The sequence below is a fragment of the Silene latifolia genome, chromosome 2 (genome assembly GCF_048544455.1).
Source record: "Silene latifolia isolate original U9 population chromosome 2, ASM4854445v1, whole genome shotgun sequence".
Taxonomy (NCBI): domain Eukaryota; kingdom Viridiplantae; phylum Streptophyta; class Magnoliopsida; order Caryophyllales; family Caryophyllaceae; genus Silene; species Silene latifolia.
This window is the reverse complement of record NC_133527.1, coordinates 126,658,218-126,802,396: the sequence shown is the minus strand read 5'-3', so window position 1 is coordinate 126,802,396 and position 144,179 is coordinate 126,658,218. Positions and strand designations below refer to the sequence as shown.

Sequence of the window (144,179 nt, the reverse complement as noted above, 5' to 3'; positions counted from 1 at the left end):
CGATGATTGCCCAGGTACCCTCGTATTCTGAATTTATTGGTCAAATTAATTGGTCTAAGAGGGATATTAGTGATGTTAAGACGGTAATGAATGTTTCTATGACTGAAGAGTGCAGCGCACTTCTTCGAAATGGGACCCCTCTCAAATTGTCTGACCCAGGTCGTTTTTCTATACCATGTTCAATAGGGACCCTGTCAATTGACAATGCTTTATGTGACCTAGGAGCTAGTATTAGCGTTTTACCTTTATCTCTTGCCTTGAATTTGGGTTTGACTAAGTTTACGCTCGCTAGGACGACTGTTCAGCTAGCTGACCATTCTTATGTTCGGGTCAAAGGAGCTTTACATGATGTACCTGTTAGGATCGGGAATTTCTTTATTCCCGTAGATTTTATTGTCTTAAATATACCCGAGGACCGTAACATTTCCGTTATTTTGGGAAGACCATTTTTGTGCACTGCTGGCGCAATTATCGATGTCGGGGTTGGGACACTTACCTTTCGTGGTCGGGGGAGGACTTGGTTTTTACTAAGTCTGATGACCCTAGGGAACCCATGCACATCACGCCATGTGAGGATGTCCCTCATGAAGAGTCCTTTGATATACCGTCTGATAGTCCTTCTGAGTCACATATTGTCGCTGTTGTTGTAACACCTCTGCCCCATTCTGGGAGCGAATTGGAGGAACATTGCTTTGTTTCTCTTTTTAGAGGTCTTGACAAGTTCAAAGACCCGGGAGGCGAGATGGGTGCTCTTAGCATGAAGTCGGGAACTGCCTGGATAGACGACCCAGGAGGAGGTGTTGATAAAGCTACGCCGTCTAGAAAAAAGCTGCGTGATGAGGTGATAGATTGGGACCGGATCTTTGTGGGAAGTCTTTGTTCTTACATTGCAAGTTGTGGAGACCGGATGTCCGCTTGACGATTCTTTGAAGCTACCGCAGACGAGTCGAGGCCTAGTAGTAGGCCGATGATTTGTGCTTTTGGATGATCTAGAAAAAGGTCGTGCGGGACCTCATAAACCAGCGCTCCCCGGGAGGCAGCCCGGACTGTTTTATTGAACTTTTGTTGAACTATTTATTTCTCTTTAGCTTATTGTTGAACTTTAAACGCTGTTTTACGAACTCTTTATGCTTTTCTAGCTTTGGAATGCGTGTTTTGCAGGACACAGTACTCGATCGAGTAGTTTATTGCTTGATCGAGCACTTTTTGGGGCAGCTTTCACTCGATCGAGTGATAATTGTCCTCGATCGACCAAAAGCAACTGCACGTTTACTCGATCGACCGGTTTTCTGCTCGATCGAATCTTTCCTATTGCCAGTTCACTCGATCGAGCTGTTCCAAGTGCTCGATCGAGTAGTTTTGACTCCCAGCTGCTGTTTTCCGTCTATAGAGCTACTGTTTGACTTTCTTTGACCTCTCATGTTCATGGTCGGTTTGGGGAGGTCCCCTCTTTATGACGTCTTGTAAGTTTTCCGCTTTTACTCTCTTCCTCCTTTAGTTTGCATTTTCCTTTCCATGTTTTGGTATAATGGGGGCATTGTACAGTTTGGTTTGGGGAGGTTATGCATCCATATCTGTGTCTGCATCTTGTTTTTATTGCATTTCTGTTATCACGTTTAATTTCAGTATGCATTGTTGTTTATTTTCATAAAAATCAAAAATCTCATAAAAATTGAAAATTTTCAATTTTTCAAAAAATATTCACGTTTATTTTAGCATGTAGGTTGAGTCGGAACGGTAGATTTCCATGATGATAATGCACTATAACTTGTCAATTTACTTGAGCCTTTCACTTTCGTTGATAGTTTTTAGCTTTGTCATACGCATAATCTACGAATTTCTGTTCAAATATAAGCTGACTGTTTAGACTTGACCTATAAATTGGCAAACTACTTAAAAATTCTGAGATTTAGAGCCCATAACTGGTGACATTCATGACCAGTTCATTAGGAATTTTGAGTAGTACTCCTTGCATAGCATGTTCGTCTCTTTTGCACATTTATGACATTCAATTTCTCGTCAAAATGCACATATTCGGGTTCGTGGTTGGTGTCACATGCAGGGAGGGCCTTGCAAATTTCCCTTTCCTTATGTTTTTCACCCATTTAGCTCCACATTAGCCAAATTTGCCTTTTGACCCATTAGCTACATCCCAAACTAAGCCTGCCTAGTCAAGCTAGTTAGTATGTTCTTTTGTGGTATGAGTTTTCGTCCGCAGTTTGGCCGTATCTCTTTTGTATGGAGTTGTTGGAAAATAAAGGAAGGAGGAAAGAAAGAGAAAAAAAAAAGAATTGAAAAAAGAGAAAAAAGATGATACGTGAATAAAAGAAAAGAAAAAAAAAATGAAAAAAAAAAGACATGGTGATTCACGTGAAAACCAGAGAAGCAAAATTATCAAATTTTTGAACTGGTTGTATTTCGAGACTGTATATGCTTATCTTTATCTTGTGACGGTCTCCCTCCTCCGTTTTATTCATATATTTTTGAGGACATAGTGTATTTGGATGGTGAGTTTTGTGCCAATGAAGGGCATTTGTGTTTATTTTTCAGTCAGTTGAGATTGGGACGGTCTTATATGGTCCTGTTAGGAACTAGCTTGACGCTTTTACCTCCACATTTCCATAACATGTTTTGCCCTTTCTCACCGAACCTCACTTTGTTCCCAAATTATTTGTAAGCCCTCATTTGTGTGACGGACATTATTGGTTGGAGTATGTGCATTAGTACTTGAATTGTCTTTCATTTTTGTTGCATGCATGCTATGTAGGTCGCAGTTAGGTGAGTGACTGTCCTTTCTTCTCTCTTTTACATATAAATATTCACCCTTTGCTTAATGAGAGAAGAGTGACCACGAGAGAGTCCGATTTTGTGGGTCTTGCAAGGTCGATAGGTTGGCTATAATTACGAGCACTCATAATTGCGTTTGCGTATTGTTGCTTAGCTTAAACTATTAATCTTTGTTGCATTAAATTGGTTCAAGTAGACAAGTTAAGCTAGCTCTGAGTTATCTTTTTCCGTTACTTTAGTTGCATTTAGTTTACTCGGGGACGAGTAAAGGTTTGGTTTGGGGAGATTTGATACGTGCATTTTATATAGTCTTTTTAGTCTATTCTTGCACGCATCTTTATGCTATTTTAGTAGTTATTTGCTACGAATATGCCCCGAATTGCATACTTTGGAAGTTCTTGTCTTATTTGCAGGAATGAGCCATAAAGTAGTGAAATCAAGTCGTTTACCGTCCGTTTTGCATGCATTTGGAGGAAGAGATAATTTGGAGCGGGAAATATTCTTTGTCTTGGGATGCGTGAAGCTATTTCGAGCTAAAAGGCCAAGTCAAAGACCAAATTACAAGACCAACACGAGCTGGAACCAGGAACCACTCGATCGAGCAGTCTCTTTTGGTCGATCGAGTAAACAGACGCAGGAACTGTACGATCGAGTGGCCAACTGTTCGATCGAGCCTTATCTTTTGGTCGATCGAGTAAACAGACGCAGGAACTGTTCGATCGAGTGACTTAACTGTTCGATCGAGCAATTACAAGCTATTGGGCCTCAATTTACGTTAAGCTTAGATTAGGTTTATTTTTTTAGGCTATAAAATAAATCTAAGAGGAGGACGTTACTCAGCTCTCCCTCTTCACCTCTCTAATTACCTTTTCTTCGGTCACTGCTACTGTTACTTTTGTTCTTTCATTTCCGGATCATTTATTTCAGTAATCCTTTCTTCCCTTTTCTCTCTTTAATTTAATTTAATGTTTATTATTTGTTCTTTCTTTATTTCTTGTTCTCCCTTAACTATGCATAGCTAATTCCCCTGGTATGTTAGGATTAGGGAAGCCGTGGTAGCGATGTTTTAATTGACTTATATAGATTAGTCTTGCGATAGGAATTGTATTAGGCAATTTAATTGTTATCCGGTCGAATGAATGCATGCAGGAGACCATAAATTTAGTTAACCCCGACCTAGATCGAAAGATTGGAAGGGTAGGGTATTGCAGTGAGGGCGAAAGTTAAGCTGTTTACGCTCTAGGGCGGTTTAAGGACCGAAAGGTGACGACCATAGCTCTTCTTATCAATAGTCTAATCGCCTTAGTATTCCCGATAGTATAAGATCTGATAGCTGCCACGGTAGACCGACTCCTAGCATACTTCCTTTCTCTTATTTTTAATCTCCTTTATTCCCTTCTTTTGCCTCTAGTTTCAATAGTTTAGTTAGTTCACAATCAATTCAACCCCCATTTCTGTGACACCCTGACAGACCAAATTAAACAGATAGATAGCAACTTAGCCTCCCTGTGGAGATCGACCCTACTTACCGCTGACTTCTGTTAGTAGTAACTTAGGTATTTATTTTTGGTACAAAACGACAGTATCATCTCACATGAATAGTTGATTCTTTATTATGCTAATGTTGATCTATCTTGTTCTATCTCATTTAATTGCCACGTTTAATTATAAACTTGATATTCATATCTTTTGTAAGTGTCTTACATGACTTACCTATTTTAGTTCTTTGTTATGTTCGCTTCGACATATTGTGGCTGGGAGAACTTTGAGTTACTCTCCACTGACTGTGGCGTTCATGTTTACATGAATGACAGGTTGTGAAGACGCTTACGTGGAGAAGACGTGTGGGCTAGCGAGAACTAAACCTTGGACCTTAGTTTGCTAGTTTAGAAACCCTTTATGTGTTTATTCGTGGGATATCTTTTTCCCGCTTTCTAGACTTGGGTTGTAATAACCTAAGTTTGTCTATTGTTGTATTTATTACATTTCTTTTTGGCACCCGCGTGTTAATCTTTAACTAGTAATTTAAAAGTTTTTAAAATCTCATAAATTTCCGCTTTAATTTATTAGTTATATTTTCCGCTTTATCGCGGGGTGTCACATGGTGTATCTTAATCAATTATTAGGTCAATCAAACTATCTAAGGTCACAAGACTGATTAATTTTATTATGCCATTTAGATTAAGTCTAACATGCAATCGCTATAATTAAACACAATCTATCTGATTATCGCAGCCTATATTAATTCTAACTCAGTCGGTGAAAATATTAATTCGCTACACTAATTATAGACTCATGCCTTAAATCATATAACTAGAATAAGAACAATAATCAAACGATAGTTTATACGATATTACTAACAATCAATTAATAACCTCTCTTCTAATCAACCTAGATCCTCTTTATCCTAGATGAATGGTTTAGCTACTCATATTAAATTGATTAACAATAATAAAGGTAGATGTAAGCATGATTGAAGACATAAAATAATAACAATGAATTAAAAGCATAAACTTGAATAATAATTAATGAAGAACGATTAAATACCTTAACAATTAATGAGGAAAGATTGTAGATCCCAAAGTATGCAAGCCAACTAAAACTAAGAGTATTTTGCGGTTTGAAAGTTATAAAAAGCGTAACCTAATAATTCGTACGAGTTTAGAATATATAGTACAAATAAGACGTGTTTTAGGAAAATAAGGAAAAGTACCAGCTATAAAGATCCTCGATTGAGCCTTGACATACTCGATCGAGGACACGTTACTCGATTGAGCCCATATATACTCGATCGAGGAACCAGCCATCCAGCTTATCTTCGTCTAATCTTCTCTTCTTATCTTCAAGTCTCCTCGTTTTTCGTGCCACGCCTCGTGTATTCTGCTATGCCATAACCGCAATGCTCATCTTTACTCGATTCACCTCGTAATGCGTCATTTCTGTATTAAAACATAAAGTAGCGGCAGTATCGACATTTCACTAATAAAGACATATAAATGACATAGTAGGCACGAAAACAGTATCAAAAACAACATGAAAGGAGTTATAAAAGTGTATATAAAAGTGATACATCATCAGACTATTTACTTAACATAGTATGAATAAAAAAAATTATTGTCGCATTTGTCAAAAACATGTGTATAAACTTGTAGATACCCAGTATCTGCACCTTCCAAAAACCACCCGATGATGATCGAACTATAACGTGTTTTTGATATGCGTGCGTGGATTGGCTATACATGAGACGGTTTAATGCACTACTCGAATATGAAAAATGATTTCAAAAATGGTTTTCTAACTTCATTTGCATTAAAATAACACTATTTAGAGTTATAACCGTCTTCGGACCCAAAACCGACTCAGAAACCCGCAGCTCGAGTCAACCTGAGTCAACCAGAGTCAACCCAAATCCCAAATGTCAAAAATAATTCCATGAATGTCTTTATCATGTTATTTCCATTAAAATGACCCTAACTAGAGTCAAAACTGTCTTCGGACCCAAAACCGACTCAGAAACCCGCAACTCGAGTCAACCTGAGCCAACCCAAGTCAAACCAAATCTCGAATGTCGAAAATAATGCCATGAATATCTTTATAATGTCATTTCCATTAAAATGACCCTAATTAGAGTCAAAACCGACACCGAGCCAAAAATCGACTCGAAATTCAAATCCCGACTCACACGGGTCAAACCCGAGTCAAGCACACAAAATATCTACCTCAAGTAACACCCAAAATCATCTTATTAGATGCCCATATTTTTACACGATATCTCATTTCAATACCACAAATCAAACCAACCAAACAAGGGGTAGAGCAAAGGCCACGTCCAAATTGAAAAGGACAATACACCCATTTGTATCACAAGGTAGCTCGCGCCTCTTTAGGGTGTCTGCTTAGCCTCTAAGCAAGCTCAACCGACGTACCACCCCACATTTCTCTATAAATACCCACCATCACACACTACAATCCTCACGCGAGTGTCCACTCCCTCACCTCTCTCTTAAACATCTAGACTCGACTTCCTAAGTCACAAAATCGACACGTATTTACGACCAACCGATCGTAAACACAAGCCTTACACATTTTGTTTGGTACCGTCACCGTGCATTCGACCGACCCATTCGACCAACTCAACATTAATCAAAATGTTTTTCAACAACATATTTTCAACTCATTTTCAAAACAAAATCTTTTTTTAAGGCACTCTTTTAAACTTCTTTGATCGCAAGTAGTCACAACGAGAAAACCGTCTCTAAAGTCGTCTACGTCACAAGTATCAATACACGTAAGTTTGAGGGTGTAAATATCTCATTTATTTCATGCCTTTACTGTTTTTATGAGTTTACATGCATGAACAATGCATGACACGATTCAAACATAGGTTAGACGAGCCAAAACCGAGTTTTGGCCCGAGACAGAAGCCCTTTGCTATGCAAAGAGGCTCGCGCCTCTTGTGGGTTCTCGGGTCAGACTCAAACGTGTTTGTTCTCGTCTTTCCTCTTTATTTCATTCCTTATTTTCAATCGGTTTTACCATTTCAAATGTTTCAAATCATTTTTATGACAAACTTTTTAACCATAAATTATAATCACCCTTGATTCCATATACCATGACGGTTAATCCGTGACTCGGTGATACTATTTGGTTAATTACATTAAAGGAAATTCTTTTTTTTTATTTACCATTTTAATTCATTTTTATGATAAGACTATTACAAAAATCATCCTTGGTTCTTTATACCATGACGGTTTATTCCGTGACTCGATGATATTATTGGTTAATTACAAATTAAAGGGTATTTTAACACCCTTTTATTTTACTTAGCATCTTTCTCATTTATTTACATTTTCAAACATATTAGTCATAATTCATAATCATCCTTGGTTCTTTATACCATGTCGGTTTAATCCGAGTACGATGACAAACTTGACTAATTACAAATAATTGAACTTAACATAATTAGTTCAAATCAAACATTTTCCTTTTACACATTTTAATATGTTTTTCAAACTTGCAAATCCGACAACGAATATTACTAACATAATAGTAATTATTCCGAGTAATGCAAATCATACTTTCAAATTATTAATCACAAAAAATGGTTTTAAACAACCTTTTTAACAACCAGGAGACGCCCCTTGGGTCGTCATCCGACTCGCGCCCCAAGAGGTCGTCTGTTTTCATATTTTAAAACCAGGGCAGAGCCCCTTCCCTCGCCAACAGGCTCGCGCCCTAATGGGGCTGCCTAGCACTATTCTGTTTCGTTTTAGCATTTGTCTAGGACGATCCCGATTACGGTTAACCCGAATATGTGACGGATCAGATTGACAAGTTTATGTTTTTATACTTTGTCATTTGACACCCTTTTTCGAATAATGGATCGTGTTAAGCATCATGACCCGAATTTGGTAAATGGATGTTTAATTTCCATTTTCACATGCAAATCAATCTAAATCCAACTTGACATCTTATACTTGATACTTGGATTAAATCAACCGACATAGAAAGCTCTCACATGTTAGGTTTAAACTAGTGGATGTGCATTCATGCATTTAAACCATTTATCAACTCTTGCACTTAAACAACCACGATCGATCAGTAGAGGCCACTAACGCGGGCGGGATTGGGTGTCCAATTAAAGGGCTTCCCAATACGTACCCTCACCCCTTACTCAGAACCTTTGGATAGTGGATGGCCTTATCCAGGGCGTACGAGAGTCATTTTAGGCATAGAATGCTAAAAGGGGACGATTCCTTATCTTTAGTACCTATGTCAAACACCGCTTTTTGCCTCGGTTGACCTAGGTATAAAGTGGATTCGGACGGGTTCCAAGCATCCCACAAATGCTTGGTGGCGACTCCGAACATCTCAAACATCGTTTCGAGACCTTTACCGAGACGAAACCGACCGATCTAAAACGATTCGGTCGAAAGCATGTCCACAGATTGGCGTGGCATGCAGGTGGCCCGTGACCGCAGATTGGTAGGTGGCCCAAATCCACAGACCGGCTTGTGGCCCATGTCCACAGATTGGCGACTCCACTGGGGAAAACTAGGACACTTGTGTCTTTGTGATCCTTAGAGATGAAACTCGAACGAGGTCGTGGTTAAAGTGCATTAATTGATATTACGGTCATAAGTCAGGTTCCTTGTCCGGACCCACAACCTAACCCTTTTCGACCAATTGGCTCATCTCGTCGGCGTGAGTTTTCTCATCCTCGCGTTTCGAATCCCGATTGAGTCAAGCATACCGTTGACGTTACACATTTCTGTTTCGTCAAAGAGCCTTCATCACCTTCGAGTACAAGGCTAGGGCACCCTCCTTACACATTTTGTTTGGATTGGTATCCCTCTCGAAAATCGGGTTTGATTGCTTGGTGTGTAACCTACCCTTTTAAGCCAAAACCCGTGTCAGCATTAGGCATACTATAATGAAATTGCGAGTGCTTATGTGTTATATGATCATAAGTCCTTCCGTGTCATTTCAAAAACACCTTCTTGCGCCGTTATAATGGCCATTTCAAACCTCGGTCTTTTGCCGACCGTTGCACGCCTTTTTAGGCCGTCATAATGACGATTTTCAAAACCGGTTTCCTACAACCGTTTCAAAAACACTTTTTGCGCCGTTACAATGGCCATTTCAAACCTAGGTTTTTCGCCGATCGTTGCATTTCAAACAACACGCCTTTCTAGGCCGTCGTAATGACGACTTTCAAAACCGGTTTTCTACAACCGTTTCAAAACACCTTTTTATGCCGTTATAATGGCCGTTTCAAACCTCGGTCTTCGGCCAACCGTTACACACCTTTTTATGCCGTCATAATGGCCAATTTCGAAACCCGGTTTTTATAACCAATTCAAATGCACCTTTTCATGCCATCATAATGGCCATTTCAAACCTCGGTCTGTCGCCGACCATTGCATTCTCAAAGCACCCTTTTACGCCGTCGTAATGACGAATTCTACCCTAGAATTTTTAAAATTCGAAATCAATTTTCAAACAAAAAAGTTTTTCAAACCGTCGTAAAGACGATTTCCACCCATGCAACTTTCCAAATTTCAAATCTCGTTTTCGAAATCAAATTTGGCTTTTCTAAGCCGTCGTAATGACGATTACAATTCTCACACTTTTCGATTTACATACCTTCTTTCAAAGGTTAAAACGGTTTCTTAATCCGTCGTAATGACGAATTCAACCCTCATAATTTTCAATTTCAAATCTTTGAAAACAAATTTAACCATTTTCAAATTTGAATTCAAACCCAATTTCAAATCTTTGAAAACAAATTTAACCATTTTCAAATTTGAATTCAAACCCAATATCAAATCTTTGAAAACAAATTTAAACTTTTTCAAATTTCAATTCAAAATCAAACCATTGAAAACAAATTTAACCGTTTTCAAATTTCAAATCCAATTTCAAACTATTTGAAAACAAATTTAACCGTTTTCAAATTTCAATTCAAAATCAAGACTTTGAAAACCAACTTAACCGTTTTCAGATTTGAAATCCAAAATCAAACCATTGAAAACATATTTAACCGTTTTCAAATTTCAAATCCAATTTCAAACTATTTGAAAATAAATTTAACCGTTTTCAAATTTCAATTCAAAATCAAATCTTTGAAAACCAATTTAACCGTTTTCAGGTTTCAAATCCAACTTCAAACCATTTGAAAACAAAATTTAACTGTTTTCAAATTTCAATTCAAAATCAAATCTTTGAAAACAGATTTAACCGTTTTCAAATTTTGAACCTAATTTCAAATTATTTGAAAACAAATTTAACCGTTTTCATGCCATTGTGATGACGATTCCAAATTCTTCAATTCTCGATTTTCAAATCCATGATTCGGAATTTCAAAAACCGTCTTCGAAAACAATATATTGTTTTCAGAGCCGTCGCAATCTCAACTTAAACTGTCTTTTGAAAACAAACCTAAGACGACCCTTTCAACTGGCCGACCTTCTAAAAGATCATTACTCTTCGGAAGCCGTCCATAGAACGACAAATGAATCTTTTTGAAAATTTCTATTTTCGAAAACTTCAATCCACCTTTCTGATTCAGCCTTGAGTCGTTTAGAGTCCAGTCGATTACAAGTCAAGTCGTCTAGATAATGTCGAATCTCCGCCAAAGTTATTACCTATCTTCTGGTCCAGGTCGTGTCGCCTAATTGTCGAGACATCTTCAATGGCATTAGCAGAGTCAAAACCTCTCGGGTATTAAACCCGTCTTTCCCCTACATTACGGGTCAAAGGTCAAGTTTGTGTACATGTCTTGTCCAATGGCGTCACGCCAGCAACAAACCTCCAAACTAAGTCAGAAGTCGTCTGTCTAGGCATCACTATGCCAAAGTCGACACTCGAGTCTAAATTCAAGTCATGCACCAAGAGTTCAAACACAAGAGGTCATTCACGATCTTTAATGAACTCATAACCTAGTCACACCGTCGCGTCTTCACGACAAAACTGCCTTTTGTACATATGTGTCGCACTTGCCTTTGTTTGTGCAATACCTTACCAAGACAAGTTATAATGCCTACCGTTATGTTAATTAGGAATCCCTTGGGTGCCATCAATCGCTAACCAGAAACTCAAGAAGCCGATCAATCTGCATCCGCCATGACTTCCGCCGAAACCAACAACATGGTCCTTCGACTCCTAGCCACCGTGAAAAACTTGAGCACTCGTCTCTCCTAGGTTGAGGACAAAATGATAACCGGGAATTTTACCTCTTCTGATATTGAGCAAAGGATTAAGCTTCTTGAAAGTCGGCTACTAGCCAACAACCAAACCAAAACCAGACGACCTCGTAGGTCCTTCCCTGATTTGGGTATGCCTTATACCACAGCCTTGGAAAGGCTAATGTCCAAAGGAAAGCTCAAACCAATTGGTCCAACTCCAGACCCTTTACCAAGCAAGCGAGGTCAAAGATGGGACAGAAAACAGTTTTGTCAATATCACCAAGGTCGCGGACCCGATACTGAAAGGTGTCTCCCCCTGAAAGGTGTCATCCTTGATATGATCGAAAAGGGTGGATTACCATTACCTCCCTCAACAAACAACAAAAACAACCCTCCAGAAAACCCTATTGGACACAGTCAGGAACTTTCCTTGGATTGCTCTCATCTCATCCTTCCTGAGGATGAGAAAATTCATGCAATTGACGAAGATGGCATACAAAGCATTATAACGATGCTCTCCGTCTCTATCAACAACATATTCTCAAAGCTTCAAGTAGCTATCGATGATTTGAACACTTTGGTAGCTAATTTGGAGAAGAGGTGCGGTAGTACCGAAAATGAACCTGACCATCAAGGAAACCAACCCTCCGTTCACCAACCAAGAACTGTTGAAAATGAGGAATTGTCCGACGGTTGCCACATCCATGAACCCACCAATAAAGAACATGAAATCACATCACCAAAACCCCCTTCAAAAAGCCAAGCAACATCCCAAAAACTTCCCATTAACAACGACCAAATCCTGCTTCCACCCAGGATTGACAAAAATAAAAATAAAACTCAAAAAAACATCCCCAAAAACACCAATTTTGGAACCATGGGAAAACATCAAAGGGTATTCACAGATCTTGGAATAACATATGGCACCGCTCTAGAGATACTTACTTCAGAAGGAATGCTACAGCCCATTGGTCCGACTCCGGACAAACCCGAACACAAAAGAGCCCGATCCTGGGATGGTAATGCCTATTGCCAATATCATCAAGGCAAGGGCCATGACACCGAAGCCTGCTTCAAACTCAAGCATGCCATTCAAGATATGATTGAAGCTGGCAAAATCATAGTCGCACCTCTCAGTCAAGACAATCCTCCTGGATGTCTCAAGCCAAACAGCAAGGTTAAACGTTCTCAAAGGACATTCACCAACCTCAACACAACCTATGCCGCAGCTCTTCAAAAGCTCATGACTGAAGGGAAGCTACAACCAATCGGGCCCATTCTGGGCCCGTCTGAAAGCAGGAAAACCCGTTTTTGGGACAGCAGTGCCTTTTGCTAAAATCATCAAGGAAAAAGTCATGATACTGAAACATGCTTCAAACTGAAACATGTTATTCAAAATATGATTGACAACCATAAATTGATAGCTTCATCCCTATGCCAACCAAGTAATGAAAACAACCCTAATGAACATCTCTTTCTGCAAGGAGATGAAAGCCTCATCCACTATTGTCCTCATATCATTCCCAACAACGAGAGTGAAGTGCTTAAGTGGGTCAATGCTCAAGACCAGACATTCAAGCCGCCGAATGCTGCGAAAGAGACCTTCGAGGAGGAAAGTCATGATCAGGAGTTCGTATCTACGATTGAGTCTGAGTCCGAGTCCGAGTCTTAGGCTTTCTCATATCTATCCCAGTGTCTGACCTTTTATTCCTAAGTGACAAACTGGGGGCTGTCCCCATGAGTCACATGTATTCATCGAATCTATGCTAACCTCTTATTTATTTAAATAAAAGCACGATTTCCAACTATCATATATTCTTCCTTTTACCATTTCCCGTTAACAACGAGAATTGATTTTGAGAATTGATTTAAAACAAACAACATGTTCCAATTCAACGTGAGTACACTCGAGTGACGTTTCGTACCGAGTAAACAGAGGACAAGAAACTCCGTGTCCATTTTCTTTACCTATTCCATGTCTGGCAATAGAAACCTTTCATTAGCACCCGATCTAGAACGAACTCTCAATCAAAGGGATCCTACGACGAAGCTAGATAAAAAACCAGAACATCTCCTTGTTCATGATCAATGACGGAAGGCAAGCCCATTCCCCACAAAAACATCACATCACCAAATATCAACCTCTCACCAACGGGTATATCTCTGTCTGCACCTCCACCTTCCTCGAACGAAGGATGGTAAAAAAACCAATATATCCAAAGCAAAAGGCCAAAATCAAAGGCCCGAGCCAACATCCATTCACCCGAAGCCAAAGCGAAAGGCCAAAATCAAAGGCCCAAGCCAATATCCATTCACCCAAAGCCAAAGCTCAAGGCCAAAGCAAAAACCAAAGCCAAAAGCAATTCACTCAAGGCCAAAGCCAAAGTCAAAGTTAAAGCAAAAACCAAAGTCAATTCACTCAAAGCAAAAGCCAAAGCCAAAGGCTACTCACCCAACGTCAAGGCGAAGACCCAAGCCAAAATCAAAACAAAACAAGATTGAAACCCTTTTCTCAAAAAGGCCAAAATCCAAAGAAAGCATCCAACACACAAAATCCTGGACAAGTGAGTCCAAAATACCAAGTCCAGGACCAACAAGTCCAAACCCCAGGACCAACAAGTCCAACACACAAAATCCCGGACCGACAAGTCCAAAACACCAAACAAGTCAGTCCAAAACACTAAGTCCAGGACCAACAAGTCCAAAGCCCATGGCCAACATTTCTTCCCTCCAAACTCCGGGACCATCAAGTACAAAACACAAAAATACCAAAACCTAATGTCAAAGAGCTAAAACAAGAGCTCAAGACTCGTCAACTAACAACAAACCCAACACTGCTTCACCCCTAAGTCCTTCTAGAGACTGCTACAGGGAGACCTATCTAAGATCCTGGGGATTCCCCTCAAGATCATAACTAAAACTGCTTCACCCCTAAGTCCTTCTAGAGACTGTTATAGGGAAAACTTCCAGGCTTCTGAGGATTTCCCTCAAGCTCGTAATATCACACCTTAATCTTTAAGGTCCAGACATGGGATTGTGATCCCACATTATTTACCAACCATTTCGTGCTCTGGTGCCACATCAAGCCTAAGACCCCATTCCGCACCACATTACAAGTTGTAACCCATCGGCCTAATCACCACAAATACAAGCTCCAGATTTTTATCTGTCAAACAAAATTCTTATTACCAAGCTTCACATTCCAAAATGCCGAAGCCATTTCTACCCTGACCCCGATACGGAGTCTTCCAAAGCATTGCTTTCTTAGAGTCCACTTTTTAGTGTGCTCACGTAACAAGAAACATTTTCACAAACTACGCCTCTTCGATTCATGATCAAGAGGTATTTGTCTCCAATCAACCTTCGAGTCACCAAACGGAATTTACCGTCGTGACCCTCAACTCCAGATTTTTATTTGTCAAACAAACCTTTTATTACCAAGCTCCACATTCCATAATGTCGAAGCCATTTTTTACCCTGACCCAGATACGGGTCCTCGAATGCTTTGCTACCGAGAACGGGACATACCCAATATACCCTTAGGGTCCACGTTTTAGTGTGCTCACATGATAAAGAACATTTTCACAAATTACACCTCTTCGATTCATGATCAAGGAAGAACTCAAATCAATTTTCGAGTCACCAAACGGAATTTACCGTCGTGACCCTCACACTTTAAGGTCCTAACAACTCGCTTAGGCACACACATTCAGAACTACGATCTGGTTTGATTTCACATCATATGAATACGTAGGCAGTCCTTCAAGGACACAACCATACCCCTCAAAATCACTATAAGGTCCTAACAACTCGCTTAGGCATACACATGCAGAACTACGATCTGGTTTGATTTCGCACACACGCGAATACATAGGCAGTCCTATTACAAGGGCGCAACCACACCTCCACAAAAATTCAATTTTCACATCTTCAATTTGCAATCCATTGCACACACACTTAGAACTACGATCTGGTTTGATTTCGCAAATACGTAGGCATTTCTATTACAAGGGCACAACCACATACTCCTTTTGCAACATTTCCGATTTTCAATCCTCAATAACCATCTCAGAACTACGATCTAGTTTGATTTCGCACACACGCGAATACGTAGGCAGTCCCCAACAGGGACACAACCGCACACCTATTTCAATCTCAACCATTAACATCAATCCTCAAAAGTGGCTTATCCAGCTGCAAAAATTAATCTCTTTACTGGGGGCTTCTTCCTTAAGACGTCGTCCATTCCTCCTTTTGCCAAATTCCGGTCTTCTCACTTTGGGGGCTTCTCTTTCGAGATGCCACCCATCCTTTATCCTCAAACATCTTTTGAGTCTCAACTACAGTCTAAAATAAACCGCCCATAGTCTAGTGCTCGGTTCGGAAGATGACAAAGTCTTGGTTCCGCTCTCCGAATCATCAGGCCTCAGAGAAGGATTTCAAACAAGCAAACGGTGGTAAAAATGTCTGGAGAAGATAATCAATTCGCGTTCCCCAGCCGAGCGGACCTTCTACCCTAAGAACTTGATGCACATTGTCACCCTCTTTTGGCTAAGGAGTTGCACTTACATTGGCAAATTCTGTCAAAGTAACCCCCGTGTCGTGTCGCTACTGAGTTTGTGTCGCATCCACGACCGCCTATTTGTCAGTCAGTATGCATCCGTGTGCGTCAATGTCGTAACGGTGACGTGTCTCCAATCTATCAAATCACGAATCTATGAGAAACAAATTCCAACTCTTAACAGCTTTTAAGCTTCATAACTTCCGAAACTCTTATCTCCCCTTACGCGAGATATTACGTGATAATTACTTACATGTTTATGTGCTTACGTGTTTATATACTTGTGTGCTACGTGCTTGTCTATGCGACTGCGGATTTGTGTGGTCACTAACCATGCAGATAATCTTGAGAAGACAAACTCACTCCAGCTGAGTACTGGGTTCTTCCTAAAAAACGGCGACCCATCAAGTACAAGAGCTTTAACCCCGCCGATTACATGGCTTACGCTACCTCCCAGTGAGCAGCAACTCATATCCCCGGCGAGTCCTGAGAAGTTTCCAACATCCTAGCGAGTGCCGATTTTTAAATGGATGTCACACATGCTATTTTCCACAGTCGATCATTCGACCATAGATGGCTGGCGAGCCTTACAACGCGTATGGCTGGCGATCCTTTGTCTGCAAATAAGATACAACTCAAGGACGTATCCTGAAGATGCCTCGGGTACAACTCCTTTTCACAAGCTGGCGAGCCTTTGTCCGCAAACAAGGTACAACTCAAGGACGTATCCCGAAGATGCCTCGGTTATGACTCCTTATCACAGCTGGCGAGCCTTTCCATGCAGCCAAGATACGACTCAAGGACATATCCCGAATATGCCTCAGGTATGACTCCTTCCTATGGCCGACAGCCTCAAAACGCACCGCCTTCAACACCGTCTAGCGAGCCTTTGCGCGCAAAAGATTCAAGGACGTATCCCGAAGATGCCTCAGGTATGACTCCTTCTTATGGCTGGCGAGCCTTTATACGTAATCTAATGGACTTTAAAAGACCCGCATAGGAAGTCGACAGACTCTATACTGTTCCCGATGACAAGTCATTGGCTCGTACCCTCAAGTCGCTTCGACGTCGCCCTTCCCGACGGCATGTCCTTGGCTCAAACCCTTTTGAGTCGCCTCGACGTCACAATGGTCTTCAAGTTGTAATCTTCGATTGACCTGGAGGCCATACTTTGACTTTCGCCCAGTCCAAGCCTCAGTCTAAGTGGGGGCTCTGTAGATACCCAGTATCTACACCTTCTAAAAACCACCCGATGATGATCGGACTATAATGTGTTTTTGATATGCGTGCATGGATTGGCTTTACATGAGACGGTTTAATGCACTACTCGAATATGAAAAATGATTTCAAAAATGGTTTTCTAACTTTATTTGCATTAAAATAACACTATTTAGAGTTAAAACCATCTTCGGACCCAAAACCTACTCAAAAACCCGCAACTCGAGTCAACCTGAGTCAACCCGAGTCAACCCAAATCCCAAATGTCAAAAATAATTCCATGAATATATTTATCATGTCATTTCCATTAAAATGACCCTAACTAGAGTCAAAACTGTCTTCGGACCCAAAACCGACTCAGAAACCCGCAACTCGAGTCAACCTGAGTCAACCCGAGTCAAATCAAATCTCAAATGCCAAAAATAATGCCATGAATGTCTTTATAATGTCATTTCCATTAAAATTACCCTAATTAGAGTCAAAACCGACACCGAGCCAAAAACCGACTCGAAATTCAAATCCCGACTCATAAGGGTCAAACCCGAGTCAAGCACACAAAACACCTACCTCAAGTAACACCCAAAATCATCTTATTAGATGACCATATTATTAATGACATCTCATTTCAATATCACAAATCAAACCAACCAAACAAGGGATAGAGCAAAGGCCACGTCCAAATTGAAAAGGACAATATACCCATTTGTATCACAAGGTAGCTCGCGCCTCTTTGGGTGTCTCCTTAGCCTCTAAGCAAACTCAACCGACCTACCATCCCACATTTCTCTATAAATATCCACCATCACACACTTTAATCCTCATGTGAGTGTCCGCCCCCTCACCTCTCTCTTAAACTTCTAAACTCGACTTCCTAAGTCACAAAACTGACACGTATTTACGACCTACCGATCGTAAACACAAGTCTTACACATTTTGTTTGGTACCGTCGCCGTGCATTCGACCGACCCATTCGACCAACTCAACTTTAATCAAAATGTTTTTCAACAACATATTTTCAACTCATTTTCAAAACAAAATCCTTTTTTAAGGCACTCTTTTAAACTTCTTTGATCACAAGTAGTCACAACGAGAAAATCATCTCTAAATTCGTCTACGTCGCAAACATCAATACACGTAAGTTTGAGGGTGTAAATATCTCATTTATTTCATGCCTTTACTGTTTTTATGAGTTTACATGCATGAACAATGCATGACACGATTCAAACATAGTTTAGACGAACCAAATTCGAGTTTTGGCCCGAGACAGAAGCCCTTTGCTAAGCAAAGAGGCTCGCGCCTCTTGTGGGTTCTCGGGTCAGACTCAAACGTGTTTGTTCTCGTCTTTCCTCTTTATTTCATTCCTTATTTGCAATCGGTTTTTACCATTTCAAATGTTTCAAATCATTTTTATGACAAACTTTTCATTCCATATACCATGACGGTTTAATCCGTGACTCGGTGATATTATTTTGTTAATTACATTTTAAAGGTTATTCTTTTCTTTTATTTACCATTTTAATTTATTTTTATGATAAACATATTTTGACCATTACAAAAATCATCCTTGGTTCTTTATACCATAACGGTTTATTCCATGACTCGATGATATTATTGGTTAATTACAAATTAAAGGGTATTTTAACCCCCTTTTATTTTACTTAGCATCTTTCTCATTTATTTACATTTGCAAACATATTAGTCATAATTTATAATCATCCTTAGTTCTTTATACCATGTCGGTTTAATCCGAATACAATGACAAACTTGACTAATTACAAATAATTGAACTTAACATAATTAGTTCAAATCAAACATTTTCCATTTACAAATTTTAATATGTTTTTCAAACTTGTAAATCCAACAACGAATATTACTAACATAATAGTAATTATTTCGAGTCATGCAAATCATACTTACAAATTATTAATCACAAAAAACGGTTTTAAACAACCTTTTTAATAACCAGGAGACGCCCCTTTGGTCGTCATCCGACTCGCGCCCCAAGAGGTCGTCTGTTTTCATATTTTAATACCAGGGCAGAGCCCCTTCCCTCTCCAATAGGCTCGCGCCCCAATGAGGCTGCCTGACACTATTCTGTTTTGTTTTAGCATTTGTCTAGGACGATCCCGATTACGGTTAACCCGAATATGTGACGGATCAGATTGACAAGTTTATGTTTTTATACTTTGTCATTTGATACTCTTTTTCAAATAATGGATCGTGTTAAGCATCATGACCCGAATTTGATAAATGGATGTTTAATTTCCGTTTTTACATGCAAATCAATCTAAATCCAACTTGACATCTTATACTTGATACTTGGATTAATCAACCGATATAGAAAGCTCTCACATGTTAGGTTTAAACTAGTGGATGTGCATTCATGCATTTAAACCGTTTTATCAAGTCTTGCACTTAAACAACAATGATCGATCGGTAGAGGCCGCTAACGCGGACGGGATTGGGTGTCCAATTAAAGGGCTTCCCAATAAGTACTCTCACCCCTTACTCAGAACCTTTGGATAGTGGATGGCCTTATCCAGGGCGTACGAGAGTCATTTTAGGCATAGAATGCTAAAAGGGGGACGATTCCTTATCTTTAGTACCTATGTCAAACACCGCTTTTTGCCTTGGTTGACCTAGGTATAAAGTGGATTCGAACGGGTTCCAAGCATCCCACAAATACTTGGTGGCGACTCCGAACATCTCAAACATCGTTTTGAGACCTTTACCGAGACGGAACCGACCGATCTAAAATGATCCAGTCGAAAGCATTTCTACGCCATCGAGCATGGCTTTCAGACTGCTGCATGTCCACAGATTAGCTTCCCGTGCAGGTGGCCCGTGGCCGTAGATCGGTAGGTGGCCCAAATCCACAGACCGGCCTGTGTCCCATGTCCACAAAGCTACACTTAACTGAACACAATATTATCTCTAAGTTTATGATATACTACAAGTTTTATGATAACTAAATTAATAAATTTCGAGCAATACGCTAAGATTATTTAGTATATGTCCTATATGAGTTGGCCGTAAAAATTATAAGCTTGTAAAATCATATAATCATGACCATATTATTAACTAAACCATGACTTCTCTTGTTTATTTTCATTACTCAATATTAATTAATATATGTGATGATATTTGTACCGAATTTATACGAGATCAGTTAACCTCGGGCAGTTACTATTTGGCTACTTTCGTGAAACATTTTTATTCCTTTTATGTTTCTTCCCACACGTTCATTATGTTTGTTAATTATTAAGACTTATATATGAATGCCAACAAACATCACCTTGACACAAAAATCCAAAATACACCCGTGAATTTTCACGGGTTATAAAACTAGTTGTTTATTTCTTTTGTTTTTTTTCGTATTGTACCAATGGACAAATATTTGTAATGCATTTGACTACTAAATTAAGTCAGTTCTGTACCTTATGAATTTCTAAAATTTTAACCCTTTCATGAATCTTAAATTCTCAAATTTTAAAATTCTCAATTGTTATAAATCTTCGATATTATGGTTGTTGGTTGCAAAGAGAAAAAGGAAAAAAAAAAAGAATTCTTATGAATATACAAGAAAAAAGAGTTAGTTTGGTTACCAAATTATATGAATACCACTCTTTCTCAACTTGACCATCATCTATATTTTTGCAAAGTAGCAATAACTCACCCTTTTGAAATAGCCATCCCGATCTAACCCCGTGCATTATGCACGGGTGTAAAAACTAGTTCACCCTTATTTAAGATATACTCTCCCCACTTAATAGATTACACCTATATGCTTAGACAAATTTTAATGATGTTATTATTATTGTACAATTAAGAAAACACGAAGACGTATAACGAGGAAGAGAAAGATAACACACTGATTAGCAAGTTGCTTCAAAAGCGAGCGTGCTTGGAAGATGACGACTTCGAAGTAACTGAAGTAAGAGAAATTTCAGGAGACAGGGGTCATCGAGCAAAGCAAATATCCCAATCAAGAATATTAAGATCGAGAAGTAGTCTTTCTTTATGTCGTACTATGCTTTTGAATTTACGTTTAATAGACTATTTTTGAAGAATTTTTAGTACTTTTCATTTGTTGGCCATTCTTTAAATTTTAAGTGTGTAATAGACTAAGTTCTATAAAATTTGTACTACGTTTTAAGTTTGTTTGTATGTTTTTAAGAGTAGTGTGACGTTTGTGTTTATGTCGAACATTGTTTTTGCAACACTGAATTCACAAAAGATAAAGAAGTTTGTACTTATCTAAAGAATCTTCAAACAAGTCCAGATTGAATGCGTAATTACAACAAAATATATCTACTTGCTTTGGCTTAACAATTACGATTAATCTGTAACAAAAAAAAAACAAAGGAGTGTCTGGTTTAAAAGAAGACAGATATTAAAAGCTTATCAATGAAATAAGATAACCATAATGGAAATAAACACATAAAAGATATAGAAGTTTTATATTATAATCTTTTCATATTATAATCAAATACGTTCAATACATTCAATGCCTTTATTATGTTGTATGTTGTTTAATTGGTTTATATTTTCAACATAACCGACCAACAGTAAGTTTTTTGCACACTATTATGTTATATGTTGTATTTGTTTTATTGTTTTATATTTTCTAATGATTAAATTGCAAATCTTTGAAAGGAAAAGGAGAATCAGGATAGCAGTTTGTGAACCATACTTTCCGGAGGTTGATAAGATTCAAGAAATTTGCAAATTCTTAGCAGAGAAACCAAATCTGGTCCTCAAATGTGTCCAAAGAGAACTAATGAATAATATTTAACTAATAATTACTTTATAAAACTGTCATATACATGACTTAAGTAGAAAACCGACCACTGCTACCACGCCAGAAGTTATAGACACTAATATAAGAACTTGCAGCATTACTAAACAGAATTTTCAAATACTACAAAACTCAATATAAGCACCACGGCTATAAGATAGAACGATTTACAAATTAAAATCACACTATTATCCACATTTTAAGCAAGTTCAATTAACAAATTTGTAATGAGCATACAAGAAAGTTCATTTGCACTCTATTTTACACAGTTGAAGGAGTTTTGAAACCATCTTAAAGTGATTGAAGTAAAACGAATGTTGAATATAATGGAAAACAAGACAAGTTCAAGTTCTCAAAACAAAGAAACAAGGAAAAACAGAAGAAGCAATGCAGGTAACTCTGGTACTTAACTGTTGTATTGGGTGGAAAATTACAGCTTTGAAGTAGGCTTGCAACACATTGGATTTATATAGAAATCTGCAAAACAACAATGGTTATTAGTTAGAAATAACTCCTTAAACTTATTCTAATATAAAATCATTAGAGTCAGTAATACTCATCTGTTTAGGATCCGGGTCATGCCTGGATTTCGAGCCAACGACCTGGTAATGACAGGATTCTGAAACGGTTAACATTCGGATTCGGGTCATGACTCAGATACGGGCTAGGGTTATCGGTTATGGTTAGGATAAGGATATGGATCAACTGCTACAAAAACCCAGAAAAAGATGCTCAAAAACAATAAGATATACGCATCATGACAACATGCAAAATTGAATCTTTGATGATGAACTAAACCAAATGAAATACTCTTCAAAATTAGAGATATTTTGTGTTCTATTGGTGTTATATCCAACAGATGTATCGATATAAGATCAGATGAAAATGACAACTTATGAAAATACTTATAAAAATCATTCAACACCATAGAATCTGAATAATATGAGTAGATATGAACTGACGGAATACTCAACAAAATGAGTACATTTTTGTGTCCAATTGATCTTATATACACTAGATCTAAGAGACGAAGATCCAATGAATATGAAAACCATTATAAAAATAAATGTGTTTAAATATTCATCGAAATGAGAATATATTTTTGTGTTCTATTGGTAATATATTCACTAGATCTAAGAGTAGAAGAACAAACTTAACCAAATTTTTCATTCAACGACATACAAATGGTATATTATGCGTCGAGATGGATGTGTTCACAAATACTCATCAAAATGAATACATTTTTTTGTTTTTTAATGGTAATATATATTCACTAGATCTAACGGTAGAAGATCAAATGAATATAAGAACCCATGTAATGTATAAAAATTGTACTTTTCTATAAAAAATTAACAAAATACTCGAATAGTTACCTAATAATGGGAAACTCCTATGTTTTGAGAATAATACATATGCAACACTACGAAAAATTAACATCATTAAACATAGATCTAGAACTTTAAGCTTTTTAAAACGTAAAATGAGCAAAAAAATCGCGGATGATCCATGCTTGCTCCTTTGTTCTAATAATCATCATATTATTATCAAAAATTACAAAAATTTGATGATGAACCGAATTAAAGTGATGTTTGATAAGAAAATTAACAAGAAAATGGTGTGTAGGACTGAAAATAAGAATCGGATTCGTTAAAGAATGACGGAAATTGTTGAGGATGAGAGTATAGTGAGGGCGGCGAGAGGATGGGAGTATCGTGAGAGTGGAGTATAGAGAGAGTCGAGTATAGGAGAGAGCGGCGGAGAGGATGAAATGTTAGTGAGAGTGACTGAGTGAGAGTATGTAATAAATTTAGGGTTTCTTTTACAATCAATTTATAGGATAAGTTTTTAAAGGGTTCACTTAATTATTTTGGTAGTTATTGGGCCGTATTTTGGTTGAGGTTAAAGGGTTATCCATTTGGGTCAAATGTTTAATTTTATTTGGGCCGCATAATAGTTTCGTAGTGGGTCATTTATTTGGGTCCATTGTGTTTCTAATTCATTTCAGTTCGAACATGTAGTTAAATACAATCGGTCTGAACCTTTATCTAATTCAACAACACAAGATTCGAGATACAGTAATCGTGTTCCATTGTCCGATATTACCAATGGTAATTTTCTTATTTACCTTATTCGTATATTACTTTTGGTATTTACTAGCACAATTTCAAATAATATGGTTTAATTTTCATTTGTATTTTTGTATATTTTGATCAATATGATTTACAAATTTTCAATAATAAATGGTAATTTTCTAACTAATTTTAACATATATGTTATTTCCGTATTTATTTAAATTTTTAAAATTTAAATTTTTCCCAATTTAATTTAGTCACATGTTATATAATCCCATTTTCTATTAAGTCACCCGTGTGACAAGAGAAGCTAGTGGCTCAAACCACTGTAACAAAAGGGCATGTCGAACTACATTGACTACTTGGCCAGTTATCACCTCTACACCATCTACGGAAAATGATTACAACGTACCTGCGTCTTTACGTTCAAAGATGGCAAGAATTAACAAAAAAAATTACATGGCAATAAGAAATTTAGGAATGGTACAACCGGTACTCCGATTACACCGTCAAGTTGTACAACTGCAGGTTATTTACGTTATTCTTAACGATTTTGGATGTTTTTCAACTATGATGTACGTGTATATTAAAGTAAAGTTTGATGTTATTTTTCTTATGTAGCAGCAGTTCTCGACCAAGTTGTACGAGTAAAAATGAACCTGATCCCCTAACAAGATTAGTCAATGAGTTAATCAGAGACTTAAGTCCAACCAATGAAGGTTTATCGAGTTGGGTTGATCCACAAGAAGGTTTAACTTTGTATAATATTTATGTTATTTGATTGAAGGGATGCTTTAGTTCTTAAATAGATATGTGGTATTGTCAAAGTGTTTGTCAATGATTAAGTTGATTTTTTAGGCACCAGTTCTCGACCAAGCTCTTCACGTCAACAAGCTCTCGATCCTATGGCTAGATTGGTCAGTGATTTGGTTAGAAATTTAAGCGAATAATATGACGGTCCATCAAGTAGGGGAGCTAACAAAGAAGGTTTAACTTTTTAAAATTACATATTATTTATTATTACTGTTATACTAATCATTTATAAAACATAAGTATAATCCCTTTTTATTTCAAAATTATTTAATTATTTAATGTTTAGATGTAGAGCTTGAAGGATATTGGGATATTGAAGGCCCGGATGTTTCATGTAACAAATGTGGTGCAATGTTGTGGTACTTAGAATGAGTACGTAAGGATAGGAATACTTTACATCCTACATTCTCATTGTGTTGTTCTGATGGCAAAATTCATCTTCCTCTTCTTAAACAACCACTTCAATTGTTGTTGGTTCTTTTAAGTCGGCGACACCCTTTAAGCAACCACTTTATTGATAATATTCGAGCTTACAATATGATGTTTTCGTTCACGTCAATGGGAGGAAAGATTGATAATTCTGTAAATCAAGGTCGAGGACCATAGACTTTTAGGATAAGTGGCCAAAACGTCCACCGCATCGGGAGTTTGTTGTCGCCAGATCGAAATACTCCAAAGTTTTGCCAGCTTTACATATATGACACGGTAGAAGAAGTTCAAAACCGTAAGAATGCTCACATGTATAACTGCAAATTATATGTTACTATGAATTTAATATAATATTCGACTGAACCTCATGATAACCTTGCTGCGGAGTAATTATTCTTTTAAATTTTGCAGCCGAAATAATCCGGAGTGGTTTAATGATGTGAGCTAATTTGTTTGTTGCAAAGAATGATCGATGAGGAAAATATATTAGCTATGAAATTCAGAACGGCGAGAGATCGATTGTCAGATGATATAGAAAGAGATGTCTCTATTAGGCTTATTTTAAGACGAGAATCTGATGGTAGAACATATAACCGTCCTACAGCTTTTGAGGTTTCTGTTCTTATTGAAGGAGAGATTGGAAACGCCATTGATGTGACCATAATTAGCGCATATTTAGCCCCCAAATTACCATTGTTTCCATGCTTTTTAGTGCCTATTTGGGTCATTTCTTATCTTTAGTTCTTTGTTTTGCATATTCTTTGAGATTTTGATCCCTTGGTAGGAAAGGAGTAAGAATCTTGCATTTTCATGGCAAAACGAGGCTAAATTGATCGTATTCAATGACCAAGCATCAAGGAGAGACAAGACTAGAAGGCCTTTGTACATAGTATAGTAGAAGAGCATTGTTGAGAAAAGGATCCTTGAGTCCCCAAGGAAATCCCCAAGGAATTCATGAAGAAAAGGGAAGAAAAGAAGAAGAAAAAAGTCATTGTCGAGACAATCCGAACGGATTGTACACAATCCGTCCGTCCGCCAAGCACAATCCGAGCGTCCTTCAAGGGAATCCGCTCGGATTCCACCTCACCAATCCGAGCGTCTTGACCAAGAATCCGCTCGGATTCTCCAAAGACAATCCGGCCGTCCCGACTCCCATCCGCACGGATTGCGATCAGACAAAGACGTTTTCGTTCTTCAAGCCACGATTTGAGACTCCCTTCTCTCGGACAATACCGGAGTCTCCTTGCTCAACTTAAAAAGTGTAATTACTAGTTTAGCCCTTAGTTAACCCTAATGCATCCACCTAATTTCCACTATAAATACCCCATTTGTAAATGAAAAAAGTGGGGGGCTCCATATGTAGTTTTAGAGTAGAAAATCCTCCTTTAGATTAGATTAGAAGTATATTAGAATAGATTACTCTTTAATCTTTCCACAAATTACACATTAATCTCTCTTTAATTATTGTTCAAGTTTATTATTCAAGTTTATTATTGGGTAATTGGAGATTATTGGGTTATTATTGGGAGATTGACAACCTTCCATCAATCAATCAAGTTTCTTCTATTATTCTTTGCTTTATTATTTGGATCATCTCAAGTTGGTATAATTCTTTTACCCTTTTACTCTTTATTGTTTATTTCTTCATTCTATTATCATGTTTATATTTGTTGTGATGATTGACACCATTAATGACATGTTTCCCATGATAATGAGTGAGTAGTTTCTTTAGCTAGGATTAATGGGTAATTAGGGGAAACCAACATGGGATTGATTCATGCTTAAATTAATATGCTTTCATAAGTTTAATTGCTTGCTTGTTGTGATGTCAACTTTATGCACATGTTATGTTTGATGAAATGATAAGCCTATGAATCCTTGCATTTTTACCATCTCTTATCTCTTCAACTTGACTTGTAAGATATAAACCAACTCGAGTCTTGTTAGACCATGCATAGAAGTTGATTAGGAGGAAAGTAAGTCGACTTGTAGGTGTTGTACAATCTAATCGATTCAGCTCCGGGACCCAACTCTTCCTAAGAACCGTAAGATATAACCCAACTCGGTTCCTCCACAACATTAATTATATTGCTTGCAACCTTGTAAACATGTTTGTATGATCAACACCATGAATCCCCTATGACCCCATGATATCCTAGCACTTTTAATCATTTGTTTACATCTTTCCTTTTATTGCTCGTTCTACTTTATTGTTTGCATTAGTTTAGACACAACTACAATCCAAACCAAATCGTGACACTAGCATAAATTGATATAGATAGACTTAGAACCCAAAGCACACCGTCCCATGGATCGACCTCGACTTACCGCTAACTAGTTGTTTGTTGAGTATTATAAATGTGTTTGATTGGTTGAGTGACGACATCGACCGGATCAAAATGGCGTCGTTGCCGGGGATGGTGCTATGTGATTAAGTTCTTATTTGTTTGTCTATTTTAATTGTGCTTTCACCTTGAGGAACTTGTTCCTCAAGGATTGTTCTTACCATTTTCGTGTAGTTTCCATGTTTGTAGTTATCTCCTTATCTTAGTTATGATGACTCAAGACATGTGTTATGGAGTATGTGGTGGATCTTTGGAGTATGACTATGGGTATGGGGAGTTTGAGGAGCACGTCAACACAAACCTACCTTATTATTCGTACAATGAAAATCCTAACTACTACCCCAACTTTTCCCACCATAATCACCCCACCCAATACCCATTTCACAATGAACTTCAATTGCCACAATACAACCACTTTCACACCTACCCACAACAAGAAGATGAACCCATTGAAAATATGATTCTCCAAATGATGGGAGATCAACAAAACTTCTTCAAACAAATGCTAGAGGAGAGCCAAAAGTGGGACAATGTTCTTCAAGGCATTGTTGCCCAAAGTGAGGAATTGGAGATTCAAATTGCCCAAATGAGAGAATCCCAAGAAACCACCCCCCACCACTCCTTGGACATTGACCATGAATGTGAGTTTGAAGGAGTTATCTTTGATGAGAAGTGGGAAGAGCCAACCTCTTTGGGCTCTTGTGAGTATGAAAGTGTGGTATTTGATGATGAAGACATGAGGTTGAGTAAGCCAAATACTCTTAGCCTTTGTGAGTATGAGGGTGTGTCATTTGAAGTAGATGTTGAGGTGTTGGAGAATGAGTTGGTGAAGAAGAGTGAAGCCCCCATTTATGATTCTTATGGAGATAGCGATGATGACGTACCTATGGATGAAGCTTATGCGGGATATGTGTCTTGCAATGAAGAAGAGGAATGGAGTTGTGAGATTGCCTTACTTGAGGAGCCCATCCTTGAGAAGTTTGAGGTATGCTTCCATGAAGAAGATGAATTCCTTTTCCCCATTTCTCATGAAGACTACTTGGCCCCTACCATGGAGCCAATGATTGTTGGAGAGGATATGGTGGACCTTCTTCAAAAGGTCAAGGCATCATACAAAAGTTACTTGGTGGAAAAGCTCAAGGAGAAACTTGCACGTGAAGCTACTTGTGGAAATTTGGCATCCACAATGCCAACTTCTAAGGAGCTCGATCATCAATGTCATGACAATTCTCCTTCCACCTTGGAAGGATTGAAAAATCAAAATGCTATCATCATCACCAAAAGTGAAAGAGAAGGTAGTGAGTGGAAGTCTCCGGGCAACCATAAGCCATACTTCTTACCTTGTGTTGACAAGAATCATGGGCTTATTGGTTTGAAGCATTGGGAAAGCTCTAGTGCCAAGGATAAGGTGAAAGAAAGAACTTATGGCAAGCTTCCTTGGCCTAATTTCACGTTTAAATGGAGCAACCCATACTTATGCTTGTTTGGAGCTTGTTCACAAGCTTTTGATCTTCTACTAAGAGCCTTGAGCTCTATGGACAAGAACCTTTACAATTTGAACATAGTTTGGTGGAGTCCTACCTCAAACCACCATTTGTAAGATACCCTTTCCCTTGACTTTGCATTACATTTACACTTGCATTTAGTTATTTACATTTACATTAAGCTTACATTTGTATTATATATCATATTGCATTTGCATTAGTTAGTTCATTTAGTGTAGTTTGAATTGTACTATATCTCTCATGATTCATGTAGTTAGTTGCATATAGATTATAATTCATGCATAGTTACAAATGGCCAAACCTATTTCTTTTCTACACTAGAAATAGTGTTTAAATCGGTTTGGGGAGGTTTGATCATAGGTGACCATAGTCTACTAGAAATCATGCATCACATAGTATAGTTTAGATTGCATTCATTTGTTATATATGTCATATAGAATTGCATTTAGTTAGAGCATGCATTCATTCATATCATATCATTGCATTTGTACTTTATTTCAAAAACTCCAAAAATCCAAAAAACATGTACTTTCTTTTTTATTCCTACTCCTACATGTACATTGAGGACAATGTCCAAAATAAAGTGGGGGATGGGAATTTATATTCCAAAAATGCATAAAAATTGAAAAATCACAAAAATATGTCTTTCAATTTCATAAAAACAAAAACCATAAAAATTTGAAAATTTAAAAATCCAAAAACAAGTTCATTTCCTTTGTAGTGTAGACTTGTATATATTGTTTTGTATATATTGTGTTTGTTCATCCTTTTTCACATTGATTGACTACGCCACATCCGAGACATGAGGATATTGAAGACCGCATGGTACGATCTTTCCAATCTCCTTTTCCCTCTTTATGTTAATGACTATGTGGCTTTGTTTTGATTGATGCGGAAAAACAATGTGAACTTAGGACTTGCATTTAGTTTATTTGGCATGTTAGTTGGTAGAATCATTTGCATTAGGATGTATATATGTTAGTTGCATCATGGCATGTAGTTGCATGTTAGAAAAATTTTGCAAAACCGTCTACTTGGGAAGCTTGACAAGTATATATAGGCCCTAGTAGATGCTTTTTGTTCTTAAGACTTTGCTTGTTAGAATGCTCGTAAAACACCCTAGGATGTGTCATGCTAGTATCCTTTGACCCATGGTTTAAAGCCTAGTCAAGAGTACCTTGTGGTGTGATAACTCCTTGGCTACCGTTTATTCCAAGGTGACCCTTGAAACCATGCATCCTTCATCCATGTTCTACCACATTTTTGTCATCAAAGGGAATGGGCACACAAAGAAATCAATTTGAGTTCAATGAAATGAAAAGTGAAAAGAAAGTTTGCAAAAATGCATCAAATGAAAAGAGGAGCAAAAATAGAACTCCTAAAACTTCAAATATAAGCCACCCTCCCTACATATGGGGTGACTTTGAAAATGTTCAAAAAGAAATGCAAAAAGTTGAAAATTGTCAAGTGTTGAAAATGCCAATGTTCAAAAAGAAATGGCAAAGAAAGTGTTCTCAAATGTCAAATGCCACATGAAATTGGGGGGGAAAACAAAAACAAAAGCAAACTCCCAAAGTGAAACTCAAATATCTATTGATCCCTTTATCCATCGTATCCATTTTTGTGCATGGTAGAGAGGGGACGACCATTCTTCTTGTCTAGGCAAGAGGGGGAATTCCGCGATCCTCCAGTGTTTCTAACACCATAGGGAGTCTACTCTTGACAAAAGCATTTAACGATTGAGGACAAAGGTACCCTAGCTTGACACAACTTGGAGGTGATTTATTGGTATCCTTCTAGGCTTAGTAGTTTGAAGAAATTGCATCTATCAAGGAGTGTGTACCCTTGAATTGCTTCCCTTATAGATAATTTCCGCCACTTAGATGAGGAAAGTGGCTATTATTTTGTAGATGCATCCATTACGTGATTTTGTGTGCTTAATGTTTGGATGTGTCGCCATTTTGGCAAGACCCACCTTGCCTTGCAAGAAGGCATCCTACCTCATGGTTGTCTTGTTGTGAGTTGAAGGGGCGGAGTGAGACCCGCTAATTGTCTCATATCGGCTATTATTATTAGGTTAGGTTAGTATTGGTCCTAGTCTTTGTCACCTCTTTACTCGGGACGAGCAAAGGTTCGGTTTGGGGATATTTGATGTGACCATAATTAGCGCATATTTAGCCCCCAAATTACCATTGTTTCCATGCTTTTTAGTGCCTATTTGGGTCATTTCTTATCTTTAGTTCTTTGTTTTGCATATTCTTTGAGATTTTGATCCCTTGGTAGGAAAGGAGTAAGAATCTTGCATTTTCATGGCAAAACGAGGCTAAATTGATCGTATTCAATGACCAAGCATCAAGGAGAGACAAGACTAGAAGGCCTTTGTACATAGTATAGTAGAAGAGCATTGTTGAGAAAAGGATCCTTGAGTCCCCAAGGAAATCCCCAAGGAATTCATGAAGAAAAGGGAAGAAAAGAAGAAGAAAAGCTGCTGTCAGACAATCCGAACGGATTGTACACAATCCGTCCGTCCGCCAAGCACAATCCGAGCGTCCTTCAAGGGAATCCGCTCGGATTCCACCTCACCAATCCGAGCGTCTTGACCAAGAATCCGCTCGGATTCTCCAGCACAATCCGGCCGTCCCGACTCCCATCCGCACGGATTGCGATGACAAAGACGTTTTCGTTCTTCAAGCCACGATTTGAGACTCCCTTCTCTCGGACAATACCGGAGTCTCCTTGCTCAACTTAAAAAGTGTAATTACTAGTTTAGCCCTTAGTTAACCCTAATGCATCCACCTAATTTCCACTATAAATACCCCATTTGTAAATGAAAAAAGTGGGGGGCTCCATATGTAGTTTTAGAGTAGAAAATCCTCCTTTAGATTAGATTAGAAGTATATTAGAATAGATTACTCTTTAATCTTTCCACAAATTACACATTAATCTCTCTTTAATTATTGTTCAAGTTTATTATTCAAGTTTATTATTGGGTAATTGGAGATTATTGGGTTATTATTGGGAGATTGACAACCTTCCATCAATCAATCAAGTTTCTTCTATTATTCTTTGCTTTATTATTTGGATCATCTCAAGTTGGTATAATTCTTTTACCCTTTTACTCTTTATTGTTTATTTCTTCATTCTATTATCATGTTTATATTTGTTGTGATGATTGACACCATTAATGACATGTTTCCCATGATAATGAGTGAGTAGTTTCTTTAGCTAGGATTAATGGGTAATTAGGGGAAACCAACATGGGATTGATTCATGCTTAAATTAATATGCTTTCATAAGTTTAATTGCTTGCTTGTTGTGATGTCAACTTTATGCACATGTTATGTTTGATGAAATGATAAGCCTATGAATCCTTGCATTTTTACCATCTCTTATCTCTTCAACTTGACTTGTAAGATATAAACCAACTCGAGTCTTGTTAGACCATGCATAGAAGTTGATTAGGAGGAAAGTAAGTCGACTTGTAGGTGTTGTACAATCTAATCGATTCAGCTCCGGGACCCAACTCTTCCTAAGAACCGTAAGATATAACCCAACTCGGTTCCTCCACAACATTAATTATATTGCTTGCAACCTTGTAAACATGTTTGTATGATCAACACCATGAATCCCCTATGACCCCATGATATCCTAGCACTTTTAATCATTTGTTTACATCTTTCCTTTTATTGCTCGTTCTACTTTATTGTTTGCATTAGTTTAGACACAACTACAATCCAAACCAAATCGTGACACTAGCATAAATTGATATAGATAGACTTAGAACCCAAAGCACACCGTCCCATGGATCGACCTCGACTTACCGCTAACTAGTTGTTTGTTGAGTATTATAAATGTGTTTGATTGGTTGAGTGACGACATCGACCGGATCAGCCATGAAAAAGAGGGATACTATTATTGAGAGGGAAAGATGTAAACTGTAGCGTATATCCGAGTTGCACCCTTTATATTTAGCGCTCCAGTATCCTTTGTTGTTTCCGCAAGGCGAACACGGTTGGAGGTTGGGCATTCTATATAGCGAAGCTTCTCTCAACGGAAGTAAGAAAAAAAAACCACGTAATCAAGTAACAATGAGAGAGTGGCTTGCATTTCATCTCCAAGACAGATCTTCGTTCCTTCAATCTCCAATTTGTTTGTTAGCTGCTAAATTACTTCAATAATTTATTATCGATGGTTATATGATGGTTGAGTCACAGAGGTTGTCATTTCTTCGTCATAATCAATCGTTGCTCCGTGCGGAAACGTATATAAATCTTGCTAATGCAATCGACTGTGGAGAAACCGAACCATCCTCTGCTGGGAGTCGTATTTTCATGTCTTCATCGGTTTTGCAATCATATGGGTACACTATAGGCAATTTCCAAGATACTATGACTATTTGCAAGTGGTACGGGTATCCAATTTGTTCAATACATTTATATGTAATCCAAAATGGCCAAAAATAATGAGATTTGTCTTTAAAAAAGGTTTGAGGCGGAGGATCGACCTGATATTCTTAGTCGTGTTTTCAAGATGAAACTCGCGGAATTAATGAAAGACTTGAATGACCGTCAAATATTCGCACATGTCATAGGAGGTGAGGTTACACATAAATCTTTCGAGTACTACCATTCATGTTTTTTTCTAATGTTGTATGAATAAAAACCCTAAGATTGTTTTGACTAATCTTGCAGGCACGTACACTATTGAATTTCAGAAACTTGGGTTGCCACATGCTCATATTCTAATATTTCTTCATCGTGATGACAAATTCTCGGAGGCCGCAAATGTAGATAAAATTATTAGTGCTGAGATACCCGATCCTGATGAAAACCCATTGTTATATGATGTTGTGAAGGAGAATATGATACACGGTCCATGTGGCAAAGACTTCCCTACTTGCACGTGTATGGTTGTATCTAAATGCTCGAGAAACTTTTCGAAGAGGTGCATCGAAAGCACAACGGTTGACGACGACGTGTATCCTATATATAAGAGGAGGGAGAAGGGATTTACCTTGGTGAATATTAAGGAGTCGTTTAAAAAAACCTATTTAAAATACTATATTTTAAACTAATTGCCATGTGCATATAAATCGTGTTATTTACTTAAAAAAAGTTTGTTTTGATTTGAGAATATCCAAAATACAGGATTCTAAATTTTCTAATTATCCTAAAAAATATATGATATTCAACCGAAATTCTCTAGAAATCTTAGTTAACAAAAATATTCAACCGAAATTCTCTACAAAAATATCGCCCAAAGCAACTCATATAATTTTAGAATATCTTTTAAATAATACAACAGGTTGATTGATTGAACTAAATTTGACTATTTAGGTTTTAAATCTGACTAACTCAGACTTAATCATGAATATTAAGTGGTCGTTTTAAAAAAAAAAAAAAAAAAACTTACTTAAAATACGGGATTTTACCTCTTCTTTGTAAGTGTCGTATGGCGTTCTATTAATGAATTGTTCTTTACCTTAAAAAAAATACAGAATTTTAAACTAATTGACATGTGCATATAAATCGTGTTATTTCCTTAAAAAAAGTTTGTTTAGATTTGAGAATACCCTAAAATACGGGATTCTAATCATCCTAAAAAATACGGGATTTTAAACTAATTGACATGTGCATATAAATCGGGTTATTTCCTTAAAATAAGTTTGTTTAGATTTGAGAATAGCCTAAAATACTGGATTCTGATCATCCTAAAAAATATATGATATTCAACCGAAATTCTATACAAATCTTTAACTAAAATATTCAACTGAAATTCTCTAAGAAATTTATTAAATAATAATAAGTATTAGTTAAGAGTAATAACTCGATCCATATAATAACATAATCATTTGTTACAAGAAAGTTAACTAGCAAAGATATTATATGATGGTCATAAGTGTGTGTATTTCCTTAAAATGAAACTTTAAAAAATTTTCAAATTTTAATTGCATACAAAAATGATTTAGGAACTTTCTAAAATATATAATAAAAGATTCTCTACTTTGTGCACAATTATTTTTCGTTTGCAATATGATACTCCGTATTTTAGAATACTTTAATACTCAGTATTTTAGGATATTTTAATAGATTATATTTGTATAATAGTGTGACTCATATACCCTTGCCTAAATTATTGCGATAAATAATATAATTAAGATAATTATTAAATGTCCTTAATAAAAAGGAAATGATACATACAACGAATGAGTTGTATTTAAGGAACTAATTATGAAAAGAAATTCTTAATTTCTTAATATATACATCAATTGTGTATATTACCCTAATAAAAATCTCATATTTCATATCTCATAGGAGTATAATATTTGAATTGAAATATTTTGTGTTTTAGTGGTAAAATATAGGCTGCTAATCAACCACACATATACTCCGTATTCTATAAAGTTTCATCTTAACAAATTGAAAGTTACACTTTTTTTTTTGCGAACATCCATTCCCATATCAAAACGGTTACTATCGATGCACGCTCCGTTCAAGCAAGGATTGGTGGTACACCATTAAGAGCATTTTAGTAGTCCCACATATTTTGGTTTGTGTACAAATTGATCTTATTATAATCCTGATGTCTTAATTATCAGAACAGAGAGACAGATTCTCAATAAATTTATTAGGACACCAATTATAAGTTGATGAAGAATGGTACAAAAGGAACATTTTGAGTCATAATCAATCATAAAAGGGGTAGCCCCTAAAAAAATAAAAGGGGTATGAAAATTATATAAAAGGAGTTCAATAAATGGTCTCTTAATAACTTAACGAGGACCCGCCTCTCCAAAATTTTAGAATCTGTCGACTTGCAAATTTGTCTAATTATAAGTTTCGATGTTCCACAGATTTTGTATGAGGGCAAGAAGGATGGTTATGTATGCATTTGAATTGCGTAAATTAATGGGCATCGAATAAATTATTAAGTTCCTAATTATTCAAGATTACACTTACCTTTTTCCAACTTTCCACATCTATATGTTGCGTAAGATGTTAATGAAGGAGATATGCGCAAGATTACACTTACCTCTTACAAACTTTTGTTTTTATTTTCTAGAAGTTACAAAACTAAGTGTTTTGGCTGTAATTTATTTTTCATTGGCCAGCCGCACCATTTTGTGGTTAGAAAACAATATTTATTTTCAATTTCTAATTTTATTTACATGTTGTATCAATGAGACAATGACTATTACATTGTTTTAGTTTGTGTTGTTTTTTTTTATTTAATAACAGTACCAAATCACATGAAAACTACACTTTTAAGGTCTTATTGAAATGTCCTACCCAATGCTTGACTTTTTATACTCATTCTACCTTCCCCTGATTTTTAAACTCTTATGCAAACCAAATCCCCGAAATCCACCGCCCATAATACTATTAATATTTGATGATTTGAAAGACGAATGAAGGGGAGGTGACGATGATGGGAGGTCGTGACAAAATAGGGAGTTGCAATGGGTGGGCATATATGAGGTGGGTGACATAAAGGTATGAGCATGGTTAGGGGATAGTGATGGCGATTATGTAAGAGGGACGGTAGGGCGTAAGGGGTGGTGGAGGCAAGATGGTTTTTGGGTGGTTGAAGGAGATGGGATATGGATTGGTAGGTGGTGCTTGGTTGTGGGGCTGTGTGTTAAGATATGGGTTGAAAGGGAGGTCGTGGTCAAGCGAGAGTGCGAAATGGAGGTGTTTGGTGCGGTGGAGGCTTGGTCGTGAGTCTAGAGGTAGTCGGTTAGTGATGGCTAACACAGGTTCCAAGCTTCAAGGCGATGGTGGGTGTGAGAGAAAATGATAGGTAAGGTATTGGGTAATATGATTAAAAGCGTATTGCAACGAGTAAAATAAATTGTATATTGCGTAAATAAACACGTTATTGTACTTACAATAATCTTATATACACGTTTCAGATTTCACCTATCATAATTTTAAGAAGTTGAATTAAAAAAATGGCAGAGTGCTTTGAAAAAAATTAAGAAATACTTCCTCCATTCAACTCCACTTTACATATATGCTTTATGCACAAATATTAAGAAAACTATATTATATTATAGTATTAAAAGTACAACAAATAAATAGAAAGTGGTAGGATTTTGTGTAATTTGTGGGCCTTAATAATAGAATTATAGTATTATAATAATAAAAGTACAACCAAATAAGGAAAGGTGCAATGTTGAGTTGAATGGACAGAAAAAGAATACATGTAATGTGGAGTTGAATGGAGGGAGAATAAACTTTTCAAAAGCAGACAAAGTATATTTTTGTATATTTAGTAATTTATAAATATAATTAAAAGCCTCATCTAAAATGGCTATTAAACGCCAAGCGGACAAATCCACGTAGGTCTGGAAAAAGCCACCTAGACTTCTACTTGCCACTTTTGTCCCACGTCATTCCCACTTTTGTTCCACGTCAAATGCCTCCTACGTTTCCCGCCTCTTAAGGAAACCCACCAAAATTAATTGAGTAACCGCATTTCTAAAGCTAACCAAACATAGAACCTCTGTTCCTTCATCTTCCTCCTCAGTTTAGACGGTTTACTTCATTGAAAGCTCCTATTGACTGCATACTAATTATAATGTTTCGGTTGTCAAACTCATCAGAGCCCACAGTGATAATATTCCATAAAACTGTACAAAAAACCACTCTTAATCTTAACCATCTTCGTATACCTGTGTCGTTACCGAAATAGCCATTATTAACCATCGAATTACAACATTATCCCCCAAATTTCATCTATTCTATATTAAAAATCATTCATATTCATCTCCGTATTGAAGTTTTAATCAAAAAACACGTCTATTACTTCGAAACCATCAACGTCTTAGCACGTTCTCAGACGGAATCGCATTTGAACATAAAACTATTTTGGGCTGAATTACGATCTGTGATTGTGGACAGCTTTGTATATCCCTCCGTTATTCGAATCTGTCACGGGAACGGGTTACTACTCTTAGAAATTGTGAATTTGGTTCATATTATAGCCGACAGGTAAGTTTATCTACCAGTTGCAACACACGAACTGTGGTATGTTTCATATATGTATACAATTTTACGAAATTACTTTCTGCTGCCTACTATTTGCTCTTTTTTTTTTATTGTAACTCGCTTCAATTTGTTGCTGTGTCTCTTATTCCTGCCAGAATCTGCTTGAGAACAACTAAAGCCACTAATTCCGAATACCGGTGGATTGGGTTTCCGGGTAAAAAAACAAAGGTACCTTCTGATGTTATATGAATCTGTTATTATATCAAATTATGTCTAATGTACCAATAACTTTAGGTATACCAGTTGGTGTTTCTTAATCGATTGTGAGAGTCGTCTTAAATTGAGACGGTCTTGAATAAGAATTGGCGAGGTATATGTGCATTATGGGTTTGATGTTGCATCCTGTTACTCTTCTTAATATTCTCATATACCAAATTTCTACTCGTATTTACTACCTTAGTACTCGGTCCCCCTCAAATCAATTGTTTACCTTATTATTCTTATTGAGTATATTTAATTAAAGCTAAACAAATGATTTGGACAAACGGAGTACAATTTTTTCCCCTTTAATTGTCCCCTCAATAATGACCGCCACCCCCTATTTTGCTTGATTGTTGAAAGTTTAATTCTTTTGGGTTTGATGTGTTGTTGATAATGGTTTGGATTGTGGTGCAGATTGGTGGGTGACAGGAACTGCAGGGATTTTCCCTATTTTACGAGCTGAACTTTGAGGTTGCTTCCGATTTTATTTAGGAATTATATCAGCTGTTTGTTGCCAAGAGAATTACGAAGTACTCCAGATAGCACAATCTTGATAGTGCAATTAAGATTGGGCATTTGTGCAAACCATACATTTAAGTACACCAGCTATAGGGAGATAGGGTGATATTTTGTAGGTTAATTTGGGTACTATTGTCGTGAATTCGACCAAGTTTTTAGTAGTTGATTAGATTGTGAGCCTTTTAAGCTGTTACTGTAAAGATACAGGAGATTTCTAAAGGAGTAAGAACGTAGTATAGTTTCTTGAATATCTATCTTTGACAACTAAAGCCACAATCCCGAAGCAAAGATTCAAGTAAAAGTTTGGAATCCATTTCAGTCTAAGAAAGATACTGCCTACGAAGAATGGTCTTTGAAATCCTTTCCACAAAGTTTTTTCTATGAATTAATGAACAGAATTTTACGTAACTTAAGCATCTATAAGAGATGCCAGAATCTTACTAGAGTGTTTCCCTTGGCACCAGATGTTAATTGTTTCTCTTTGTTGTACAGGAGGTCGAGAACATGCACCTCGTACTTTCTTAGAAAAGCAAGCATACAACCATCTCAACAGAGATGTGGGTCAATAACTGGTGATTTATAATCTTTTTTTAATGTTCAATTGTACCGGTTTTTCCTTCCAAAATTGCAGCGGGTTAGTACACTTATATGCGTTTTCTGCAGCATACAAAAGATGAATTACCCGAACATTTGTGAGGGACAAAATTTATCCGCAAAACCAGTTTGCGAAAAATGCAGACCGAATCAGCCTGACCGAAATTGTAGCTAATAATTCCGACTTTCGTTGGATTTGGATTCCGGGTGAAAATTTAAGGTACCGCTACTTTAAATCCCGTCTCCAAAAAAGGGTTCACTTGGCCCCTCTAGGGTGTCTTTTGGTCTCGCGGACGATAATGTGAGAAGGGAAAGGGTTGAGGGTTGGATTAGGCGGATCCGCGGTAGCGGTCCGCCTAATCCAACCCTCAACCCTTTTCCGTCCCGTTTTAGGATACCCGGCCCTCTACTTTAACTTCCGTCCCCAAAAAAAGGGTTCACTCGGCCCCTCTAGGGTGTCTTTTGGTCTCGCGGCCGATAATGTGAGAAGGGAAAGGATTGAGGGTTGGATTAGGCGGATCCGTGGTAGCGGTCGCCTACTCCAACCCTCAACCCTTTCCCGTCCCGTTTTAGGATACCCTGCAACATATGTTTATTAAACAATTGTGTATATGCATGACAAAGCAGAGTATGTGCATTAAACAGTCTGTCGACTCAGCATGCCGATGAACACAATAAACCAGATGAAACAAAGGAAAAATGACAACAAGCGAGAAGTGACGGACCGAAAGACCGATAGAGAACTTCGTCTGGCAGGAGACAAACCATCACGACTCACAAAATGAGGATATAATGGAGAAATGGTGGATGAATTGGGGAATTGGGGAATCGGCATACCAACAACAAAATCGCCATTTTTGAGACAACGGGATACATATAACCAAATAAAATTCACACTACGCCGGCTATGAAGGCAGTGCGAAACGCGCGGACGACAAGCGATTAAGAATATGGACCACCAAAAATGGGTAGATCTTGAATATGAGGGAGAGCAGTGAAGCACAACAATGAGAGTAATGGAGAAAATTTGAAGAGGTGTATTGGGTTGGTATGGCAGATAGAGGTGAGACCCGAATTCAAAATGAAGACTAAAAAATTGAAACGGGTTACTTGACATAGTGAAAAACAAATGGGCTCAAGTAAAAAGTACAAAAAAAACTCATAATTGGGCTAGAAAAAAGGACACCCAAAGGAATACAAAGACAGGCCCAAAAGAAAGTTTAGGGTCATGAAACAAACTGAAAAACTAAATACAAAAAACCCGTGATTTCCATGGGTGCCAAAACTAGTTTACTTTATAAAAAAATTATGTAAATTTGTCTTTTAATAATACTTTCCACAATTAGTCTTGTTGAAGACGAGTCGGAGCAAGTGACGGGTAATGTCACTCACAAAACGAATATGGAGAACAAGGTGGGGGCACCTTCATGTGCTTCCCTCTCTCCTCTATTTAGGTCATTTGTGAGAGAAAATGGTATCCGTCACTCCAAAGTGACGGATACATGCCGTCACAAATGAGATTTTGTGTACTTTCCATTAGTACCCGTGCAGACTGCACGGGTTTGAATACTAGTTTGTAAGATTCCACTTGTCGTAACATTTTGAGCTGAGATTATTATCGAGGCCAAAATTGCGAAACCAATCCAATTTAAGGGGTTTCCACATTCGAATTACTATACAGGAAGCAAAACCGTGGAAATTCAATTGAAGGTGGAATTTATTCACATTCCCCATCGATTTAATTGTCCCCTTTTATCCCTTCATAAATCCATTCTTCTAAATCCCTGTTTTTTCTCTTAAAACCCTAATTTATTGAAGCTTTCAACAATCATGGGGAGAGGTAAATTCAAGGGCAAGCCTACTGGTCGTCGCCAATTCTCTACTGTCGAGGATATGCGTATGTTCTTGTTCATTTTCACCTTATTATTTTAGGGTTTTCTCAATCTAGCTTGTTACTTGTTTATGTAATTAGGGTTTGATTTATACAATTGAGCTGCTTAATTTATTTGTTTGATTCATTTGTTTTTGTGGGTCATTATTCAAATTGGTTAATTTTGCATTTACTTGCTAATTTAGCTAGCTCTAGGCTCTAGCTATAATGTGTATTCGTATTTTTCAGTGTTACATTGATCATTGATCATACCGAATATCGTTTTGTTGATGATTGAGAAAACTATTGGATCATTGATCATCGAGGAGAGATGAAATGTTAGTCATTCGATTATAAAATGTAAAATCGATCGTCTTGCTGAAGTGCGCTCCCTTACTGAATTAATGCTTTAGTAGTCAAGTTTATGTTTATCTATGCCTTGTTAATAATGGGTTTTAGCCTGCAGCTCAAAGGCTATTGTTGTTTACGAGTAATTATTTGTGGTGGATACTTTTCTAAATGGAAGGATAGATTTGTTGTTTTCCATAGCTCCACTGTATCTTGTTCATTTTACCTCTGCTTCTCTGGGTTTAGTTCGATAACTTCTTCAGAGTGTCGCTTTAGTTACAGTTGAGAATTTCATCTGTTTGTTGACCTTGTGCACTCTTGATTGGTATTGTTGTAGATGTTGATGCAAATGTTTAGTATACTAACATAGTTAGCATTGTTTTCAGGCTAGTATTACGGTACTGTACTGTCTGCAATATTGTGCTACATATTGGCTTGAAATGGTTTTCTGATTCACTGCACAAGGGGTGTATGATTGTATGAATGGTTTATCTGATATGTGTGGCGCTGAACACATTTTTTATTGAACCGACAGTTTGAGGAATATGTTTGGTCGGGTTTTTAATATTTTGTGAGCAAGTTCCTATGCACTGATTTTTACAACTAGGATATGCCATACTTTCTCATATACCACATTTTGTACTTGTTTGTATAATTTAAGGACTATGGGCCTGCTTGGATTTACAAACACTCACAATGTATGTTTTTCCTTTTTTGTTTCAATGCTGCAGGCAGTGGTGAGTCTTCTCGTCCTCGTACCTTCAGACAGGTTAGTCGGCTCTTTTTTATTATTTTTTCCTGGTTCCAACATCTTATGGTGTGATCTTCATCAAGTCTTTGTTGGCATCTCATTGTGAACTGTTTTGCCAGAAAGAAGCAGAAGAAGAGGAAGAAGAAGAGGTAGACGAGGTAGAATCTGAGGAAGACTCCGATGAGGATAGTCAAGTAAGTATTATTGTGTTATCTTGTTGCTGCTGAGGATTATAAGCACATTCTAGGTGTTGATAGCTTTTGCTTCTTGGATTCCGTTGTTTCTTATGAGATTGTTCTAGCTACTGATTCTCTCTTCATGTTCAGCAAAAGACTAAAGGGACAGAGGGAATAATTGAGATTGAGAATCCCAATTTGGTGAAGGCAAAAAATGTGAAAGCCAAAAACATTGATGTGAGTTTGCTATTTTCTTTCTTTCTTTGTTTTCTTTTGGTCGTGCTTGATTGGTGAAGTTGTAAACAAATTTGATTTCATTTTTGCGTTTTGGCAGCTTGACAAAACAACTGAGCTTTCTAGGCGTGAGAGGTTTGTAGTTTGTACTTGTCCTTACTATAGTCTATTTGTTCCATGTACAATTAAAGCGTCGGATTCACAATTCAATGAAGATTTTTCATCCATACTAATACGATTTTGAGTTTTTGACTACTCTGACTTTAATGAGACTAATGTCTAGAATCAGGGAATGGAGAGCTTGTTTGTTTCTTACCGGTACAATCCGAATAGGCTTTGTAAAATGCTGATAACAAGCATGCTGATATTGATATTTATCTGGCTGGATTGCTCTTTCACATTGAATTTAGATGTTTAAGAATTTAGGTCGGGGACTTTTTTGCGATATTCACCGTAGTCTTCAGTTGGAATAAACTTAATTTAAAATGGAGTGGAAATTTTGCTGTTCCGTTAAATTGATTGAACCTTTGAAATAGTAGACCAATAGACACTATTTGTCATGATTCAACTCTGAATCGAGGAGTGTTGTATTACTACTGCTTTAAGCCCTTCATTGGGACTTCTGCCTGCCAGATTCTTGTTTTCTTTCAGCAACTAGGATTATAAGGAAGCAGTCCTTGTCATTGAGAGGGTGCTTGGGCTTTTTCAAAGTTAACATTTGTAGTTTGTACGGATTCTTTGAATCGATGTAGTGAAGTGATTTAGAGTAATAGGCCATCTTGAGATGTGTGCTTTTTTGATAGTTGGTGTACATACAAAGTGATTTAGAGTAATAGGCCATCTTGACTCTTGAGTAGTGTCTTTTATGTGCATTACATTAGTGTTGTCGAATGTTTGAAGCCAGTGATAGCTAACTGCAAGTTGATAGTTTGGTATTTAAGCTATTTCTTTTGGTTTTTATTCCTCACTTTGTGAATATGAATTGGGGCTCTGCTCCTTTTCTGGGTCACTAGCCAGGATAAGTTCTGATTTCAATTTTGTATGATTGCAGGGAGGAGCTTGAAAAGCAGAGGGCCCATGAGAGATACATGAAACTACAAGAACAGGGGAAAACAGACCAAGCGAAGAAAGATTTGGGTAAGTTGCGCAAACGTTGATGCACTTACAATCTCCATGGCTTACTTTGCTGTATGATTTTCTTTAGTTAAAAAAATATGAAATATCTGATACTGAGGGCTATGGAGCGATGGGAATATGCAATAATATTCCATTTATTATGTCATGTCAATCCCTATTTCTCTCTTCTCCTACGTGACCGAACAGCCAAGTACGGGGGTGGGTACCCTTTTTTGTCGTGTCAGACAAGGGTATGTCTAAATGAATACAAACGCAGTACTTTCAATACTTGCGAACATTAAGAACTTTCCTAGCATCAAATTGACCTTGTGGTTCTCTTTACACCAAGGAAAAAAAAAACCATGCTCAATTTGTTCTGGTTGATGAGGATAATTTTACTGTAGAACTTAGGAAGTATTCTTTTTAGTCTTAGTCATTCTACACGCTTAGTATTTTCAGCCACTTCTTTCTTTTGTTCTGCTCATATGCAGAGAGGCTTAAACTTATCCGTGAACAAAGGGCTGAAGCTGCTAAGAAGAGAGAAGAAGAAAAAGCGGGTAAGTTTAAGTTTTCAGTTTTCCAAAGTAGCTTGTTTCTGTTGTATTTAAATTGCACTGATTATTCTATATAACGAGAATTTAAAATTTTTGCCCCTCAGCCAAGGATGCAAAGAAAGTTGAAGCGCGCAAATGACAATCTTGATACAAGCAATTTTATCAAACACGCCTCTTCGCCGAAGGATATTTCATCTGTTCTCTTATATTTCTGAATTTATCCATGACGATTTGTGTATTAGTTGACTTATTGTCCAACCAGTGTTTTGGCTATCACTATGAATAGTTGTATTTTGTAAGTCTTCAATGAAACACTGTTGTACACAATCAACACAATTTAGTCGATTTCTTTCGAGGTATGATTACGCACTTGTTCGATTTAAATCTCAAATCATATTTCATTAGTGAACACCGTTTATTATTTGCTTCCAACATAAGGTAAAATTTGTGTACATTTTTTCATTGGTATGAATTAGTGCTTCGTTTAGCAGGGAAGTCGAGAGCTACAAACTGGCTCAAACTAGTAGGGGTCGTTTGGTTCAAACAAGTCGAAATGGAATGGAGTTTGATAGTAGGATGGTATGGGGTTCTAACCATACTTGCCTAATCTTGTTTGGTTCACCACAAGTTGTAGAAGGGGGGGGGAATGAAGTTTGAATCCAAGGAGGGAGGGTGAGTATGAGATTTCAAGGAGTTGAGGTGGAGTTAGAATCCATTAGGTATCTAACTCCATTCCGAACCAAACAATGGATTGGATCAAATCCATTCCATTCCAATATACCCAACCAAACACCTTTATTACCCTGAACTCCAACCCCAATCTCTGTCACCTCCAACCTAGATTTGATTTTAGTTCCTGGTTCCCTAGATTTGATTTTAGTTCCTGGTTCTGCAAGCTAGTTGGAAAAGATCCCAACCAGTCTTGGACGATCTTACAACGAGTTAAGCATATGACAAGGACCCGAATTTTGTATATTTTTCTCTTAAGGACCTAAATCCGGGTTTTGGTTGATCCACATAACTAGAGAATCTTTCATAATTATTTTCTCCATTCAGGATATTTGTTTACCAAGACGGAGGATAAGTACCACTACCAATTGTAATTGTAATGAGTGCTTATAAACTACAAGTGTTAAAAGTTAGACGATAAATTTACTCGTGAAAAAGATAACTTCAGATGGAGGGAGTATGGTTTAAAGTGATTTGACCGATGAAGTTATCATATGTATAAATAGAGTTGTCGTAAAGTTTGTTATTGGGTAACAAACAAATTAGCTAAATACTCCCCCTGTTTCAGTCAATTGTTTGTTTGCCTTTCTATTTTGGAAATACTTTTGATGAACAATTTGATCCTCCATAATAGGAATAAATATAATAGTTGGGCCTTAACCATCAACTTGAGCTTTTGGTTGAGATGATTTTTTTGATATGGTATCAGAGATAGTGTGAGTCCTGCAGTTGCATTCACACTTCAAGCCCAAAGGACATTTGTGTGAGGGGCGTGTCAGAGTATAAAACCGATCTTAGGATTCCAACCATTAGCTTAAGCTTAAGCTTTTGGTTGAATGGTTTATTGTCGAGGTATCAGAGCCAGTGTGATCAAAGGTCACTCAAGGTATCAGAGCCAGTGTGATCAAAAGTCACGGGTAAGGGGTAAGGTCATTCAAGGTATCAAAGTCAGTGTGATCAAATGTGACGGATTCAAATCCTGGTAGCCTCCAATAACACACGAAGTGGAATTCCAGCACATGATATGAGGGAGCCTGTGAACACTAAGCACTCATCACTAACCACTCTTTAAGCCCAATGGACATTCGAGTGAGGGGGCGTAATAGTTGAGCCTCAACCATCACTTAAGGTTTTGGTTGAGACGAGAGTATCTATAAAGCACAAACTACCATAGTGTTCTTATATTTCAGTTTCACTCCTGAATTGGGCCAAACTAATATCATCCCTAATTAAGCTGAACGGTGAAATAAGTGAATGGTTCTTATATTTAAGTTTCACTCCTTAATTAGAATGAACAAATCTCGTCCCTAGTTAAGCTGAACGGTGAAATAAGTGAATGAGGTAGAATACGTCGGGTCGGATTAAATTTTAGACCAACATGCTGAACTGTTTTAGAAGTTATCTTCAGATGGAGACGGCAAACTTTGAACACAACAATCGTCCGTGAGATGCCCAGAGAAATCATTAAAACCGAATCACTATAATTCGCTTAGAAAAAAGAAGTGCTTCCCAATACCTATTTCCTGCGCTTCGAGTGACCCAAAAATCATCTGTAAACAAAAACCTTGCAATAATCTGAAAACCCACCAAAAATGGCAGAAGAAAACCACCCAAAACCCCAACAAAACCTAGAAACCACAAAACCCAAACAACAAGAACCAACAAAAGCCAGATTTGAAAGTTACAAGAATGGGTCATATTCGGGTCAAAAGGCCCATTTCCCGAACCCAGCTGAATCAGTAAACCCGGACCCGGCAACATTGAGGGATCAATGGAGGTTTGCAATAAGACAATACAGTAAATGGTATTCACATGCATGGGGTACTGCTATTCTTGCTGGTGGTGCCTTCTTTGCTCTTGGTTGGTTCATTAAGGGAGGTAATCCTCTCCCTTCTAAGAAGGACGATTCTCAGCATAATAATAACCCTCATCCTGATGTCGGAAAATGATTCATCTTCATCATGGTATTTGATCTTGATTTTGATTTTGATTTTTTATTATATTTTGAGGTTTAGGTTTGCTTTGTTGATTGTAATTTCATTTTGTTGATTGCATGATTGGGAAATGGGGACCCTATAATTGGAACTGAATTCCGTAACTGAGACATTTCAAGCGTGTGGGAAACTTTGGAATTTGGAATTACATTTGGGCTCATCATTTAGATTGATGTGGGAAAATGATTTATCATGGTGCATGATTTTGATTTTTGATTTTGGGGATTAGGGTTTGTTTGTATTGGGTACTACTGTAGTTTGATAATGTTGTTTTGGACATTGCACAATTGGGTTAAGGTCGTTTTGTAATTTCATTTTGTTGACTTTGCTGAACTGTTTTAGAAGTTCTGATCTTTTTTTAGAGTTGCTCAATTTTGAGTTAAGTGAGTTTGACAAGCCCAAGTAATGGTGAGAGATGCATGATTGTGTTACATAATTTTGATTTTTATGAACATGAGTCTTATATTCTTGTTGCATTTAAATCCCTTTCTTTGGATTGTTCGATCATTTCGCAATTGGTTACAACATTGTTGCATTTCTTCAGAGTTAGGTTTAGCTGTTTCCGCCAGGAAATTGTGGAAGTGGTTAGTTGGTTTGTGTTGGTTTAATAAAAGTCGGTTAGACCTTGATCTCTAGAAATCTGTGTTTGTTTCTGAGAGGAGGATTTTGTGTCAAACTTATATTCCTAATTAATGGTTGATTCTGTGTGCATTTTGGATAAACTGTGGAGAAATTTATCTTAGATACGGTATTATCTGTTTTGTCAAACTTGTTGCTGTAAACCCTTGGAAGTTACAACAACAAAAACATCAGAGCCTTAATCCCAAAATGATTTGGGGTCGGCGGACATGAATCATCCTTTAGAACCGTCCAAGGGTGAACGCACACCTCAAAATGCGAAAAAAAAAAAAAAATTGAAGATGATGTGTCAGTGTGTCACCCTTGGAAGTTAGATGACAATAAATCATGTGTGGATAGAAGTCTTTTGGTTTAAGGATAAGAGCTTCACACTGACAAAGGAAATGGTGAGAGTGGGGGATGTTGGTATATAGATTGAAGATGATGTGTCACCAAAAAAAATTGATTGAAGATGATGTGCCGTCTTTAGTGGAGAAATCCCAAATTTTAGGTTATGGTACTTGGCATATAGTGTAGAGTTTTATGTCTTATATAGTTGATAGAATTGTCACAAGTCTGTCGTACATTGATGAAAAAAGGAGTATGTTGATCACTTAGTTGCTCCTCCCATTGCCATTTGTTTTAGGATGAAACCTCATTTTTCTTAATTAGATTCGCTCTCTCATCCTTGAGCCCGTCCCAGACTTGTCTTATGCGATTTTAGTTGGTATTGTAATTGGGCGCGCTTATGATTTGAGACTTAGGTTGGCCATTTGTGCAGTTGCAGTAGGGCTTCTGCTGAGGGCTATTAGTTGAAACTTCGTCTGATTTCCATGAGGGGAGTATGAGGAGACTTGCAATGCATACATTGATGAAAGAGGGTAAAGCTAGATCATTTTATAGACCAAATAGTTACCCATTGGTGTTGTGATGAAACCTTCTTAGGACTTGTGAGTTACAAAGGAGACTATATCTCATCCTTGTGAGTGTGGCCTAGACCGTCTTATGTGATTCATAAAGTGTGTGGTGCTTTGCACAATGCTGGGTGTTAAGCATCTATTTTTCAGGTAACTTCAAAAATAATTTTTGAATGGAGTTCTTTGGCTCCAGAATCTCTGTACAATTGATTGACAGAAAGAGTGGGGGAACTGGACAAGAGTTTGAAATCAGATTATTTTCTTTTTCTTTTCTATGGGGTTACCCGAAGTTCCGATGTAGGCAAGCTGATTTCAATTTAGTAGTTAGATAACTCGAAGAAAGAAATTGCTGGGACTATAAGTTTTGAAGGGGAGACAATTCTTTGAAGTTGATATACTGGGACTCTGGGAGTATGCTCGAGTTCTAGAGCGGAACCTGGAGCTGTAAAAGATGTACAGCTTCATTGTTTCTGTATAATTTATAAGTATGGCTTTAGTTGCTATAAGAGAAAAAGAGAGAAGGGGCTTTAGTTGGTGTCATATAAGCCTACGGTATTAAAACAAGACTGCCACTGAAACATGACCCTTTTGTCAAGGTTTTGATGATTACTGCGACCATATTTACTGCATTTTGAAGTGATATTGGCTACGTTTAGCGTATTTAGCCGATGTAAGAAATTGGCTTGGAGTCGTTGGAGACCGAGTGGGGATTGGAATAAGATCGTCTACCTGCACTGTAGCCCTATAGGAAAATTTGGGCATTCACTCCTATCCTTGTATGGGTAAAGCAAGAAATGTAACTTGTCTATTCCTCTTCTTTAGGATTTGAAAGGAAAAAACAGTTTTCTCCTATATTAGATTGTGCATCTTCGATATGTTAGTCCGCTCGGTTGGGCAACTTGCAAGTAATCCATTACCCTTCAATGTTCAAAGGTTCTGTCTGTAAGATGATTCTTGTAAGAGTGTTTTGAAAATGTTTCCTCCTATACTTCTATTCCTCTATATGCAAAGGCGGATCCGTGCATTATCCATCTGGCCCCTGATACCTTAACACAAAAATATTTAGTGCATTTCTCAATTCTGGTGTCCAGTTTTTTGTTTTTTTTTATATACTCCTTATTTAGTGTTTGAAAGAATATTTCAACGAGACCCTGCTATAAGGCACTAAATAAATTTATATGGCTCTTCTAATGTATGTATATGAATGAAGGCAGCCTGTTTTTTTTTTTTTTTTTGGGCATATAAGCTTCTTCAAGATTGTACTCCGTACTTATTTTTCTAGTTTACGAAGATGGTGCATGTTTGCAGATGCAGACACGATGGAAGATAAAGCTAGTGCCTAGCAAGTAGCAACTTGTTCTCAACCTCGTGCGGAAGCGTTACCTGTTTAGTGCATATTATTTAGAGTTATTATGTTGCAGCAAGCTAGTGAGACAAGAGTAGTACCCCGTAGCTGTTTGTATGTATGATATCATACAAAATAAACTGCAACTGCAAGTACAAAGCCTGGACAGTTGATGTCAACCCTGTGACTTGCTAATCCAGTAATCATTCTCTTCCCTTTTGCTTTCTGCTAAACGTCATGTTCATGTATACTGTATATTATAGCCCAAATTTTCAGTGTGTGTCTGTGTTTTTAAATTAGCCATACGATGGCTACAGTGATGAGTATTTTTAAAAGACAGCCAAATGAATTAGATGAAGTGTATTCAAGTGCAGCTCCGTCGTTTGCATGATCTCAAGATTCAGTGAGCGACCGACCACAAAATAATGGTGTAAGCCAAGATATGTGCCTAATATCTTCGGAAAATGCTACCTTGTGTATGGAGGCCCGACTGTGGACTATTTACATTCATTACTAGTTTTGGTATGCGTCTATGATCCCCCCTTAATCACTAAACTAGACTACTCAACTGAGATTATTTATATTTTGCCGACTTTAATTTTTCTCCTGTTATTTCTACTCGAGAATATAGTTTTATGTGCACCTCGATCACAATATTTTGGATTTTCATTTTAATTTGTATAGCTATATAATCTTCATCACTATGTTCGTCCACCATTTCTACTGGCCCTAAGACCATTTCCCCTGTGACCAACACGACCACCCACCTCCTCCACCATTTCTACTGGCCCTAAGACCACCACCCACTACATGCGAGACAACCACCACCAACTAGGCAACCAGACCCAGATTAACCACCAAACCCATCAAGGCATGGGCTTTCTTACAACGCTGGCAACTATGTAGTACCAGCCAAAGCCAATGACCATCCCTTCCTAAGCTGTCAACTTCGCAAGTAACTAGGAGTGTTCATTAAAAACCGACCGTAATAACTGAACTGAAAAACCAAAAAAATCGTGCATCTTTTAGATTATGATTTGCAATTTCAGCAAATTATACCAAAAATAAAGTGAATTTAAAATATACGGACTAGTATATAGATATCATTCTTTTTTGTTTATTTTTTCAAATGCATCCAAACTCAAAAGTCTTAAATTTATTTATATCAAAGTTTATCTTATGAAATCTAGTGTTGGGAATAATAAGTTGATGAAAATTAAACTAAATCACTAGAACAAAATAAGCGAGAATTAAGAACAAAGTATATATAGAAGAACGATTAATCATTCCATTTATAAACGTTTTAAGTAGTTATTAACTGATTCCATTGAGACGGTTTGGGTTTTGGGTGAATAGGATCAAATTAGCAGTTGAGTGAACTAAACTGTTTTTGAAAACACCTACCTACCAGGTAACGGTGTCGGTTTTAACATGGACAGTGGTTGACAATGGTAAGGTAAGGAAGGTCGATTATGGTGGGCGTTGCGTCTAAGTGGTAAAAGGTGTTGGGTTAATCGTGGTGGATTTCGTCGGGGTGGTGGTGGCCACTGGTGGGTCATGGACAGTAATACTAGTATGAGTAAAATGAATTAGCAATTCTGGTCTATAATTAATAAATTCTCTACAAATTCAATCGACTACATATATATATAAGGAAAATGAAAGACACATAGCTCAAGCCTATACTAGTACATAATCTCACTATTTTACAGACTCCAAATGTACACTAGAAAGAAGAGAGCAAATCATCTAAGAAATCACTCCCTAAATCTTCTAACTCAACTATACTATCCATGTCTTTTCTTGACCTTTTCATCATCAACTCTCCATCCATTGCACTATTCATCCAATTATCTTCCATGTTTGATTCCCTCCCTTCTCTTTTCCTACTAGCTTGCGACTCCAAACTCTTTTTGCTAACATCATCTTCAATTGGGAAATTAAGAAACGCTTTTGTTCCTCTAATTCTCAAGGCAGCCTTGTCATAAGCCAAGGCGGCTTCCTCCGCCGTATTAAACGTTCCTAGCCATACTCTAGCGCCTTTCTTAGTAGAATCTCTTATCTCAGCCGCGTATTTACCCCATGGCCTCCTCCTAACGCCTCTGTAATGTCGTGTTACCGTCTTTGAGTTGTTTTGGATTCTTGGTCGATAGTATCTGCTATCATTCTCTTCTCTACCCTCCTCTGTGGCTCGACTTTCCTCAGGGTTAGGGTTATAAGTTATTCCACTTAAAAATTCCTCCCAACTTTCGGAACCCATAGACACCCATCTTTCAAGACTTGGTAACCTTTGTATCATGTTTTTGGGTTCATCCATACCTTCCAAACAAGGGATAGCCTTCCAATCTCGGGTATTTACAAGACTATGTTGTGTCAATGTCGCTGCTCGTGGTTCTTTGGGGTGTCCTATGTAGTTCGCCCAAACGTTTTCTAGGATTGCTTCTTGAGATTGGTGGGGTTCTTGCTCTTTACCATAAACCATATTTTGTCAATGGATTGTTCAAGGAAAAGAAATGAAGGAACACTTGTGCTAACATTTTTTTATATATAAAGTCGCTTAAATTTGACGTAGAAAATGTTGAAACTTTGGTGTATATATTTGGAGAACAGCTCAGCAAGTACATCATTTTAGTCAATTAAATTAAATGTGAAATCAAAATACTTGTTTAGTAAACTAGTAGCTTAACCTTATCTTAAGGTTCGGCTTTTGGGGTTTAGTGTTTCGGGATATACTTGTTAACACAGCCTTCCTTCCCCCCTCCCGGGCGGATGAAATTTTCAAAGTTTCTAGTTAAATTTTCTAAAAATTTTCGAGTGTATCTTATGAAATTAGTAGTTTGCGCCCTTTAAAATTTTTTCGCCTCCTAAATTCAAATCATGGCTCTGCCACTGGTTGTGTGGTATCTCCAATCAATTGGTTTTTCTACCGAGTCGTGTTAGTATGGTAAATACTGATAGACGAACAATCTCAACCAAAACTTTAAAGTGATGGTTGAAATCCAACTATTATATTTATTCCTCCTCCTCACTCCTGGTTAGTGTACAGACTCCCCAAAACCTTGTGCTGAAATTACACTTCGTGAGTTATTGAGGTTGCCAGGATTCGAACCTGTGACCGGTCACGTTGACTCTGATACAATGATAGATGAATCACCTCAACGAAAACTTTAAGGTGATGGTTGAGATCCAACTACGAAGTATAAGACTTTCAAATCTTTTGGAATCAAGACATAAAATTGCTAGTTTATTTGATTGATATACATACATAGAGAATTTAGAATTTTTTTTTTTTTTTTTTTTTTTTTCTGGTGTAATGTGAGGGTATATATTAGAATAAAGAATAAGAGTCCAAAATACAAACACGCCCAACGAAGAGCACAAACAGAAAAAACTAGTCTACAAGCCTAGCCGATTAAGCCATTTAACCGAATAGTGTTTTTATCGGTTAAAATGATATTGTAAATGACGATGAGATCGAAATTGCTAGAGTATAAAAGATATATTGACAAATTTTGTTTATAATTTAAAAATGAAAGATAAAACATCTATGTGATGTATTGGCCAAGTTACTAATCATTGTCAAAGTCGAGTGTTGTGTGCAATTGAAAAAGTAGAGAATGAGCGTGTGAAGGCCATAGGTTGAGTCTCTTAATTGTTTCGTTACAAACACTTATTGTCCAAGTTCTGATTCATGTCCTGATTAAATACGTTAATTGCTCCATTTTCAACAATATCAACTTTGAATTCTAAATGTTACGTAGATATCTACTCAAAAATTAGTTTAGTTTGTAATTCACTCATCCCATGTGGATTTCATTCTTCTTAGGGACAAAGATTGCCATACTTAATGTACCTCTCTTCACCGTCCAACCTTCCTAAGAATTGTTTTTTCTTTTGATTTGATTTGTTTATTGAAATGGCAATAGGCTATGTTTTGATCTCAATAAATGAGGGCGTTAATTTTCGCAGTACATGTTTAACTCATCACAACACCTTTGACCATTCTGCCCCTCGATCTCATTTCCCCTCTCTTGTGTACTACATCCTAAATAAGAAAAGAAAAACCACCCAAAATTTGAACAATACACACCAATACACTATCCACCCCACCACCACCGACGATTACCGTCGGCCATCATCCTCTCTCCTTGTCAGACCAACTTGCCACCTGCTCCCCTTTTGCGCACAAACACCTTTCAATCCTCCACTTTTCCCGACTTGCATCCCTCCCACCTGGCCTTTAGGGTGTATTTGATATCATTTTAGGAGGGAAAGGGAGGGGAGGGAGAGTGAGGGGAAAGAAAGGTAGGAGAGGGAAAATAAATTATGGTTGTTTGAATAACAAAAAAGATGAGAGGGTGATGGAAGGGGAGGAAGAGGAAGAGGAAGAGGGAGATGGTAGAGTGGATGGAGGAGGATGATGAAATAAGAGTCAAAAAAAAGTTTTCCTTTTAAATCTTGTCAATGATGGAAAGATTTTAGTTTGGTCTAAAGGATGAAAATTAAATCCTCTCATTCCCCTCTCCTTTCATTTCCCTCCTTTCATATATTGTAACCAAACAAAGGAAATTAAACCCCTTCTTTTCCTTTCCCTCCCTTTCCTTCTAATTCTCTCAATCCAAACATATCCTTAGGCTCACCCTGTCGGTGACCGAAGACATTTGAGTGATATTAATTCCATGGCGAATTGGCGAGGAAGCATAAAATTCATCAAAACGTTATGTTAGTTGTCTCATGTGGGTACCAAATGAATATCTCAAGTACGCAATAGTTCCAACACTTGTCAGCCCAATTAATCATTATTAACATCTAGGTTCAATATACCAACGACCATAATAATCGATTAATGTCCATCACTAGTTTAATAATCAGTATTTTATGGAAATTAGATGTAATTTGATAAAATTTGAGAGGCTGTTAGGTTAGAAACTTAGAATTTTAGACAATTAGGTTTTTTGTTTGTCAAATTTAAGGGTAATCAAATGAAAATTATTAGGTTCCTCAAAAAAAAAAAAAAAGGAAATTATTAGGTATAAAGTACTATAATGAGTAAAGTATGTACGAAAATAAACTCCGTAAATGAGAAGATTATTATTTGTAACTATATTGTGGATATTTGTATATCAATACACATTTAACTCAATAAAATACGGAGTACTTTTTTTATTATGAAAATATATACCCGTTTTAAATCCTCTCCTCTCCCATTCTTTTCTCTCCTCTACATTCGTTTTCTTCCACCACTCATCCCTCTACCACATGCTTGAACTTCATGATTATGTTGACACCAGAACACCATGTTAACAACTTATCCGGCTTTAAACATAATTGGTAGTTCTATAATCATTCACCACCACATTGTTGCTATCTTACCATACCATCGCTACTGCCGTCTCAATGATAAATACAAAGACACACGAGATTAATGAGTGTTGAGAGTTATGCTAAGCTTGATCTGATAGTTGTATTCCTTGGTTGAACGTGATGTCCTTGGATTGGTTCTCCTCCTCTCACCTAGCCTCGAGGGTCTCGAGGAATGCCCCTCTAATGCCTAAGTCATAATTTTATACCCACTCGGGGTTGATAAGGATACTCGTGAGGAGACTCTTTTAGCCGACTATTGTAGCGAGATAAAGTACTTGGAGAGTTACATATTCGATACCTTAGAAGATGAATAATAGTCCTATTTATAGGGCGTAAGTATACAAACCAAGTCCCCACGTGGAGGTTCCACGTAGTCTAGATCGTCCGTACTACTGATCTGGCATGGAACGGGAATTTCGAAGTTGTGGCATGGCCAAACTCTATATCCTCGGCTCCGCATGGGTTCAGGCTTCGACCTCTCTTGACGCCGAACATGCCTTAGACACTTGGACATGTCTTAAGCTCTTGGGCTTTGGTAGCTAGGAGTCTCATGAGTGGCTTTGATAGAAGTCACACAAGGTACTCCGAACACGTCGGTGGTACCGGGCCTAAGAGCGATTCGGGTTTCCTGCCAGACATCGTGCCTCACCCACACGAGTCCCTCCAAAACTCAAGCCATTAATGTGCACATCCCTTTTGGAGTGGGAAAGTCCAAGAGGCGACTCAAGCGGAAGACGGTCTCCCAACCGTCTTCCGTCTCCATAACGACAAGTAACCAATCAAACCTCCATGTCCTCCGACATACAAACAAGACAATATGCAAGATACCATATAACATGCCAATTACCGACTCATTCAATGCAATTAATGACAAACGACTCATTTAACAAATAGACACATTATTATTATTATTATTTTTTTTTTTTTTTTTTTTTTTTTTTTTTATTATAAAATGCGCGCAGCTTTCATTATAATAAAAATAAATGGTTTACATGAAATTGGTGGGGAGCCGAGAAACAAGCTGGGCTCCCACACCCTTAGCAATAGTAAAGCTAATACGAGTAAAAATGTAAGCGGCTACCCGAGCCCCACACCCTTAGCAATATTATTATTATTATTATTATTATTATTATTATTATTATTATTATTATTATTATTATTATTATTATTATTATTATTATTATTATTATTATTATTATTATTATTATTATTATTATTATTATTATTATTATTATTATTATTATTATTATTATTATTATTATTATTATTATTATTATTATTATTATTATTATTATTATTATTATTATTATTATTATTATTATTATTATTATTATTATTATTATTATTATTATTATTATTATTATTATTATTATTATTATTATTATTATTATTATTATTATTATTATTATTATTATTATTATTATTATTATTATTATTATTATTATTATTATTATTATTATTATTATTATTATTATTATTATTATTATTATTATTATTATTATTATTATTATTATTATTATTATTATTATTATTATTATTATTATTATTATTATTATTATTATTATTATTATTATTATTATTATTATTATTATTATTATTATTATTATTATTATTATTATTATTATTATTACTATTACTACTACTACTACTATTACTATTACTATTACAACTTGTTGTTGTTGTTGTTGTTGTTGTTGTTGTTGTTGTTGTTATTATTATGATTATGATTATGATTATGAATATCATCATCATCATCATCATCATCATCATTATGTTTATGTCTCAAGCCCAACTCGCTGCATACAATAAAATATTATTGTTACATAATTATTAAATACGGAGTATTACAATCTTCCCCCTTAAAATAAACTTCGTCCCCGAAGTTTCACCTCACTCTTCCCTTTCCAACTATTCCCTCAAATCTCATGTGTACTCTCTTCCCAAAGTTCAATGTTCAACTCTCACTACTTCCTCCCATTCCGTACTTCCTTTTTTCCTAAACTTCCGAATTGTGACATCCACTCCCCCTAAAAGAGAACTTCGTCCCGAAGTTCAACTATTAACCTCAAAATACGATCTCATACAATCATTCCTAAGTTCCACAAATGACTATGTTCCAGGTTCAACACTCTGTCTTACTTATTGCAAATCCATAAATAAATCAGATATGGTCCTAATGCCATTGATATAACCTTACTCTACGAGCCTCCCAAACGTCAAGGTACAAGGTTCAGCCCACGGTTCGAAACCCTAATCCCATAACAACTCCCAACTCAATTGGTTCTAAGTCTACGCATTAATCTCGGGGTGTAACTCGATTAATAGTACACACATATATATCACGTCTAATCTCATACATGCACCTGTATGTAAATCAATCATAAACATGCGGACTCAATGAAACAACCAAATAATGCAATGTCACTCGACATGTGACTCAACTATGCTCAACATTCCGATTTTCCGTACACCATGCCACGCATGTACCGTGTCAAATCCACCACATGATCACATATGTGTTTTCAACATCTATTCCCATCTAATCACCAACACTTCCGCTCATACGGAAGACCATATACACAATCATGCAAATGACCACTATGTCACACACACACATTGTAACTCAATTACACATGTCACGCTAATAAATTTCATCCAAGTCTCACTTTTACATAGCAAAGCCACAAAATGTGGTCAAACACAAACAATTCATAAGGTCTCATTCATATGGGGTCAACATGTCCATCCGACGCGAACCAACCATTATAAATTATGAACATAAGGATATACACCGCCCAGTCAGGTCTAGTACTGACAAAAACAAGGGCCAAAGCAGACCACTCGGTCGAGTGTAGGAGGTCACTCGGCCGAGTAGGCGACCACTCGGTCGAGCGCACAGTGCACTTGGTCGAGTGTCACCTGGGTATAACATTTCCGTTCTCAAACCCATTTCCAAACTTTCCTATTCCATCACATAGATGCTAATAAATCCCGATGGTGACTCATATAATATTAAACAACCGAATCAAACACAGCTATTGGCCTTATGGCCATCATTACTACACAATTAAGATAAAATATCCAAGGCATACTGCCAACACAAACATACTATTTCATCACCAACAGCCGCACCGTAGAGCGACACTCTAGTCACATTGGTAAACACAACACATTACACTATCTCATGGACACGGCCTAATCACTCATCACTCTAAAGGAATAATAACAACATCATCACTCACTCAAGCACTACAACAAAATCACGATGTACACCGTGGGCGTTTCAGAATAACGCTTGGGAGGCAATTTTACAAACAAAATCTATACTACCCTAAACTCTTAGGGTCGGAGTCCGACACAACCACTTTCACATATCATGCCTATGTACTTAGGTTAACGGTCACATTATGTATCACAAATGATCAAATGCCTCATTATAAGATTGAACCCTCAAGCATCACATGCCATACTCTTACTCTTATGTCCTCAAAACCAAACTTGGTAGTACTAAATCGACAATTGCATAGATCCCAGTTACTAGAAGTCAACTCATCCACGATTAGGTCACCTCACACGGGTTCACTCGAAACTTAAAATAAATTCTTCATTGAATGTCGGATTACCACTTGCAAAATCTCCAACTCATCTCTCTCTCTCTCTCTCTCTCTCTCTCTCTCTCTCTCTCTCTCTCTCTCTCTCTCTCTCTCTCTCTCTCTCTCTCTCTCGTATTCCAGGTTCCTAAATCTTATCACCATTTATTCAACACACGTCATTCCCTAAGCCAAATTTCACATCCTCCAACTATTTTTATCATTCATATTATCACTCCTCTTTTAACTCTCTAAGTACCTCAACTATTCCCTCATCATTCCACAAGTTCTAACTCAACCATATGCTAACCAAAACATCTGAGTTGTGCTAAAAAAAGGTCATCTTCACATGTCCTTAAATTGCGTTCACTATCTATGAGTCCACACAATCGCTAAGTATCCAATTTTGATTGCACTCCACTCATTATTTATAAGTTGTCTCTCATGATCAATTAGCCATACTCAAAACATTACATGGGCCAACTACCGTCGTAGTGTTCCCAAATTATAAAACTTGATGACTATGTCCAATTTCACACATCTTGTCGGAGACCTATGCCTAAGGCTAGGGTGAGAAACACTCTTTTGGGCTCACACACAACTCTATACCCAGGCATCTCGGGTTAACTCAATGGATAGGGTGATGAAAATCAAGACAATCCAGAACAGATATGAAAAAGGTAGCAATTTAAATAACATAGAGGGGATAAGAAATCAATGGTCGAAACCTTAAAATTGCCCTAATAGAATACTTGAAATATGATGAACTTTGGAAAACGATGGAACTTCAAAGCTCAACTCTAATGTAATTTTACTCAAACTTGACTTAAATGTGAAATGCTATATCAAAACTTTAACATAAAAGTTATTTGTCTCAAATTTCTCGAAAACATTAATAAAAAGTAGTCCGTCATATGATGGTACATGTCATTATAGGCCAAGTTAAAAGTATTACTATTCGATCGGTACAAAACATAACTTAGAAAAGTCAAAAATCCGGGTAGGTATACCATTCTTTTTCGAAAATAATATTTTAAAACGGAAAAACTTCTTATGCACGACTTCACAAAACGTTGTAATCGAAGATTAGAATAATAAGGAATAAATGAAGTACGCCACGAGCGTAAAATCAAAGCTATGTATACTTTTCACAACATTTTCGAAAAATTTGTCAACCTTCAAGACGGAAAATTTTGATTCACACCATTTTATAGCAAAATCCCAAATAATATTATAGCCTTACAATACTCACCAGACTCAAAGTCACTTCTAACAACACTTTAGAGAGGCTATTATTCCATAGGAAAGGAGCTTCAACGTCTATGGGAACCGAGCAACAGGGCGCACGATAGATGTGATTATTTGACGAAAACACTAAATACAACAACAGAAAACATAGAACATAACTAATCCCATCGGAGAGTCTCCAATAAAGGGAGATTATTAGTAAGAACATAACTAATCCCATCGGAGAGTCTCCAATATAAAGCTTAAAGACTACATTTAATTCGAGGGAGAATCACTGCATCCAACCCTCCCAGCACCCCAAACCAAGCCCTTAACAACACAATCCTAACTGACACAACCACACTGATTAACGCATAGTAACCAACTAGAGTCTCAATCAACCAGGGATGAGAACTGCGCTCCGAACCCAAGACACGCTTCAAATCACACAACACCTCAAAATAGACGCGCATCCCGACCAACAACACCCAACAGATGTGATACAGGAGAAACATGGGTATATGTTAAAAACGCAAGTTCGTGTCACTCTTGACATTTCAGATTCGTTATTTTGGTTTAAAAGCTAAATATTTCCTAAAATATGGCTAATTTTGGTATAATTCTTATTTGAGATGAAAGTACATGATGTTAGCTTTCCAACGAGTGGTCATACGCCTTATTTGGTTAAGTAACGAAGGAGATATCATCGTTTTAAGTTGAGCTGTCCGACTTCTACGCGGGTGACGAACTGACTCGAGTTTACTTGCCTAAATCGAGTCTTATTATTAATTTCCTTATTTTATTTTACCTAATAAGTTTAAGGTAGTTTTGTTAATTTCCTTGTTGTTTCTTTCCTAATTTTAGCAAGTTGTAATAAGGCAATTTTGCCAATTCTCTAAGGGTCGAGTTTAGGAAAGTTGTTTTTAGGCAGTTTTAGGAGTCCTTTTAGTCGACCTAATCTACTATAAATGGAGGGTTTGTATCCAGTTTTAAAAAATGGAGTGTGAGAATAATACAAGAGTTTCTTGTTGTGTGCTTATTGCTTGCGAGTTATAATTTCTTTATTTCTTCCTTGCGAGGTTGAGATTTTAGTGTGATTCGATCCTTGCGAGGTGAGAGCCACCATTCGTGTATATCTTCGAATTTCTTGCGAGGAAGGAGAGTTTGTTCACGTCATATCCTAATTTTAGTTGAGAGGCCTTGCGAGATTTTCACAACTAATTCATATCTCTTTAATTTCGGTTTTTCTATCTTAGAAAAAACACCAAAAACACTTTAATTCCGCTGCGTATTTCATTCATCTAAAACTAACCATAAAAATTATACTAGTTTTACATCAATTTGGTAAAACTCGTGTTTATTTTATATCAAGATGAAACACCAACATAACAAGAAAACCATCCAAACCACTACCCGACCCAGACAGACCGACGAATACCAAAAAATGCCACACAAGACGACTAAAACGACATGAAAGGAACGATCAGCCCGAAGAAAGACATGCACAAACCAACCGGTGGGAGGAGGGGCGAGGGGAAGGAGAACACCAATGTAGTAACATGCAAAGCCACCAAGGGGAAGATAGACCTGAAAGACACAGTAAAACAAACAGATCCGACCAACAAGGTGAAAGACCAAGCAGATCAGCCAAGAGAACTTGTCATTGGAGGTGGGGGTAAGGGCGAGGGGAACACCTCCTAGGTACAGTCCCTGACGACGTCACTCTGAAAACGGCGGCGATGGAAAGACAGCAGTGGCGGCGGCCGATTAAAAAACCCAAACCCGAAAGAAAAACCCATCAGAAGAACAAGATAGAAAGGAAACGCCGGTGAGAACATCGATCAATGAAGGGCAATGGATCCGAAACAAGACAGAAACCTCAACCCGGAAAGACGAAAGGACACATTTGGAAAATAAAAAGCCTTAATTAAGAGAAGCGTGGAGGTTCGCCGAAGATGGGCCTGAACATAGCTGCATCTTCGGCGAAAGGATGTGAAGTAAGGGGTACGATGGGTGGGAGGCAGATGACATGGTACACTGGGTAGGAGATACCAGATTTGGTTTTTTTTTTTTTTTTAAGAGAATTTCCTCTCTCTAGGTTTTTAGTGTTTCATGATTCATGAACAAACCAAGCACATTAAAATTGTTTGCCACTTGATCCGTGATGATTTACTTAAAAGGAATGATCCCCCGTGTTATGCGCACCCCAAGGATCAATTTGTCGATGTATTAACAAAAGTGTTGTGTTGGCTCTATGTAGCTCATTGGAAGGTATATATATCTTTCGGTTGAACATTTAATCTTCATACCCCAACTTGAAGGAGGTAATACACGTAATTCTCTCGATATCACGTTTGCACTCAAGTTTAGCCAGTATATTGTGTAATATTCACTTTCGTAATTTGCAAATTCTTGTATCATTTATAAAAGTACATCATAGTCGTTGGAAATGAGATTCAAAATTTTCACCCCAAAGCAATTCTTTTGATAATCGTTTGAAAAAAGAGCAAAGGTAGAAAACTGACATGATATGCGTGCTTCACTTATTAGTATTTCGGTTTTTTAACGTGTGGCCTAAGGTTTAAGGACACACGTTAATAAACTTAATATGGAAACACTTATGAGATACTATTTTTATTTGACAAAAGTAAATTTATACTTTCATTTTCGATGAGAAAATCTAGTAAATGTTTCCATATTAAACTCTTATTAACGTATGACCTAATTAAGGGTATACCCGTTAAAAAAATCTTTATTATTAGTTATACTTCATAATACAAAGTCCAATCCACCGTTAACAAAAAAGTTTCCAATACAGGTTACTTGTGCAACTAACTCCTGAGTCATTCACTTTAGTTGAGAAACCCTTTCACTCCTTTTGTCACTCCCTTGTAATTTGTAAACAACTTTTTGTCACTCCCTCGTAAACAAGTTAGTTGAGATTATTGAACAACTTATGTAGCATTTTTGTAAACTTCCAAAATCTTCACAACAACAAAATCAACAAGTAGCTCATCCTACGTACTTATAATATTATACCAACAACTAAGCATAATTAATTATATTATATTACTCCGGTCCCTCAGTCCCCATTATTTGTTGTCCTATTTTATTTTGGGTTGTCTAAATCAATTGTTGTCATTTTTATTTAAGGAATAAGGAATATATTTGATAAACAATTTAATCTTTCACATACACTCAATTTGGTCCACTTGTCACTTAATAATTAGGCCCTCCTCTTTTCTTGGTCTTTGTGTCAAAACGAAAGTATCAGAATTGACCGAGACGGAGTGAGTATATGTTAGACAACAATTAATCCAATAGCTTAACAATCAAGCTTTACTATATAAAATGACAATTAGTCTCATGCACAATTTATGCAACCAAATCCCATTAATTATAGCATCCTCAAATTCTGCCATGTTTCTCGGCATGGCAACTCAAAACTTAACCTCATTTACCTATTTTGTTCACGTTGTTATTTTTGTATTGACCTTGGTTGTCAATTCACCGTTACGTGCTTGGGCCGAACCTGGTCCTATACCTAAGGCTCCCAATAACTCGATTAGCGCGATATTTGTGTTTGGTGACTCGACATCTGACCCGGGAAACAATAACTATATAAGGACTCCCTTCAAGAGTAACTTTGCACCCTACGGTAGGGATTTTCCGAACCATGTTGCCACTGGAAGGTTTAGTAATGGCCTACTATCTACGGATTACATTGGTGAGTACATAGTAACACTATTTCAAATGTAACTTACACACTAACTACAAAGGCTAGACAGCGTACAACGGTTTTACATGAGAGAAATGGTTAATAATGTGAAATAATTGATAATGATAATTGCAGCTAGGTATGTAGGCGTAAAAGAGTTGATACCACCGTATTTGAACGCATCGCTTAGTGTGGAAGAGTTGATGAGTGGAGTTAGTTTTGCTTCAGCTGGCTCTGGATACGATCCTCTTACACCTCAGCTAAGCGTACGTAATATATACTCGACTGTGCTAAAGTAACTTAAGTCATACTCCGTACATTAATATGTACGTTGATACTACAGATTTTAATTTGATTAATTACCGACCATCAAAATGCTTATTAGTAATAATGGTATTTATTAATTACCAAGTTGGTTTAATTACTAACAGGGAGTGATAGCAATGTCAAGACAACTAGAGTACTTCAAGGAGTATAGATCAAGAATTGAGGGGATTATAGGAGTGGAGAAGACGAATGTACTTATAAACAAATCGGTGTTCATAGTGAGTGCAGGAACTAATGACTTTGTGGTCAATTACTACACTATGCCAATTCGGAGAAGGATGTATACTTTACCACAATATCAACAATTTTTGGTACAAAATGTCCACGACTTCATCAAGGTTTGTCCACCAATTACCTAATTACTACGAGTACTATCAACACTATATGCGGAAACAAACACTCTCTATGATCAGGAATCAAGTTTCAAACTCATACTACCCAGATGTGATTCTTGATTCCAAACGCATACCATACGCAGAACAGTCTTTTACGGGGTTAATTGGATTTTATATGTTCATAAATTAAGTCTATATGTCGGCTTCCTGTTTAAGAAACCCTCAGCTTTATTTTATTTTATTTTAGAATTATTAGCTATCTAAACTTTAAAGAGTGAGCCATTATATAGTTTTTATACAAGAATTAACAAGGCCTTGTTATTGAAAACTCACCTTAAATCATTTCGCAAACTCACATTAACATGCAAATAATACTAAAATAGAAACTAACTGCATTGATTTCTATTCCAACAGAGCTTGTGGGACCAAGGGGCCCGGAAAATTGCTGTCGCCGGAGTACCGCCCATGGGTTGCTTGCCGGTAGTGATCACCATGAAAGCAAATAGCTCGATTTCGAATAGGAGTTGCGTTGAATCACTATCAGTTGTTGCTCGAGACTATAACGAACTTCTTCAAACTCAGCTCATCTCCTTGCAGCTTGACTTGGCTGATCGGGCCACTAAAATTGTGTACATTGACATATATTCAGTTCTCCATGACATTATCCAAGGCCGCCATGATCATTCTACATACAGTAAGTTCTACTTACGTTAGTTTAGACTCATTTATGTTTACATAAATAGTAGCTAGTTCACTTTAACTTGACATAGTTCTCCCTTACTCCCTTCATCCCACCTTTGAGTAAAATCTTCACAAAAAAATAAATAAGGTAAATAAATACTCCCTCCATTTTCCTATTCACAAATTCTTGTTTCAGACGGACACTTTTCGTCTTATTTTTCAAACGGACATATGTGACCATTTTATAGTTAACGTAACCACAATGGTATAGGCAGTGTTACCAGGGGCGGACCCACCTGGTAGCAAGGGGTGGCGTCCGCTACCCCAAACGTAAAAAAATCGGTTTAGCGGATCGATTTTTGCTACCCCAAATATTGTTGAATAGTGGATAAATAAATATTAATGCATCAAATATATAACAAATATCAAGTGGTTTAGTGGTAATGGCTTTATTTTCTTACTAATGGTCATGGGTTCAATTCCCATGAAGTGCATTTTTCGCATTTTTCCATAATAAATATAACATGAATTGATTACTTTAGTATTTATTATGTATATTTTTTTCGATTCTAAAATTTATTGCTATATATATGGCTAAATTTTTGTTGCTACCCCAAACTTTAAATCCTGGGTCCGCCCCTGAGTGTTACAGCTTATGGTAACTGGTTTTTTTTATAGTGATCACATTTAACTGTAAAATGGTTACAAAATCCCGCCTTATTATTTCAGACCAAACAAGCCCGTCTGAAGCAAGACGCATTGTTTCCTATTTTCTTCCCGTTTGCTTTTTGGAGGTCTAAGTTTCTGAACTTTGACCATAAATAAGTTGGAGAATAAAAACTATTTTATTTATAAAACTAAAACATTTACAATTAATATCATGAAATCTCTTAAGAAAAAAATTTCGACAAAAAAAAGGAACATATAGATGTAGAAAAATACGATCAAAGCTAACCGCAATAAAGCAAATGGGAAGAAAATAGGAAAATGAAGGGAGTAATTGAGAGTAATTCGGGTTTCATTATTCATTTAGGGTCCGTTTGGATACAATTTTAGGAGGGAAAGGGAGGGGAGGGGGAGTGAGGGGAGGTGAAGGGAGGGGAGAGAAGGGGAGGGCAAATGGGATTTGGGTGTTTGGATAACAAAAATTATGAAGGGAAATGGAAGGGGAGGAAGGAGGGAGATGAAGAATGGATGGAGGATTGAAGGATGGTGGTGGTATAATTAGAGTCCAAATAATGTTTTCTTTCCAAATCTTGTCACTCTTGGAAATATTATAATTTGTTCTATAGGAGGGAAAATAAGTCCTCTCATTTCTCTCCCCTTCCATTTCCTTTCTCCCATATTTTTTATCCAAACAAAAGAAATTAAATTCCTCCCTTTCCCTCCCCTCCCCTTCTCTCCAATTCCTTCAATCCAAACGGACCCTTAGGGTGTGTTTGGATTGAGTGATTTAGAGGGAAAAGAAAGGGAGGAAGAGTAGGGGATTTAAAATCCCTTGTTTGGATAGCAAATGAGGGTGGATGGAAATGGAGGGGAGAGATTTGGAGGGATTCAATTTCTCTCCTCCTAGCCTAATCAAAATCTCTCCACAATAGGCAAGATTTGAGAGGGAAATTGTATCCAAACACCCACACTTCATTCCCCCTCCTCTTCCTTTCCCTTCCTTCCCCTTCCCTCCTTCCTCCTCCCCTCCCTTTCCCTCCTTTTTTCCTATCCAAACACTCCCTTAGGCTCGCTTCAATCATCAATTGTAGCTTTTATTCATATAAGTAACTATTTCTACCAAGTAATTTTGACATGGCTACTTGACAAGTTACTATAGGGTTCTTTAGTTGATATACCCTTTAGTTGATAGATTGCTCATTGATAAACCTCTTTCAGCTCGGTGAAAATTAAAACAAATTGAAATTAATTCCCAAAAAACTTCACAATTTACTAAATAGTATATTTTTGGACCTTTATCAAATTATTTGTGATCGATACTCCTCGTTTTTCAAAAACCTCACTAATTATATCCCCAAAGTCTAATACTTATTTTAAGTGGTGACCTCGATAATAACGTTCATTAAATTTTATAACTTACCCATTATTTCCACTAATCACTCCTAACTAAGACCCATCTTCCCTCACACATTCTCACACCTAGAGATGCCAAGAGGCGGAGCGTGGGGGATGGAGGAAGGCTCCCCACCGAGCAAAACTCATAAGTCATACCCGTACCCGCCTCACGATCAATGTTGGGTACAAGTTTACTAAACAACACTCGTCCAGTTGTCCTAACAGATGAAAAATTAAAATTGTATATGTCTCATTACCCCTTCATTATATACCATAGTTTTATTTGACAATATTTTTACTACAAGTTAATTTAATCACTAAGAATCTCGAAAAAAAAAGTAGAATATGACCTTATTATCTTGGCGGTTATTAAAATTGCCTTTTGTGGCGGTTTTGCAGCGTCGTATATAAGGGAGTCATAATTTTTTTTTCAAGTAACACCATCATTTATCCAGAAACTTTAGTTAGACTTTTCCAGAAAATAAGGGAGTTACCATCTTTACCGAGATGATGAATAACATTACCAACAATAAAAGAACAATTCAAATACTTCATCAAGAACTAATTAGAATGTATAACAACCCTTGCCAAATAATAAGTTCTTGGGTTTTTTTGATAACTGCTACCACAAGTAAACTATTTTTTAAGAACTGCTACCAAGGTAAAAAAGTTTGAAAACTGCTACCATAATCCTTGATTCGGTTAAAATTCAGTACCAATTCATTAAACGAGGCAAAATGAATGAATCTCAGCCATTCATTTCAATCTTTAGATTAAGTCATATTTCTTATTCCTATTTTGCCCCTTCCCTCCTCCTTACAATTCTTCTTTTAGATTTATCTTCTACTCCATTAATCTTTCTTCTATCTTCATCTCTATCTCATTCTATCTCATTTAATCTATTCTCATTCTCTCTCCTTTAATCTATTTCATGGGGGTAAGTTCTTAACCTTTCACTTCAATTTGTGATAACTTTTAATGTTTTCAAATTAGGGTTACCATTCATGTCTTATTCGACAAAAATCTGGGTTTTTACGGATCTGGTTGTGGTTAATTTAGTTGATATGATGAAGAACAATTAGTGTGGCAAAAAAAAAAATATAATTACTTAGTTGATGTTGGAGAAGAAGGTACTCCAATGGGATATGATGAAGAAAAATAAATGGAGCGGCTGACAAATACAATTACTAATCTGGGTATATAATATGATATTTGTCAAATTTGTCAAACTTAAGCAGGTTAGATTTGGATTTCCCCAAATTAATTGAAAAAAGGTAAGTTGATTGGTTTTTAGTTGGGTGGGTAAACAAAGGGATGGGGATTCAAAGATGGGTAGATAAAATAATCTGGGTATTGTAAGTGAAATCATCAAATGATTAAGAGAATGACAAGTGAATTTTATTTTGGATTAAGGAATTTGATAGAGTATTAGTGATGAAATTGAATAGTTAGGTTGAAACTTGTGTTTTATGACTGGGTAAGAAAGGGGGAAGGTTAAAGAAGGGTATTTTTGTCTTTTCAAGTCAAAAATTGGGCTTCGGTACTAATTGGTATTGGTTTTTAACCGAACCAAGGATTATGGTAGCAGTTTTTAAACTTTTTTTTTACCTTGGTAGCGGTTATCAAAAAGTGGTTTACTTGTGGTAGCAGTTATCAAAAAACCCTAAGTTCTTAAATAATAGAGCAGATGACTAACGTTTACTAGATCAACTAATACTCATAAATAACAAGTCATCGTCTACTAGATGAGTCGATCATGTCGTCGAACTGCCCAACCCGATCAACATCCACGCAGTTAATAACATCAACTTAATTACCTGCAAGATACACTGCTCCTCGTTTGAACGGAAAGAACAAAGGGATCGTAACAGGCCACCAATTTTAATAGGATTTGGGTCGGCGACACCCACACCCACAACAAACACGTCAACAAAAGATTGAGTAAAGATAATCGATACTACAATAAGCAATGCATCGGCGCTGATAACGGCATAATGGTAAAACAATCAAACCAAACTATTGACAACGATAGAAATCGCCATTCCCAATTGCTTTCTCAATATCAAAATGCCAATCTCAAAAATCAACAGTAATATCCCCAGTTACTAATGTGCACATTCTTATAAGGGAGGCTCCTAAAGAGGAGAACTTTGAGGCGGCATCTATAATCAACTGGCGCCGAAATCATTTACCCTTGATTCCCACAAAAGCATGGCGAGCATTATCGCAATGCTTCAAGCACACAACACCACTTGATAGGCTCACATTCAAACGGACGCATTACACTATCAAAATACACAAAATCTCATTTGTGACGGCACGTATCCGTCACTTTAGAGTGACGGATACCATTTTCTCTCACAAATGATCCAAATAGAGGAGAGAGGGAAGCACATGAGGGTGCCCCCACCTTATCCCCCTATCCGTTTTGTGAGTAGCATTACCCGTCATTTACTGCGACCCGTTTTCAGCAAGATTAATTGATCAAAATAATATTCACAATATACAATATAACAATTCAACCATTTCTCATCATCTGTTATCATACAGATTGACCCAAACAATAAACTAATAAAGCTATACAACCCAAAAATGAGTATTAGAGAATACTAGTTTTCAACCCGTGCAATTTGCACGGGTATGTTGTTTTAAATATAGTTTTAAAATCATTAACTAACACACCTGAATCATCAACATGATTATTGAAATTTTTGCTGTTCAGTTGAATTTCATACATTTTCCTTTTCGGGATGTTCAATTTGATTTTATACATTTATATATTGTTTACTTTTATACCACATAAAATACCAGTATGCCCTCATACTTTCTCCATTCATACCAAGTGAACCATAATATAAGGGTAGTTTAACAACCCTCTTATTTTTCTATTTTTCAATTATTATTTTTAAAATTTAACTATATTTTTAACTATGTGCAAAAAATATTTGTATGAAATTTAACAGAGGGGAGCAAGCATAATCCAAAATATTAGTTGATATTCGGCCATATAAACCCAATATTGAATCTGAATTAGTTTTAAAAAATATTTTTCAAATTTAAGGAATGGCAAAAAAAAAAGGCGTCACAGCTTTAACCCGTGTTCTAACCCTAACCCGACCATTAACTTATAAGTTATAACCTACCTCGTATATGAGACAACCCGTATTTTGTACGGAAATCTAACCCACCCGGCCCATTTGAAAGATTTAAACATGATAAAACCATCCTAAAATGACCCATGGTAAAGAAAAAAATGAAGAAAGGGGTCCAATTAAATCAGCCCATGATGATTGTTTATTAAGATGAACATTGTAAAACGTAGTCCTAACGGCTCTCTACTCTCTTCCCTCTGCCCATTCCTCCATCTCTCTCTTTATTCATTTTTTTTTCACATATTCAAAATTGATTGTATCTTACGATACACTAAAAATATTATCAAAATCTTTTACTCAAAAATATTTTTGAAGCATATGAAAAGTCGAATTTTTAGCGATATTCAGTGAAGTTTATTTTATATTTGATCAAATTTATCTTATTTATTTACATACTTGTGAGATGCATGTGGATGTGGTTAATGTATTATTAGATTTCTTTTTATGAGATTTTCTTATTTAAATGATGATATTAATATATTTTGATTTCTTAGTATGATAATGGTTTTATTATGGGATTTTTTTTAAAAAAACACATGCATCTTGATCTGAATGAAGGTTGATTCAAAACACATGCATCAAATTTCTCTTATTTAATTGCATTTTTTTTAGCAAATTCTTATTTTCAAGTCTGGTTATTTTTCTTTACATGATTAAATTTTGATTTGATCTAATTGTTTTAATATGACAACAATTTGTGTATTTGGACCGAATTATATTTTGTTTTCAATTATTCATTATTCATTAATATTACGTATAAAACATAAACGTAAATATTTACATATAAAACATAAACATAAGACGGTAGATTTTTTGTTTATAAAAAGTGAGGTAAACAAAGAATAAACACATAAACCAAAAAAAATTAATTAATTCATATGTAAAGTAGTGGGGGGGGGCACGATTGATATTTTGTGGAAAAATAAAAAGTAAAAATCACCCTGAATATGATGAGGTGGATGCACACAAATGCTTTAAATGTTATTGTATTTATTAAGATAAGATTATATTAAAGTATTAGGAAAATATATTATCATTAAATAATATATCAGTTATCATCTTATCATTAGGAATATTCTTGATTTATTCCTTGAGATATAGTCTCCTAGTATATTGTAATCTGGTGAATACTCTAATATAATATTCTCTAATAATGAGTAAGGAAAATCCTTTCCTAAATAGCAGTCCAAGCACAATCAAAGAGCAATTTAATATGAGTCCTCTACAAATCCGTCATCTACAACAACAATTACATATTTTTTTTTTTTTTGGTCTAAACCATCCGGTAATCCGAACCACATTGGGCCGACTAATCCGGATTTCGGGGCGTGTCCAAGGATTACATATAATTAACAACAATTACATATAATTAACAATTACTCCACTTAATTAATCATAGATACTAATTCCACCAATTTCCCCCGAATTCTAGCGTTATGGCTCAAACTAGATTAATAAGATCGATTGATAAGACTTAAAAGAGAGATGAATAACTATAATTAAGGAGATAGATGTTTACGTACGAATGAAGCAAATAGAGTACATTACAAACAAGAAGAATTCCCCAAACAAATTTGATGAACAAAGTCAATCTCCCTTTTAAAAGAATTCTAGAGTTTTAAAATTATGAAATAAAAGTGTTTTAGAATTTGGCTTTTAGGCTTGTATAGGTATATTGAAGTAATTAGAAAACGTTTTGAAGTAATGGGTTATAATATAACACAAACACAAGTTCTCATTATAGACGGACACTATTCGTCTATACGTATAGACGGATACCACTTCCCTTCACAAAATACCCATTTGTTATAAAGTGGGAAGTACATGGGGGTGCCCCACCTTGTCCCCCTACCCATTTTATTAGAGGTCTTTACCCGTCTGTTCGCCCCACCCGTCTATACCAAGACCTATTGTAACACAAATCACAAGCCCAAACACGTGATTAAAATCACGAATATATAGTTGACAAATATATCGAGTGCGGCCCGACTAGAACCGAGCTCAAACAATCAAAGACGTCACTCGATCAAGTGCCCTTGCCCTTACTCAGCTCGATCGAATGTCCTAATTTATCTATAGCTCACTTATAGTGGTAGTTTTTAAGTTCGAACTGCCACCATAGCTTAGCTATTGTGGCAATTCTAACTTAGTCCATACATATCTTATGTATAGTGACGGTTCTTAATTAGGAACTGTCATCATAGATCATAGATAAATTATGGTCACAGTTCTTGCTTAACGACAATAGATGAACCTATAACAGCGGTTTTACCTTTGAGAATCACCACCATATCTTATTAATAGTGGTGGTGGTTGTTAATAATTAAGAACTTCCACCATAAAATACTTTTTGGTGGGAGTTCTAGCTTAACAACTTCCATAAAAGCCCAATCACATCAGTTTTTAAATAAAACCGTCACACCACTATTAATGTCGATTGTAAATATACCCCACCACAAAAGTTCTATAGAGAACGACTTTATAAAATAATTATTTTACTACCCAATTAGAGTGATTAATAAACCAAAGTGATAAAAGGTCAATGTTGACATTTATAATATATATAGTATTGAAGGATAATCATAACGTTAAAGAAGAAATGAGGATACAATATAAAATTTTGAGCTATAGGAGAACAGTAAAAAAACTCTAAATACTTTATGCGATGGATTTACTTATACCAACAATTATATCATAAGTCCCTTAAAAAAACAATTGTATCATAAGACCCCAACTACAACACGAAAGCTTTAATCCCAACATGACTTGGGGTCGCCTGACATGGATCATCCTTTAGAACACCTCAAAATGTGAAAAGATAGAAAGAGAAAAGTGGAAAGCAAATGGTAAGTGAAACATAATATAAAAGTGAACTTAAACCTATAGAGTTTAAAAATCAAAAACTCAATTTTCTTTTATAGAAACTTATAAATTAGATCTAAAATAGAAATTAATAACAATAATTTTGAAAATAGAAATAAAAGTTAATGTTTCCGAAAATCTTAAAAGTAAACACTATATGATTATATCGAAAGTATTTAGCTAAAACGTTTGATAAATCTCAGAAGTAAACAAATAATTGTTAAAAATAAAAACAAAAATGAAAAATAGTTTAAATAAGAACATATAGAAAAAATCTGCATGCATATCTTGTCCCTAAATTATGCTCGCTTCGTCAATTCCGAGTAATCTCATATCATGTTCAATCACTTTCAACCAAGTTTTTTTAGGTCTCCCTCATGCCCGGCGCAACCTTTTCTATTCCCCAAATTTCGAGCCTCTTAACTGGTGAATCCATGGGTCTTCTTCGCACATGGTTGAACTATCTTAGGATTCTTCATCATCTTGTCCTCTATTGACACCACATTCACCTTCTTCCTAACCGCCTTATTTAATTTCTTGGTTATTTTTTTCTTGAATGGCTGTACATCTCATCAACATAGACATATCCGCCACATTCATCTTTAAAACGTGACAATGTTTCACGACCCAACTCAGAGCAGTATGATAGTGAAGGTCTAATTTATGTGCAATAGAACTTGCCCTTTAGTCTATGAGTCATATTGCTATCACATAAAATCCTTGTGACATTTTTTCATTCGATCACCCTATTTTAATTCTGTGAGTCACATCTCCATATAATTCATCTCCTTTCTAAAATAGATCCTAAATACCTAAAGAAATCAAATTCATAAGCGACTACCTTTCCAACAAAAGTGATACTCTCTACTCTTTTGTTTTCGCGTTACTAAACTTACACCCCAAATGCTTGGTCTTTCTCTTACTCGGCCTAAACCTACGAGTCTCCAAAGCAAGCCTCCACTAGGGCAGAAGCGGGAATCAAACGTACCTAGGGCTAATTTTAACGATAATTTTCGCGACATTGATTAAAAATGCGATTGTCACAACAATACGTTTTCTATATTCATGTGGCAACTCTTACAAGACGGTCAAAATGTACATATGTGTACTTCGGTAAAATTCGAATATTAACTCCACATTAGTTATTTAATTACCTTATAATTTGGCTCTTTAATTCATAAAAAAATCGCAAAAGATCTAATTTCTTTTAAAATTTAGATATTAGCTTCAACATATGAGTCAATTGAATGTATAATTTACACAAATATATTTATGCTACGGTGAATCCAGTTAGCATTTATTAAAATTAAACAAGCCCCAAAAGGCAAAAAACCATGGGTAAAGGACTACGGGGTGAGGGCCAAGCAGTGAAATTAAAAAATATAAGTGTTTAGAAAAAACATCCATGAAGACTTGAACAAGGGACCTTCCAATATGTGGTTAGATTACGTTTTTTATTAGGGTTATTTGTCAGGAATAATCCAAACTATTACCCTTCTTATCAAAATAATCTCAACTAAACTTTATCCTAGAATAAACATAACTTTTGATACTATGTTCTCAAAATTGTCTAGGTGCCTTACCAAGACTATCTTAGCATATCAAGGTGCTACCATCTCGGTTGCCCGATGTGAAGTATATCAAATTGACCATCCAAGAACGTTTATTAAAAGATAACGGAAAGTATAAGAAGATTCAACGAAAATTTAGCCAAATTGTATACAACAAAACAACCAAAAAGGACTAAAGTATAAATGTCAGCGGAAGCTAGCTAAGCGAACGGTGATGACTCGACCCCATACAAACCGGCAAGCTATCCACGACTATACCTGCTCAATCAACTGCTCATCATCCCCGAATGGATCACCATAGTTTTGAAAACAATAAACGAGGCCAGTCAACTATATAATCAAGATAAAAATTCACAACACAATCAATACAACCAATCCAATTGTAGTATCATTCTCCAACTCCATTAGTAATCAATAACCGGCTACACATCTAAGTGTGTAGTCCCTCCAGGTTACCCATCGTAACAGGTAAACATCACCACCATTGGGGGACAACAGCCATTTCCACCTAAGTCCCGCTCATCGCAACGAGCGCACCCAGATCATTAATGTGCACATCCCTCTTATGATGGGAACCACAAGAGGCGATCATGGGGTTGGAACCATCTCCCGAACATAGTCCCATCACAATAATACCAGTCAAAATATTACAGATCTAATCTCAATCCAACACAGCATATTAATTAATCAATCACAAATAATCTGAAATTAATTACACAAACGACTGAGTAGGTAAACCCTAGCTTATTCGCAAATCTGAAATCAACACAACAAGGATGCTAGAACTGTTCTTCTATGAACTCGTCACCTAGAATGAATTACAACAATAAAATATCACAAACTATACTAATCAACCTTTACCCCCATCCTAAAAAATTAGGGCAAACCCTAAAACACAACCACAAATTGATTAACAAGCACTAGAGACTTACCAACGACACCGGTACGAAAAGACAAAAAGTGTAAACTCACGATCGATCAATTAGCCTTGGGAGTGGTTAGGGTGATTAGAGAAGTGAGGAACGTAGTTTAGATTTTGTAATATGATTTAGTAATTGTTAAAACAAAATATATATAATCTCTAATCACCTTAATCAAACGCTGGAAATTAATCCCATCAGATCGGGTACTCGATCGAGTACCTGAGGTACTCTGCCGAGTACGACTTACTCAGCCGAGTATCTCACAACTCGCCGAGTGTTCCAAACCAATAGCCTGTTTAAAAACACTTGTCAGCCTACACGACGGAGTATGGGATACTCGACCGAGTAAGCTAATAGCAGAAAACCGTAGTATTACAGTCTTCCCTCCTTAAAATGAACTTTGTCCCAGAAGTCCATACCATACCCAAAACAACATGCAAAACCAAACTACTTAACTCAACTTAACTCAAAAGATACCAAAAAAATTCAACTCAAAAGACACCAACCGGAAACACAACCATACCGACCTCAAACTACCCTGAAACACACATGTGATCATCTCCTACCCCCCTTAAGAGACAACGATTACGACCCCGTAATCAAACATACCGGCTCAAAAAGGTGTGGGTAGCGTTCCCTCATATCCTTCTCCGGCTCCCAAGTGGTTTCCTCCATGTTGTGGTTAGATCATAGCACCTTAAGTAAGACGGTTTTACCATTCCTTGTCTTGCGCACCTTACGATCCACTATCTCTTTAGGTACCTCCGAATAAGTTAGAACTTCATCCAACTCAATATTCTAAACTTCGAGCACATGTGACGAATAACTCACATATTTCCGAAGTTGTGACACATGGAACATATTGTGCACCTGATCAAGAGATGTTGGTAAAGCTAACCGATAAGCTACTTTACCTACCTGATCCAAAACCTCATAAGGACCTATGAATTTCTGAATCAACCTCTCTCTCTTGCCAAACCTCAAAACACCCCGCATAGGTGACACTTTCAAGAGGACCTTGTCACCTACCGTAAGCTCTATGTCTCTGCGTTGTAGATCTACATAACTCTTTTTGCCAATCTTGAGTTGCTTTCATCTTTTATTGAATCAAGTGCACTTGCTAAACCATATCTTGTGCCATTTGTGGTCCCAAAACCACAGTTTTAGCGCTATCATCCAAACACACTGGACTCCTACACCTCCTATAGTACAACGCCTCAAAAGGCGTCATCCCAATGCTCGTGTGATGGCTGTTGTTGTATGTAAACTCTATCAGATCCAGCATATCCTCTCAACTCCCACCAAATTTCATAGCACAATCTCGCAACATATCTTCCAAAGTCTTGATAGTCCTCTCAGTTTGACCATTTGTCGAAAGATGGAACGCCGTACTCATCTTTAATGTAGTCTCCATCAATTCATGTAACTCTTGTCAAAACCGTGATATAAACCTCACATCTCTATCCGACACTATATCCTTTGGTACCCCGTGTAACCGAACCACATGCTTCATGTACCTAAAAGCCAACTGAATCTTACTCCAAGTATCTGTCATTAGAATAAAATGAGCTGACTTCGTCAAACGATCGACGATCATCCAAATCATATTGTTACCCTATTGAGTCCTCGGTAACCCCACGATGAAATCCATATAAAATGATTCACATTTCCATTCCGGTGCCTCGAGTGATTGAATTTTTTCTAGTGGTCTCTGTTGCTCTCTCTTTACCCTCTGGCAAGTCAAACACCTAGCCACGAACTCTGCAACATCTTTCTTCATATCGGGCCACCAAATCGTCTTCCTCAAGTCCTTATAGAGCTTGTTACTACCCGGATGTACCGAATAAGGAGTGCAATGAGCCTCCGCCATGATAAACTTCTTCAAGTTAACACCGCTAGATACACACCACCTTCCATTAAAGCGAATACTCCCATCTGTATGGATAGAAAATCTCAAACATGTGCCATCTCTTACCCTTGTCTTCCATTCCTGAATCTTGGGATCAAGTTCTTGTTTCCTTTTTATGTCATCATATAGTTCAGGCTCGATAGTCAAATCACCGATGGCATCTCCCTTACGAATCATATGAATCCCCATCTTAGTCATCTCATCCCTCAGTCTCATCAGTGACATGGCAGTGCATAACGAATGTACACTTTTTCTACTCAAAGTATTTGCGACCACATTGGCCTTCCCATCATGATAGACGATCTCTATGTCATAGTCTCCAATCAGCTCCATCAACTGTATCTGACGCATGTTCAAGTCCTTCTGAGTGTAGATGTACTTCAAACTCTTATGATCTGAAAAAACACCTTAAAGGTTGTCTCGTATAGAGAGTGCCTCGAAATCTTTAGAGCAAATACAACCGCACTCAGCTCCAAGTCATGAGTAAGATAGTTCTCCTTACACGACTTCAACTGCCTCGAAGCATAGGCAATCACCTTCCCAATCTGCATCAAAACACAACCCAACCCATTCTTCGAAGTATCGGTATAAACCTCAAAGTTCTCACTTTCCTTAGGTAAAGCCAGGACGAAAGCTATAGTCAAACACTCCTTTAATGTTTGTAACGCCGTCTCACAACTCTCATCCCCAATGAAATATGGTCTCATTCTTCATCAAAGCTGTCATAGGACTAGCGATCTTAGAGAAATCCTTCACGAACCTCTTGTAGTAACCGACTAAACCCAAGAAACTCCGGATCTCAGCAACGTTCTTCAGTGCTTCCCAGTTTGACGCCGCCTCGATCTTACTAGGATCTACCGACACACCCTTTTTTGAAATCACATGACCCAGAAAAGCCACTCTTTCCAACCAGAACTCACACTTGGATAACTTTGCATATAACTGATTATCTCTTAAGGTCTACAGTACCAATCTCAGATGCTCCTCATTTTCTTCCTTAGTCTTAGAATAGACCAATATGTCTTCAATGAAAACCACCATGAACCTATCCAGAAACGGACTGAAGATTCTGTTCATAAGATCCATGAATACTGTCGGTGCATTAGTCAACCCGAAAGGCATCACCATATACTCATAGTGACCATACCGCGATCGGAAAGCTATCTTAGGAATATCCTCATCTTCAACCCTCAGCTGGTGATAACCCGATCTTGGATCAATCTTGGAGAACACCCCAGCTCCACTCAACTCATCAAAAAGATCATCAATCCTCGGCAAAGGATACATGTTCTTCACGTTAGCGTGGTTTAGCTGTCTGTAATCGAAGCACAACCTCATACTAGCGTCCTTATTTTTCACAAACAGAACTGGTGCACCCCAAGGCGATACACTAGGTCGAATGTATCCCTTATCCATCAACTTGTTCAGCTGCTTCTTCAATTCCTCCAACTCCTTTGGTCCCATACGATACGGAGCCTTAGATATAGGTATCATCCCCGGTTTAAACTCAACACTGAAGTCAATGTCTCTCTTAGGAGGTAACCTTGGTATCTCTTCCGGAAATACATCGTCGAACTCAGTAACCACTGGTATCTCTGATGATGATGGCTCCTCTACCCGAGTATCCCTCACATGGCAAAGGATCAACAAACACCTCTTCCTCAAACATGACTTTAAAGTCATCATTGCAATCAACTTCATCTTGGGTTTTACAACAAACCCTCTATATGACACCTTGACTCCCTTAGGACCCTTTAAAGACACTTTCTTTTCACGGCAGTCTATCTTGGCCCTATACTTACCCAACCAATCCATCCCGACGATGATCTCAAACCCATCCATAGAAAACTCAAGCAGATTAACCGGTAAATCCACTTACCCAACTACCATAGACACTCCCTTATACAACTTGTTATAAGACACTGACTCTCTGTATGGTATAAGCGCATTATCTTTCACCTACTCATACTCCTCTAAACCCATAGATAAGACATGACCCCTAGACACAAACGAATGGGTTGCCCCTGAATCAAACAAAACAAAAGACGACATATTAGTAACAAGAAAATTACCGGTGACCACATGAGCATCCTCCTCAGCCTCCTTTTTTCCCATCATAAAGAGTTTAACGCTATTTTTTTTACCTCCACCGTGGACCGTGGTCGCTGAATTAGTAGGCTTAGCCGCCGAGTTCCGAGTCACACAGTTGGTCGGACGCTGATAAGATCCTCCATTATTACAGTTGTAGCCGCCATTGTTGTTGCCTTGGTCTTCTTGGTTGTTCCATGACCCAGTTGGCTTGTTACTTGTCAAACTCTGGCTCGGGGTTTACGAGTAATTCCCTTGGTATGATCTCGGAAAACCTCCTCCTCCCCTTGCAACGCTTGTACACTCAAACCGTTTGTGACCCGTCCCACCACAGTTGAAGCATTACAGAGTGGAGTTCTCACTAGTACTACAGACGCCTCTTCCCCAAACACAATTACCCCTCTTCTGGCTTGATAGGTCGAGTACCTTACGTACTCGGTTGAGTAACGCCCCTACTCGGCCGAGTAGTCATATTCCAGTAGCTACTGTTAAAAACAAAAACCCCTCCACTCGGTCGAGTGACTGGTTACTCGGCCGAGTACCCTCTACTCGGTTGAGTGTACCTGCCCAACTCAGCCGAATCATGCCAAAAACGATCTACCCTTCAACTCTCAACATACATATACGTATCCAACTTCCTAAACATGTTAATATCGAACAAAAGCCACGTAATAACACTCAAACATGCCTTATTCCATCTATATCACATCAATACATCCACTTCTCCAAGTTCATCCAATTCACATAACCATCTATTCCATCCAACACTATTATAAGAAACATACACAAGACATAAAACGACTCCCTTGACACGCTGTAGTGACCGGCTCAAAGTTGTAAGGGCCAAATTGCGGCCTTAGGATGTCTCTCAAGCCATTGCAGTTGCTCCAAACAACTCCTACCCTGGTTTATTTTAGTTAGACACTATATGTTCATTTTGTTCATCGGTTTTAGGTTCCAACATCGTCGCTCTGATACCACTTTATAACACCCCAATACACCAACGTGGCTTACCAAGACCCCCTTAACATATCAAGGTGCTACCATCTCGTTTGCGCAACCTGAAATATATCAAATAGACCATCCAAGAACGTTTATTAAAAGATAACAGAAAGTATAACAAAGATACAACTCAAAGTTTACCCAAAACTGTTTACAACAAAATAACCAAAAAGGACTAATGTATAAATGTCAGCGAAAGCTAGCTAAGCGAACGGTGATGACTCGACCTCCATTCAAACCCGCAAGCTATCCACAGTTATACCTGCTCAATCAACTGCTCACCATCCACGAATGGATCACCATAGTTTTGAAAACAATAAACGGGGTTAGTCAACTGTATAATCAAGATAAGAATTCACAACACAATCAATACAACCGATCTAATTATAATATCATTCTCCTACTCCATTAGTAATCATAACCGGCTACGCATCTATGTGTGTAGTCCTGCCAGGTTACCCATCACAACAGATAACCCTCGCTGCCAATGGGGGACCGTAACCAGGCCCACCTAAGCCCCGCTCATCGCAACGACCGCATCCAGATCATTAATGCGCACATCCCTCTTGTGACGGGAGCCACAAGAGGCGGACATGGGGTTGGAACCATCTCCCAAACATGATCCCATCACAACAATACCAATCACAATATTACTCAACCAATCTCAATCCAACGTAGCATATTAATCAATCAATCACAAACAATCTCAAATTAATTACGCAATAGATTGAGTACAGAAACCTTACCTTATTCACAAATCTGAAATCAACACAACAAGGATGCTAGAATTGTTCTTCTTTGAACTCGTCACCTAGCAAGAATCACAACAATACAATATCAAAAACTATACTAATCAACTTTTACCCCCATCCTAAACAATTAGAGCAAACCCTAAAAGACAACCACAATTTGATTAACAAGCACTAGGGACTTACCAACGAAACCGGTATGAAAAGGCGAAAAGTGTAGACTCACGATCGATCAATTAGCCTTGGGAGTGATTTGGGTGATTAAAGAAGTGAGGAACGTAATTTAGGTTTTGTCAAATGATTTAGTAACTGTTAAAACGAAATATATATAATCTCTAATCACCTTAATCAAACGCGATAAAGTAATCCCGTCAGACCGGGTACTCGGTCAAGTACCTGGGGTACTCGGCCTAGTACGACCTACTCGGCCGAGTATCTCACAACTCGGCCGAGTATCTCACAACACGACCGAGTGTTCCCAAACCAGTAACCTGTTTACAAACACTCGAAAGCCTACTGGACCGTAAGCTATGACCAGAAAACCGTAGTACTACACTACCTGGTTAGCAGGTCATTTCTTTTTTACTTTGTAAATATAAGACCAAAGACATATCTCGTTCTTCATAACATTCACCCTTCACCAACCCAACCATCACTCTGCCACCAAATCTAAACACCAAACAATACACAGACAATCGACTCAATTGTATTACCGTATAGTAGAACCTCCACAATTTATACTTGACAATCAGCCGCTACTAACAATTATCTCCACTCATCCTTTATTCCTTCCAGAATCATCTGAAAGTTGCATATTCCCTTCTCTGATTATTATTACATTGGTTACAATATAAATACAAGATTATAAGGATAAATACTTGATACATGCCGTGATCATAGGAGTTGTGTCCTAATCCTAATGCTGCAAATGGGTCATGATTAGGCATTTTAGGCTACAATTATGGTACATAAAATATATACAAAGAAGTTATGTACAGGTCGATGAATATATATTCCAGAATAATTTATATTCTATCTTCATTGATCACCACTTATCCACCCTTAACCATCTACCTCTCTCCACCGTCTCCACAACCCCACCTCCCTTACTTCATCTCCCTTCGTCCACCATACTACCAACTACAACAAGAGAGAGGTACAAGTCCTGAACTGATTTCATTATTTGATTTGTTTCGATCTATGATCCTCTATGAAACTATGGGATGCATCATTTTATATTGGGTTTGTGGGATCAAAGCCTGGGTTTAGTGGTAGAATGTGGAGTGTAAAAATAACTTAATTGTTGCAGCTACCTCAGACAAGTATAAACATGGCTATGCCACACGGAGAAAAAATAAAATAATCAAATAATGAAGGATGACAGGAGATAAGCAGTTGAGTATGTCGAGCCAGTTTTTGATAATTTTTGTGTATTTTAAAGAGAATTACAGATTTCAATAGATTTTTTAGGGTTTGAGATTTTGATTTTTCTCGGTATATTTGGAGTAATATTTGGGGTGGTGTTAGCCTGTAAGGTGTAGGGTGGGTGATGTAGGCCCCGTGAGGGGATGGTGGCGATGGGCATCAAAGAATCAGTCGGACATGGTGATTTGAGGTAAGTTGGTGCCCTGTTGTATGAGTAATGTTTAGTGATGGTTGGGGTAGATTATAATGTCATGTCATTCCACATAAGCGCCATCTCATGCCATGTCATTGACACATAGACATTAACCCGAAATAAGAGGTTAACAATAGGTCAGCAATTGGGTGAGTCTATTTCGGGAGTAAGGTATTTAATGTTATGATTTATTACGAGTTAAAATGTAGTTGGGATTATTTTGAGAAGGAGGGCAATGGTTTGAATTATTCTCATAAAATAACCCTTACTATTATGAATTCTTCATGTAATAATTTTATTTCACAAAAAGGTCTCAGGTTATAGCCCACATAGCGGACCTCTAGTTCCGCCCACAATTCCAACTTCTTTCAACCCCTTCCTTTGGCTCATCGATTAACAATATATCATCTGCAAACAACACAACAAGAAGCAATGTCGTCGTGAATAATAACTCTTATCAACTCATCCATAGTGATAACAAATATAAACAGACTAAGTGTGTAACCCCAATGTAATAGCCTCCTTATATATGTCCTTTATGAGATTAATAAATTTTTGGGTACAGTCTTCCTCACCAAAGCTCACCAAAGTACTTCTCTCGGTACCCAATTATACGCCTTCTTTAACCAATAAAAATTATATGCATGTTTTTCTTCTTATTTTTATAGCGTTCCAGCAAATGTCTCAAAAAATAATTGCTTCCATAGTCGGATCTCCCAAGCATAAATTCAAATTAGTTTTCCGAGATGTCTACACATTTCCTAAGCGTTTCTTCAATTATTCGTTCCCCTAATTTCATGGTATGACTCATCAGTTTAATTTCCCAATAATTGAAACAATCTTGAGCATCACCTTTATTCTTATACAAAGGGATGATATTGCTTTTCGTCCAAGTTGTTGACATCTTGTTGTTCCTCCAAATATTTTTAAAGAGCACCCACTCGGTTCTCCACTCCCCCAAAACACCTAACAACTTTAATAGGTGTACCATCCGGTTCCTATATATACTTTCTTTAACCCCATCTTCCTTAATGTCATTCTAACTTTGCTCTTTTGTATTCTACGCATAAATTATCAATTAACCATGTTTAGCAGTATTTGTACATTCTCAAGACCTTACTCGTAGTGTCCATTGAATAAGGTATTATAGTACGATCTTTATCTATCCTTAATTTTTTTATCCTACACTAAAACCTTGTGTTTAATATCCTTCACACATTTAACTCTCCCAATATCCTCGTCTTTCTATCTCTTACAATGGCAATTTTATAAATATCTTTCTTTCCCTCTATCGTGTCCAATCTTGCGTACACTTCCTGATTACATTTTTTCCTTGCATCGCACACTGCCTTTTTAGCTGCTCATGTAGCCTCTATTTGTTTTTCATAGTTCTCATTGCTTATGCATTTCCCCAAAACCTTGTAACATTGTAATTTTGCCTTTATCGCTTGTCTCACTTCATCATTCCACCAATATGTTTCCTTACTGATGACCTATTTTCTTTATATTCCCCTAAGACCTCTTCCGCCGCCTCCTTTATATCATGCTCCAATTTATCCCAAGTCGAATTTATATCTCTCTCCAAGCACTTAAACCAAGTATCGCTACTTGCAACCTTATCTAAAAATGTGTGTCGGATTCTCCCTTGTAACTTCCACCGTACCACTTGATAAGACCCCATATAAACAAATTAGCAAATAACATTTTACATTTTCTCAATTTACTAAATTCTAAGTCATTTTGGTTAAATTAATGACAAATTAGAAAGAAATTTTTTTTTGGAAAGAATGGGACATCATGTAACTCAAATTTTGGAATGTTAATAAGCTCAATAACAAATTTTGTACTCTAGTAAGCTTAATGAAACATAGTGAAGTTTAACGAGAAAGAATTGTTTTAAATTTGACTTCATTTAACCAAATCTGAATACGATACATTTATACAGATTTTGAAGATATAAGCAGTGGATGTTGCGGCACAGGTTATTTGGAGGCAGCATATTTGTGCAACGCTGTAGTGTCATCGGTTTGCTCAGATGCATCAAAATACGTGTTTTGGGACTCAATTCACCCAACTGAAATGACATATTACCTTCTTTTCATGGATGTTATGCCCGTCATTAATTTTATCATTAAAGATTAACACTATCGTAGTTTATAAATTTAATATAATCTTGTGCTTATTAATCATAATATTTATTTGATTTATTAAGATGGAGCTTCATTTCTTAATCCATCTTATGTAAAATTGTATAAAAAGAACTAATGGGTTTTTCTATAGGGTACCCTTGAACTATTCACTTTTCTAAGTTGTACCCTCGCGTTTTTCAATTTATCGCTTTTACCCTTAAACTCTATTACTTACCCCCCAAGCGTGACCATTTGTCTTTAATCCGTCAAATTTAGACGGTAGTTGCTTATGTGGCAATGATGAGATGGACTACTTATGTTTGGCGGCTTTGCAATTGGTTTTCCTCCATGTAATATCCCATTTTATATTTTATAAAATAATATTATATTGCATTTCTACGAGTCATGTATGAGACAAAATAAAATAAAAAATAATAATAATTATAAGATGGTAATGATAATAATATTAATAAGTTGTAATCAATACTATATATTAAATCCAGAAACCAAGGGACTTCAATGTAATTAAAGAAAGTTATACAAATTAATTATACTATATAGTTTTAAATCACTAGCACCGTGTGATGGACCCGATTAAGGGATCTCAATGCAAATACTATATATTTTGGGTTAAAAGTATAATATAAAGATGCCTTGATTAAGAATACTTATGGAAACTAAATTAAATTAAAGTAATTAATTTTAGAAAACACAATATAGTAATTTTCCTTAAAATTAACATGCCCCGCTTATGGAATTAATTAGTATCATCATAAAATTATAAATTAAATTAAATGTAGTCAAAGTAATAGTAGCAGCAACGAGATTAATAAAATTTAACAGTATTAATGTGGGAGTAGTGACAGTTATAATAATGACAGTGGGAGTAGCGAATGTAACAACGAATGTAGTGAAAGTAACAGTGATAGCAATGAGAAAACGTATGAACAATTAAATAACCAATCGACTCAAGGAAATATTTTATTTATTTAAATATAGGCCGGATAAAATTAACGGGAATAATGAATTTAATAGAAAAAAATAGAGGAATTAGTAAAAGAAACAACAGTAACCACGGGAGTAGTGGACATAATGATATTAACAAAGAATGTTGTGAAAGTAATAATATTAATAACGGGGCAATGAATGTGTCTCATAATTTGAAAATAAATTTTACATTTCATCATAATTACAAGATATGCTATTGAAAAATATATTATTAATAGTAAACGTGTGAGTTAGACACCTCCAACATAGTTTATTTCATTAAAAATAAAATTTAACGGTAAAAAAAGGTAGCCCGGGCGAAGCCGGGCACCAAACCTAGTGATAGTAATAATACACAATACGATATACGATACATGTATACATATACTTATGCCATACTAACTAACATTATATATACTCTGTAATACTCCGTATTTAATAATTATATAATAATATTATATGGTATTTAGCGAGTTGAACTTGAGACGGTATAATAAATTATAATGATAATAATAATAATAATAATAATAATAATAATAATAATAATAAACTATACATGTATTATATACTCCCGTCAAATAAGTTGTAATGATAGTGTAAAGTTATTATAAGTCTTTCATATCTTTTGAGTCCATAAGTCCCTCCCATAACCCTTAGATCATGCTTGATGGGTGCTTGAGATTGAAAGTAAGAAACACATTTAACACTAATTAATTCACTTCTCTCTCTAGTTTTAATAATACATTTACTAATTCATTATCATACACAATTAACACCACCTTTTGTCTTATTCTTCAAAGTTTATGAAAATTTTGTTAACACTTTTCCTGTTTTGGTTTTTTTCGTTTTTTTAGACAAGTTTTCGACATTTTATGATTTTACGAGTGTAATTCTAACAGCAAAAAGTGAACTTTAATCTACGAAGCGGTTTTGACGGATATTATTTTGAAATTTGCGTTTTACGAGTTTAACTTCAGTCTTTTTTGAGTGATTTTGACGAATAATATTTTAAATTTTTGTAATTTTATCACAACTTATTGTAATTTTAGCATTTTACGAGTGTTATTTTAACGACAAAAAGTGTTATTTTAGTCCAGAAAAGTGTAATTTCAGTCAAATGAGAGTGTTATTTTAGTCCAGAAAAGTGTAATTTCAGTCCAATGAGAGTGTTATTTTAGTCCAGCAAAGTGTTATTTTAGTCCAGGAAAGTGTAATTTTAGTCCACTGATAATGTAATTTTAGTCCACTGAGAGTGTAACATTAGTCCAATGAGAATATAACCAAGTCCATTGAGATAAATAAGTGTAATTCTAATGGATATAAGTGTATTTCTAGCAGAAAAACTGTAATTCTAGCAAAAAATAGTCTAATTTTAGCAGAAAAAAGTCTAATTTTAGCAGATAAAAATGTAATTTTAGCAGAAAAAAGTGTAATTCCAAGGATAAAAAGTGTAATTTTAGCAGGAAAAGTGTAATTCTAACAGAAAAAAGTGTAATTTTAACCGGAAAAAGTGTAATTTTAACCGAAAAAACTGTAATTCTAGCAAAAAAAAAGTCTAATTTTAGCAGAAAAAAGTGTAATTTTAGCAGATAAAAGTGTAATTTTAGCAGAAAAAAGTGTAATTCCAAGGATAAAAAGTGTAATTTTAACCGGAAAAACTGTAATTCTAGCAAAAAAAAGTCTAATTTTAGCAGAAAAAAGTCTAATTTTAGCTGATAAAAGTGTAATTTTAGCAGAAAAAAGTGTAATTCCAAGGATAAAAAGTGTAATTTTAGGAGGAAAAGTGTAATTCTAACAGAAAAAAGTGTAATTTTAACCGGAAAAAGTGTAATTTTAACACGAAAAAAAGTAATTCTAGCAGAAAAAGTGTAATTTTAAGAAAAAAAAGTGTAATTTTAATAGAAAAAAATGTAATTTTAATGATGAAAAGTGTAACTTTAATAAATGTAACTTCAATAGAGAAAAATGTAATTTTAATTGAGAAAACTGTAATTTTAATAAATGTAACTTTAATAGAGAAAAATGGCCCTTTAATAGTGAAAAGTGTAACTTTAATAACTCAAGAGGAAGGTAAAAAAAAAACCGCCTACACCCACCACCACGCTACACATTCAACAAACTCAAAAAAGAAAAAGATACCAGATCTGAAACATCAAACCACGAGACCAACCAAATATGACAAGAAAAAACCGAAAACTGAAGAAAAAAAAAACCACTCCCACTCTCCCAGTCACCCCTAAACCCTCTTCTCTGTCATTTTCCCAGAAGTTTGAATCAACGAAACTAACAGGGGTTTGATCTTCATTTCTATGTAAAAATGGCACTTTCACGATCCAATCTTATTCGAAACGTTTTTACAACGAAATATGAAACATGAAAGGGTCGTTCAAGACCAACCACCAACACCTCGTTCAACACTAACCCCAAATCTGAAAAAATAAAATAAAAAAAACATATATATTTCAAAAAAAAAAAAAAAACGAGATCTGAAAGAGAAAGGAAGGAAGAGAGGGCAGTGCGGTGGGTGTGATGGTCGGTGGTGGTGAATGAAAGGGTCATTCAAGACCAACCACCAACACCAACCACCATGGTCGTTCAACACCAACCACCAACTCCAAATCTGAAAAAAAAAATAAAAAAAAAAATATATATTTCAAAAAAAAAAAACGAGATCTGAAAGAGAAAGGGAGGAAGAGAGGGCAGGCGGGTAGCGGCAGGGCGGCGGCAGTGCGGTGGGTGTGATGGTCGGTGGTGGTGTAGGTGGTATTGTTGTCGGATTGTGGTGGGTCGTGGGATGCGTGTGGGATGGCGGGTTTGGGTGGTGGTCGTCGTGGGTCGTGTGGTTGATGGCGTTGTGGTGGGTCGTGGGGGTGGTGTTGGTTTCGGGCGAGGCTGGTCGTGGGGTTGCGGGTTTGGGTGGTGGTCGGTCGTGGGTCGTGTGGTTGGTAGGTGGTCGGGTGGGTTGGGGTGGTGAGTGAGGAAGGAGTGTTTTTTTTTTTGGGGTTTTTTTTTATTTTGTTGGATTTTAGATAGATGGGGAAAATGTTATTGTGTGAGAAGAGATATAAGTGGGTGGAAAAATAAATCTTATATAGTGAATTAGGTGTTTGATTAATGTGGATTAGTAAAGGTAGTGAGAGAGTGGGTTTAATTAGCTTTAATCCCCTTTTTTCTTGTGCAAATCTCAGCCTTTCATCTCCTTCATCCAAAAGCTTACAATGAGATTTATGGACTCACATGTAAGAGGAGGACTTACATGATCCTAATACTATATATATATATATATATATATATATATATAGTCAAGATCCGGTGAGAACGACTTATAACCATTAGATTAACTACAATCGAACGGCGGACAAAACAAGTGAAAAACATTATATCCTGATCTTTATACAATTTCCCTTCCTCTCTCTAACTTTTCATCTTTCTCTCTCTCTCTCTCTCTCTCTCTCTCTCTCTCTCTCTCTCTCTCTCTCTCTCTCTCTCTCTCTCTCTCCCTCTCTCTCTCTCCCTCTCTCACTCTCCCTTCTCTCAACTGTTAAAAACGCGCGAACGAGTTACCAGAAAAAGGACGCGAAAACTCGGTAGACGACGGCGGAATTCAACGAAATTGATACGCAAAATTAATTGAAAACGATGTGAGTTTGTTTATTGTTCCAACTTTTACTGCACAATTCATGTATCTAAGATTGATTAATTCTGATTTTATCAATGAGACTAATACACAAAATCTCTCGTAACTGATATGATTTTGTTGATTGTTCATCGTTTACTACATAATTCATGTATCTATCATCAATTGAAAGCGATTTGATTTTTTTTCTTTTGTTAGGGATATAATTGGGGTTGAAAATTGTACAGACGCAATTGTTCCTACTGATGATGTAAGGATATCGAAAGAGTGTCGCCTGATTTAGGTATGTATGTTCTTTAAATAGTCTTCTATCTTACAGGTCTTTTGAATCATTTTCTATTCTATCTGATGTTTTTTTTTCACGTTCTAATTCATTGTTGTGTTAATCGTCTTCCGATTTAGCTTTGTTAGTGCAATTGGTTCATCATCTTTGTGTTTTTTTCTTTGATAAGCGTATCTAGTAATAAAATCGATGCATATGGTGTATTTATATAGTGTATTTAAAAAATACAATTGATGCGTATTAGTTATCAGAAAAAAGTAGACCATGAATTAGCATTCTTGTTTCTCATGTTTGATTAGTGTATCTTTTAATATAATTGATGCGAGCCAGTTTTAAGACAAAATTAGACGATAAATAAGCAGATACATACTGGCCAACTATACATAACTAGTAGGACATTAAAGGGCATTCGGGGTAAACGTACATACTAGCCCAATTATACGTGCCTACTACCTACCAAAGCGTATCTAGAAGGGAATGGTGTCATGTTTACTCATTGGGTCTGTATTTTACCAAACATAGTACTATCTGTGTTAATCTTAGTGTATCGAGTGAGATAAGTGATTTGTATCAGCTTTAAAGAAAATTAGACGAAAAATAATCACTGTTGTTTTTCGTATTTGATTGGCGTATCTAGTAATATAATTGCTAAGTGTCAGTTTTTAGAAAAATTGGATGATGATTAGGCGCTGTATTTTTTCGTAATTGATTAGTGTTTCTAGTAAAATTAGACGAAAAAAATCACAGTTATTTTTCGTATTTGATTAGCGTATCTAGTAATATAATTGATGCGTATCAGTTTTCAAAAAAATTAGACGATGATTAGGAGCTGTTGTTTTTCGTATTTGATTAGCGTAACTACATAACGGACATGAAAATTAGTATATCCTGATTTGATTTGATTAGGCCAACATCCTGATAGTACCTTGGTTGGCATTTATTTTCATATGACAAATTGACAAGTCTATGAAAATTTTATTCCAAAATCAATAATGGATGATAAAATTTCAAATGACGCTATGTTATTTTCTTTATTAATTTTACACTATATTGTCAATCGGAAAAAAGTGATGACGTCCATTAAAAAGAAATAGTTTGAAATAGACCCTACTTTGAAAAATGTTCTCTATTATTCTTTTAGTAGGACAATCATTCATATTTTCTTCTTCACAAAGATTGTTGTTATATAAAAACTAATTGCAAAAATGAATCCTATTTTCCCGTTTTAGGGCTAAGATGAAAATTAAAATGATCAGAAGATTGCTTTATTGAGGCAGTTTGGTTAGGTTTGATTTTGGTTTCATTCGTTGGAGTTCGTTCGATTTTGTGTTGGTTTTATTTTATTGACATGTTAGCAGACACTAATTTCACTACTTAGGCTTTTAGTTGGACTATGTTAATTTCAATCCGGAGTTGCACTGTTAGTGTACAGATGTGATAATGCATTGTTGATGTTGGTCTTCAGTAGTCCTCTTTGAGATAGTTGAGATAGTCTTCTTTGAGACAGTTTAGTGTACGATTGTTTGATGATATGGCTGATCATCAGGTTGTAAATTCAATTAGTTAAAGTGCATGTCCTGTTAATGGTTACATATGCGGCAACATGGTTGATATTTAATGGTATAAAGATCTTAAACATGTTTTGCTAGCAGAAGGTTGGAGCTGCCAGTAGTTACACTACTACAGATACATGCTATAACAACGGGTAAAAACCGTTGTAAAAACAAAAAGCGGACGTTGTTAAAGCGGCCATTGTAAAAGGTATTTACAACGGTTAGGTTATTTACTTAAACCGTCGTCGAAAGTATTCACCACGGTTAAAAGTCGTTGTTGTTGCGTGTAAGCCGTTGTGGAAAGTGTTTCAAAAATTTGGTGGGAATAATATAACAACAATTGTCATATGTATAACCGTTGTTGTAACATTCCCTCCAAAATTGTGAAGACTTTTAACAACGGGTATATGCTACATACCCGTTGTTGAAATTTGTAGTAACAACGGTTCTTAGTTTAAAACCCGTTGTTGTAACTTTCCCTCCAAAATTGTGAAGACTTTTAACAACGGTTCTTCGTTTAAAACCCGTTGTTGAATATTATGCGCGGTATTTGTGAATGGTATTCACAACGGTATTTTTTAGTAACCGTTGTGAAAGGTCTTCACAACTGTTTTTTTAGTAACCGTTTTTATTACGAACTCCTAATGTTTTTAAAAATTAAATTTGTTTCATGCCATTCAAAAACCTGCATATATCAGCAGCACCATATACCAGCACCAACATAAATCACAACTGGGTTCATCAGAACTCAATAGATTCAATTCAACCACAATAAAGAACATCATATATATATATATATATATATATATATATATATATATATATATATATATATATATATATATATATATATTTACTTACAAGGAGTTAAATTTACATGAACTAATCATTCCCTAACTTCAACAAAAATTTTACTAATAAGCTGATCTAAACTCTGAGTATCATGCATTTCTATTTTCTAAGACGTATTTGCCCAACATGTCCCTTACCTCGTCTATATCTAAACTTGAGTACTGCTGAATCTCTTGTGACGGATTGATTACATACTGCGGAAAAAACAAAGATAAGACATTATTGTAACAACATCAAATACTGCATAGCAACATCATGGTATAGCAGCAAGCAAGACAACATCAGCTCTAATTTTAAAAAAGTAATAAACACATTATTAAATTACTAACCTTTTCTGGAATAAGGATATATCTCCGCCTAATAATCTCCAACATGAACTGACAAACGTAGTATCCACATTGTATGCTATCCGGCTGGCGAGGGGCCTATTATTACATAAAAACAAACAGACGAGAGAAGGTTCACATCAGAATCTTGAACTTTAGGTATTGTAATAGTATTAAACACATATTTTTGCACTTAATGTATTGTATTTGAGCACGTACCCCTGTTATCGTAATAAAGTCAGGGCCATCATCAGAATCTTTCGTGGGTTGATCCTGCTCGTTAGCTCTTCTCTTCTCAAAGGCCTTTTTTTTTAAAAAAAAAAGAGGCAGAAACTCATTTTTTTAGGGGCAAAAATGAGCTTTTTGCTATAAATAAAAATTGAAACTTAATGTTATTATAAATAAATCAGTATTATAAACTTACTTATTAATCAAGCGCTTAAAAGTCTCGCTTGGTTGATTATGTAAAGAGTCCAACCAAAAAACTTTCTTCTTTGTCGGCATGATGGCTGCTAGCACCCAATGAGTCCTACATCAAGAGACATCATCATTATTAACAAGTACATATATTAGTTATGAAAATGCAATTGTAGGGGAAAACGTAATATTAATTTGTTTATTACCCTTTTTCATTATAAGGGGCAAAAATCAGCTTCTTGGTTGTCGCCAATTGCTGAGCAATATAATCTACCCGATCTTCGAACGAGAATTCCGGAATAAATAAAGATAAAACATAGGGGCACATGAATCCGTATTGATCAGATGGAATCTTCTTCTTGGGGATCACTCTCAATTTCAATATCCTACATTATTACGGTATTAATTCCAGTATTTAAAACACTATCTAGTAGTCAGAATATTAGAATATGAAATTATTTATTAAGAAACTTACTTCATCCAAACAAATAGGTGTTGGACATCAATCTGGTCTAGGCCAGCCCAAATGGCTAGCATATCCCATGACATAAGTGCTTCGCGCTCAACCCCTAGAATATCCTTCTCGAGTGGAATAATTATCAATTGCTCGTTGGCTATGCGACGGCAAGCCTCCTCATGCAGTTTCCTCATCGTCACCGTTCTTACTTTTTGCATGTAATCCTTCCCAGAATATTGTGTGGAGTTTAAACTCCTAACTTCTTTCAGGTCGGGGAAATAATGATTCTTTGATTTTGTGCTACTACCACCAACCTACACAAGTAGATAATTAAAATAATAAAAAAAATTCAAAGGTAACATATCCTAGTTGGAGTAATAAAAATAAAAGCGTACTTAACTAAATACCTCATCAACCTGCTCTTTCAATGATGAGGTAGTAGTAGCAGGTATGACTGGGGACTTAGGCTTATCAGTCTTTTTTGTCCCCTACACAAAATTGCCATGCTTTTTAGAAATACAGACAAAATATAAATAAAGGGAGCGAGGTTTTTAAAAAAATGGAGAAGTTAATTAAATACCTCATCAAATTGTTGTCTGGACGAGGTAGTTGGCATGTCCGGGGACGTAGGCTTATCTGACTTAGCCGGCCTTTCTGTTCCCTACATACAAAAAATTTCCATGCTTTTTAGAAATACAGAAACAAAAAAAAATTAAAGGGAGGTTTTCATAAAAATGGAGAAGTTAATTAAATACCTCATCAAGTTGTTGTCTCGGCGAGGTAGTTGGCATGTCTGTGGACTTAAGCTTATCTGCCAAAGCCGACTTTTTTGTTCCCTACAAAAATCAAATACATATAAATTTAACATATAAAAACATTCAACAATTAAAAATCTAACATATATATAAAGGTATTTCTTCTAACCCCAACTGCTTTCGGCTGCTGAGGCGGAGACGGCCGAGCCAAGTAGATGTGAGTTTCAGGCTATTGGATGAAACTTCCAACCGCATCTCCCAGAATGGTAATGTCGTTACGAACTGGGACAGGCAGTTGAAAGTTTTCATGGCCTGGAAAGACTGTAGTTATCTCTACTTTTCTATGATTCGGCAAAAGTTTTTTGCCATGAACTACAGTTTCCGCTACTGATTTGGTGTGCATTTCTACGAGACCCCGGCCAACACGCACATATGGATTTACGAATTTAGGGTCAGCAAGAATAACTGGCCTCTTGTTTACGGCCTGAAGAATATACACATACATTATTATATCCCGAAATTTAATAGAATTCATATAAATTTAACTAATTAAACACTTCATGCATACCTTACTGAAAACAGGGAACCGACTTGAAGGGGATGTATCTTTGTTTTCCATCAGCCGTCTTCTCAAGTTGCATCTCCTTTTCAGACCCATTTTTTACCTAATAAAATTAACCAATGTCACGATGTCAGAAGTTATAGCATTAGAGCTGGCAGGGAACACACCCCCTGATCTTACCCCCCAAAAAAAGAAAAGAAAAATAAGGAAGTATTAGGTACCTGATCGGCTTTAGTTATTACAACTTCAGAAGCATTAGGTACCTGATCTTTCTGAATCTCGTTGACCGATACTTCCTTCTCATGTATTGCCAAGGTAGTAGCGGCCTCTTGACCAATCTGTTGTACCTTATTACCCCCTTTATAAATGACATCCTCCATCATCTTCACTTCTTCTTCGGAAAGCTTGCCTCCAGCATTCAACTTTAGTAGTACGGATGCCATTAACTGAAGCCGCGTGCCAAAAATGTAATGTGTCAGCAATTTTTATCCCAACAATAACATGTGAATTGAACTTAAATGAAAATAATAGAATAAATGGTACCATGTCAGCCTTCTCAGACTTAGTCTTCCTTTTCTTCTTTATCGGGGCAGTTGTCCCATAATATTTCGTTACTCCAACCTGTAACGGGACGCCCCTCAAACGACCTGGATGTTCGGGTCGGCCGATCGCTCTAGCAAGAACGTCATTACGACCCTTTGGGAGTGAATTTCCCTTCTTCTACCTCTTTCAATACGTTGTCCTATAATATATTAAATAAACTTCAAATTATATTTGTGACTAAAATAATAAAGTTAGTAATGAACTCGTCTTAATAAAATAATGCTTACTATGTTGGCCAACACTTCCTCATCATATTTGTCACGCGACCGGGATCCTTTAGGCGTGTGCCCTTCTTTATAAGTTACATGCCGATCCAAGTTGGTCACTCCCTTTGCCACCTACACATTAACATGGTAACATTTATACATGTAAATGTGTATCAATGCAAGTCCAAGTGTGATTAAAAAAATAAAGTCTCACAGGGGAATAATGCATGCTACTTACGAGGTTCTCTTCTATATTTCTGTAACCGCCTCGAGAACCATACCATTTTCCTTTCTTGCATGAAATATTAGCACGATTTCTTCTGCTAAAGGCCTTCAAATAATTATATAAAAGCGCAAGTAGATGAGATAATAAAAAGATTATATAAAGGACTCATTAATTAAAAAAATGATAGGTAAATCTTTAAAAGGCGAGGATATTTAACCTGAAACTTCTCAGTAGTTCTCATCTCTTTGAAAAGATCCCATTGTTCCTGACTGATGGTGGGACACTTGTTTGCCGGTGAGCTCTTACGCATCTCCCCCGTTGCCTTGTCCACATACAACCAATCCCTAGCAACGTCACACTTCCACTGCCTTAGGACATCCCCTGCCTTATGCATTAAATACTTATCATGGCATTCATCGGGTATAATAAAGGCTTCCTTTACACGAGCCAAGTATAACTCCGCCAATTTTGGATTCAAATTTCTAACATCATCTAAATGGATAGGCACAAACTGTCTTGTGCAACATCCAATCTAACTGGATAAATAACCCGCATTTGGACCAGTAGGGAAACCCTTCGAGCTCCATGTTATTTCCATCGGGTCTTTCGCGGCTATAGCTGCAAGGGCTTTCGGGCACTTCGCAGCACCCCTCTTACCAGGCTTATTATCCCCAAGCTTATTATTCTTTTGACTTCTTTTCCGTTTTTCACCCATGATAATCCTAAAACCCAAATATGAATGATATAGGAAATGAACAACTTAACAACGTACATGCAGAGTATTATCTAAAACCATAAACCCTAATAAGAATGAAAATTTAAAACAACGGATTGAGCTTCTAAAATCCTAAACCCTAATAAGAGGAGTGAAGTAGATGATGCGGGATGATAAAGATAACAAAGAAGACGAAAAACAAACATATGCATGAAAAAGAAAAAAGATGATCGTCTTAAAACCCTAATGACGAAACACAAAATTAAAGTGAACATACCTGATGATGATGATGATAAAGAGAACGAGCAGGATGATAAGGGAAGGCAACGGAATCTGGGCGACGGCCGGCAACGAGAATGTAGAAAACGAGGAAGAGAGAAGAATAAATTCAGGATACCAACGGTTTAACTGGTGTTGTGTGTGTTTGTGTGGTATGCTGTATGTGTTTGTAAATTAGTTTTTTATTAAGATAAGCTATTGACAACGGGTGCTCAAAGCAAAACCGTTGTTATATGTTAATAACAACGGGTCAATAAAAGTCAACCGTTGTCAAAACTTTATTACAACGGTTAAAATATACCCGTTGTAATATATTTTCACCAAATTTGCGCCAAAATGAAATATGTCAAAAAAATCAATGACAACGGGTAGGGGTACTACAACCGTTGTTGAAAGTAATAACAACGGGTAATGTAACTATAACCGTTGTTGATTGTAATAACAACGGGTAATGTAACTATAACCGTTGTGATTACTTTTCACTAATTTTGCGCCAAATTATTAACAACGGTTAAAATGTATTACAGATTCAACCGTTGTTATTAGTTTTTATATTAACAACGGTTTTTCAAGTATGACCCGTTGTTAAAACCAATAACAACGGTTAACAACACAGAACCGTTGTAATTAAGTTTAGTAAAATTCGCGGCATCAATTTTACAACGTGTTTTGATGATTTTCGTGAATAAGCGTTGTTAAAGGGCCGTTGTAGTTGCCTGTATTTGTAGTAGTGTTACGTATCTAATTACTAACGTAATTGTTATGTTTACGTGTTTCAGGCTTGGAGGAAGATTACTTACACATTACACAGATCATTATTGTAACTAGAGACGTTAAATAATATCAGTTTTTTTTAGCGGAACGACGCATTTTTGCGTATTTGACTATTTCAGTTACAAATTTCTAAAAGTGAGATTTTATCGTTAACTCCTTTTGCGGAAACATTTGTCATTCTTTGGTTTATAGTCTTTAAACATGAAGATTACTAGCACATATCTTTTTTGAAGTGAAAAACATATCTACACAGGTGAATGATGTATCTAGATAAGTCCAATAGTGTACCGTAATTATTTACGGGATCAACATTTTGTTCATTCGATTATGTTATTGATGCTTGATCGACTTTATTAATCTGAAATGTTAAGGAAATCATGATTGTCATTATAATTGCAATGCGAGGCATGCTTGATCTGTGCGTGATCTCCTCATTCACCACCTCAATCACTCGATTAATCTGGCAAGATCGTAGAATAACTACTCCACTAAGAAAACATTCCCAAATATGTGGTCTATGACCTACTTCCTATGTCCCAAAACTAGAAATGGGCTATGTACTCCATTTCAAAAGAAACGAAGGGGCCAATAATGGCTGCCATAAACAGTAGTATCAACGGTACTCAAAAGAGTCATTGTTGGATAGAAACACAAAAGAATAGCCGAGACAATCCTTCCTAGTTGCCAAAAGGTAAAAAAAAAAAACAATCTTAATTGTTGATTCGTGATACGCACGATTCTAGTTGCAAAAAACATTGCTGATACATACAATTCTTCTAATTGCCAAAGTTATACAAGGGTTCACAAAAAATGATTCTAATGGCTAATACACACGAATTATTCCGAGCCTAAATTTCTAATGGCTAATACACATGAATCATTCCAAATTGCCACAAATACATAACTTTTTTTTTTTTTTTTTTTTACAATTGTACTCAATAATGACCGTCTTAAACAGTATCAAAGGTTTCACAAACGTTGAAACGGGAGAGTGACATATTTTCGAACCATTGTCTATCTCGAATATGACTACCACACTTCTCAGCTTTGAGGTATGAGGTATGACCGCCATCGTAACAACTTGAATGACATTTACGCTAATTCTTGGCCCTTTCATTATGACTACCATACTTCTTCAAGATGCCTGCAAAACCCTTAAAATGATAAAAGTTGCGAAATAATTTTCTTCCTCTTATGTTCTTGCCATCGTAACAACTTGATTGCAACCTTTCTATATACAATCATGTCATGCATATTAACAATTTGTATATTAGTAACACCACTAATATTTACAATTAGTCATGGAAAGAAAAATAATATAAATAGTTTCGAACCTTGTAATAGCTCTTAGATTTCCATAGAGATGTGTCACAACCAGCTTCCAACCAGTCCAGTTGAGTATGTAAACGCCACAATCATACCTTTAACATTTAAAACAGGCTCACTACTTTGGTCGCGCAAAAAAAAAAAAACAGGATTATTGACGAAGAGGCAGCTGGGAGATATGTACCTACTGGCCATTTAAATGAAATGAATCTGAAACTCATTAGGATGTACCTAGTACCTATGTGAGCTCTTTAAGTAGGTCGGGAAAGTAAATTTGGGGTAAATGTACCTATTAGCCAATTAGACGTACCTACAACCTATAAAAACGTACCTAGTAGCTAAAAGAGCTCCTACACCCTAAGCCATAAAACCGAAATCCTAGAAAGGAGTGGTGTCATGTTGAGACATTGGTTTTACATAGTTTAATAAATGTCAATGAATGCATGTAAGACATACTGATAATAATGAGCTACAAATAAATGGATGCAGTTAGTGCGATAATCGATGCAATTTCTATGAACATTTAATAAAGGTCAATGAATGTTTTTTTTCTTTATTTCATTTTTTAAACAAATGTCAGAGACAAAAGGTTACATGAATACAGGTAGGCATGTAATTGGGATGAAGTAAGCACAACATAATTACTCCATTTAATCATATTCTATGAGAGCTAATGAGTTGACCTCAAACATAGTACTAATAAATGTACATACTTTTGGTAAACTGACACAAAATAAATTCATGCTTTTAGCTAGTAGTATATTTGCATAATACACATCTTAGCACAACACAGAAACTAGAAGCCACTAAAGTGTACCTAGTAGCTAATTAAGCGTAACTAGAACCCGTTATAATGTACCTAATGGCTAAAGAGCTCCTTAAGTGTATAAAATCAGTGGATCTCACACAATACGTAACTAATTCATGCTAGCTAATTCATGTTTTTAGCTAGTAGTATATTTGAATAATACACATCTTAGCACAACACAGAAACTAGAAACCACTAGAATTGTACCTAGGAGCTTATTAAACGTAACTAGAACTCGCAAAGAGGATAGTATATAATAAAGGTTACCAAGCAGCAAGCTCGGCTCCGTGTCGGCCTGAAGATTGTCAGTACGTAATGAGTTCAGAATGTAGTTCTTCTCCATCTCAAGGTCACACACACAAAGAAACCAATGCTTTTCTTTGATGATGGGGATAAACATCTGTACAACAAATTAAAAGACATGTAAGACAATGTCACCTTCGTGAACCAATGGTGTTAGCGCTTTGATTAAAAATGTTGAACATTGATGTTTTAATGTATGTCAAACATCGACCAAATGACGAGTATTACACCGAAAAAAATATTAGTGGACTTACAGCTTTCACGCACGTCCCATCCTTCGGCATATATGATGTTTTAATGTAGTTACGACCAAGGGTTTTGTCTCGCTTTGGATTAAGATGCTACATCGAACAGTAAAACACATTAAATCATACAAAAAAAAATTCTTTCTCATATTGTTATGTGGGATACAAATAATGAGGTTCAGCTCACGCGTGCGGTTGTTGGAATATACAACAGTTCTGGGGAAATAGTTGAATAGATCCCAAACATATCAACGACCTAGAATAAAAGAATGTACGTTGTTAGTTACTATGTAAAATGAAAATAGACAAGCTGACACTTAAGAAAAAAAACCATATCCATGACCCATTTCCGAGGTCTCAAGGACGCCATGCCCTCTTTTGTTTAGTCATTTGGGGTTAACGTATATACTAGCCAAATATACGAACCTATTACTTGTAAAAGCGTACCTAGAAGGGAATGGTGTCATGTTTAGTCATTTGGGTATGTATAGTACCAAACATAACACCAATTGAAAGCACATAATTTTAGTATGCTGGGAGAAAATAATTCATGCTCATAGTTACTTAGCTTCTACATTAATATAATTCACACCCTAGCACAGAATAAAAATAGGAGCCAAAATTCACACCCTAGGACAGAACAAATATAGGAACCGTAAAGAACGTACCTAGAAAGTAATTAAACGTAACTAAAATCCGTTAAAATGCAATTAATGGCCAAAGGGATCCATAAGTGTAAATCTGTTATATTTAGGCCATAGGATAAGAGCACCAAAGCATGTTAGTACAACCTGTGACAAACTAATCTATGTTATTTATCTACACAAATTTTACACAGGGATTATAACCAAAACAATGCCCATACCAGTTGAATGCAGCTCTAGGGTATAATCATACAACATCATCACCTTTTCTAAACCAATTAGGATAAACAAGCAAAACCGTACATAAAAAACACTCGAGCACAGGGAAAAAATGTAATATACTTTCACAAAGAATGTCAATGGATGTTTTTTTCCGTTGTTTCAATTTGTGAACAAATGGTTGAGACAAAGGGATACACATACTTTTACAACACAATTACTCCATTTAATTCTATTTTATGAGAGCTAATGAGCAGATCTCAAATATAGTACCAATAGGTTCACACACTTGTAGTCAACCGACACTAAACACGAAACTAGAAATGTACCTAGGAGTTTATTAAACGGAAGTCATAAACAATACAATTTTTAAGAGAATGACACAAAAAACTGGAAAAATAAACAATACAATTTTTAAGAGAATGACACAAAAACTGGAAAAATAACAAAACATAACGGAAAACAGTGAAAAATTAGTAATGTACAAAAAATTAAGGTTAAGATAGTACCCGATCGAACAAATAGGTCGACGATGAACTTTAACTGGAACGAAAAGTGAATACGTAAATAAATTAAAAGCATAAATTAAATAAAACGAAATTGAAAACTAAATTAAACATGAAAATGAGAAAATTACCTGAATAACAAAACCTCGAGGAAAACGCAAAATGCAAAAATTGATCCTGAAAAAGTGATTACAAGCATGAGTAATGAATTGAAGGAGAAATTTGAGGTCAAACTCATTAAATTTGACAAATTCGGCAAAACAATTGATACTAAAGCTCGGACAAACACCATTACTTACAAAAATGAGCGAGATTGTTCGATTACGGAAGCTGATATGAACCTGATATGAAGATATTGCGGTTGAATGAGCGTCGTTCGTCATCGTCGTCACTCGATTAACTGGAATTTTGACAGAAAAAATTGAATTGATGAAATCGAATTGGGGGAAAAATAAAGGTAGAGAGATAAAATTATGGAAAAAAAATGAGAAGAGAGAGAAAGAGTTATGAAGAAGTTATGTTATATACGTAACAAATAAATGAAATATGAGCAATGCTCTCAGCCGTTGATTGTTTTTAAATCCAATGGTTGTAGGTCGTTCTCACTGTTTGTACCGAGTGTTCGTTCTCACCGGATCCTAAATCTATATATATATATATGAATGGGATCATGTGAGGATACATTATCTTTTTGAGGATTGAGTATTTCGTTACAATATCAGAGGTCCATCAATACAATATCACAGGTTATTCGATAAAATATTATAAAAAAAAAACACCTGTTCAAAAAAAAATTTTTTTTTGGCAAAGGTCAGATTTTTCGTGATATTATATTGAAGAACCTGTGATATTATATTCACTAATCCTCAATCCTCAAATATTTAGGTGTTCTCACCAGATCTCGACTCTCTCTCTCTCTCTCTTTATATATATATATATATATATATATATATATATATATATATATATATATATATATATATATATATATATATAGGGTCGGGATCCGGTGAGAACCACTAATATAATGAGAACCGTGAGAACCTCTCACAGCCGTTTGATCTTAGAAAAATAAATGGCTAATATCATATCACGATTTAATTTTCGTCGTACCAAAAAGACGATTTAATTTTCGTCCACACCCTTAGTCATTTAACCAAATTGATTTCTCTCTCCAATATATCTCTCTCCCCCGTCAGCACACTGCTTCCTCAAATTGAAGACAAGCTTCAGTATTTTCTTCTTCCTTTATCAATGGAGATCAAGACGCAAATTTAACGCATCTTTCACCAACGCTGCAAATTCAATGAGGTTTCTTTAATTTCTCCATTAATTCGACTTTATTACTTGAAATTTGTTAGAAATTCGACTTTATTACTTGGAATTTGTTAATCCGTCAACTACTCACAGTTGACAAATTGTTGATTCGAGTTACGTATAATTGGCATACATAATTGAAATTGTTGACTTATGTTTGTGAAATTAGGGTTTATGTTCATAAAATTGGTAAATTTACAACATAAAATTAGTAAATTAGGGTTGGGGGAAATTGAGAAATTACCTCAATCTGTTGAAATCGTGAAATTGGTAACTCAAATTTCGTGAATTAGGTAGTCTAGATCTATTTGCAGTGTTGATTAAGAGAACTTAGTACTCCATTTCCCTTTGTCCTATTATATCTGTTTTCATGTTATATAAGGCATTGTGTTACGAAATGCATAGATGGTCGCACACAAGACTAATTGTGTATCTAACGATCTTACACAAGACTAATTGACTTGCTATTTATCGAAATATTCACTTGCTATTTAATGTAAAATTTGATGGAATTGTCGAGTTGATATCAAGCAATTAGGTAGCAGAATTTTGGGAGTCTTTGGTCGACTCGAAATTAAATAACAAATCCGCCTCAAATCTATGTTTTTTAGGTGTATAGCGTTTGGTGTTATTGTTATATTTTTTTTTTTCCATCTTCAAGTGTTTCTCTGTGAGTGTGATTGACAAATTGTGAAAGATGTTTGTGAATGTTGAATTGTTCTAACGTAGACACTGAGGATATTAGCTAATTTTTCAGCTAGGAGGATTCAGTGCTTTATGAAGTTTAAGCGAATTGCTACGGAAGTTTGTTAGTTATAGCGTGTGTGTACTAAATTTTACTCCCTCTGTCCTATTAAATAGTTTACATCTACTTTATTTTGTGAGGGTAAAATAAAATAAGTGTAAACTATTGATTGGGACGGAGGGAGTAGTAGAAACTTACAATTATGCAGTACGAAGCACTATTTAACCTGGCTTTTCCTAGTGTTTATATACTATATTAGTTTAGGTTGCTGGGACTGTGAAAGGAATGAATTAAATTGTGAAGTTGACAATTGATCTCTATGTGACTGTTCATCAACATGTTGTTTAGACTTTAGAGTGAGGTTAAGATAAGGGAGGAGGAGCATTGATGATAAATTGATAATCACTTTTTTTTTTTTTTATCATTTTAAGTCAGAAAGATATGATAGCTGATATTTTTATGCTTTGGAGTTTTGAAGCCATGCACCAGGAAAACATCAAAGAGAGGAATGCAAATATTTTGCTCACGAATTCTATTATATTATGTTAATTATGCCATTATATATGTGAAAATCTTAGTGGAAATTCAAATATGTTAGTGTTTATTCAGTCATTATGCCCTTTGTACTAGTTATAGCTGCTTGCTATACCTCTTGCGGAATGCTTATTTTAACTGGTTTGTAATTTTTTTTAGGTATTTGAAGCTGGTGATGTAGTGATTCTAAGTGATCAAAATGATGTTGGTGATGTGAACCTCCGTCAACTTGCAACTCTTCATTGTTGTGCTACAACTGATTTTAAGGTTTGTGTGTTTAGTTAATACTTTTTTCTTTGTTTAAGTTCATGATCATTTAAATGCATAAATAAGAACAACAAGCTGGTGAGTTCTTTTATTTAAATCACATTAAAATTGATCATACCACTTGAAAGAAACCTAGACCTAATTTAGGTGATGAATGCTTAATTTGGTAATTTAATTGTTGTGACACAGGATCCTTAGTTTACATATTTCATATTTCATTCACATAGAACGTTATTTCATACACACATAACGCTTTTTCTTGCACGTATAAGGAAAGTATTGAGGAACTTCAGAAATATGATTAATTGACAAAGTAACGTAATTGTTGGGATCAAAACTAGGGGAATAGTGTCCTAAAATTTAGGACGAGAAAAGGTTTAAAGGTTGGATTAGGGGACTATGCCCTAGAGGGGCACAGTGAGCTTTTTTAGGAGGACGGGTATAAAACTAGGGAATGCACATATATTCATTTTTCATGCATGTACAAGGTTGTTTAATGCACATATATTGCTTTTTTATGCATGTACAAGCACTACTAGAAAACAACTCATTTCAGACCGTTTATTTCAGACCGACTTTAAAGTCGTCGGAAAATTATTGTCCGGCCGATTTTGTTAAAGTTCCGACCAACTTCATTCGAAAGGCGCACGGGATTGAAAATTTCACTTCACGGGTTATTTCCTACCATTTTTCCGATTGATTGAATGGTCGTAAAAAAATCATTTTGCTACTGAGTTATTAACCACTTTAGCAGGTTGCTTACTATGTGATTTCCGACTGAGTTTTCTACTACATATCGGCCAGAAAAGGAAAAAAAAACTTTTCAAAACACATGACCAACCTCATTTTGATCATTCACTCTTGAAACCTTAAGTGAGACTCACTTGATTAATCCTAAACTTGGGTGTCTTAGTGTCTTAGTATCTTACACTTTCTTCCGTTTTATTTTTGTGCAATGGCATGTACATATGAGAAGGATGCCTCGGGAATAAAAAACCGCTTCAAGAAGTTGGCCTTTGGATATCACATAAAATTAAGGTGTGCATTTGTTCATCATTTGGTCACATCTCTGTGAACTCACAAGAAAGAGACTTGTTTTAAATGTATAATGGGTATTAATAAAGTAAATGGAGCAGTTTGAGAAATTGTGTTTCCAATGCCATTGTACTATGTTGCAATGTTTTGCACTATCTTTATGACTGGAATTGGTTTGTTGTATTACTCCATTTTTTTTACTCAACTAAGGTATGAGTATGACATACATGCTTTTTGACAGGATTATCTCAACCAGAAAATGTGGACAATAAATCTTAAATATATTGGTAGCATAATCCAGTTGACTGATGACCATTTTTGCAACATACATGATTCATGCTATTCCCGCCAATGCATCAGATAATGTCCACTGTACCCTGCTTGCATACATTGCAATTCATGGTGCAATGGCAGGAAATATAAGATTCTCAGTGGGGCCAGTTGATGGTAGACATGCTTACATTCGATTTCAGGTAACTCATCTTTCGTTAATTTTGCTTTCTAAAGTTTAATGCACATACATTGCTTTTTCATGCATGTGCATGATTGTTTTATTTAGGAGACGGGTATATTAAAATTAGGATGGGAGAGGGTTTAGAATTTGATTAGGCGGATAATTCGAACGAACGCAAGACCAAAAGACACCCTAGAGGGCAGAGTGAACCCTTTTTAGGGGGACAAGATAAAACTAAGGATTGCAAATATACTGATTTTTCATACATGTACAAGGTTGTTTAATGCACATATATTGGTTTTTTATGCATGTATAAGATTGTTTAAATTTAGGGGACGAATATTTTTAAATTTTTCAATCTTTGATATAGTCATTACCGTTTCTACATTGCACATATTTACATTTTACTTATTTCGAGAGCCAATTAGCTCAAATGGAAGAGCATTGTGCAATGCACAAGATGTGGGTTCGACTCCCATATTGGCTATAAAAACTAGTGTTTCTTTTACATTTAGATTGCCAGAGACCGGACCTTGTAAATTGTAATCATATTTTAAGTAAGGCACGCATGTATGGTTATAATTTCTACAATATAAGCTCGCCTTTGAACTTCTGAGTTCAGATCACTATAAACCTATTACACTTGCACGCGCGAGTCTAATTATGGCCTACTTGACTTTACCCAAGTATGACTATAGCCCGCTTAATCTTAATTGTCAATCATGGGATTTGTTATTCTATAGGCTATACGGGATTCGAACCCATACCTTTGTGCAAAATTGCACATCGCTCTACCATTGAGCTAATAGCCTTTAAAATACGATAAACAAAGATGAAATGTAGGGAATACATAACACAATTGTTCCAAAGCGATAAATCAAAACATATTATAGAATTTAGAAGAGAGTCAAAAACAAACATGCGATATATATCCAAGACACAAATCTTAACATCTAAGAGCTAAAATTGCATGTGAAGATGAAATAGAATGTTGGAAATTGCTTAGTTTTATTTGATGCACAAGCTTGAAATTGCACATATGTTACTTTTTACACCAGACCAATGGGTGGTATACTATTGTCTAATACTCATAAGTCATAAGCATGCTAGATGGTCAGACGATAATCATTACCAAGAACATTTAATTGGTAATATCTTTAAGAAATGTATTGAAAGCAAATATATGTGCTCTACAAGTATAAACAGGGAGCAAAACAATCAAACCAAGTGATACAACGTATTAGATTGAATGAGAATCAAAATTGAAGTGTGAACCTAGCAGATTAAAATCCCACTAACAGTCCTAAACGATTGCATGTTATTCTAATTCCTTCGCCTCAAAATGGTTACACTTTTCTTTATTGTGAAGTGTGAACCTAACAGATTATAAGAAGTAATAACTTGATCAACTCTAACAGTAAAAGAAGTTGCATAATAGTCCATCATATAAAGCAGACAAAATTGAATGAGAATCCATGATACTAAATTGATGAAATCAAATACAACCTTGTAATGCGATACTGAATCAATTAGCGGAGCACAATATATATGGATAACTATAAGACCCAATTAACGGATAGGAAATTAATGAAAATTTAGATTCTACCACATAGCCAGGTATTCAACAAGAATACAGTTATAATAATAATGCAATACAAAATTAGGGTTAAGATTCTAAATAAATAAATCAAAATTAGCAAGGAACGCAAGAGATTATATTGATAGATCAATGGTTAAGTACGTAAAATGAAGTAATTAATAGGAATACAGCCCTAATCAACTAATTTGAATCATAAAAACTAGGGAATAAGAAAGAAATTGGGAAATTGGGGAATTACCTAAATTGTAATTTGCTCGTAATCAGGAAAATCGATGATGAAATCAGCAAGAACGAAGAAGGAAGCAAATTGAAGTCGGATGTACAAAGTATTTTGGTCGAATTCACAGACTCACAGTACCCAAAATCAACAAGAATGAAGAAGGAAGCATGAATAGAAAAGAGGGTGTGATGAAGGAGAAGAGAAAAAGTCGAACGAAAAGAGAAAAAAAAGCAAACCGTGTAATAATGATAATAAAATGCTAAATCTCAGCCCTTCCAGAGGTTCAAAGTATATTTAATCTCAGCCCTTAAAGAGGTTCTCACGGTTCTCATTATCTTGATGGTTCTCATAGGATCCCAAATATATATATATATATATATATATATATATATATATATATATATATATATATATATATATATAGAGAGAGAGAGAGAGAGAGAGAGAGAGAGAGAGAGAGAAAGGTTCTCATAAGTCCCTCATATCTAAAGAGCCCCTAAGTCCTTATAAAGGCCTTTGGATGAAGGGAGTGGAGGGATGAGATTACATCTCAATGGATGGCCACAAATCAATCTCCTCTAATTAGCTCCTCATTACAATTAAGTTTCTCACTAATCCATTCTTCACTCATTATCAATAACTCATTCCTTACTAAACATTTATCCCTCATTATCACAAACTCCTCCTATCTCTCTACATTCTCTTTCATTTCTCTCTCAATAAACAAAATCAAAACAAAATCAAATCAAACAAAAATAAATCTGAGAAAAAAAAACTCCCACGTTCCTCCGTCCTTCCTCCTCCTTCATGCTGCCGCCAACCACCCCACCTCCGCACTAGACCACCGTCACCAACGCCCCTTTCTTCCTCCCTGCTGTCATGCACGCCATCACCAACACCGCACACAACCACACACCACCGCAACAACCTTCACTCACAAAGTCCTAGTGTGGCCTATCCTATCAAAATGAACAATAAATACAAGTTTGGAATCCATCCTTGGACCCGAGAAGCTTGTCTTGATGTTCCATCTTGATCCATGTAGCGGGAGTGAGCTCCAATCTCCATCTTTAGTCTTCTTCGAAAAAATTACAATAAATAAAGTTTACATGATAAACCTATTTATTACATTCCAATTTCAAAACCCAAAAACTAAAGAAAAGTAAAGGAGATTCGAGATCTCATAATTACATAAAAAATCATGTTTCCTTCATTACGAAAACATAATTTGACTAAGGCCACACTAAGTATTACAATTTACAACCGATTGCAAAAATAAATACGTAAATAACATTCATTCATTGATTCATTCAACAAAATAAAATGCATCAACTAAAAATAAATTAAACATACATGACACAATTCCTTAATTATGTTAATTAATTTATCCAAACCACCTATTTAAATCAAATTAAGTGACAATTCCTCAATTAATCACATTAATTTCAATCTTAATTCATATTAAACTTGTAATATGAATTCAATCCGTCAAAATTTTAAACTGCTTTAAAATAACATGATATCTTTAAATTGTGAACCGTTTCACAATAACTAATTGGCCAATAACAAAACAAAAAAAAAAAACAAAATCCATTTTTTCTTATTTGGTCTCGGCTGAATCAAATAATTTTTTTTTTTTTTTTTTATAAATTCCCAGCTCACAGCTGGAATAAAAAAAACCCAAATTTGTTTTTTTTTTTCAAATCGGCAATTAGGCAAAAACAAGAAAAAAAACCTATTTTTCAAACGGTAACTCTAAAAATCGAATCAACCTTTGAATATGTCTCGGTTTTTCAGCAAAAACCGTTATTATTTTTTTTTTTTTTTTTTTTTTTTTTTTTTTTTATAATCTGCCGTGAACAGTAGCAGAAGCAAAAAAATATGGTTTTTAAAAAAACAAAAAAACCCTAATGCCTCCTTTTATTTTTCTTTTGCGGCAAAAAGCCCTAATTCAAAAATTCGATGAAGAAAATGTTTACAGTTGCTATTAGAACATGATTTAGCAAATGAATTAATAAACATGATTAATCGTATATGCTAAAACTATATAGCAAAAACAAATTCTTATATCATCGACATGACGATTCTATTTGCATCTTAACTTAATCTGCATTAAATCAAAATCTACCAATTCTTCATATGATAATTTTAACTGATTAAAACAATGATATGAAAAATGAAATTGGAAATAAATCATCAAACAAAAGAAAAAAAACGAAAAACAGTCCCGAAAAAAAAACACCTCTCGGCCCAAAAAAAATTTCAGCCGAAATACCCCTTTTTTTTTCGAAATTCCATGTATTGTTTACATACAATTTTATGAAAATCATCAAAATAAAAATCGTGGCCTTCGCTCTAATACCACTTGTGGGAAATAGTCTGCATACTTCCCTTATTATTAAGGATTATAACGAATTTTATGAATATGATCACTAGTCATAAAATAAAATTACATAAACAAAAGAATATAGGATTTAGAAATAACTTTCGGTCCTAGCAAAAACGGCCTAAGAACAATATCAAAATTGATATTCGCCTATTAGTTGCACCCAAGACGATATGAGATATGCCCTTTGATTATGCTAGAATCTATTTCCTTATTTTGGTTATTCCAAAAAGGTATAAAATGTGTTAAATTGTCATCTAGTGAGGATCGAACCCATGACCTCTTGGTTTGTGTTCCCTCACTATTACCACTATGACACATTCATCTTGTTGATATTAAATATAACCGATTACATTTAATTACGAATTAACAGATTAATTCGTCCAAGCTAACATTACATACATTTAATTAAATATAACTTATTATATTCAATTTACGAATTGACAGTTAATTCGTCTCAACTAATATTATTTAATCTTCATTAAATAATTTTCTCATCAACACATTGACTAACTGTTTAGTCATATTAGGCATCAATGTGATCATATTTCTATAACCACATCTCTCAAACACATCCTATAGGTGTGACCTTTAGGGACCAGTTGATCACCGCCATCTGTATGATAATAACGTCAAACTTTCTAGCAAGCCAACCGTTATTAGGTAATCGTTAATCAACTGATTAAAATACGAAGTATACCCTTGTGAACCTGTAAGAGATTTACAAATGTTATCACACTTATTTGTGGAGGACACAAGCTCCAACAATTATTTCATATTTTGTATTAATTTTTTGTGTTGTTGGTAGTGGTGTTTTAGATCTATTAATTTTTTAGATCTAAATTCGTCCTATTATTTATTTTTTAATTTTTTTAGATCTATATTATTTTTGAATAAAGTTATACCCTTTAAGCATTAAAGTTGCACTAAAAATGAAATATACAAAAAATGCCCATTATGCGCAACTTCAATGGCATTATGTGCAACTTCAATGGCAATATGTGCAACTTCAGTGGCAATATGCGTAACTTCAATAGCATTATGTGCAACTTCAATGCTCATTATGCGCAACTTCAGTGGCAATATATGCAACTTCAGTGGCAATATGCGTAACTTCAATAGCATTATGTGCAACTTCAGTGGCATTATGTGCAACTTCAATGGCAATATGTGCAACTTCAATCTCGTCTTCTTATTGTGTTGGTTTCAAATCTGAATTTAAATTTGGACTAAAGTTACATGATTTTGGACTAAAGTAACACAATTTTGGACTAAACTTTTACAAAAAGGACTAAAGTTACAATAGGACAAATTATATAAACTTGTCTTAAAATTAAATAAATTCCAAGTATTTTTTGACTAAAGTTACACAAATTTGGACTAAAATTACACGATTTTGAACAATAGTTATACAAAAATGACTAAAGTTATAGTCGTAAAACACAAAAGTTACACTCTAAAAAATACTAAAATGTCGTAAACTTGTCTTAAAATTACAAAAAGTCGAAAAAATATACTTCAAATTCACCTTTTTTTTGTATAAAGTTGCACTATTTTGAATTAAAGTTGTACTTGTAAATGTTGTAATAAATCTGCAGTAACAATGTAAAAGGAAAGAGATAACCGATTCGTAGTGACGTGGTATGAGAGCCACTGCCTTGAAAACTTTATTTCCGGTACGACCGTGGTGGCGATCAGCAAATGACCGGTAGTTCCCCAAGGATTTACACTACTGCACTCAGGCACGCCCACTCGAGACTGAGAGCATTGGAACGATATAATATATCTTTACCCAGAAATTATAGAGAATAGAAGAGAGGAAGAGAGAGTTGAGTTGTATTTCTGAAGTGATGAAGAGAGCTCCTTTTATAGGAAAACGAGAGGAGCAGAAGAGCCAAAACGGCAGCACAGTCAAAGGCGCAATTAAGAGCGCTCTTAATTACGCAATTAAGAGTATTAACAGCTCTTATTTATAGAATATTGACTGTGTACCTGGACACTTCTCTATGAATGTACCAGGTCACTTCATCCAAACAAAACACGCAGCTCTGGCCCAAAAAGATAGGCACAGCCCGCCGCAGGCGATTGCCAAATCCCAAATCCCGAATCACGAATCCGGATCCGGGCCGGGCCGGGCTCGGGCACGGGCACGCGCGCGTGTGCGAGCTGAATTAAGCACCTCGCAAGGCTTCCACAAAAGCCTCCCATGACCCACTAGTGATATGGTATGAGAAGGGTTGTTATATAAACACAAGAAACAAGCCTTTCACTACCAATGTGGGACAAATGAAAAATACTCAAGGCATAAAAGAGCCCCTATTTTCCAACAATCCCCCACTAGGGGCGCCACAGAAAGAGAAAGAAGAATTCATGGGTAAAGGAAGGATTGGATACTTAGGTATCAATATCTTTCGATTTGAATTGACACTTTAGTGAGATGAGGAAACAACTTACTTACAGCGAGAGAATATCTTGCGATTTGAATTCCTAGCTGAGCTTCGGTTGATACCCCCCACAACACATATCATACCTTCAGAATTGTGATCGTTCCGCGATTTCAAAGTGCAACACGCTCTTTTTTAGAGCATTGCGTTTACCTCGGTACTAATAGATGTGTTCAGAAGACTTCTCATAGTCTTTGTAATCAACACACCTACGTAGGTGGCTCAAGTGCTTCTCAATAGCACTTCTTACATGAGCCATTAAGGACATAAGTCCAACCTTATGTATGATACATCAAGTGCGTCTCAAAAGCACCACCAGTTGAGGCTATGAATCATATAACGCCATAGGAATAAAAACTTTAGGCCTAGTCACTCTTGACTTAAGGACTTAAGTCCCATTCCCCTCGACATTTCAACGACTAGTCTCCTAATCAATCCTTTAGTAAAAGGATCAGCCAGATTGCTTTCGGACTTCACATAGTCTAAAGCGATTACTCCATTATCAAGGAGTTGTCTAACTGCAGCGTGCCTGATTCGAATGTGTCTTTTCTTCGCATTATAGACACTATTCTTAGCAGCACCAATAGCTGCTTGTGAGTCACAGTGTAAGGAGACCGGAATATTCTGTCCCCCCCACACTGGTACATCTGCTAATAGGTTTTTCAACCAATCAGCCTCTTGTCCTGCCAACTCAAGAGCTATGAACTCCGACTCCATGGTAGAGCGTGCAATACAAGTCTGTTTAGTAGACTTCCACGATATAGCACCTCCACCCATGGTGAAGACATAACCACTAGTAGAACAGATCTCATCGTTACCTGAAACCCAATTTGCATCACAATATCCTTCTAACACAGCAGGAAATTTACTATAATGCAAGCAAAGGTCAACTGTTCCTTTTAGGTATTTTAGTAAACGATGAAGAGCATTCCAATGTTCACTACTAGGGTTATGTGAGTAACGACTCAGTCTACTAACTGCATAGGCAATATCTGGTCGAGTACAGTTCATAAGAAACATCACACTACCTAGGATTTTAGCATACTCTTCTTGGGATACACTCTTGCCCAAGTTCTTACATAAGTGTATACTAGCATCGTAGGGTGTCCTAGCAGGCACAACTTCAAAGCAGTTAAACTTTTTCAACACTTTTTCCACATAATGAGATTGACTTAAAGAAATTCCTTTAGAGTTTCGAATAACCTTAACTCCTAAGATTACATCAGCTTCTCCTAAGTCCTTCATCTCAAATTGTGATGACAAAAATTCTTTGGTTTTAATTATTACCTCCAAATTATTACCAAGTATTAACATGTCATCAACATAAAGGCATATAAGCACACAATCAGATTGTATTACTTTTGAATAAACACATGAATCAGAATTGTTTACCATAAAGCCATTACTAACCAAAGTGTTGTTAAATTTCTCATACCACTGTTTAGGTGCTTGTTTCAGACCGTATAGTGATTTATTCAGTTTACACACCTTATTCTCTTGACCCTCTACCACAAACCCTTCAGGTTGCGACATATAAATCTCTTCCTTTAGCTCACCATTCAAAAAAGCAGTTTTGACATCCATCTGATGTATAAAAAGGTTATGAATAGCAGCTAAGGCGACAAGAGTTCTAATAGTCGATATTTTGGTCACGGGTGAATAAGTATCAAAATAATCAATATCTTTCTTTTTTGTAAAACCTCTAACCACAAGTCTAGCTTTAAATCTTTCTATTGTACCGTCAGGTCTCATTTTCTTTTTGAAAATCCATTTACTCGTAATGGGTTTACTACCTTTAGGTAAATCAGTCAACTCCCAAGTTTGATTAGATACAATAGAATCAAGCTCACTTTTAATAGCATCTTTCCAAAAATTAGCATCAATGGATTTCATTGCCTCACTATAGGTTTTTGGGTCATCTTCTATTAAAAAGGCTGAAACAAACTCATCACTAGCACAAACAGTGTAACCATGTTCAGACAGCAATGTTGAAACAAAATCAGGTCCAAATTTTTAGGACATCTAGGTCTCTTAGTCCTTCTAGGTTCAGCAACATGATCAGTAGAAGTGCTACTACTAGCATGTGAAGAGATATCAACAGATGTAACAGGCAAACTAGGAGATGAATCAACATTCTTCTGTAATGGAAAAACATGCTCAAAAAACACAGCATCTCTAGCTTCAGATATAAAACGATCACTCAAAGACATGAATCTATATGCAGAACTATTTTGAGCATAACCTATAAAAACACAATCATAGGTTTTAGGTCCAACTGTAGGTCTTCTAAAGTCAGGTAAACCCACTTTAGCTAAACATCCCCATACCCTTAGGAAGCTCAGGTTAGGAGGATAGCCTTTCCATATCTCGTAGGGTGTCTTGTCTAACTTCTTATGAGGTACACAGTTAAGAATATGACAAGCCGATAGAATTGCTTCCCCCCACATATCCTCAGAAAGGCCAGAACTTAAAAGCATAGCATTCATCATTTCTTTTAAAGTTCTATTTTTTCGTTCAGCTACTCCATTGGATTGAGGTAAGTACGGTGGACTAGTCTCATGTATTAGACCGTTTTTCTCACAAAACTCGGCTAAATAGTTTGATTTATACTCGCCTCCTCTGTCAGACCTTACCCTTTTGATTTTTCTATCAAGTTGGTTTTCGACCTCATTCTTAAAACTTATAAACGAATGTTCTGCTTCATCTTTTGTCTTAAGCAAATAAACACAGGTGTACCTTGAACAGTCGTCTATAAAAGTGACATAATAATTTTTATCACCTCTACTTGCAACATTTTTGAAGTCAGCTAGGTCGGTGTGAATTAGCTCAAGAAGACTCGTTTTCCTAGTGGTAACTGGTTTACTAGGTTTCTTTGTGAATTTAGCCTCAACACAGCTAGCACATTTAGAGAATTCTTGACTCGTCTAACTTGGAATTAAACTCATAGTTCTAAGTTTTTTAATATAGTCAACATTCACATGACCTAATCTACCATGACAAACATCAATAGACTCAGCGATATAAGCAGAAGTAGAAGCAATATTATTAGAAATTGAATCAGTGTTCAATACAAAAAGACCCCCCAGAAAGATAACCCTTGCCCACAAATTCCCCATTACGCGACATTACCACCTTGTCAGCCTCAAAAACAAGTTTCAACCCAGCTTTGTTTAATAAGGCACCAGACACAAGGTTTCGACGTAACGAGGGTACATACAAAACATTATTTAGAGCAAGTGTTTTCCCCGAGGTGAGTTTGAGAAAGATCTTGCCTTTGCCTTTGATCGGTGCGGATGAAGAGTTACCCATGAAAACGCATTCCCCATCGCCTACCTCCTCGAACTCAAAGAAATAACCCCTTATCAAAGACAGAGGTGTCTAGAAGCGCCGGTGTCCAAGACCCATTCAAAGCAACATTACCCACCACATTAGCTTCCACAACCACAGCAGCAATGATGTCATCAGTTACAACATTGGCTTCAGCAGATTTCTTTTCAGAGCATTGGTAGGCTTTGTGACCAGCTTTTCCACAGACATAGCAAACAATTGGCCCCTTTGGTTTCTGAATCTTAGCAACTGGTTTGGTATGCTTCCCTGGACCATTTTTCTTAGCAGGACCCTGGTTCTTCCCCTGACCAACCTTGGCCTTGCCCTTACCCTTGAATTTTTCAACATTGGACGGACCACTCGACTCAACCAAATTAGCCTTGACAGAAGCATTAGAAGCATTTACAGACACACTAATGGTTTTGTCTTTGAGACGATTTGCCTCCTCGATCCTCATGTGACTCACTAATTCTTGGAGATAAAGGTCTTTTTTCTTATGTTTAAGATGGTTCCTATAGTCAGACCAGGAAGGGGGGAATTTTTCCAGTAACACATTTGCTAGAAAAATCTCATCTAGTTTCATTCCTTCATTAACAACGTCATGGGAGGCTTTTGTGGAAGCCTTGCGAGGTGCTTAATTCAGCTCGCACACGTGCGCGCGCGCGTGCCCGTGCCCGAGCCCGGCCCGGCCTGGATCCGGATTCGTGATTCGGGATTTGGGATTTGGCAATCGCCTGCGGCGGGCTGTGCCTATCTTTTTGGGCCAGAGCTGCGTGTTTTGTTTGGATGAAGTGACCTGGTACATTCATAGAGAAGTGTCCAGGTACACAGTCAATATTCTATAATTAAGAGCTATTAATACTCTTAATTGCGTAATTAAGAGCGCTCTTAATTGCGCCTTTGACTGTGCTGCCGTTTTGGCTCTTCTGCTCCTCTCGTTTTCCTATAAAAGGAGCTCTCTTCATCACTTCAGAAATACAACTCAACTCTCTCTTCCTCTCTTCTATTCTCTATAATTTCTGGGTAAAGATATATTATATCGTTCCAATGCTCTCAGTTTCGAGTGGGCGTGCCTGAGTGCAGTAGTGTAAATCCTTGGGGAACTACCGGTCATTTGCTGATCGCCACCACGGTCGTACCGGAAATAAAGTTTTCAAGGCAGTGGCTCTCATACCACGTCACTACGAATCGGTTATCTCTTTCCTTTTACATTGTTACTGCAGATTTATTACAACAGTAAAACACTGAAGTTATACTCCAAAAACTACTGAAATGTCGTAAACTTGTCTTAAAATTACAAAAAGTTAAAAAATATCCGTCAAAATCACCTTTTAGTATAAAGTTGCACTATTTTGAATTAAAGTTATACTTGTAAAACACAAAAGTTGAACTCTAAAAAATATTGAAATGTCGTAAACTTTTCTTAAAATTACGAAAAGTAAAAAAAATATACTTTAAATTCACTTTTTAATATAAAGTTGCACTATTTTGGATTAAAGTTTTACTCGTAAAACACAGAAGTTGCACTCTAAAAAATACTGAAATGTCGTAAATTTGTCTTAAAATTACAAAAAGTCAAAAAATATCCGTCAAAGTCACTTTTTAGTATAAAGTTATACAAATTTGGACTAAAGTTATACTTCTAAAACACAAAAGTTGCACTCTAAAAATTACTGAAATGTCGTAAACTTGTCTTAAAATTACAAAAAGTTAAAAATATTTACTTCAAAATCACTTTTTAGTATAAAGTTACATTATTTTCGATTAAAGTTATACTCATAAAACAAAGAAGTTACACTCTAACAAATACAGAATTGTCGTAAACTTGTCTTAGTATTTTTTGAGAGAGGAGAGAAGTGAAATGTGTGATATGTGAGAGAAGTGGATTAGAGGAGAAGAAGTTATACTAAATTAGTGATTAATTAGGATGGATTAGTGAGGTAGGAGAGAGTGTGTGGGATTAACCATTAAACACGCTTTTTGTGAGTTGATCTTGTCCATTTATTTTTATCATCCAAGGGCCCTTATAGAACTTATGGACTTATAATTATATAGTTGACTTAGCTGATCTCGACTCTCTCTCTCTCTCTCTCTATCTATCTATCTATCTCTCTATCTATCTATCTATCTATCTATATATATATATATAGGCCAGATTCGGTGAGTCTACCTATATATTTGAGTCCATGAGTCCATATAAAAATATCACGCACTATACAAAACAATATCACGAACTTTTGTTTATTTTTGGAATTTTTTTTTTCAAAATTTTTTTTTTTTTCGAATTTTTTTTTAAATTTTTTTTTTCAAAAAAGTTTTTTTTTTTTTTTTTTGTGTGTAAGCTGTGATATTGTTTAGTATAACGTGTGATATTGTATTACAAAACAATATCACGATTTTTTTTTTCGAATTTTTTTTTTCAAAAACTTTTTTTTCAGCTGTGATATTGTTTAGTATAACGTGTGATATTGTGTAGCATAACGTGTGATATTATATTACAAAACAATATCACGAATTTTGTTTTTTTTTGGAGTATAAGATGTGATATTATTTAATATAACGTGTGATATTGTAGCATGGACTCACTGACTCAAAAGGATAGGGTGGACTCATGTGATCCTAATTCTATATATATATATATATATATATATATATATATATATATATATATATATATATATATATATATATATATATATATATATACCAAACTTCTATACAGAATACGTCCTCCATCATCCTCTCTCTAATTTCTAATGCTCCATCCACTACCACCTAACTTCGGCAGCCATCACCACCAAACGTCGGCGTCTCCTCCGACAACCTATACAGCGGCGACGCCCACCCGAACTTCTCATACTCTCCCTCGTTCTGATCATTCCACCACTTCCAAACACTGAAAAATTGATATTTAATTCTTAGATCTACAAAACACGGTGAACAATAGTTGAAAACTAAGGATATTAGAGATTTTGCCGGAACATTTCTAATCAAGACATGTGATCATCGTTCGGAAACCTGTTCATTGGTGTTGATCGTGGTTATGTTCAGTCGGCACGATCGATTGAATGGCGGGAGGCGTGATGGAGGATGATGTTCATTGGTGTTGATCGATTTTTGTTTGTGGTTTGACGGGATGATGTTGCAGTGGGGTTGACGGGAGGCTGGTGTGGTGGTTTCGTAGCCAGGGGAGAGAAGGGAGGATGATTGTGGCAACGATAATTAGCTTGGAGTCGGGTGATTTGTTTTTCAGATCTTGTATTTTAGATCTCGAATTTGCTAACTTAAGAGGTTGGTGAAATTTTTCTGATCTTTGTTTTCGAAAAGTTTTAGCCAATTTTTTCAAATTTTAAAAACAATTGTGAATTTTGGAAAAATAACAACAAAGGCGGCTTTGTGGGAGAATGTCGAGTCTAAAAATATCCTCGTCGCATAAGGTCGACTCTGCCAGTGTTGGTGGTGGGAACGGCAGCGCTTTGGCGGTGGATTGGATTGTGTCCAAGGAGGCTCGTGATGTCGTCGGGGTTGTTAGTAACGTCTGCGGTGGTGGTGGTTCAGGTGATGAGCATGATGTTGCGTGTGTGGGTGTTCGTGGCTATGAAAGTTAGTGGTGTTGATGACATTGTGGGAAGTTGGTGACAGTGGTGACGGTGGAGTGGTGGTGGCAGTGGTGACGGTGGAGTGCTAGCGGCAGTCGGTGGTGGTGGTGTATGGTGGTGGAAAGTAGTGTTTGTGGTGGATATATGTATGAATACTACTAGATACATGTATGAATAGTATTAAATACATGTGCATCCGGTAGTATAACCATGTGTATCCGGAAGTAATACGATGTGTACCCAAAAGTATGTGCTTGTGTATCCAGAAGTATTACAATGTGTATCTGGCTTTAATGTCATGTGTATCCGCAAAAAAAATAAAATGTATCCGCAAAAAATATAAAACGTATCCGAGAGTTAGTGTTAAAACTTGTAACAATTTCCACAAAGTGTATCCGCTAATAATATAAAATGTATCCGCAAATAGTATAAAATGTATTTCGGAGTTAGTCTTAAAACTCCCAGAAAAATTAGTGTGGAAAAAGTGTATCTACATATGTTATAAAATGTATCTGCATAAGAGGTGTATCTGGTAAGCAAATAAAGTGTATCTGAAAAAAAAAATTGTTTGAAGCTAGTTAGTACGGTTCGCACCGTAACTCGATTCGTACTGAACCCGCCCATATATATATATATATATATATATATATATATATATATATATATATATATATATATATATATATATATATATATATACTTATCCACCCTCCTAATCATTTCATTCTACACATTTCCACCACACATAATTAGAGAGAATCTTAGAGAAAAAGAAGAGAGAAAAAGGGAGATCGTCTTTTGTCCCTCCGCCCTGCGATCGTAAGGTAAACCGTCTTATACTAGCCTTTATGTTATTATTTTTAAACCGTTGACCCGTCCCGACTTTGACCCACCTATGACCCGTCTTTGACTACCAATGGACGACCATTGACCGCCCATATAGGGCTGTGACCGAGTAGAAAAAAGGGGATTTTAGAGGTTTTGTGACGTGGGTTAGGGCTGCAATTTCGAGGGTGTTGCGGGTCGGTTTGGGTTCGGTTCTGGTCAGGTTTGGGTCGAGGGTGGTGAGAGGAGTAGAGTGGTGGTTGTGGGTGGCCGTGAGGGTGGCTGGAGTGGTGGTTTTAGAGGGAGAAATGAGGGATGTCAGGTATGTGTTGATGTCGTTTGTTGTTGTTGTTGCGGGCTGCTAGTGTGCGGTTGTCATGGTGGTAGCTAGTGTCGGCAGGAGGGGGGCTACAATGAGGGTGCTGGCTGCGGTAGTACGGAGGATGGGTGCGTCGGGTTGTGTGTGGGTGTGTGTGTTGAAGGGTGGTGTTGGTGGAGCGGTTGCTATGTGGTTGTGCCGCTGCCTTGGTCGGCCGTGGGTGGCTAGGCGGTGGCCGACGGTGGTGGGACATGGTGGCGGTCTTGGGTTGTTGTTGACCATGAGTCTTAAAGACGGGTTTTGGGTAGTGTATAAGACGAGTTTAATTAGTCGTATTTGTATAAATAGAATAGTATATTTATACGTATTCGTATACATATTAGACTAGTATTTTTATACGTATTTTTATACATATTAGATTGGTATATTTTTACGTATTTGTATGATTATCGTATTTTAGGAAATGGATTTTGTGAGACAGTTTTACGAGACGGGCCTAGCTTGTGTGACAGATTACTTATACGGATTTGCTGTGAGGTAGGTTTGTCCTACTCAGTTTCATTGTCGTATTTATTTACAAAATGAGTCTTTTATCATTCATTTGCATTGAATGAGTCGGTAATTGGCATGTTATATGGTATATATCATATTTGTTGTGTTGACTTGTATGTCGGAGGACATGGTGGTTTGATTGGTTACTTGTTTTGGAGACATAAGACGGTTGGAAAACCGTCTTGCGCTTAAGTCGCCTCTTGGAGCTTCCCACTCCAAGAGGTATGTTTACATTAATGGCTTGAGTTACGGAGGGACTTGTGTGGTTGAGGCACGACGTCTGGCAGGGGATCCGGTTGGCTTCCGACCCCGATACGTCTGGGCGTGTCCCGGTACCTGTTTGTGGTTATCGGTATGTCTGGGTGTGTCCCGGTACCAGTGCGGTTGTCGATATGTCTGGGCGTGTCCCGGTACCGTGGTGGTGGTTGTTGATGGTGGTTCATTCATATCATGATCATGTTGTATGTTCACACACTCGAGTCGAGTCACACTTTATTTATTTATTTATTGAAGCTGACGTTTGTTGTGTCTGTGTAATTGTCACCTATCTCTTTTGGGGTGGTATGTGTCGATCCATATGATATCCTTTGGTCATATGGGGAGCCGGTTAAGTACGGGTTGTTTGGATAGCACGCGGGAGACGGGACGAGCTTGATGAGTCACGAGACGAGTCTAGTTGACTAGAAGAGTATATATCTCATGAGTTGTACTTTATTCATTTGTTTACGTTTCATGTAATTCATTAAACATTACATTAATACAATGTTCTTTGATTGAAGATTTGAAACCCTACCTCAGGAAACCGAGATGGTAACGCTCCAATTATCTTGGCCAGATAGTTGGGGTGTTACATACTCCCCACCTTATCCACATCTTATCCATTCACAATCTTAAACACAATCCTCAACCACCAAATTTTAGAGAGAAATCTTAGAGAGAAAGAAGAGAGAAAAGGAAACCGAGGATTTTGTCCCTCCGCCTTGAGATCGTAAGGTAAAACCATCTTAAACTTATTTATATATTATTTAATTTATACCGTTGACTCGCCTTGACCCGACTCACATCTGACCGTCATTGACCACCAAAAACCGTGTTTGACCGTGTATTTATATGGGTATTTGTTATTGTTGTGTGACCGTCATAAGGCGGATTTTTGACCCCTATTTCGTGGCCTAATTTGGGGGAACTTGGGTGGTCCCTGTCGTGTGTTTAGAGGGGGTTGTGGTGGTGGTCATAGGTGGCGGAATGGGTGGCGTTTGGATGGTAGAAAATGGGGTTGAAATGGGTTATACGGGTTGGGTGTGTTTGGTTGTATCGTGTGGTTGTTGTTTATGTTGGCTACGGTTGTCGATGCTGGTGGTGGCTGCTGGTGACGGCCAAGGGTGTGGGGTCGAGCCGTGACCAACGTGGTGATGGTGGTGGCTGTTATGGTGGCGGTTTTGGGTGGTGCTTTGTGTGTGTATATGTGTTGGTGTTGTCGTGAATAGGGGCAGCCTGTGGTGGCTGTGGGCTGGCCGTGGACCACCATGGCTGGTGATGGTGGTCCACGGTGGCAGCGTAGGTGGTGGTTGTAAGGAGGGAGTTCGGGTGTGGGCAATTAAGACGGGTTTTATTTAATTAATTAAGAGTAAATTAGATTTTACTCCCTTTTGAAATCAACTTTTTTAAAATTACTCCCTTTTAAAATTTTTTGCTAAAATTACTTCCTTAAGTTACATTTTTTTTTTTACTAAAATTGCTCCAAACACTAATTTAAGTGACTTATTTCGTCTGTTTTTGAACTTATTCCGTTTGTGACTTAGCCAATTTATACTTTAAAAGGTACAACTATGTAGACAAATGTAGGGGGAGTTTAAAAATAGAGGAAATAAGTCACTTAAATTGTGAGTTTTGAAGCAATTTTAGAAAAAAAAAATGCAACTTAGGAGAGTAATTTTAGCAAAAATGCAACTTTAGGGAGTAATTTTTGCAAAAAAATAAAACTTAAGGGAGTAATTTAAAAAAAAAAATCAAAAGGGGGTAATTTTAAGAAAGTTAATTTTAAAAGGGAGTAAAATCTAATTTACTCATTAATTAATTCGTACTTAATTAGATTAGATTAGCTAGTAATTAATTATATTTAATTACTATATTTAGGTGACGGTTTTTCTGAAAGATTATTATTAGCCAGATTGCTTACGTAGTATGCTAAAAGGTAGGTTAATCTTACTCTGATAAGGGTAAAGTCGTGTCCCCTTAATCAAAGTAAATCCTAAAATACTACTAACAAATAGCTAGCGGTAAGTAGGGTATCGTATCCAAAGGGAGGCGGTAATAATCTAGTTTGCTATTATTTAGATTCGTCTTAAAGTAACAAATTCTTGGGGATTTTGTTTGTTTGATTGCTAACAACTAATTGCAAATAGAGTAAAGATTGTAAACATTAATATTAAGAAGTCTAATATGTCTTTTTAGATCTAAACTTAACATGCGATCGCTATTATTAAGTTGGTATAATTCAATTATCGTGGCCTTTACTAGTCTTAACTCGGTCGGTGAAAATCTTAGTTTATGCAAGACTAATTAACCAATTCTGATTAGTAATTAATTAACTAGATGTAAGACGATAATCAAACAACAATCAAAAGCAATTTAACCCTTTTCTAACAACCTAGATCCCCTTTCACTCTAGATTAAAGGGTTAGCTACTCATACTAAAGGGAAGAACAATAATAGCAATAATAAGAAACATTATGAACAATAATAAAAGATGAATAACGATTGAATTGTAATTATTGAAGAAATATTAGAAACAATACCGTAATAATAATGAAGAACGAGCTTAGATCCGGAAGTAAGAACAATAAACTAAACTAAAAGTATTTTAAGAGAGTTTTTAGAGAAGTTCTATGAAACTAGGTAAAAAAAGACGTGAAATAAACTAGGGTACGATTTGGGTATTTATAATAAAACAAAACCGACTTAAGGAAATTGCGGAAAATTCTGGAAACAATAGGTTCCTCGATCGAGCCTCTACGTACTCGATCGAGTACATGCTTCCTCGATCGAGCCCACACAAAATTGATCGAGGCACCATTCTGTTTCTGCTCTTTTTTTTCGTGTCGTCTTCTTAACTTCTCTTCCTTCATTCTTATGGATTCCCGTGCCATGCTCCGTGTATTCCTCCATTCCTACTCCGCGGTGCTCATTTCATTTCTTTGCTCCTCAAATGTATCATTTATGCATTAAACACCAAATAGCGGAAGTATCGACATTCTAACATAAAAGGCATGTATTTAATATAAACTAGCACGAAAACCGGATCAAAAATAATTAAGGGGAGTCATAAATATGCATATAATTATGACTCATCATTTTCAGTTTTAATATATTTAAATAGTCATTTGAGTGATATTTTAATTGTCATTGCATTATAACATGATATTGGTTAATTTCATTGAATGAGTAGGTAATTGGCATGTTAGACGGTATCTTGCATTTAATGTATTATCTTGTATGTCGGAGGACTTAATAGATTACTTGTTGTTATGGAGACGTAAGGCGGTTGGGAGACCGTCTTACGCTTGAGTCACCTCTTGGAGCTTCTCACTCCAAGAGGGATGTGCACATTAATGGCTTGAGTTACAGAGGGACTTGTGTGGTTGAGACACGACGTCTGGCAGGGGATAAGATTGGCTTCCGGACTCGGTACGTCTGGGCGTGTCCCGGTACCTATTTGTGGTTGTTGGTATGCCTGAGTGTGTCTCGGTACCAGTATGGTGGCCGGTATGTCTGGGCGTGTCCCGACACTGTGGTGGTTTTGGATACGTCTAGACATGTCCTGGTACCGGTGAGGTGATTGTTTGATAGCGTCCCATTCATATTATAGCCATGTTGCATACTGACACAATTTGAGTTGTGTCACACTTTATTTTTTGAAACTGACGTTTGTGTGTCTGTGTAACTGGCACCTATTTCCGGGGTGGCCTGATACGTGCAATTTATATAGTCTTTTTAGGCCTTTTTATGCACGTATTTCTATGCTATTATTGTAGTTTATGCTAGGAAATGCCCCGAATATGCTATTTTGGTTTTGTTTTGTCTTATTTGCAGGAATGAACCAGAAAGTAGTGAAATCAAGCCTTTTACCGTCCTTTTAGCATGCATTTGGAGGAAGAGTGAATTTGGAGCGGGAATGTAGCTATTTTGAGATGCGCAAAGAAGAAAGATAGCTAGGCGAGCAAAGAAAGAACTTCAAATTGCTAGTGCCTACTATGGAGAGCCATATCTCGAGTTCTACAATAGATATTTAGGTGATCCAATTGGAGATGAAAGCTTGTCCTCTTAGCTTTCCAACGCCACTGGAATCGCCCTGTTTGCCCAAGTAACGAAGAAATGGCAGCCGTTTGAAGTTCAGTGCGTAAAGTAGGAAATTGTGCGCTGGAAAGTACTCGATCGAGTACAATTATGTTCGATCGAGTCCTTTTTCTACTCGATCGAGTATTTGAATTTTAAGGTTTACTCGATCGAGTGGTTTAAGCTTAATTTTACTCGATCGAGTGATTTAAAGTTACTCGATCGAGTGGTTTTGATGTTACGCGGGATTAATTAACCCGTGTTGGGCTTAATTTCGGGATAGACTTTTGTTTTCCTATTTAAGCTTTCATAATTAGGTTAAGGGGAGTCTCCTATCATACTACACACTATCATACGTTACTTTTTCCTCCTGTTACTGTGGGACATTGCTTTTCTTCCCTTTTCCGAATCCTTACTCTGTAACTTTCTCTTCCCTTTTATTCTTCTTATTTAATGTTTATTATTCTTCTTTCCCTTATTCTTGATCTTTTATTATTCATGTCTAGCTAATTCCCTTTCTAGGATTTAGGTGATTCAATGGACTAATGTTAATTGCTAATTAGGTTTATAGGTTGTCGTTGTTGTTTTAGTCTATGTTGTTAATCGCTGCTATAATTGTATCCTGCTAGTTGAGTCGACACAATTAGCCTTTTAATTTAGGTAAGACTTGACCTAGACCGAAAGGTTGGAAGGGGTGAGACCTGCAGTGAACAATATGATGCTTTAGTGAGGGCGAAAGTTAAGCTAATAGCATTTTAGGGCGAATTGAGACCGAAAGGAGATATTCATTGCCCCTTAGACCGACACATCGACTGATCTGTGACCTTAACTGCGATTGACTGACGTTCATTGATGACCCGGAATCCTAGTTCTCTCTCTCTTTATTGTTAATCCCTTTATTTTTATCTCTCAATTTCTCTTGCCACATCTCTTAGTTTAGAAATAATATTCAAACCTCCGTTACTCTTAGACTAACTTAAAACGGATAAATCTCATTTTTGCCTCCCTGTGGAGATCGACTCGAGTTCCCTAGCTATATTAGTTAGAGCCAGTTGGTTATTTTTGATAGGTATACGACTGCCCTGTCAAATTTTGGCGCCCTTGCCGGGGAGGCAGCGTAGTTTTATCTGTTTTTATTTAGTCTATTTCTTGTCTCAAGGAACCTCGGTTCCGGCCTTGAGACCGTTCTCATGTCTTTCGTTCTTGACTTGCCGCAGAGAGAGAACGAAAGTTTTGGTTATTATATAGACAGGTGGGAGGAGTAGCTCGAACCAAGACGAGGAATTCTTTCGGGACACCAAATATGCCAGTCTATCATCCGGGAAATTAATGCCCCTACGCGAGCATACCTCGAGGCTAATGGTAAGTGGGATTTCGAAGGAATCCCCGTAAAAGAGGTATTAGAATTTTTGGAATGGTTTGCTACTGAAACTCTTAAACCCAATTTCTCTCTTCATGTTGACTCAGCTGAGGGGGTGGGTGAGACCTTAGAAACCGTTTTAGGAAATACTGACGGAAAAATAGAGGAGACCATTAGCGTGGTTGATAACCCCTTTTATAAGGATAATTTAGAACCCCTCTATGATTCTTGCACAGATAGTGAGGATGACTGGGAAGGTCTCTTTGAGAACTTCCCTACTGACGAGTCCGGCCCTAAGGAGAGCGAGGAGAAAATTTTTGACAGTCTTGAGGTTAAATGGGATAGTTATGACGATATTATGGATGAACTTATTGTTGAGGACCCAATTGACCCAATTGACTTTACTGTCCCTTGCATTTGGGATGAATACCCACCTTCTCCTTTAGAAGACCAGATTCCTCTACCTCACAATATAAACCCGTCAGTGCATCTGGATTATACTCGCATTATTTTTGAGTCAAATGCTCATGAGCTCTCTTATTTTCCACTCGCGGTTAATTTAAGCTTCTATATTTCGCCCTTAGCTGGAGGGAGGAATAATTTTGTGGATGTTTTTAGGAGCTGTCATAGGAAATTTGTTAGACTTAAATGCTATTTCATTTTAATTTCCTATGCTATTGCTATTTTATGGTGCTACTTACATTTTTGTGTAGCACATGCGCAGCTGTTTGATCGATTCTTTGCGCGCTTTAAAATTTGTTTTGAGCGAGGCTAATTAGAGCAAATTTGGATGAAAAAGAAGGTCGAGCTGGGACCTGTCTGAAACTAGCGCTACCTGGGAGGCAACCCGGAGATTTATTTTTAGTTGTTTTTCATACATTGCATTTTATTTCAGTTGTGTGTAATAATTGGTCTTCGTACCATAGACTATATCGGTATGCTTGCTTTGTTAGTTTTGCGGGCTGTTTTTATTACGTCTTTTGCAGGAATATACTAAGGATCACTTGATCGAGTACTTTTTGTACTCGATCGAGAGCTTTTGCTGCTGAAATCACTCGATCGAGTACCTGCAAAAAAAAAAAAAAAAAAAAAGTACTCGATCTACCACTATTCCTCTCGATCGAGCTGTTTTGGACGCCCATTGCTTGGATTAGCTTCTTGTGACGATGTTTCGGAGCTATTAGTGACCTCCCACGTTGCTGGCTGGTTTGGGGAGGTCCCTTATTCGCGCAATCTTGTGAGCTTTCCGTATTTAGTCTCTTCCTCTTTTAGTTTGCATTTCCTTTCCATGTTTTGGTACAATGAGGGCATTGTACGGTTTGGTTTGGGGAGGTTATGCATCCATATCTGTGTCTGCATCTTATTTTTATTGCATTTCTGTTATCACGTTTAATTTCAGTATGCATTGTTGTTTATTTTCATAAAAACTTAAAATCTCATAAAAATTGAAAAATTTCAAAAATTCAAAAAATATTCACGTTTATTTTTGCATATAGGTTGAGTCGGAACGGTAGATTTCCGTGATGAAATTGCACTTTAACTTGTATTTTTACTTGAGCCTTGCACTTTATTGTGTTAGTTATTAGCTGAGTCTTGCGCATATCTACGAGTTTTTCTTCAAATATAGCTGACCGTGTAGACTTTACCTGATAAATTGGCAACCTACTCTACAATTTCTGAGTTTTAGAGCCTTATAACTGGTGACATTCATGACCGGTTCATGTAGGAATTGAGAGTAGTACTCCTTGCATAGCATGTTCATCATTTTTGCACTTTTATGACATTCGATTTCTTGTCAAATGCATACATTCGGGTTTGTGGTCGGTGTCACATGCAGGGAGATGCTTATGAATTTTCCCCTTTTCTTATATTTTTCACCCATATAGCTCCACTTAAGCCAAATCTTGCCTTTTTGACCCATTAGCTACATTCAAAACTCAGCCTGCCTAGTCAAGCTAGTTTAGTTTGTCTTTTGTGGTATATTTGGGTTTGTGGTCGGTGTCACATGCAGGGAGATGCTTATGAATTTTCCCCTTTTCTTATATTTTTCACCCATATAGCTCCTCTTAAGCCAAATCTTGCCTTTTTGACCCATTAGCTACATTCAAAACTCAGCCTGCCTAGTCAAGCTAGTTTAGTTTGTCTTTTGTGGTATATTTTTCCGTCTGCAGATTGGCCGTGTGTATTTTGATTGGAGTTGGTGTATATAAGGAGGGAGAAAAGAAAAGAGAAAAAAAAAAGAGTTGAAATTGAAAAATAAAAGAGAAGTGAAAAACGTGAAAAGAAAAAAAAAGAAGAAAAGAAAAAAAAAATGAAACAAATTGAAAAAAAAAGGAAAAATCACGTGAAAAGCCAGGAAGAAGAAGGAAGTTGTAAAAATTTTAAGCTGGTTGATTTTGAGTCCGTCTGTATTCATTTTTATCTTATGACGGTCTCACTCCTCCGTCTTATTCCATATCATTTTGAGGAGATTGTGTATTGGGTAGTGAGTTTTGTGCCAAAGAAGGGCACTTGTGTTTATTTTACAGTCAGTTGAGATTCGGATGGTCTTATATGGCCTTGTTTAGGACCTAGCTTGACGCTTTACCTCCACATTTCCATAATTTGTTTTGCCTTTTCTCACCTGAACCTCACTTTCCCATATCATTTGTAAGCCCTCAGCTGTGACGGACATTGTTGGTTGGAATGTATGTGTAGTACTTGATATCATCTTTGTTGCATGCATGTTATGTAGGTCGTAGTCTAGGTGAGTAACTGTTTTCTCTTTCTTTCTTATACATATACTTTCACCCTTTGCTTCATTAGAGAAGAGTGACCACGTGAGAGTCCGATTTTGTTGGTCTTGCAAGGTCGATAGGTCAGCTTTATTTATGGACATCTTATAATTCGTTTGCGTATTGACCATTGTAGTCAGAATCGTTGATTTTAGTTTGCATTAAACTGGTTTAAGTAGACAAGTAATAACTAGCTCTGAGTTATCTTTTCCGTTCCATTAGTTTGCATTTAGTTTACTCGAGGACGAGTAAAGGTTTGGTTTGGGGAGATTTGATACGTGCATTTTATATAGTCTTTTTAGGCCTTTTTATGCACGTATTTCTATGCTATTATCGTAGTTTATGCTACGAAATGCCCCGAATATGCTACTTTGGTTTGTTTTGTCTTATTTGCAGGAATGAACCAGAAAGTAGTGAAATCAAGCCTTTTACCGTCCGTTTAGCATGCATTTGGAGGAAGAGTGAATTTGGAGCGGGAATGTAGCTATTTTGAGATGCGTAAAGAAGAAAGATAGCTAGGCGAGCAAAGAAAGAACTTCAAATTGCTAGTGCCTACTATGGAGAGCCATATCTCGAGTTCTACATTATGAATCATCCATCCTGCAACATCATCATTCATCACATATTATCACATATGAACTACTTCCTTTTTCTACCACATCATTCATCATTCTCATATACTTTTCCTACAATTCAAAACAACATTGTAAACCAACTATCATGCTTTCAATCAATAGCTTACGAAATCACATCATCACCATCTTTTCTACACATTCCCCATTCTCCACATACATACATCCACTGATTCATTCCACACATCACCATATAGGTACACAATTCACAAGATAAACACATAGAGATCCCGACTCATATCCCATGGTGACCGGTTCAAAATTGTAGGGCGAGTTCGCGACTTTAGGACGTCTCCCAAGCCTTTGCATTAGCTCCTACAAGCTTTACCCCGGGTTCATTTTAATTGACTCCCTATATTCATTAAATTCATTGGTTACAGGTTTCAGGATCGTCTCTCTGATACCATTTGTAACACCCCCATACTCCAAGTGCCTTACCAGGACCACTCAGGTATAAGGATGCCACCATCTCGGTTACCCGAGGCATGATAATCATAAGACAATAACGAAACAACTTTAAATGATATAACTTTAGTGAAAAGTACAACCAAGGCCAAATCCCAAAATACGGGTACAAGTTCTCAAACCAACTGTCTAAACAACTAAATGCAAAGTTTATAAAACTACTAAGCTACAGCGGAAGACTTCTATCGTCAGACAGTGGCACATCCCAGCAATCCCATGTGACTCAACTCAAACCTTCTCAATTACTGCTCACCATCCCCGAATGGATCACCTGCAGGTTTTACAAAACAACAACCGGGTCAAGTACTAATCACACAACTTATATATATCAACAATACGATAAACAGACAGCTTAACCGTCACACACACACAATCACACCAGTCCCATCAATCTCAATCACCGACTGTCCACTGGACCAGCCCTGCCAGTGGGGGACCGCAGCCGTACCCACCTAAGCCTCGCTCATCATACCGAGCGATAACCCTGTCCATTAATGTGCACATCCCCTTCCGTGGCGGGTTCCACAAAGGGCGAAACTAGGGCGTGAAGCCACTCCCGCAAGTGACTCCACTCAGCCGAGAACGCATCTCGAGAACCAGAGACAAACAATCAGAATCACAACCATCAAACAGCAATCAATCAACAACCGTCTCAATAAGAATACGATAACAATCACACAACACCAACAAAGCATTATGGGACTAATACTGAGTAGGGAAACCCGACCTGGAAAGCACAACAATCAGACGGTCTCAACAGCTTTTACAAAAAGCCTCTTCTACAAATCCTCCTCCTATCATACATACACATAATCACTACCAATCATTATCTACAACAAAACCCCCAATTCCCCATATTAGGGTTTAAACAACTTAAAGGAAATACTATAAAAACGGTACATAGCTCTTACCCTCGACGCAAGGATCTCAACGGTATAAAGAAAGGTGAAATCCGACCTTCCAAACTCCGGGATTTGCTAACAATGCGATTAAAGCGAAGAATGATGTTTTGTTTTCTCTCTTGACAGTAAATTAGGTTTTGAAAAGTGTTTAAGAACAATGACGGAAAAGATTATATACCTTAATCGCATAATTAACAAAACCCGAGAAATAACTCCCCGTAAACCGGCTACTCGATCGAGTAGCTAAGGTACTCGATCGAGTGCCCCCTTACTCGATCGAGTATCCTAGTTACTCGATCGAGTACCCAACAGGTCAGAAACTATTTTAAAACGCAACTCACCCTTACTCGACAGAGTAAGGCCTACTCGATAGAGTACCCAAAGGCTCATAAATACGGAGTATTACAGTCTTACCTCCTTAAAAAGAACTTCGTCCCCGAAGTTCAACCCATACATGAACCAACCATGCTAACTCGACCAAGACACAACAACATAACTAAGAACTCAAGAACTCAACCAAACATAAAACATGAACTCTTAACACCCACTCCACCAACTATGTTTACTTCCTTAACATGAGTCACTATATCGTATCCACCACATATATATCTCTCACGACACCAACTCCATACATAACCAACTACCATCCTCTAACGCTGCTAGCTCCATAGTATCATCCACTATCAAATCCAAAATCAAGACACTCATAGACATCAAACGGAATGTTACATTCTACCACCCTTAAAAGGAACTTCGTCCTCGAAGTTTACTAACACTCATAAACATTATCATCCAACTGTCAACACTGGTGAAATATTCTCACACTCCTAAACATCGAACTACTACAAGCACGGTCATGACCTTTAACAAAATTAACCACAACACGAATCAACCTTTTATTCGACATCAAGACTCAAACTTCCAAATATATTACCATATGCACACCCACCAAAATCTCTTTTATCCCATCCTACTCCTCTTAAGATAAATGTTACGTCCGCGTAACTCGCTAATACTAAATCCTAGATATATCTTTTCATTATCATCACCACCGCATATCAAAGATAACCACCTATAATCTAAACACTCGCCATGGACATATCCAAGGCTCTCTTACTTAAACAACTCTCATACTTCACTTCACTCGTCACACCACCTAACCTATACCACAAAATCCTTAGCTTAACCCAAAACTTCACTTGTTCCCTATTACCGCAACATGACACACCTCTCTATATAAACTATATAAAACGCTTATCGACAAAAGCATAACTCACGATCCACACTTGTTATGTACACTCACACTAGATCCTCAAGTTCCTTTCTTTCATTACTGCAAAACTCATACATGACTTAACAAGACACTAAATCCAAACACCCTTCCCTCACTGGCCCAACGAAAGATTAAAACCACCTGCAGCTTTCAGATCATTACCACACATGTTCTACGAATCACTTGCCAAGAATATGTGCACCGATGTCTCATCTACAACAAGATCAAATGTTCTGTACAACGTCTTACAATTGTGCCCTATCAACAGAAAATCACTATACCATCACAACAACAAAACATACACAACTTTCTCCCATATCATACTCTACCCTCACACCCAAGTTGAAACTGGTAAGAAACATCAACAAACAAAACAACAGTCTACATGTTCAACCAAAACTCACAAAGAACAACAGCAAACAAAACAACAATCTATGTATAACTGGTATGCACTTTCGAAAACTCGTATCATAATCATCCCGCCTACTCCACCACAACCGGTGACGGCATCACAACACCGTCACCAACAACCGCACTGCAGTGCGAAAATACCCGCATCACAACACGAAGTATCGTGCCCGGCTCACCACCCGAGGAACCACAACCGCACCGATAGACATCACAACTTACTCAAACCCATAAACACTAACTCAGCATAACTTCTCAGACAAGAAAAACTTACTCAAATCCACTTTATTAAATCACAACGCAACATATTATATGGATAAACAGATAAGCACCTCATGAACATCATCTCTACCATTTCACGGAATACGCATGTGTTATCAATACACATAAAATTATAACTAGCCATGCCAAATCAATCAAATTATTACCTTTTTTTAGCCTCATTCCATTAGATTGTCGTACCCTACATATATCACAAACATTCATATAACAACTTTATAACTATCACACCATACCGCTTCTCGTGAGGTCAGAACCTCACACAAACATTTTTACACATCATAGACCCATAATCACATCCAACTAGTCAATCCTGATCACGTAAGTTACCACTCGATATAGGTTACCTGTCGCCCGAGCTTAACTCATAAGCCCCTCATAACATATTTTCCCATTCGCATAACCATCACCTCATGCCGTACCATTAATATTCAACCACTAGCGCTCGCCTCATATAACCACATCTTATACTTCCTTACAACTATACATATCAATTCGGCCTTTATAAAATCAACCTCTCTAGGACTGCTGTCTTTCTTATCTATCATCACCCTTAACCACTAGTGACAACACCACAATACCACCACTGCTCGTATATCAAACCTCTTACACTCATATCCCATGTGACTCAACTCAAACCTTCTCAATTACTGCTCACTATCCCCGAATGGATCACCGCAGGTTTTACAAAACAACAACCGGGGTCAGTACTAATCACACAACTTATATATATCAACAATACGATAAACAGACAGCTTAACCGTCACACACACACAATCACACCAGTCCCATCAATCTCAATCACCGACTGTCCACTGGACCAGCCCTGCCAGTGGGGGACCGCAGCCGTACCCACCTAAGCCTCGCTCATCATACCGAGCGATAACCCTGTCCATTAATGTGCACATCCCCTTCCGTGGCGGGTTCCACAAAGGGCGAAACTAGGGCGTGAAGCCACTCCCGCAAGTGACTCCACTCAGTCGAGAACGCATCTCGAGAACCAGAGACAAACAATCAGAATCACAACCATCAAACAGCAATCAATCAACAACCGTCTCAATAAGAATACGATAACAATCACACAACACCAACAAAGCATTATGGGACTAATACTGAGTAGGGAAACCCTACCTGGAAAGCACAACAATCATACGGTCTCAACAGCTGTATCAAAAAGCCTTTTCTACAAATCCTCCTCCTATCATACATACACATAATCACTACCAATCATTATCTACAACAAAACCCCCAATTCCCCATATTAGGGTTTAAACAACTTAAAGGAAATACTATAAAAACGGTACATAGCTCTTACCCTCGACGCAAGGATCTCAACGGTATAAAGAAAGGTGAAATCCGACCTTCCAAACTCCGGGATTTGCTAACAATGCGATTAAAGCGAAGAACGACGTTTTGTTTTCTCTCTTGACAGTAAATTAGGTTTTGAAAAGTGTTTAAGAACAATGACGGAAAAGATTATATACCTTAATCGCATAATTAACAAAACCCGAGAAATAACTCCCCGTAAACCGGCTACTCGATCGAGTAGCTAAGGTACTCGATCGAGTGCCCCCTTACTCGATCGAGTATCCTAGTTACTCGATCGAGTACACAACATGTCAGAAACTATTTTAAAACGCAACTCACCCTTACTCGACAGAGTAAGGCCTACTCGATAGAGTACCCAAAGACTCATAAATACGGAGTATTACAGCTAGTGTCTACTATGGAGAGCCATATCTCGAGTTCTACAATAGATATTCAGTTTATTCCAATTGGAGATTAAAGCGTGTCCTCTTAGATTTCCAACGCCACCGGAATCGCCCTGTTTGCCAAAGTAACGAAGAAATGGTAGCCGTTTGAAGTTCAGTGCGCAAAACAGGAAATTGTGCGCTGGAAAGTACTCGATCGAGTACAATTATGTTCGATCGAGTCCTTTTTCTACTCGATCGAGTAGTTGCATTTTAAGGTTTACTCGATCGAGTAGATTTTATACTCGATCGAGTGGTTTAAGCTTAATTTTACTCGATCGAGTGATTTAAAGTTACTCGATCGAGTGGTTTTGATGTTACGCGGGATTAATTAACCCGTGTTGGGCTTAATTTCGGGATATACTTTTGTTTTCCTATTTAAGCTTTCATAATTAGGTTAAGGGGAGTCTCCTATCATACTACACACTATCATACGTTACTTTTTCCTCCTGTTACTGTGGGACATTGCTTTTCTTCCCTTTTCCGAATCCTTACTCTGTAACTTTCTCTTCCCTTTTATTCTTCTTATTTAATGTTTATTATTCTTCTTTCCCTTATTCTTGATCTTTTATTATTCACGTCTAGCTAATTCCCTTTCTAGGATTTAGGTGATTCAATGGACTAATGTTAACTGCTAATTAGGTTTATAGGTTGTCGTTGTTGTTTTAGTCTATGTTGTTAATCGCTGCTATAATTGTATCCTGCTAGTTGAGTCAACACAATTAGCCTTTTAATTTAGGTAAGCCTTGACCTAGACTGAAAGGTTGGAAGGGGTGAGACCTGCAGTGAACAATAGGATGCTTTAGTGAGGGCAAAAGTTAAGCTAATATCATTTTAGGGCGAATTGAGACCGAAAGGAGATATTCATTGCCCCTTAGACCGACACATCGACTGATCTGTGACCTTAACTGCGATTGACTGATGTTCATTGATGACAACAGAATCCTAGTTCTCTCTCTCTTTATTGTTAATCCCTTTATTTTTATCTCTCAATTTCTCTTGCCACCTCTCTTAGTTTAGAAATAATATTCAAACCCCCGTTACTCTTAGACTAACTTAAAACAGATAAATCTCATTTTTGCCTCCCTGTGGAGATCGACTCGACTTCCCTAGCTATATTAGTTAGAGCCAATTGGTTATTTTTGATAAGTATACGACTGCCCTGTCATTGCCTTTGTCGATTCATATGATATTTTTGATCATATGGGGAGCAGGTTAAGTACAGGTGCACGTGGGAGACGGGACAATCATTGATGACATCCGAGTTGAGTATAGTTGGCTAGAAGAGTATAGTAGTCATGAGTTGTATTCTTTTATTTATTGATTCATTGTTATGTGATTAACTAAACTTTTTATTTATAATATATGTTCTTAATTGTATCTTCGATTTAGCGCCTCGGGAAACCGAGATGGTAACATCTCCCAATTACCTTGATCGGGTAAAAAGGGGGTGTTACACTCCATCTTTATGAAAAATTTCCCTCATTTTTATTACTTTAACTTCCTTTATCTATTTTATTCCCTCTATTTTGGATTTCCTCATTTAAGATCTCCATCAATTTTATATTTCATTTCCCTATTCTCCTATTTATATCTTACTTCCTCATTCTTCATTGGTGTGTCCATTTTATATATGATTTTACCCCCATTTTAGCTCTATTTTTACATGTCATTTGCACTAATATTAGTGATTATGTGAGCTAACTCCATGTTCTAGTTGTATTTGCTTGTTTCATTGTGTTTTGTAGGAATTTAAGCTTTTAGTAGCTTTTCCCGTCAAATAGCAAGCATACGAGTCCAGGAGGCTAACAAAGACCAAACATGACCATGGAAGGGTGTGTTTCCAAGACCAAGCAAGAAATATGAAGTATGGATTGATAATGCAAAACGATCAACAAAGAGCCCAAAAGAAAATTCTAAATTCATGTGGAAAATATCAAGCTTTGGATGCTCTTAGGTAGTGTTATGAAGCATTAACCGGAGGCTTAAAGATGGCATTTATCGCAAACATTGGATCCCCTTAACATTTAATCAATAAATTAAGGAAGAATGGTCGGATTCACTCGGCCCCGATCGGGGTGGCCTGTCCCTGATAGGGGTTTCCTTGCCCCATGAGTTTTACGTTATGCCCCTATTTTACTATAAATAGGGGCCTTAATCCGTCATTGTAGGATATCTTTTCTTACACAATTTTATTCTCCTTTAGCCTTAAGTACACAAATTCTCTATAGTTTTCATATTAGTTTTAATATTAAGCATTTGGTTCTTGTTAAACAATTTAGTTCAAGCATTTGGTTCTTATTTCAATACAATCTTTCTTTTGTGATTTGGGTTTGTTCTTCCTTTGCAAGTTCTTATTACAAGTTGAGCATTTCGGTAATTCTAATTCTACATTTCGTTATTGCTTTTGTTATTTCTACTACAATTTATTTAATTAATCATTTCATCATTTGCATTATTATTTAGTTATTAGTTTCATATTAATATTAACCAAAGTCTTATTTCATACTCAACATGTTTATCATTTCATACATTATTGTTAGTTTAATTTCTAATATGAGTGAGTAGTTCCCTTTTGTCTAGGGATTAGGGAAGCCATGCATAATTATTATATGTAAATGTTAAATTAGGTTGATATAATATTGTCTATTTGTTTCTATCACATGCTTGCATCATCGCGATTAATCTTTGTTTAGTGGTGATATTCATCGATTATTAAGTTTGTTAATTTGTTCTATAAGTCATGAGGCACAGAATCGAATTAGACTAAGCATGTGTAGTAGGACGACCTAGTCATAACGAGAGTTCTCTAGGACCCGGTCTATGATTGACAATAAGGTCGAGAGGTGGTTGTCTTTAAGCCTAAAAAATTGACAATGTTATTTATTCCGAGTTTAACATGAACATATATATACAAGAGACTCTTCTAATCATATATTTTTACATCTTTTAATTTGCTAATCACCAAACCATCAAACCAAAACAATCGCAATTGACCTTGATAGAAGTCTATTCATAGCATTTCATAGTGCAATTCTCGTCTCCTTGTGTTCGACCCCTCGTACTACATTAATTTGTGTCTAGGGAAATTATCTTTAATTAGGTACACGACAAAGCCTATCATTCATCCATATTTATTCTTTAGGTTTCATCAGCCCTTTTTTATTCTTATTTGTACTACCTGCCACCTAATAATCGTGTCTTTTTCGGATTGCTGGAGGAACACTCCCATTGTTGGTCTTCACTTTAGTATGCAAGCTTATACTTATCAACCATATCATTCAAGACATTACTTAATAAAACCTTGTAAGTATCACCTACCCTAACTTCAAAAGGTTCACCCCTATAATTCATCTTTAACACAATATTCTCCATCCGGCCTGCAAAGAGACCAAAAACCACCACAAAAAAGTACAAATATCCCATAAACATTAAATGTAATTGAATAAACTACCAACTCCTCAGTAAAGCCAATAATCATAAATAAAGAATGAAACTTTTATGTAAAACTACAATATACTAAAAATTAAAACATAAAAGAACTATATTTTACTAAGAAAATAGGGCAATATAAAAATCCATAATAAACAACATTAGAACTTGGTGGAGAACAAAAAAAAAGTACAAAAAAAACTAACTTGTAGCTGTAAGGAAGGACGATTAATGTAACACCCGCACTATTCTAGTTATGTTTTTAAAATGTTTTAATTTTTTTAATTAACTTAATTACGTTTTTAAAACTTATAATTATAAAATATAGCATTAGATGAAGACTAGTAATAATAATGACCATCTTGGCCATTTAAAGTATGTAGTTAGTTTTGCGTCGTGTTTTTAGTGAAATCCGACTCAATTAGAGTTATCGGGCCTTGTATGACTTATGAGCCTTTTCTCGGTTTCTCCTACTCTTTTCTCTTCTTTACACCCACCATAAACCCTCATAACTTCATCTTCAACACTTAAAATTTCTTAAATTTCCTCCAATAAAAAACACCATTGTTACACAATTCCCTTCTAAACCTAGATTCACCATAACTTGCTCATTTCTCCACCAATTCTAGTCATTTTCGCGCCAATCTCATCCTCATGTCATTCCCCATCTGTCTAAGGGAAGCATTACATAATCCGTAAGAGTACAGCTACAATATGGACGATTGTCTTGAGGATTGAAGTTGCAAAAGATAACGATGATACGCTACTCGACATTATATCAAATTTGTGTGCTTTAATTATTAAAGTTTAGTCTTTTGATTGTTAAAGTTGATATCTTTACATGTTTATACATGTTCTTACTTGGAAAATTATTGTGAGAAGTTGTCTTAAACTTGTATGAAGAGTTTTAAGCATTTTGTTACATTTATTTTGAATTGGGTAAAGTTGTGATATTTGGATGAGTTAATTATTTTATTTTTGATCAAATCTTGTGCTTGAATCCATCAAGATGTGTGATAATTACATTCTTGTGGTTTATATTAGATACCATTGTTGTTACATGTAAATTTTGGAGTAATTTGGGATGAAAAGTTAGTAGTAATCGACTTTGGGAAAGTGCAGAAAATTGTCGCGCAAACAGTCTGGTACTAAAGGAAACCGCAGGCTGCTGCCCCCACCGCAGGCTTCGGTTTCAGCCCGACCAACCTTTGTAAAACGGCCATAACTTCTTCGTTTCTTGTCTTATTTGTGCTTATGACCTACCTCTAGAACCGTAAGAGGATAAGTTATTACCTCCAATTGGTTTCACCCCATTTGCATGTCTAGAACTTGATTTTGATCGTTTGAAATTGACCCTTGTTGTAGTCGAGTTCTAAACTTGTCGTTTGGGATTGGGGTTTGGGTTCCTTGTTGGTTATGCTTTATCACCTTGGTTCTAAAATGTATGCATGCTCGGGTTTTGGTTTATTTAAGTTTTGCTTCGTGTTTTATATAACATAACTCATTTGTTATCATGTGTTTATACTTTATTCAAGTGACATGTAAATGTGAAATACAATGTGTTTGCATGTTATTAAAGTATGAAATGACGTAGTATATTTCATATACGAGTTATAACTTGCTCATTTTAATATATTTATAACATTCCAAGTATGAATTGTCTATCTTGAACAATTTCTTGGGTTGAGTCGTATTCTCATAAAAATGCAATTATAATATACCTTCTTGCTTGACTAGTTTACAGCTCTCTCGTTGACCGTTCTACCGAGAGTTGGTCATCTTGCTCTTTTGACGCCTCTCTCGTTGGTCGTTCTGCCGTGAGTTGGTTGTCCTATTCTATTTTCGCTGCTCTCGTTGGCCGTTCTGCCGAGAGTTGGGTACTCGGTGATAAAGTTATTTTCAGTCGTTTGCCTTAATCAAAATAAATCCTAGCTTAGTACTAACAAAATAGCTAGCGATAAGTCAGGGTCGAATCCACAGGAAGGCGGTGATTATCTAGTTTGTTTATATTTTAATCCGTCTTAAAGGTAACAAGTTATGGGGTTTTGATAGCTTTGATTTCTAACAGCTAATTGCAAAGTACATAAAAGATGAAAAACAATAATGTTAATGAATCTAGGGATTCGGGTTCACTAGGTAGTCATCAAAGGGTTGAATTTAATTCATTGATGAGCAATTTATATTGTTGAAAGTCATAAGATCTATCGATTCTAATATGTCTTTTTAGATCTAACTTAACATGCAATCGCTATAATTAAGCCAGTCTAATTCAATTATCATGGACTATACTAGTCTTAACCCTGTCGGTGATAATCCTAGTTTATGCGATACTAATTAATCAATTCTGATAAGTAATAAACTAATTAGATGTAGAACAATAATTGAACAACAATAGAAAGCAATTTAACAATCAATTCATAATAATCCCTGTTCTAACAACCTAGATCCCCTTTTACCCTAGATTAAGGATTGAGCTACTCATATTAAAGGAAGGAACATCAATAATAATAATAATAATGGAAAACATGATGAACAATAATAAAGATGAACAAGTAATTAAAATAATAATTATTGAAAGATTAGAACAATACCGTAAAATAGCAATGTTTAGATCCGGAAGGAAGAACAATGAATATAAACTAAAATTTAGTATTTGAGAGAGTTTTCTAAGGTAGCTATACTAAACCTACGTAAAATAATGTATAATTAACCTAGTATAGGAGTTTAGGTATTTATAATAGTACATAACCGACTTAAGGAAAATTGCGTAAAATATGGAAACTGGAAGGTTCCTTGATCGAGCCTACGTGCACTCGATCGAGTCACCACTTCCTCGATCGAGCCTAGCCTTACCTGTTTGAGGCACCAAAGTTCAGGAACCCCAACTCTTGACATTGCAAATTTTAATTGATTAGGTTGGTTCCTTGATCGAGCCCTCACTGTACTCGATCGAGGAACCAAGTTCCTACATCGCGCACTGAACTTCAAACGGCCGCCATTTCTTCGTTACTTGTCAGAAACAAGCGATTTTCATGGCGTTCGAAAAATAAGAAGATAAGCTTTCACCTCCAATTGGAATCACTTGAAAATCAGTTGTAGAACTCGAGATATGGCTCTTCAAAGTAGGCACTAGTAATAAGAAGCTCTTTTCTTCGTGTTTTCTTCTCAACTTCTTTTCCTTCATTCTTATGGATTCTCGTGCCATGTTTCGTGTATTCCTTCATGCCTACTTCGTGATGACCAATTCATTCCTTTTTTCCTCAAATGCATCATTCCTGCATTAAACATCAAAAAGCGAAAGTATCGACATTCTAACATAAAAGGCATGTAAATGATATAAACTAGCACGAAAACTGTATCAAAAGCAATTAAGGGGAGGCATAAATATGTATATAATTATGACTCATAAAACCCCCCCAAACCATCTCTTTGCTTGTCCTCAAGCAAAGCAACACACAATACAAAAGGCAATCATACAAATCGCGAATAAACAACTCAGAGCTAATGTTGATGCAAATACAAATCCCAAGCTATCCGTATCCGTAACAAAGTAATGACTAAAGTGTACCAATAAAAAAAATTCAAAGGTACGGGAAATAGAAAACGTAGCTCAAGTATCAAGTCACCATACTATAGACAAATGCCAAATACCTTTCGATCTTACAAGATAAATTAGTCGGATTCTCGCGGATTCACTCATGCATAAGTATGTAAGGGTGAGTTATGTATGAAGAATAGAAAGAAGTAGAAACACTCACTCAACTTATGAAACATGCATGAAATCTAATGTGATAGAGATTTCCCCAACTAATATGCAATCACCATATGTAGACAAAAGTACATGTATCAAGGACAATAAGGGTGACAAATGGGTTAAAGGGATAGAAATGGTTTCTGCCAAAGCACGTCACGGATATATGGAGCTAAGACGGTAGTCGCAGCGCTAACCGAAACCGAAACCAAATCTTAAAATAACAAATGAACCCAACTTAGAGAAATGATCTCAACTTTACAACACATGAGAATGGTATGAAGTACTCTCCAAATATGCATTAGACCCTAACGACCATCCTTTTGATCCTTGACAAAACCAAATGAAGCAATCAATTTCTTTTCTTTTCTTCTTTTTCAATTCTTTCAATCTTTTTTTGATTTTTTCTTTCTTTTTCTTTTGCTTCATATTTTTTCTTTTTCCAACACAAGGATACAACACAATTGCTAAATAATTCTACTACACCCACAACTGACAATAATAGTCCCAATCCCAACCATAGTAGTAAAATAGACATGATAAACAAGCAACTGCGACTGTCCCGAAAAGGTAGGCAAATTCTAGATTGTAGCTAATAAATGTAGGATATGAAATGGCTACAAGGATTCAAACGGGCTAAACAAAAGGTAATGTAAGTCTTATTGGAATGATAAGAACCGCATATCCACATGTACTTAGTCAAATGAAAGCAATAAAAGTATCAGGAAATCAATGTCACACTTGTTGAGTTTATGGATTCAAGTACCTAAGAGGGGGAGGGGGTGAATTAGGTACTATTTAAAAATTTTAACTTCAACTTTATTAATTTAAAGTGAGTTATAAGGACAAAAGAGATGAGAGAATACTTCGAATAATATTGCAAGATTAAACGAGTATTAAAATGAATGTTTGCTGAAGTATGAAAGTAACAACTGTTCTGACTGTAGCTATTTGTCTCAGTTTATGGAGTACA

General features: G+C 36.5%; 5 protein-coding genes across 6 annotated transcripts; 3 read left to right on the top strand and 2 right to left on the bottom strand.

Moving 5' to 3' along the window:
- The first annotated feature begins 41,150 nt into the window (after window positions 1-41,150).
- Window positions 41,151-45,012, top strand: LOC141642960 (uncharacterized). The gene is made up of 8 exons (XM_074451958.1): window positions 41,151-41,476; window positions 42,529-42,566; window positions 42,668-42,742; window positions 42,875-42,961; window positions 43,059-43,093; window positions 44,010-44,095; window positions 44,566-44,631; window positions 44,733-45,012. Exons 1-8 carry the CDS (start codon window positions 41,410-41,412, stop codon window positions 44,765-44,767), a joined length of 489 nt encoding a protein of 162 aa, XP_074308059.1. The 5' UTR covers window positions 41,151-41,409; the 3' UTR covers window positions 44,768-45,012.
- A 1,706-nt stretch (window positions 45,013-46,718) lies between these two features.
- LOC141642959 (uncharacterized) lies at window positions 46,719-50,885 on the top strand. Of its 2 annotated transcripts, none has more exons than XM_074451957.1 (2): window positions 46,719-47,321; window positions 50,178-50,885. In XM_074451957.1, the coding sequence occupies exon 1, from the start codon at window positions 46,950-46,952 to the stop codon at window positions 47,304-47,306; it is 357 nt and encodes a 118-aa protein (XP_074308058.1). In that variant the 5' UTR covers window positions 46,719-46,949; the 3' UTR covers window positions 47,307-47,321; window positions 50,178-50,885. The 2 variants fall into 2 exon arrangements, with proteins under 2 accessions (XP_074308058.1, XP_074308057.1); XM_074451956.1 differs by having other exon boundaries at window positions 46,729-47,321; window positions 50,195-50,885.
- Window positions 50,886-51,914: 1,029 nt separating this feature from the next.
- Window positions 51,915-52,713, bottom strand: LOC141642958 (ethylene-responsive transcription factor ERF091-like). The gene has a single exon (XM_074451955.1). It carries the CDS (start codon window positions 52,711-52,713, stop codon window positions 51,958-51,960), a length of 756 nt encoding a protein of 251 aa, XP_074308056.1. The 3' UTR covers window positions 51,915-51,957.
- An 11,131-nt stretch (window positions 52,714-63,844) lies between these two features.
- On the top strand, window positions 63,845-85,550 carry LOC141641283 (GDSL esterase/lipase At5g45960-like). Its single transcript, XM_074449954.1, has 5 exons — window positions 63,845-64,139; window positions 64,266-64,396; window positions 64,562-64,795; window positions 65,207-65,486; window positions 85,354-85,550. Exons 1-5 carry the CDS (start codon window positions 63,845-63,847, stop codon window positions 85,548-85,550), a joined length of 1,137 nt encoding a protein of 378 aa, XP_074306055.1.
- Window positions 85,551-98,911: 13,361 nt separating this feature from the next.
- On the bottom strand, window positions 98,912-102,716 carry LOC141630234 (uncharacterized). The gene is made up of 9 exons (XM_074443086.1): window positions 102,520-102,716; window positions 102,352-102,397; window positions 102,224-102,257; window positions 101,520-101,592; window positions 101,039-101,107; window positions 100,861-100,947; window positions 100,571-100,703; window positions 99,504-99,590; window positions 98,912-99,313 (listed from the first exon to the last, which is right to left on the bottom strand). The coding sequence occupies exons 5-8, from the start codon at window positions 101,096-101,098 to the stop codon at window positions 99,538-99,540; spliced, it is 333 nt and encodes a 110-aa protein (XP_074299187.1). The 5' UTR covers window positions 101,099-101,107; window positions 101,520-101,592; window positions 102,224-102,257; window positions 102,352-102,397; window positions 102,520-102,716; the 3' UTR covers window positions 98,912-99,313; window positions 99,504-99,537.
- Window positions 102,717-144,179: the final 41,463 nt, after the last annotated feature.

What these genes read in the sequence shown, in the direction of transcription:
- LOC141641283 (XM_074449954.1), top strand. Translation starts at nt 63,845, where the DNA reads ATGGCAACTCAAAACTTAACCTCATTTACCTATTTTGTTCACGTTGTT. An exon ending in ACTATCTACGGATTACATTG is followed by an intron (nt 64,140 to 64,265) that starts GTGAGTACATAG and finishes TGATAATTGCAG; the next exon opens with CTAGGTATGTAGGCGTAAAA. An exon ending in CTCTTACACCTCAGCTAAGC is followed by an intron (nt 64,397 to 64,561) that starts GTACGTAATATA and finishes AATTACTAACAG; the next exon opens with GGAGTGATAGCAATGTCAAG.
- LOC141630234 (XM_074443086.1), bottom strand. Translation starts at nt 101,098, where the DNA reads ATGTTTGGGATCTATTCAACTATTTCCCCAGAACTGTTGTATATTCCA. An exon ending in ATGGGACGTGCGTGAAAGCT is followed by an intron (nt 100,704 to 100,860) that starts GTAAGTCCACTA and finishes TTTGTTGTACAG; the next exon opens with ATGTTTATCCCCATCATCAA. An exon ending in GGAGCCGAGCTTGCTGCTTG is followed by an intron (nt 99,591 to 100,570) that starts GTAACCTTTATT and finishes TAAATGTTAAAG; the next exon opens with GTATGATTGTGGCGTTTACA.
- LOC141642960 (XM_074451958.1), top strand. Translation starts at nt 41,410, where the DNA reads ATGGGGAGAGGTAAATTCAAGGGCAAGCCTACTGGTCGTCGCCAATTC. An exon ending in TGAAAGCCAAAAACATTGAT is followed by an intron (nt 42,962 to 43,058) that starts GTGAGTTTGCTA and finishes GCGTTTTGGCAG; the next exon opens with CTTGACAAAACAACTGAGCT. An exon ending in GAGCTTTCTAGGCGTGAGAG is followed by an intron (nt 43,094 to 44,009) that starts GTTTGTAGTTTG and finishes GTATGATTGCAG; the next exon opens with GGAGGAGCTTGAAAAGCAGA.
- LOC141642959 (XM_074451957.1), top strand. Translation starts at nt 46,950, where the DNA reads ATGGCAGAAGAAAACCACCCAAAACCCCAACAAAACCTAGAAACCACA.
- LOC141642958 (XM_074451955.1), bottom strand. Translation starts at nt 52,713, where the DNA reads ATGGTTTATGGTAAAGAGCAAGAACCCCACCAATCTCAAGAAGCAATC.